This window comes from Marmota flaviventris, chromosome 18, assembly GCF_047511675.1.
Source record: "Marmota flaviventris isolate mMarFla1 chromosome 18, mMarFla1.hap1, whole genome shotgun sequence".
Classification (NCBI taxonomy): domain Eukaryota; kingdom Metazoa; phylum Chordata; class Mammalia; order Rodentia; family Sciuridae; genus Marmota; species Marmota flaviventris.
The window spans coordinates 17004432-17105671 of NC_092515.1; the positions used below are offsets into that span (position 1 = coordinate 17004432).

A 101240-nucleotide genomic window follows, 5' to 3' on the forward strand; every position below is an offset into this window, starting at 1 on the left:
ATGCCACAGCTGGGGATTAGAAGCTCATTTCACAGACTACTACTGCTCAAGATTTACAGACATCAGGAGCCTAGAGGGGAAGGGTCAGTGTATTAGTTAATGTAATGCCAGCTGCTATAACAAATAACCCCCTTGGATTTCCCTGACTTCATACAATATTTTATTTCTCATTCACAGGTGTCCTAGTTGGTTGGCAGCTGTCCTCCATCTGGTGATTCACATACCAGACTCATTAATCTTGAGACATCATTATTTCCTAAGGCTCAGAGTTATCGAGTTATCAGTTTCTACCTGGCGAAAGGGAGGAGACAGGATGGAGGTGGTTTTCCAACTTCTTAAAAGACTTGTCCAGTGCTTACTTTTGCAGCACATATACTAAAATTGGAATGACACAGAGAAGATTAGCATGGCCCTTGCACAAGGATAACATGCAAACTTATGAAGCGTTCCATATTAAAAAAAAAAAAGACTTGTCCAATAGTGACCTTCAGACATCCTTTATGTTCATATTTTATTAAAGAGAACTAGTCAAACAGTCATCCAGGATACAAAAGGGGCTAAGAATATATTCCCAGGTCAGGCAGTTCCCATCCAGCCACAAAGGGAGTATGGATTATTATGGCACCAGTATTAGCTACCAACACATCCAGAAACTTAGGAACAGGCAGCAGGAAGAAGCTATTGGGTTACCTTCCACCCACTACACCAAATTCTGCTCCAGGAAGAACTTCCCAATCTCCCCCTGACTACCACTCATCTACCATCCCCTGCTTTTTGAGTGAGTGAACACAAATTTGATTACTTTGAGGGCAAAGTGAACCTGGCTTAATCTGATAAGTCTAATGAGGTCAGTGTAGGATGATGATGAGTGACTAGTGCTCTTTTTGAGCCCTCTCTGTGTGTGAGTCTCATGCTGGGAACATGCCCATAAATCAGACACAGTCTTTGCTTTGAATTTGATTCTTCTCATAAGCAGCAAAGAGAACAGATAATTTCTGAACTTGTGTTTGTCACTGTGATATTCCATTAAGAACAAGGAGAGGGACAAGAACACTACCTGCTGGTGTTGATGGTGGTGGTTGTGGATTTCAGGAAAGGGATGGGGCAACTTGTCCAGTGCTCACTTTTGCAGCACATATACTAAAATTGGAATGACACAAAGAAGGAGGTCACCTGGACCAAAAGGGAATAGGCCTTTCTTGGCGAGAACAAAACCTGTGTGTGTCACTGTGCAAATCAGAAACCTAATGACTCCCAATCTGACACAAACCACTACTGATTCAAGAACTAATCAGAAATCTGATCCCTGTGAACAGAAAGCTGTGATGATTCATATGCTAATTATTAATCTGTTTTGATTGTAAACTTTGTCCCAGAGCAGGTCTAAATCATTAATTTGGGGCTGGGATTATGGCTCAGAGGTAGAGCGCTGGCCTAGCATGTGTGAGGCATCGGGTTTGATCCTCAGCACCACATAAAAATAAAGATATTGTGTCCACCTATAACTAAAAAAATAAATATTAAAAAATGTCATTAATTTGTGGAAGACTAGCATGGATAATCACCAACTCTAAGAAGTTCACACGATTAATAGCCATTTTCAGTGGATTCATATGCCAATTACAACCTCAAGATAACAGAATATGATATTCATATTAAAAAAGAACAGACGGAAGCTCAGATTGTCAGGGTTCAAATCCCGGCTCTGCCACTGAACCCTGACAACTCTGGCTGACATTCCCTTCTCTGGGCCTCCACTTCATTCCTGTAAAGAGGTTTGATAATAGCTCAAATGGCGGTTGAGAGGATTAAATAAGCTAATACATGTAAAACACTGGAAGCTGTACTTGGCACAGGAAAAGAGCTTACTCGTCAAGCACTTGCTGTAATAACCACAGTATGCAGCCAACAGTTACTGTCCTGATTTCATTTAATCCTCATAGCAGGCCCTCCTCCAGTTTCATGCTACCACCCTTTCCTGGCATAGGTCTGGGAGCCTCAGTCTCTGGAAAGAGATTCCCAAAGCGACATTCAGCGTTCGCAGCATCGTCCGGCTCCCTCTGCGCACGATTCCTAGACTCCTGGCCAACCGCTCAACGGCCACGTGAGGGCAGCAACACACCGCTCAGTCGCTACGCGCGCGGTGCATTGTGGGGTGCGTAGTCTAGCGGGCAGGTTAAGCGGTGGATACAGCCTGGGAGCGAACTTCACTTCCCAGAATGCCACGCGGCACCCTCTGCCTCACCTTGCTCTGGTCTGGAGGTGGAGGCCTCGCCCCACTAGTGCGGGCTTCCAGAGCGGCGCGGGGGTTTATGGGTTGTGGGGACAGGGCTCCACGCCCCGGGTGCTGCGCAGGCGCGGAAGGTCTGCGGGTCCCACGGGACATTAGGGGATAGATAGTAACGGAACGTGTGGTGTAGGGGCTGTGGCTGTCCATACTGCAGGCAGAGCTGTCAGGAGAGGCTGTGACGGCCCTTATTCCAGCAAAAGAGAGTTCAACACCCTCCACGACTGGCTATATCCCGGAGCTCGCTCAGCCTCTTTCTGGCTTCCCTGCATCCAAACCGTCCTGTCAGCTCTTGAGCATGTTGATGGCTCTTGATAGAAAAAAATTCCCCTTATTTTATTTTTCTTCACAGCCACCTCCTCCCGCCTTTAAAATTTATTGTGGTAATGTTCATCCTTACACAAAAATAGAGTTATATAACGATCCTCCAAGTACCCATCTCCCAGCTTCAATTATTGTCAACATATGGCCAATCTTGTTTTATTTATTCCACCTCCCCCTGAATTAGTTTAAAGCAAATCCCAGACATCCTATGATTTCATCCATAAATAGTATCTCTAAAATACCAGGTTCTTTAAAAACATAACTATAACATCTTTATCACACCTAAAAATTAAGACTAATTCTTTAATAGTATCTAACATCCAACCTGTCTCCAAAATTCCCTGATTGTCTTATAACTTTCTTTTAACTCTTTTTTTTTAAAGAAAACATTTTTAATTAATTAATTTATTTATTTATTATGTGGTGCTGAGGATTGAACCCAGTGCTTCACACATGCTAGGCAAGTGCTCTACCACTGAGCTACAACCCCAGCCCTTCTTTTAACTCTTGACTTGCTCAAATTAGAATCCAAACAAGGTCGACACATTGTATTTGCTGGGTACTTCTTTAACTTTTATTCTATAACTGTTCCCCCTCCTCATTCATCTTACAGTTGGCTTTGACTGGTTGCACCTTTTTGTGTCTGTTAATATGTTTTACTGTCCCCTGTTATGTCTTGCAAACTGGTAGATCTAGAGGCTGGGTCAGATTCAGGTTCAATTTTGGGGTAAGAATACTTCATGGATGATGTTGAATTCTTCCATCAGGAAGGACATAATGTCTGATTGTCTTTTTGTGTGATGTTAATATCTAGGGTTGGTTTTGAGTCTTGTCAGCCTGACCCATCTGTTGCAAAACCACAGCCAAACTTCAGGAAGGAAGTGTCTACATACTCTATCCTTCTCTCTCTGCTTCACAAAAATGAAACCTTTTATTGTGAAAGCTCATTCTTGTTGCTAAATTCAGAGGCAAGTTTCCATCCTCCACTTACTAGTTCTGCAACAATAGCTGACATTCCTGGCCTGCCCAGTGCTGTCCAATATGGTAGCCAGCAGCCACACAGATGGGTTTTGAAGACTTGACTAGTCCTGAAATGTGCTACAAGTATAAAACACAACTGAAATTTCAAAGGTTTAATACAAAATATAGAATGTAAAATGTCTTATCAATAATTTTGTAAAATATTGATAACATGTTGAAATGATAATATTTGGGATAAATTAATAAATATTAGTGATTTATTATTAATTAAATACAAGTATAATATATATTTTTTAATATTTATTTTTTGGTGTAGATGGACACAACACAGTGCCTTTATTTTTATGTAGTGCTGAGGAGCGAACCTGGGTCCCGCCCGTGCTAGGGGAGCGCTCTATCGCTGGGCCACAATCCCAGCCCCAAGTATAATATTTTATTAAAATTACTTTCACCTATTTCTTTTTGAATTTCTTTTGCACGGGGATAGGGATTGAACCCAGGACCTTGGGCATGCTAGACAAGCACTCTATCACTCAGACTTCTTTTGACTTTTTCAATGTAGTTACTAACAACCCCTCCAAACCATTCTTGTGTTAAAGCTCCTTCCTGGTTTCTGTGATGCAGTACCCTCCCAAACCCACCCATTTGTCACCAATTCATTGTGAACTGCTGATCCAAGCACCATTGGGTCCCACCTGGACCACTACACTAGCTTAGAACGTGGTTTCCTTGCCTCTAATCTTGTCTCCTATTGAGAGTCCTCACACCACAGCTAGAAAGATTGTTCAGAAACATAAATCAGATTCCCTCTGTGTAAAGACTTCCAATGGCTTCTTATTGTACTTAGAGTAAAATCCAAACTCCTCCTGAAGTCCCCCGGCCCTCCATCATGTGGCCACCGAAGCCTCCACATCCTCATATTATCCTGCAAGTTCCTTGTTGGTCCTTTCACCCTAACCATACCTTTTTTTTTTTTTTTTTTTTGCACCAGGAATTGAACCCAGAGGTGCTTTACCACATCCCCAGACCTTTTTATTTTTTATTTTTGTTTTCAGACAGGGTCTTGCTAAGTTGCTTAGGGCCTTGCTAAGTTGCTGAGACTGGCTTTGAACTTGAGATCCTCCTGCCTCAGCCTCCTGAGTGACTGGAATTACAGGTGTGCACCATCTTGCCCAGCCATCACGGTAATCTTCTCTCTGTTCCTCACACACTCCCAGTTCTTTTCTGCCTCAGAGGCTTTGTGACGGCCATTCTCTTTTCTGGGAACATTGTTCTCCCAGAACTTTGCAGGGATTTTGGGGTCTCAACTCACATGGCCCAATCTCAAAGCTGCCATTGTGCCACCAACTAAATCTTGACTCCTCTGCAAGTGTGTTGTTCACACATCACCTTTGATTCTCTGCATGGCAGATACCACATGCCCTTCTTCCTCTCCCTCTTCATTTGTTTGTCTCCCCCACTGTAATTCATGCATATAAGGGCAGGTACTTGTCTTACTCATCTCTGGTCTCCAACTCTCCCACGGGGTCTGGACTAGTAGATGCTCCATAAAGGTCTGCTCATTGACCCAGTGAGTGAACTAATTCCTCTGCTCCTCCTCAGTCTCTTTTGAGCCACTATCTACTTTGAAGTCAGAGGACCACTGAAATCCATAGTATTTGACTCTTGGTACATTTCCCACAATGATCCTCACTTCTGACTTTTGCCACACGGGGATATCTGACAATGGGTCTATCTTCCTACTTAGGCTCAGTGGGCTGGAGGCTCTAAACCTGGAGAAGATGCAGAACCACTCCCATATGAGAAGAGAGGGACATTAACACATGGAGGTGGTCATGCAGGGGATGGAGGAGCTGAGGGACCTCTAGGGGAAGGAGAGATCCCTGATACCACCCTTAATTCTTTTCTTTTTTCTTTTTTTGAGAAAAAGGAAAAAGAAGGTTTATTGCTTTGCTAGCAAAGGAGAAACCCAGGGGGCTCTGTTCCAAAGGCTGTGATTCTCCCCATCAGCAGGAACAGGGGACTTTAGAAGAGGTGATTCAAAGGCTACATGCCACAGTTCTCCGTGGGGTTGTAATTCACTCGTTAATTTGGGAGAGTCATTTCTGAGATCTTCTGTTACCATCCCCCAAAGTCTGGATGACTTCCTTCCTTCCTATGGGGGATGTGTACTTAAGGACAGATCAATCTGCCTAAGCTGGAGAAGAAAAGTAATCCTATTTCCCCTGAGATTACCACCCTTAATTCTTATAGGGGCTCTTTAGCTGGATCAAGGAAACAAATTTATACAGGGGCTGATGAATAAGACAAAAGTTTACAAATTTAGTTACATTCGCGTGTACCTGGAGATCTTCAAGACTGTGAAATCCACAGAAATCAACCCATGCAAGATACTCTTGTATTTTTTTAGACGAAGATCAATAAATCTTGAGAGCCGTGACAGGACAAGGGAGGGCAGCTAAAAGATGGGAAACTGTGCGATGCAAATATATGGGAAGAATTTAGTGGAGCCGGGTTTGCAGATCCCTAGTGCCTGGTTCTGAGCTGATAAAAGTCATCTTCAGCAAAGGAGGATTTATGTCATGCCTTTAGGCAGACACAGAAAGGATGGAAAGTCCCTCTGCTTTCTAACCTTCTTCAGCTCAACAATCCTTTGTATTTAAGGGAGAAATATGATGATTTTCTTTGGGCTAAATGGGAATCAGTGAAGCAAGAGGAAGTGAGTAATAGCAGCAAGTTGCTGTCACTGAAGGCTGGAGGGACCAAGAGAGGAGGTGGTATTACCAGAGGTCAGAGAGGAAATCGCCGAATAGAAGCTGGGGACCCAAGGAGATGGTCTGGCTGGTAGGAGCTGGAACTGTGGAGGAGGCACACAGCAGGGAGAAGGGGGGAGAGTGACCCAGCCCCTGGCTTCCACCCTTGTCCCCTCCTGGGCTTCCCAGTGGTTGAAGGTGAATCCAGATGAAGGGGAGGCTGAAACCTGCAGCCAGAGAAGCTGGCGGAAAGGGAAGGGTGGACACAGCCCAGAGCAGCAGTGAATGGGTTCCTCAGTGTGACAGGGATCCCACCACGTCTATTGTCCTGTACCAGGCCCTGATTTGGGTACCCTGTTTGGTCACTTGGGGTTGGGATTGAGTTTCAATGATCTATGGCTGCATAGTAACATCCCTGAATAAAGCAGTTTTAAAACAACCATTTTATTCTTCTTCCAATTTTACGGGTCAGGAATTCAGGAAGGTTTCAGCAGGCTGTCCTTACCCTGGTGTCCCTCTGGGGCTGCAGTCATTTGAAAGCTCAGCTGGGCTGATGTCCAAAGTGGCTCATTCACATGGCTGGCAATGTTGCTGACTGTCAGTCGAGAGCTCAGCTGGGCTGTTGACCAGAACAACCACACATGGCCACTCCAGCCCTGAGAGCCTGTATGGCAGCCGGCTTCTTCCAGAGGAACATCCCTTGGAGCCAGGAATTTAAAGCATGGCCCTTTCTGACACATCCTCAAAAGTCACAGAGCATCACTTCTGTTTCTGTCTGTTGATTGAAATAGTCACAAGCTCACCCAAGATGAGGCTACCTAAATCCCACCTCTACATACATTTCTTCTCTCTCAACTCCATTCTCTTTAGATGACCTTCTCTATTCTGGTGGCCTTGATGACCATCTACATGACTATAATTCTCCATCTATACCCGTTCCTGATGTATAGATTGATTGTAAACTGGACATTTCCCACATCCCCAAAGTTGCTTAGGAACCTCCATATTATGATATTCACACCTGGACTCATAATTCTGATACACAGATGCTGCTGGGATTCACTATCCCCCAAGATGAAAGCCACATTTATTTATGCACCTTTCAGTGGCTCCATTATCCCCCATTCCATGGGCCCTGCTTGGACACCAGCCTCATCTCCCCAACTTGAATTTCAGCAATTCACCCAGACTGAATCAGTGATTTCTCACTGATGAATCTTGACATGCTCTTCTGTTTGAATGAGTAAGTTCTATTCATTCTTAAAACTCAGTGGCCATGATTTGAATATTGTTTATCCCCTCCAAAACTCATATCAAAACTTGATGGCCGTTGTGGCCGTATTGGGAGGCAAGGTTGTTCTTTAAGAGGTGATAAGACAGTTAAGAGGCTGCACACTTGTAATCCCAGGGACTCAGGAGGCTGAGGCAGGAGGATCACAAGTTCAAAACCACCCTTAGCAACTTAGCGAGGTCCTAAGCAACTCAGTAAGATCCTGTCTCATAAATAAAAATATTAAAAAGGGCTAGGGATGTGGCTCAGTGGTTAAGTGCCCTGGGTTCAATTCTTAGTATACAAAAAGGAGGGGAAAAAAGGGACTGTTAAGAGAGATTAGTGACTTTCTCTATAAATGGGCCACAGAACAGGTCGTGAGTGCCTCTTGTGGTTTGCCTTTTGCACGTGTGCCCACTTGCCCTTCAGTTTTCCTGCAGTGGAGGCCCTCACCAGATACCAGCGTACAATCTAGGATTTCCCAGCCTTCAGAACCATGAGCCACAATAACTGATTTCCTTTAAAAGTTACCCAGTCTCAGGTATTCTATTGTAGCAATGGAAAACAGACTGGTGCTTTTGCTTTTGTGTACTCAGGAGCCCTAAGCTCCCTGCTGAGGAGACCACATGGAAAGGCCACCTAAAGTCCACATGGAGAGACCACTTGGAGAAGAACTGAGGAAGCTGAAAAGAGCAAGTATTGATGTCCCTAACATCTGACTCCAGCTTAGGTCTCCCATAGATATTTAAGGTGCTCTTCCTGACGCAACAGACATGGAAGAGAAGAAGTTCTCTTGGCTATTCTAGTTTTAGCCAACATCATGTGGAGCAGAGACAGGCCATTTTTATCCAAATCCTTGAAACACTGGACAGTGTTAACAACAACAACAACAATATGGGTGCTGTTTTAAGCCACTAGTTTGGGGGTATTTTGTTATGTGGCAATAGCTACCTGATACAGGGTGAGTGAACTGTTTCCTGCTTATTCATGGTCCTCACAGAGGAAGGAGAAGAACGTTGTTCCTAACATAAATAGGCTCCCTGCCCAGATTAGGGCTGATATATTATATTCATTCATTTATTCACTTACTCATTCATTCTTTTAAAAAATATTTTTAGTTGTTGATGGACCTTTATTTTATTCATTTATTTATATGCAGTGCTGAGAATCGAACCCAGTGCCTCACACATGCAAGGCAAGTGCTCTACCACTGAGCCACAACCCCAGCCCTTCATTCACTCTTTTACTGAATGTTTATTGACCAGGCACCAGATTCTAGGTTCTGCAGATACACTGGTAACAAGATAGTAAAATCAAGGAGGTCAGTCAGGCACAGCAGCACACATCTGTAGTCCCAGATGTTTGGGATGATGAGGCAGGAGGATCATTTGAGCCCAAGAGTTAGAGGGACAGCCTGGGCAACAGAGCAAGACCCCAGCTCAAAAAAAAAAAAAAAAAAAAGAGCTTGCATAATTTAAATCTGGCTTTAGTGTAAGAACAATCATCTTGGGTAATATAGCAGACCAAATGGAGAAAGCAAAAATGTATTATAGAACAGAAGCATAATATCATACAGTTGGATTTATATCTCAACCATTCGGGGGAAAAATACCAATTTGGAGCTTCATCTTACATGACAAAATGAAAATAAATTCCAGATGGACTAGAGTAAAATGTGGGAAGAATATTACACAATAAAATTCTTGAAGATGGAATAAATATTTAATAACCTCTGTGTATGGAAAGACTTTCTGTACTTTAAAGGAGAAGAACAAATCACTAAGGAAAAAAAAAATTGATGGGTTTGACTGTATTAAGAGTTGAACATTCCAAATATCCAAAAAGCATGATAAAAATTCAACTTAAATGAATAACAAAGAAAAATATATGCAACAAGGATGATAGAAAAATAGTTACTGTTCTAAATGTAATGAAGATATTAATGAATTAATGTGAAAGACCAATGAAATAGGTAATTCACAAAAGAAATGCAAATAACTACCCACAGATCAAAGCCAAGTTTATCTTAATTGGTATTTGAATGATTTGCTACTTGAAATATGGAGACACATCTCTTTCCCTGTCAATCGGCAAAGATGTTTGAATTGTGGTTCCCTGTAGCCCAGAAGAGCTCAGAGGGGCGAGAGACCCCATTCGCCCTGTTCAGAATGCAAATACCAACAACCTTTCTGGAGAAGGACTGGGCAATCCAAGTCCAAAGACGGAAAATGTGCACATCTGTTGATCTAACAATTATACTTTAGGAATTTAATATCTGGAAGTGATCCAGGTAGTGGGTAAAGATTTCAGAACAAGGATTCTGATGCCAGTTTTGAATAATAGCAAAATAAAGTGGGGTGGGAGGGGGACCAAAACAAACTGGTAGTAACCATGCATCTTGCCAACATTTGACAAAGATCCATGGGATATTAATAGGTACTCAAAGATAAAGGCACTCCTAGCTAAATGAAATATGGGGAATGATGGCGTTCATGAAGTTAAATGAGCTGTTTGTCACAGCAAAGTTCATTGACATGCTAGAGTCCATGGCAACCATACAAGAAGGAGCCTCCTAGGCTTTAATTTCTGAATTTATTTGTCAGAGCAACTGCATGAATTAGCTATGGATGGCAAGTGTCACTGCATCCCTTTTGTCTCATTTTTTCAGTCAAATCAGGTTTTAAACCTACCCTGATTCAGTGGGTGGTGTGTTAGCTACCAAACCAGCATTCAAAAACAATTAGAGGAGGAGAAATTTATTTTGTGCTCATGGTTTCACAGGTCTCGGTCCATGGTCAGCCAGCTGCCCTGCTCTAGGCCCAAGATGAGGCAGAACATCCTGGCAGAGACTAGCTGCTTAGCTCATTACCACTGGGAAGCAGAGCAAGAAAGGGGAAGGACCCTGGGGGAAGATGAACACTTCCGGGGCACACCCCCAGGGATCCACTTCCTCCAGCCCTGCCCACCTGCCTGGGGTTACCACCCAGTTAGCCCATTAAACTCCAATGGACTGCATGATTGCCAGGGAGGGTGGGAAATGCAGTCCAGCTATGTGCAAAGGGAAGGACTTTCATGAGCAATTAGCCAGCCTCTGCCACTCATTTTGCAATAGGCTACCCCTGAAAATAGAGGAGTTTTACTTTATATATTTGCTTTCTTGTTTATTGTCTGTCTCTTTCCACTAGGAAATGAGAGCAGTTTTGTTCACCACCACATCCCCATTGCCTCTTACTGGGCCTAGACATAGTAGACCATAAGTAAGTGTTGAATGAAGGAATGAATGAATTAAAAATATAAGTGACTTCATGGGCTGGGACAGTAGCTCAGTGGTAGAGCACTTGCCTAGCACTGTGTGGGTTCAATCCTCAATACCACATATGAATAATTAAAATAAAGGGATATGTCCATCCACAACTTAAAAAAAATATATCAATGACTTCAGAGATGGACAGCTACCATTCCTTCAAGGCTGGTATTCCTAAAGAAATTGAGAAACAAGAGAAGTTGCTGATTATAAATGAAGTGTTAGGAAGAGTAGGTAGGATGTGAAGCCAGCAACAGAACTCAATATAACAGTGGCTTAAAGAGAGTAGAAGTTTTGTTTCTCTCTCACCAGTACACTCTTTTCTGTGGTTTTGCTTTCTACAGTTTCAGTTTCAAAAAGATTAAATGGAAAATTCCAGAAATAAACAATACTTAAGTTGTAAATTGCTCAGCCTTCCAAGTAGCAAGATGAATCCCACACTGTACTACTTTGTCCTACCCAGGATGGGAATCATCCCTTTGCACAATGTATCCACCCTGTATACGCTACCTACCTATTAGATATTTAGTAGCCATTTCAGTTGTCTGATCAACTGGTGCTGTAGTACAATCATTGTGTTCAAATGACAGAGAGAGAGAGAGAGGGGAGAGATTTTCACATTTTTATTACAGTATATAGTTAAAATGGCTTTATTTTATTATTCATTGTTGTTAAACTCTTAGTGCCTAATTTTTAAATTAAACTTTATCATAGGTATATATGTATATATAGGGCCTAGTATTATCCTAGGTTTCAGGTGTTCACAGAGGTCTTGGAAGGTATCCCCCCTAGATAAGGGAAGACTACTGGAGACTACACATAAACAGTCCAGGCCTGGTATGGAGGCTTCATAGGGCCAGAAATGCAGGATGCTTCTACCTTTAGTTCATTTATAATCAGCAACTTCTCTTGTTACTAATTTTCTTTAGAAATATCAGCCTTGAAGAAATGGTAGCTGTCCAACTCTGAAGTCATTGATATATGTTTTTAAGTTGTGGATGGACATAATATCTTTCTTTTGTTTATTTCTTGCCCTCCTGGGAGAGTGCCCAGGCTTGTGTGGTTCAGGATGCTCTTGGTAACACCTGTCCCTATTCCACGCAGTGGGAAGAAGGGGAAAGGAAATAGACTCACTCCACAGTGAGTGAGTCTTTCCAAACACAGATGAGTTGAGAAATGAAATCAGCTTTAATTTATTCTTCCCTAAGGACTTTCAGGGGTTGTCTCTTTGGTTTTTTCCAGGGCAAAGAATCAATGTATAACAGGGAGGTCAGATCACAGGTGAGCAAAGGGAATATAGCTGTTCCTTCCAGGTTAATATGATTTGTGTACAAAAATGGGCAGGATACAAATTTGTATCTATGATATGGTTAGAATTTATAAAAAATATGCCCAGGAAAAGGAGAAGAAATAGAATTAAATATTAATAGACATTGTCTCTGCATGATAGGTAAATATTCTTTTTCTTTCTTGCTTGCTTTTTTTTTTCTTGCGGCACTAGGGATTGAACCCAGGGGTGCTTTACTACTGAGCTACATCGCTGGCCCTGTTTATTTTTTATTGAGACAGGGTCTCACTAAATTGCTAAGGTTGGCCTTGAACTTTCAGTCTTCCTGCCCCAGCCTCCCAAGTTAATGGGATTACAGGCATGCACCACCATGCCCAGCATAAATATAAAGATAAAATCATATTAATTTAAAATATCATTTGATGACTACAGATTCCTAAAGTTAATTAGTCAAAGGTATCAACCTTCTCTATTATAATCAGTGATTTTTGAGGGTCTTCCCTCCCTTGAGGTTATAAATGTATCCTTCTACATTACCTTTAAGAAATTTTTGGCTGGGCATAGTGGCACATGCCTGTAATCCCAGTGACTTGGGAGGCTGAGGCAGAAATATCGCAAGTTCAGCTTCAGCAACTTAGTGAGGCTCTGTCAAAAAATAAAAAATAAAAAGAATTGGAGATGTATCCCAGTGAGACCCTGAGTTCCATCTCTGGTACCAAAAATAAATAAATTAATTAAATAATAAAAAGAAAGAAAAGAGAAATTTTTGGTTTGCTTTTTACATCCTGGTCCATAATCTATCTAGACAGAGTGGATTTTTATGTTTGGAATGAAAGAGGAGTCTAATGTCATTTTTATCCATTTGGATGGCAAACTAGCTTAGCTTCTTTACTAAAAAGAGTGCCTTCCCCACAACTGAGTTTTGTAGTAAAATGTCTATTGCAAATCAGGTGGCCACATATGCATGAGAGTATTTCTTGATTCTGTTCTATTAAAATTCACCAATCACTGTGTTAATTCCTGTAGCTTTATAATAGGTCTTGGTTCCAAGTAGTGAGACCACCTGCCTTGTTTTTCCTTAAGAACATCTTTGTTAGACTTGACTCTTTGTATTTCTATATAAAATTTGGAATCCACATGAAAGTTACAAAGGAAAAAATGTTTTAACTTGGATTATAAATGAATTGAATAAATAAGTAAATTCAGAGGGAAACTGACATCTGATCCAGTAATTTGATATATAACACTATTTTTAGTTAGTATTTAAAAAAAAACTTTAGTAGTTGTAGATGGACAGCATGCCTTTATTTTACTTATTTATTTCTATGTGATGTTGAGGATTTAACCCAGTGCCTCACACATGCTAGACAAGTACTCTGCCTGTCTTTTATAGCTGGGTGTGTGGCTCATGCGTGTAATTCCAGAAATTTGGGAGGCTGGGCAGGAGGATTGCAAGTTTGAGGTCAGCCTCAGCAATTTAACAAGGCCCTAAGCAACTTAGTAAGATACTGTCTCAAAATGAAAAATTAAAAGGGCTGGGAATGTAGCTCAGTGGTAAAGCATCCTGGGTTAAATCTCCAGTTTAAAAAAAAAAAAAAAGTCTTTTGGGTCTTTTATAAGGTTTCTTTGTATAGAGCTTTCACCTAGTTTTATAAAACTTGCTACTAGGTACTTGTCCACTTGTAATAATACAAATGGTTATTTTTCTACTTTTGTTGGGTTTATAAAATTGATTTTCTATCAAGCAATCTAGTTAAAATCTGCCCTGAAGTCTAATAAATGATTCTATAGAGTCTTGTAAATTTTCTGTAACCACAATTGTATCACCTCTTAATAATGATGCTAATAACTTTTATTTTCCTGCTTTACTACCATATAATGTCTCCAAGACAAAATAAACAACTGGCATTTTTGTTGTACTCTGAAGGAAGGGAAGTTTTTGGTACTTAATTACTTTTGTAATTAGATGCTTTAATACTTAACCACAAATCATGCTGGCTATAAGTTTAGGTAATGTTATTCATCAAATTAAAAAATTTACTTCTAGTGGCTGGGGTTGCGGCTCAGTGGTAGAGTGTTCACCTAGCATTCATCAGGCACTGGGTTCAATCCTCAGCACCACATAAAAACAAAATAATGTGTCCACCTAAAAATAAATAAATATTTTTTAAAAAATTTACATCTATTCCTACTATGCTGAGAGTTTTAAACATGAATTGAGGTTAAATTTCATCCAGTATTTTTTTTTTTTTGTATCTGTCGAGGTACCCTATGATTTTCTCCCTAAACTCATAATATGCTGGTTTACATTAATATCTGGTTTTTGAATATTTAACCAATCTTGCATTCTTGCTGTAACTCTAATTTGATTATTATCTATTCAAATATTGCCTGTGCCCCACGCTTTTGGTACCACAATAAAATAAGCTAGAAACTTTCTGTATTTTATCTGGTATTTTTGTCCCTGCCCAATTCTTGATATTTTTTTTTTGACCTACTTTCTTTTTATTCAATTCTGTCTAATCTATGTTAAACGTTATCTCTTTTTTGTATCTCTGTTTGTATATAAAGTATGTTGACACCCAATTCAAGTCTTCATACATTACTTTGTATAATAATGTGCATCACATTATCTTTTGAGTTTTTAATTTTAGCAATTGTATTTTTCAGTTCTGTAATTGCTTTTTGTTTTGTATTCTGTTATGCAATTCTCTGTGTGTGTGTGGAAAGGTGAGGGTTGGGTCAAACCCAGAGCTCTATTGCTGAGCTTAGAACTCAGTCTTTCTCACCTTTTTTTTTGCGGGGCGGGGGTGGGGGTGGGCAGGGGGAGTACTGGGGATTGGACCAGAGGAGTTCTTCCACTGAACCACATCTTCAGCTCCCTTTCTTACTTTATTTTGAGATAGGATCTCCCTAAATTGCCGGGCCTGGCTCACAAATCTGAAAATCTTATCAGGGAACTATAAAAAGTGAAAGTGGAACTGGGCATGCTGGCACATGCTTTTAATGCCAGCTACTCAGGGGATGGAGGCAGGAGATTCACAAGTTTAAGGGCAGATTTGGAAACTTAGTGAGATCCTATCTCAAAGTAAAATAAATAAGTAAAAAGGGTTGGGGGGTGTTATTGAGGTCTTCTGGGTACAATCCCCAGTATCCCCAGAAAAAAAAATTTTTTTGATCTATGTTTTATTTACTTGAAAATCCATACAGCCATATTATAGTTTGTATCTGACAACTCTAGTATATAAGTGTGTGTGGATATGTTCTCGTATTTGTTGATTCTTCTGGTTCTCATTCTGATTTGTAGGAAGACTGTGAAGGACTAATACAATGGTATGTTACTCCAGAAGTGACTTTTTTTTTTTTTTTTTTGCTTCTATCAGTCACCTGGGAACACCATTAATCCAGGATAAGACCTGAGTTTATCTAACTCATTTAGGGGGTACAAAGGTAAGCAGTAAATTCACAGCGGGGCTCAGTGATTTCTGGTTCACTTTTACCTCGAGGGTGAAATATATATACCATATTTGTACCAGGGTACCAGGGATTGAACCCAGAGGCTCTTCATCACTGAGCTATTATTCACTCAGCTGCCATCTTGTTCCCTGCTGCTGGCAATGTCTAATTAATTAATAATAGCTATATCCCCAGTCCTTTTTATTTTGAGACAAGGTCTTGATAAATTGCTTAGAACCTCACTAAATTGCTGAGGCTGGCTTTGAACTTGAGAGTCCTCTTGCCTTGGCCTCCTGAGCCACCACGCCCAGTTGAGGGTGACATCTTTTCAGATGAAGAGCTGGTTTTTGGACTGTCCAGTCTGGGTAGGCCTGAGTCTTTACTGTTGTCCCACTTAGTCCCAAACTGTCATCTGGATTGAAAAATGCAGTCAGTAACGTGGGGGCATTTGAGTTTGGGCTTTTCTCTTGTTTTATTCTGAGTTTAGGACAGTGCTGTAATCACTTGCCCTATTCCTAGTGCTTCACACTTTCCAAAATTTTATCCCATTGTGTTTTCATCCTGCATTTTAAGTTGTGGTTTGTTGGATGGAAGGTGGTTTCTGGATATTTAGAGAATCATTACTAGTAGCAGAAGTCCAGTATGTTTTCCTCCCACAGAATTGGCTTTAGTTGCATGTTTTACCCTGTAAAAAATTCAAACAACAGCTGGGCATGATGGTGCCCGCCTGAAATTCCAGTGGCTCAGGAGGCTGAGATAGGAGGATTGCGAGTTCAAAGGCAGGCTCAGCAAAGGCCAGGCACTAAGCAACTCAGTGAGACCCTGTCTCTAAATTAAATACAAACTAGGGCTGGGGGGTGTGGCTCAGTGATTGAGTGCCCCTGAGTTCAATCCCCAGTACAATAAATAAATAAATAAATAAATAAATAAATAAATGTAAGACATCTACATCTCATCACCTAGAGATACCACTGTGGACCTTCTCTTGACTACACCTTCATATTTTTCTACACAGATTTACAGTTTAACATATGTAAATTTATGTAAATAGCATCCTGTCCAACAAAATGTCATTATATATTTCATTTATTTTCAACCCTGACTTTTAAATTTATTTTTTAATTTAAAAAAAAAATTTATTGTTTTTTCGGTGATACGGGACAGTAGAATCTATTTTGATATCCACCCTGTTTTGTTCTTCCCCATCTCCTACACAGGCCGCCAACATTACCAGCTGAGATGCATCCTAGCTTTCCCCATCATCAAACAAAGGTGTAAATATGCACACACATATTAATAAGGGATTCTTTCTGATTGCTGTTTGGAGTTGTACTCTATTCATTCCTCTATATTTTGCTTTTCTCAGTTAAAATTCCTTTCAATCAGTTTTCAGAGTTCCAATTTATTAGTGACAGCTTCATTTATGATATGAATGAACCACAGTTGAAGAACCCAATTAAGCATTATTGAATTATATTTTAAAAGCCTTCATTTTACAAATAAAGAAAAGCTAGCCATTGTGGTCTAAGTTCACTGCCAGTATCAGAGCCACCTTCTAGCCAAGAGAAGAGACAGAAAAGGAAGGCACAGTCTTCTTTTTTTTTTTTATTAGTTTATTTATTTATTTTAATCAGGTATGTATGACAGCAAAATGCATTCTGATTCATTGTGCACAATTTTTCATTTTCTAGTTGTACATGATGTAGCATCACACCATGACTTTAAGGACACAATCCAGAAGTTTTCTACATCATTTCTGTCACATTCCATTGACTAGAAGACAAAAAGATGCAGATGCTTGCCTCCAAAAGGGCTGAGAAACATCGTCTTAGCTAGGGGACTATACACCCAATCGCAAAATCTATTTCAATAGAAGGAGAGGAAAAAAATATTGTTGGACTGCTAGCTTTCTGTCTTGTACACCTTCTAGCAAGCCAGCATTTGCTAGCACTTTCCAATGAGTCAGGGCGGGAGAAGTCCCGCTGGTCTTTGATATTGCAACTGATAGGAAATAAAGGGATCACGACGCCTCTTTCCTAGTTTCTTTGGTGCTTATACTTTCCATTTCATCAAAACAAAACTTTAAATCTAGGTATAATTTATAAAGGAAAAGTCACCCTTGTAAATGTATAATTCTATGAGTTCTGAGAAATGTATGCCGCCATGTCACCAATATTACAATAAAAATATAGAATTCTAGTGGGATGCAGTGGTGCCCGCCTGCAATACCAGTGGCTCTAGAAGCTGAGGCAGGAGGATCCCGGGTTCAAAGCCAGTCTCAGCAAAAGCGAGGTGCTAAGCAACTCAGTGAGACCCTGTCTCTAAATAAAATACAAAATGGGGCTGGGGATGTGGCTCAGTGGTTGAGTGAAATGCAATTCCCAGTACCAAAAAAAAAAAAAAAAAAGTTGAATTCTAGCACCTTAAAAGTTCCTTCTTTTCCTTTGGTAATCAATTGTTTCTTCTACGCCTAGAGATACTCTGGCAACCGCTGATCTGATTTCTGTCCCTGTAGTGTTGGCTTTCTAGAATATCATGCAAAGGGGATCTTATAGTATGTGCCCTTTTGAATTGGGATTTTCACTTATCGTCGTGCTACGGATTGGTCTTGGTCATTGCGTGTATCAGTTCATTCCTTTTTGATTGCTGCTGTCAAGTATCAATAGCCCACTTTTTAAAATTGCTGAACAGTATTCTGTTGGGTGGATGTACCAGTCTCTTTAGTCATTCATCCACCGAAGAACATTTGGGTTGTTTCCAGTTTGAGGCAATTATGAATAAAGGCGCCATTCTCATATTGTTCTGTTTTTTTGTGTGAACTTGAGTTTTCACTTCTCTTGGGTAAATACCTTGGAAGGGGATTGTTGGGTCACATGGTAAATGCATATTTAACTTTATGAGGAACTGCCGGACTATTTTCCCAAGTGTCTAAGACGCATAACAAAGGTCTTAGCAGAAAATCCAGGGTGGTATTAGCAGAGAAACTGTGGGGTTTGTACTCCATGACAGCAAGATGTGTAGCTCAGGACTGATTCTCTGACCTTCCTAGAGATTCACCAGGCTCCCTGATGTCCTTGAACATATCCTCTTTTCTGCTTAAACTAGTTGAAGTGTCTTTTATTGCATGCAATTAAGCACGCTGATTGCATGTGAGTCAGATGTAAAGTCTGTCTTATTGGTCGGAGCCAAGAAACGAGCACATGCAGTTTCCACTTCCAAAGCGTAGAAACAGCAGGCTCTTTGAGAAGGAGGTAGAAATAGGGAGATATCAGGGGCATCAGTTGTCCTGAGGACCCAGTGTCTCTCCTTCCTTCTAGGAATGACACTTCTTTTGTCCTTGTGTGGATTGTCCCTGAACCAGATAGTGAAAAGAAGATTCATATGCAGGTCATTTACTCTGGAGGTACCAAGAAGATGTGTGAGGAGTAGGAAAGGGTCACAGGGAAGGGTGAATGAAGGGTGTGTTATCTACAGCGATTGGGGCTTAATCTTGCTGGGGATTTTTGGGAGCCAGTGCAGACTATGTGTCATAGAGTTGTCCCAACCAAGGGGTGAAGGAACTGGGGACATCTATCAAGCATCTCGCATCAGTTGCTAGTTAAGAGCTTCTTTCAGGAGCTTTAATTCTTTGGTCCTTCCAGTCTGCCCCGCTCTTGGGCAGGGTGGGTGCCAATGTCAGATAGTCACAGTCCAGACAGTTGGAAGCCCAGTGGTGTGCTTGGAAACAGTAAGTGTGGAGGGATGTGGGTGAGTACCAACAGCGTCTCTCTGAGACTACTGCTTCCTCCATCCATCTTGGTGTCCTTATGGATCATGTCATCTTATAGATTTTGATTCCCCAATGCCAGCCACAGATGATTAGTTTGGGGGGTCATCAGGTTATGAGCCAGTTATGACCTCTTAACTCAGCTAGTTCAAGCAGGGATAGCTTTGCCTGTATTAAAAAGTCTCTGAGGGGCTGGGGTGGTGGCTCAGTGGTAAAGCACTTGCCTAGAATGTGTGAGGCACTGGGTTCGATTCTCAGCACCACATATAAATAAATAATAGGTTCATTGACAACTAAAAAAATATTTTAAAAAATCTCCAAGATGGGGCTGGGGTTGTGGCTCAATGGCAGAGAGCTTGCCTGGCATGTGAGGGACCCTGGGTTCAATCCTTAGCACCACATAAAAATAAATAAACAAAATAAAGATATTGTTTCCACAATATCCACAATGTTTTTTGTATAACTAAAAAAAATTTTTTAAAATCTCCAAGATAACAATGCTGTTTCCAATGTCCATGGCTTTGTAACAGACCCCTCATTTCCTAAATGTACTGGCTTAAAACAAAGATTTATAATTTCCTATGATTCTGTGAATTGATTCTTCTCCATGTGGTATTGCCTGGGCCACTCACGTGGCTGCATTTGGCTGGTGTCTGGGATGGTGTGGAACATCCAAGATGATGCCTGTCACCTGTCTAGGGATTTGGTGCTGGCTGTTGGCTGGGGTTCTTTGATTCTCCTCTGTGAGGCCTCTCTTTCCACATAGTGTCTCCTCCTCTAGGGCCTCTTTGTGGGGCCTCACTCTCCAGGTAGACACTGGACTTCCTTACAGCATGGCAGCCAAGTTACAAAAGCATAAGCTGTTCTCACAGGCTTCATAAGGCCCAGCCTTAGGACTGGCAGAGCATCACTTCCACTGTGTTCTTGGCCAAAGCAAGTCACAAGGCCAGCTCAGATCCTGAGGGGAGGAAAAATAGATTGTCTACCTCCTGATGAGAAGGACAACATGTGCGTTTTGGGAGAGAGGGGTTCTTGGTGACCATCTTTGGAGACCACCTGCCACAAAAGGCTTAAACAAGGTAGAAGTTACTAGTCTAGGGTTGGTGTGGCCCCTCCAAGACGAAGGGCCTGCAGAACGTTTTGTCTTGTTTCTCTCTCATTCTATGGAGCTGCTCTCATCTGTTTGTTCCAAGAGGACCCCTCACATATTCAGATTTCTGCAAGTGGAAAAATCAAAGACGAGGAGTTAATGTACACCCTTTCACAAAGATATGACCTACAAATGACTTACCTCACTTCGCACACTGTCTGTCAACCAGAGTGAAACCATGAGATCACTCTAGATACAAATGAAGTTGGGAGATATAGCCTTGTCTAGTGGCCTAAGTCCTGATAAAAATTCCATGGCAGAAGAAGCAAGAGGATATTGGAGGAAAACTAGCATATTTTTTTTTATTTTCAATTTTTATTGTAGTAAAATACACATAACATATAATTTTCCATCTTAACCAATAAGCATTCATTATGGAGGTATTTAATGTATTTCCAGTATTATACAACATCACCACCAGCCATCTCCGTAATTCTTTTCATCTTCTTAAACTGAAACTCTATACCCATTGCTATGGTTTGAATATGTCCCCGAAGTTCATGCGTTGGAAATTGAATCCCTAATGCAAGAATATTGAGAGGTTCAACCTATAAGAGATGATTAGTGGCTAGGTGCGGTGGTGCACACCTGTAATCCCAGCAGCTCAGGAGGCTGAGGCAGGAGGTTTGGGGTTTCAAAGCGAAACTCAGCAATTTAACAAATCCCTAGGCAACTCAGTGAGACCCTGTCTCTAAAATAAATTATATTTAAAAAGAGGGGCGGGGATGTGGCTCAGTGGTAAAGCACCCTTGGGCTCAATCCCTGGTACAATAAATAAATGAAAAAACAAAACAAAATAAACAAAAATAGGAGAGAGGGAGAGAGAGAGAGAGAGAGAGAGAGAGAGAGAGAGAGAGAGAGAGAGAGAAAGGATTAATGGTTTATTGCAGTTCTCTCAGAAGTGAGTCTGTTATTACAACAACAGTTTTGTTATAAAAGTAAATTATGGGCTGGGGACATACATGGCTCAGTGGTAGAGCACTTTCCTGACATGCAGGAGGCCCTGGGTTCAATCCGTAGAACTACAAACAAAACAAAGTAAATTAGGTCCTCTCCTGCATGTTCTTTCTCTCTCAAATGTCATGCCCTTCTGTCTCCCGGCACGGGATAATGCACAAGAAGTCCTCCGCCTGATGCGGGACCCTTGAACTTGAACTCTCCAGCCTCCAGAACAGTAGAAAATAAATCTCTTTTCTTTATAAATTTCATCAGGTATTCTGTTATAGCGTCCCAAAGTGGACTAAGACACCTATTAAACACTGATTCCTCCAGGTGCAGTGGTGTGCACCTGTAATCCCATCTACACAGGAGGCTAAAACAGGAGGATCATAAATTTGAGGCCAGCTTGGGCAATTCAGTGAAATCTTGGCTAAAAAAAAAAAGAAAGAAAGAAAAGAAAAGGACAGGATCTGGGATGTAGCTCAGCTCAGTGGTCTGGGCTCAGTAATAGTGTCCCTGGGTTCCAACCCTAGTATTAAAAACTAAATAAATATGTACATTTATAAAAAAATAAATAAATAAAACCAAAACATGAATTTCTCATTCCTCCCTCCACTTTAGCCCTGACAACCAGCATCCCAATTTCTCAGACTCTGACCACTCTGAGCAGCACATATAAATGAAATCATACAGTATTTGGGACAGTAGCATTTTTATTTGTTAAGTGATAAAATCAAGAAGGTACCATGCATAGGTCTGGTACCTTAGACTCCTGCAGAGACAAGGAGCCGGGTTTAATTCAACCATCTATTGCTGTCATTTAGTTCCATAGCCAAAGATTGGGGTGTTGGGGGATACAACAGTGAATAGGACAAAAAGGTCCCTGTTCTCACGGAGTTTCCATTCTAGAAGAAATGGCAGATGGAAAAAAAAAAAAAGGAACTCATAAATCAGAGAATTAAGGGTTTGACAAATACCAGGGCGAAAATGAAACTGAGGGTGGTGGGGTGACTTTAGCAGTGGCGGTCAGGAGAGGCCTCTGTGAACCTGACATTTGAGCTGAGACCTGAGGATGCAAAGACTTTGGAAAAAGCATCGCAGGCAGGGTGTCAGTCCACTTTCTGCCGCCGTGGTGGGATACCACAGACTGGGGAATTTGTAAACAATAGAAGTTGATTTGGCTCTGGGTTCTGGAGGCTGGGAAGTCTGGCAGCTTGGCGCTGGCATCAGGAAAGAGCCTGCCTGCTGAGTCATAAAATGGCAGCAGGGCAGGCTATCACATGCCAGGCAGAGGAAATTGAAGGAATTTATCCTTTTTATGAGACACTTACTTCCTTGATGAAGCATCTATCCATTTAAGATCTCACCTCTTTTTTTGTTTTTGTTCGTGGTACTGGGAATGGAACCCAGGGGTGCTTTACCACTGAGCCACATCCCCAGTTCTTTTTATTATTATTATTATTTTATTTTGAGAAAAGGTCTCCCTAAGTTGCCCAAGCCCCTGCCCCTTAATGCTGTTCCAAAGGCAACATAAGTTTTAGAGGAGACACTCAACTCACAGAACAGCAGTGGCAGCAAGTACAAAGGCCCTGGGGTGAGAATGAACTTGACCTATTTGAGAAGCAGCCAGGAGGGCGGGGTAGTAAGTGAGTCAGGCAATAGTGTAGTCAGTGAGGGGAAGAGAGATAGGAGGGACAGGCAGGGGAGAAATACTGTAGACCTTACACACATTGATGTGTATATGGCTTTATTTCTCGTGGGTAAATAACTAGTGGTGGGTTTGCTGGAAGCTGGGTAGGTGAATACTACCAAAGCAGTTGCTCTAATCTCATGTTTCCACCAGCAGTGTATGAGATTTCCAATTGTTCCACGTCTCTGATGACACTTGAAAGGGTCAATCTCTTTAATTAGTCATTTCAGCGGGTGCATGGTGATGTCTCCTTGTGGTTTTCATTTATATTTCCCTAATGACTAATGATGCCACATACTTTTCTTCATGCTCAATAGTGGCCATATGTGTCTCTTCTTTGGTTAAGTGTTCAAAAAACCAAAGGGCCAATTTTTTTTTTTTTGGGGGGGGGAGTGGTACTGGGGATTGAACCCAGCATTGCTTTACCACTAGGCCATACCCTTAGCCCTTTTCATTTATTTTATTTTATTTATTTTGAGACAGGGTCTCACTAAGTTGCCCAGGCTGATCTTGCACTGCGATTCCAGGCATGTGCCACCATGCCCAGCTCTTAGGGCCATTTTTTAGAATTAGAATATTTGTCTGATTTTTATTTTTTGCAGTGCTGGGGATGGAACCCAGAGCCTAAGGTATGTTAGGTGGCTCTGTCCCGTTGAGCCACCACCTCAGGCCTATTGGTCTGATACTTCAAAAAGCTTCCTCTGGCTGTCGGGGAGGACAGCAGCAGCTTCCACAGAGGTCACTGCCTGATTTCCAGGAAAGCCGACTTTGGCCTTCGCCCACTCTTGGCCTGCTGCCAGGGCAGGTTGGGCCACTTTGCAGGTCTTGTGTGGAGACCTTCAGTCCAGCTTCCTCAGCCTGGCATCTTTGGAGGCAGAGGCCAGACAGTGGGGATACCGTCCATTTTATCTTCCTTCACCCAAAGGGGGAATCTTATCTGCCCATCAGGCCCAGAGACCAGCCTAGGACACTGCGTTCTGTGCTCTACTCCAGCACACCTGCATCCACTGCAAAAACATGGAGATATTTCCCTTCTTTCTGATAAAGATACTGTTAACTCATGTCTTATAAATGTCTGCATCAGGGGCTGGGATTGTGGCTCAGTGGTAGAGCGCTAGCTTAGCACGGGCAGGACTCAGGTTCGATCCTCAGCACCACATAAAAATAAAGGCATTGGGTTGTGTCCATCTACACTTAAAAAATAAATATTAAAAAAAAATGTCTGCATCACTCCAATCCCCTTGGGACCCCCTTGAACTTCACACTAAAAAGGGACTCCAGGACTTCAGCCCAGCCCACAGGCCACGTTTGTTCTGACTGGATGGTGCCTGGGTGTCCCGACCTGTCAGACTGGATGTCTTCTGGGGACAGCCCAGGCCTGGCTGGAGTTGGAGGGTGGGTCAGGAGGCTGATGCTGAAGGGCTGAGGGAGGATTTTTATCAAGCCCAGAACTCAATACGGGACGTACTAACACCAATATCAATAATGAGGATGGTAATTAACATTTCTTGAGCCCTTGCAGTTGTGCCAGATATTCTAAGAGATGTTACAAAACCCAAGCACCGCAGCAGGCTGCCTGCCCCACTTCCTGCTCCCACCCACAGCCAGAGGGAGCCTGGGAACACCTGTCAGGTGAGGGCCCTGGTTACCCTGCTGGCTCCCTTTGCTCCGTAGTCTGCTGTGTCTGGGGTGGGGAGGGAGGGCACAGGGTCTCTTCCTCCAGGCTTGCTCTAGACCTAATGGGAAGGTTCTGGGTTCTTTAGGGATCAGACTTGGCCAGACCTAGGGGCAGCTGTGAGCAGCCAGCATGGTGCCAGCCTTGCCCTGACCCTCCAGCAGCCCCCAACTCCCCAACCCTCCCCTCTTGGCACTCAGCATCTGCCTCATGACCAGCACCCAGCTTCCCCTTTTCTCTCCTGCACCCAGGCCTGGGAGTGCTGGGGTGTGACGTGAGGACGGGGGAGGGGGCTTCCTGCAGCTGGCTCACCCCCAGCACCCTGACCTCAGGTTCCTCCTTCTCCTGCCCCTGCCTCAGCTCCCACTGGGAGAGAGAAGTCCCTGACTCCTCCTGGGTACCCTCCCTCAGTCCCTGTTCCCAGCCACTTCCTCCTCCTGCAGGCAGCCCAGCCCTGCTCAGTGATCACCGCGTTGCCCTCCCCCATCTCACCTAAACCCAATCCTGTCTCTGTGGTGTGGTTTCTGTGACACTAATTCTTACTTTCTCTCTCTTCTTTGCCATCATTTTTTCCTTCTCCATCTTTCGTCTCTTTTTCTTTCCCCTAAGACTTAACATCACTGTCGTGCGTTCAGTTTTCACTTTTATTTACCGTGTGAACTTAGGCAAGCGTCTTTATCTCTCTGTAAAATGGGAATAAGAGCATCGACCTCAGAGGAAGTTTGTGGGGATTAAATGATTTAACACTTGGGACAGAGTACCATATGTCAGGGTGCCTAGATGCTGAGGCTCTCTATATTCTGTGCACATCACAAGAGTCTGATTACCAGGGCTGGGGAGGTAGCCCCGAGGTGGAGAGCCGCCTAGAATGCACAGGATCCTGGAATTGTCCCCAGTATATCCCCCTCCAAAGGGGTCTGATTATCAAATAATTATAGCTGACGGGTGCCAGACCCTGTTCTAAGAATGTTAATTCATTGAGTCCCCTACAACAACCCCACAATTAGGTACTGTTTTACTCCTAGTCTTACAAGTGAGGCCTAGAGGCTGATGATGCTCAAGGCTGCCTGGCCAGGAAGAGGCAGGACTGGCTTCACTTGTACTCAGGAGTGACCCTCCTGATACAAGGCTGCTGACCCCTGACTGGTGATGGGGGTCAAGAGCTGACACACGTACCCTTCGCCCTTCACGTCCAGCTGTTAGGTACTGCGTGCTGCGCAGGCCCTGGGCCTGATTCTTTCTGGTGCTATCTCTGTCTGTCCTTCCTCCTCCCCTATTGTCCCCTCCTCCCGCTGCACCACCCACCGCAGACTTCCTCCTTCACTTGGTTGGAAGCCACGCCGCATCCCACTGGCCCCTGGACTGTGGTGTCCGGCAGTGTCCAGGAGTCATGGGGGACCTGGATCCCTCGTGGTGGCTCCTGATCCTTCTCCTCCTGACTGTGGCTGGTGAGTTGGGGGCTTCTGCAGCTGTGTCCTGAGGCCCCGGGTTCAGCTAGCGGCAGGGCAGTGTGGTTCTGGTGAGAACCAGAGGGGAGGTTGGGTGGAAGCAGGTCCGCGTGGAGCCTCTGGGTCTCCAAATCTGAGCCCCCAAGATTGGGCTGGGGGGGGAGGGGATCATCTAAGGGTGTTGCAACAGGACAAGCGGGCAGAGAAGTCACATGGCATCTAAGCCTTGGCGCTAGTCCCCTCCCAGGTCCCACCAGATACTACTTTCTGCTTTTTCTGGCTTCTAAGGCCCACTACCAGCCATAACTCGGTGCCTCAGTTTACCTCTTTTTCCCTTCTCAGGTCTCAGTCCTGTCCAGGCCCAGAATGGTAGGCCTAGACCCTGCGGTCCCTCTCCCTCCCTCCCAAAGACCCTTCTCCAATCCATTCAAACTTCCCCCTGCTGACACCCACCCCCTAATTCCCAAAGCACATGGACCTCCCCTGACCCATGTGCCATATTCCCAGAATGCAACTGCTCCCCAGTGAGCCCCGGCGTGCTGGCGGGGATCGTGCTGGGGGACCTGGTGCTGACCCTGCTCATCGCCCTGGCCGTGTACTCACTAGGACGGCTTGTCCCTCGGGGACGAGGAACTGCAGCAGGTGAGTGGGGCTGGCAAGAGATGGTCTGGGACACTGTAAGGGTGAGACTGGTGGTGGGGTGTAAGCTCCCAGGTCACAAACATCCAAAGGGATGGAGGTAGAAGGACTGATTTTAAGACAGCAATATGGCTGGGTGTGGTGGTGCACACCTGTAAGCTCAGTGACTTGGGGGCTGAGGCAGGAGGATGGCAAATTCAAGGCCAGCCCAGGCCACTTAGGAAGACACTGTCTCAAAATAAAAAATAAAAAAGGGCTGGGGATGTAGTTTCATGGGAAAGCAACCCTGGATTTAATTCCCATTATCAAAAACAAAAGCAAACAAAAAATGGTCCCAGTTTACTATTCTGTCCATCTTTGCACCCTGTGTCACCCCTTTGTCCCTCTGCAGGGACCCAGAAACAGCACATCACTGAGATGGAGTCGCCTTATCAGGTAAGAAAACCAGATTCATTCCCACATCTTTCTCCTGCCCATTCCTGTGGGCATCTGGATTATGGACACCCCCATGTCCTCCTGAGGACCCTAATGCCCCTTTCCCAGGTGCTACCCCATACCTAGAAGGCAAATGGGACATCTGTCCAAAAGCACACTCGGTGATAAACTGCAACCTTAAGCTTAGCTTAAAATGTGTGGAGCAGAAATAAAGGGTGTCTTGCCTTTGTAAGATCAGAAACAAGCCTTATGAGGCCCCAAATTGTTCTGGAAAAAGCTTAGCCCTAGGAGAGGGCTGGAAGAAGCCCTCAGTAGGACAAAGAATGGAATTCAGCCCTAGTTTAGTGACTCAAAAGAGAGGAATCTTAGAATTTGAGGAATGAGAACCCTAAATTCTTTTGAGAAGTAATCAAAGCTAGAGACTCTTCAGAAAAATCCACACACAAAAATACAAAGTCATGCGTATAATACAGAGGCACTTCAAGTGATGTAGACAGAGGTATCTCTCTAGTTCTCCCTCTGCTAAGGCTCCTTCTTAATCCTTTAGGGGGGGTCATGAGATCCTGAGACCTCCCCGTCCTTAGAGAAATGCACACTAGAAACGGGTCTTTGGTATATGAGTTCAGGGATTCTACCTAAGGCCTGCCCCCTGGGACCACAGACACCTCTTATTTGTGAACCAATTCATTATCCGTAATCAGCTTTGCTGGCTTGCTTCACTTGTGGATTGAATGTTTCTTTGCAAAGTGTAAAAATCTCAAATTGGTTCTGTGAGGTCTTGAAAACTGAGAAAGCTTTCCTGTTATTGATAGCAGTGAAATTTTAGGCAAAGCGTTACCCTGGTCTATTTATTCCTTCAGTGGATTTGTTGAGCACCTACATATATAGCAGAATTTACATCCTAGCTGGGGAGACGGACTTGAAGCAAATGAACAAAATCATTTTGGAGAAGCACCATGAAGAAAATAGAGCAGGCTGTGTGATAATGAGTGGGGTTTGGGAGAAAGAAACTATAGATGGGGAAATTGAGAGCTGAGACTTGAAGAGGGAGAAAGAGACTGAAGGTCTACAGGACTGGTGTTCCAGGCAGAGGGCATCATAGCACATGCAAAGGCCTTGTGGCTGGCTGGGCATAATGGTGAGTCAAGGAAAGGTGAATGCTGAATTCAGGTGAATAAAATCCAGATCTCTTCCACCGCCATGTTTGAAGAAGTTGCGGGGGTGGTGGGGGGGCGGGGGACTTGAAGACCATTAGGAGAAGTCTGGATTTTGTTTGAAATTTATTTGGTGAACCCCTTCCACTAATGTCCTTCATTCCTTTTAGGAGCTCCAGGGTCAGAGGTCAGATGTCTACAGTGACCTCAACACACAGAGGCAGTATTACAAATGAGCCTAGTCAACAGCCCCATATTTGGATCCAGTCACCTCTGTTGCCCACCCAGCTCATCATTCCTACTCCTACTAGAAAACAATTCCACGGAGAGTCTTCCCGGGGATTTTAGACCTCTCCCCACTAACGTTCCCAAATAAACAATAGAGTGCAAAAATATTGTTGAGTTATGCCAGACTCTTGGGTTAAAGGATTGGGGATTTGCAGGGTCCTGAGAAGGGTCTTGAACACAGAAACAGCTAAGTGAGGGGAGTTTTGGGGAATCCTAAGGTTCTTTGGAGAAGAATCAAACCAGAGATATTTGAACCGCTTTATTCAATCCAAAAGGGTGGGGGTGTTGTACATGTTCCTGTGCCATCACACACGATTCAGGATGAGAGGGTCAGAAGTCAAAGGTTGAAGTTACAGGAGGTCAGCCTCTACCAGGCATGTTGATGTAGATTTTGTCATTTTCTGGGGGTGGGGGAGAGAAAGCATGAAGCCTGACCACCCACCACCCACCCCACATCTCCACCTTCCTGGGGACCCCCTGCCTTAGGGGTTTCCTCAGGGATTCCCCCAGACCCCTCCCCCAGGGTTTCCCCAGCACCTCCTCCAGGGCTTCCCCGGGGCCCCCCTCCTTGGGACCCCTCTCTAGGGAGGCCACCGCCCCTCCAAGCCCGGCCCTTACCATGGTTGAGCCTGCGACCTGGGCGTGGGCGGGCACACACCAACACCACCCCCACAATTATCAGTGACATGACAGCATCTGCAGCCACTAGGCTGGCCAGGAGATGCGGGGAGAGGGGCCCACATCCGGAACAGGAACCTGGAAGGTGGAGCCCAGACAAGAAAGTGGCTCAGGGGGGTCCTGGTTCCCTGGGGCTGTGCTTTGGCCACAAGAGGAGAAGAGGAAGTCCCCTGTGAGGGGCGTGGATCCCAGGTGGTGCATGGAGAAGGAAAGATGGAGATCCCTAGCAGCAGCAGTGTCCCAGGATTCCAGGGGGACTGTGCAGTGGGCACATAGGCCACAGACAAAGGGAGGCTGGGGTCCTCTTTTTCCCTGGGGCTCAGGGAGTGGTGGTGAAGGGGGCAGGATGGGACCTGGAGAGGGTTGCAGATCCCTCTCCAGAGGATGTGAGCTGGTGACGGCAGAGCCATGGAGGTGGGGCATTCTAGGACCCTCAGGCCAGGCTTTAGAGATGGAAGCAGTACCTGAAGTTCCAGGGTCAAAGGTAGGGCGCGATGGCTCACCTGTGGACATCTGGGCAGCAGCAGCTGTGGAAGGACAGGGGAGGTGGGTGAGGTGGCCCCAGAGCAGGGTTGAAGGGAAAATGATGTCCTGAGAAGGAACCTCCACTCTGGAGGGACAGAATGGGAAAGAGGGCCAAGTGGAGAGGGAAGCTCCCAGGGACACAGAGAGACAGAAAAGGGGAAGTAGAAGCAGTGACTACCGATGACAAGGGGAGGTTAACAGGCCGCCGGCCACTCCGGAGCTCCCCTCCTCCCTCCCTCCCTGCCAAGGCCCAGCCCTGATGCAGAATGATCTCCAAGAAGAGAAAGGGCGCAGGCAGAAGGGCCTGCCCTCACCACCCTGACTTCAGATGTCACCCTTCCCACAAGTCCTTTGCCTGCCACCACCCCCCATAGCCCCTGGCTTCACCTGGGAGCAAAAGTAGGAGCAGTATGTGGCCTGGAGGGGTCATGGTGGACTGGGGGCTGAAGGGATCTGGCCAAGGACTGTGGTCCAGAGAAGTCCTGAGGAACAGCGGGGGAGTAGAGAGGTAGCTATAGCGGATGTCACCCTGATGGTGGCAAGGCCACTTACTTCCTGTGTATGTGTGTGTATGTGTGTATGCGTGGGTGTCTCTATGACTCTTTGGGGAACAAATTGGGGGAGGGTCAGAGAGTCCAGGAAAGCTGCTATGATCATCTAGGGAGATTCTGGAAATATTTTAGAGGTACAGCCAACATTTGCTGGTGGAGTGGATGTAAGTGTGTAGGCAAGAGGGATCCAGGATGACCAAAGTTTCTGGCCATTGAAAAGATGGAGTGTGGATGGAGAGGGAAGTGGCAGAAGCTGGTTTGGGAGGCAAGTGCTGAGTTTCAGGCATACGGAGTTGGAAAATGTCTGACACAGCTCCCTGTGGAAATGTAGAATGCTCAAAGCTGCATTTATGAATTCAGGGGACAAGTCTGGTCTGGGGATGTCAGTTCAGGGGTTGATGGCCTAAAGTTGGTATTTAAAGCCACGAGGCTGGATGACATCACCAAAGAAGTGAGTACAGACAGATGATAACCCCACACAGGGGCCCCTTCCACACACACAGAGAGAATGGGAGAAGGGGACAAACCAGCCAGGGAAATGGGAGGAGGAGGAGCAAGAGACGGGGGAGACCCACGAGAGCGGAGTCTTGAAAGCAGAGGAGAAATTTGGTCACTGTTGTCAGTGTTGAGAATGGCCACCAAATGGGAAGTGAGAATCTCCTCCCTCTGGATTGACTTGAGGGCTGGGAATTCCTGCCTGTTTACTTCTCACTTGTACCACAGCACCCAGCAAGGCGCCTCCCCGGGACAACAAATTATTAAAATAATGAAAGAATAAATGAAACTAGACTTCGGAGGCCATGTGGGAAAGAGCGAGAGATTTGAGCCTTATCTTTCCTCCCTACAGACCAGGAAGTCCAATCCCCCGGCCCCTCTCCCCGCAGGACCCAGTAATACTACTCTGTCCACCCCGAGCCCAGAGCCCCAAAGTCAAGGTCTCTAGCAAGGTCTCTAGTCAAGGTCTCTAGCTGGAGGCTCTGGACCTCTCTAGATTCCTGATTCCCTTTGGACAGGCTCAGGAGTCTAGGTCCCCAGTGTCACCCTTCTCCTTGAGTTCGGTATCAGGCTCCTTCAGGCCAAAGACCTGACCCCCAACTCCCTTTTTCTGGGGAGACTTGGGACTCAGCCCCGCCCATTTAGAAACTAAGTTTGCTGGAGTGTGACGTGGGGACTCCCAGGGCTGAGGGCGGGGCCCTGCCCTGCACTGGGCGGTGCCAGAACCCTAATTTAAAAACTCGCGGGGACCCTATTCAAGATCGGGGACCCGACGGCGGCTCCGAGGGAAACAGCGAGGCTGGCGCAGCGCCGAGGCCGCGGCCCTGGGGGCCCACAATCCGCGCCACGGAATCCCCGAGGTACTAGATGGGGGGATGGTGAGGCACCTCGGCTCTTAAGAGAGTGACAGCCTGAGGTCTGGACTTTGGGGTCCTTGAGGGACAGAGCTGGAGCACCAAGATCTGGGCTCTGAGATGAGTACCCAGTGTTTGAGGGTAGTAGGGGGTCCGACCCCCCCGCTCGGGATGGAGGAGTGCCAGTATTCTGCACTCCTGGGTTTTGGGGGCGTTGGGGACTGGAGATCCAGAATCCTGGTTCTCGGCGGTACGAGAGCTGGGAGGCCAGACTACTATGTCCTGTGGAAGGAGAGGGATGGTGGCCTGGACTCCTTTCCCCAGAAGGACCGGCTGCAGGGAGCTCTTGGGGGCGTGGTTGTTTAAAATCTGCCGCTGATCTTAGTGGCGAAGGTCCGGCGCCTGGCGCAGGGTCCACGCTGGCAGCGACCCTGCCCCTCCTTGGGGTTTCCCAGAGCGCCACCGGCCCCGGTCCCCCAGCTGGGCAGGAATTCCCCGCGTGCGGGGATTCCAGGAGTGCCACGCTTGGCTGCGCGCCCCGCCTGCGAGCGGGACACCTGCGGCGCGGGGCTGGAGCGGAAGGCGGAGATGGAAGATTCCCTTGCGCGAGCGCCGTGACGTTAGCGCGCAGTGTCTGGGCGGTTTCCGAATCTGCTTCACGCCGGCTTAACCCTTCTGTCGCCGGAACCCAAGCTCGGCAGGTTGTGGTGAAAGGGCTGGTCTTCCCGGGTGACAGAAAGGAGGAGTCTGAAAACCTGGACTCCCCGGTCCTGGAGAGGAGGGGGCTGAGGGCTTGGACCCCCGCGTCCTGGAGAGTAGGACGCGGGACTCCCGGACTCCTGCGTTTGCGGGGTGGAACCTGGACTCCAGGTTCTGAAGAGGTGGAGCTGGCGGCTCTGAACCTCTGGATTCTGAGGAGCTGGGGGGGTGGGTCTACTGGCTCGTGATTCCTTGGGGGAGGGGACTTGGGGGCTCGGACGCTTGATTTCCCGGGGAACTGTAAAAGAACGTCAGCTTCATTGGGAACCCGGTTGTGCGTCTCTGGGGAATGGTGGCTGGCGACGTTTCCCCTACCCCAGGCCTCAGAACTGGAGATCTGGGGGTGGGATTTTTCACAGAAGTAGAGGGGTGCTCTCCCCCCTCCCCTTCCTCAGTTTCCACGACGCTGGTGGAAAGTTGGGTCAGCGGGAAAGTGCGGAGCAAAGAGAAGGAAACGGCGGAGGCGGGCACCGCACTTAAAATCTTCTATTGGCTTTGGAGTTCTCAGGCGGCATCTGTGTGCCAGTTTTTCCGCGCGCGGGAGGGCGAGATGGGCGCCCACATCCACTCCTCCCCCGCTCTGAGTGCATTTAGATGACTTAAGGACCCCTGATGACTTCCTTCTCTCCTCCCCAACCAGTGAGCCGAAATGAGCGCAGCCACTGCCCAACACAGACGGTGAAGAAACTCCTGGAAGAACAGAGGCGTCGCCAGCAGCAGCCTGACGCTGGTGCAGTACCGGTGAGGCCTGAGAAGCACTTTAAAAGACAGCTCTCGCTGGGCGTGGTGCCGGTCGCCTGTAATCAGCCACTCCGGAGGCTGAGGCAGGAGGACTAGCCTCAGCAAATTAGCGCGACCCTGTCTCAAAAATTAAAATAAATAAATAAATAAATAAAAAAGGGTTGGGAATGTAGCTCAGTGGTAAAGCGCCCTGGGTTAAATTCCTAGTACAATGAAAGAAACAAACGGGGGGGGGGGGGCAAATCTCAAGAGGCCATGTGCTTGTTGGGCCCTCAGAACTGATAAGAGTTATAGTTCTGACTCCGATGCCCTAGAGGTTGGAAACAAATGCCGAGAAATCTAGCAAATTAATTCTCCCTTGTTCCTTTTTGCTTATGTCTCTACAGATTCAGTTCTCCCCTCCCCTGACCCAGCCCCTGACCTCATCTGTGAATGAGGCCGAAGCTGGTAAGTCTGGAAACTCATCAGGTTCCCTGAGCTCCCAGCCCTAGCCTCCCTCAGGCCCTCAGACACCCCAACTCTTAGAATTTTAGGGAACAGAGGGTTCAGGTTCACATTTTTTCTGGGACTTACTAGAAATTTGATCTAGTTTCATTGGATCCCAGTCATCTATGCACTTGGGCCCCAGGCTTCCACCTTGTGAGGACCCCACAAGTCCAGGTTCCAGTTTGCCCCTGGGTGTTCCAGGATCCTAGGCCCCAGCCCCTTAATGTCCCAGAAATCCTTTGTTTGGGCACCTTGTGACTCAGGCTCCTCCTTCCCTGACTGTGACTCCCCCAAGCTCTGGTAACCAGGCCCCCACCTGCCCTCCTCTCACATACAGGCCATACTCACTTCCCAACAATCCAGGAGACTGTGGGTTCTGGAATTGGCACCCTGGCACCCCCGACAAGCTTTCCAGACTGGGACCCCAACACACATGCTGCCTATACAGACAGCCCCTGCTCTTACCCTGCTTCTGCTGCTGAAGGGTTCCTGAATCCTGAGTTCTACCAGCCCTCGGACTCAGGGCGATCGTGTGCATTTTCCCTAGGGATGGAGGTGAGATACAGAATGAGGAAGGATGCTGAAGGGCTTCTAAAACTTCCCAGTTGCCCTTGTGCAGTATTCTGAACTATGGAATGGGATTAAAATCCCATTCCCCAGACAGGCAAAACAGGCCCAAAGGTTCAAGGTCACTTGGCATAGACGGGGTTCCCAGCCCTAGCCACTTGACCAGAGGCTGTGTATATGTATGTGTGGTGGGCTGGGAAGGGGGAATTCTCAACTGACTGACTGTCCCTACCCCTTCAGGACCCCCTGGACACTCGGCTCTATGCAGAACCTTCCCTGTCACAGGCAGAATCCTGGAGAGTTTCTGGGCCCCCCTCAGTACCCCCACCATTGCTCCCATCCACTGGACCATCCTTGGAGACAGCCCGAGCTCATATGCTGGCTTTGGGGCCACAACAGCTGCTGGCCCAGGATGAGGAGGGAGACACGTGAGTATAAGGGAAATGGGGGTCATCTGCACACTCCTGAGTCAGCAGGGGGACTGTTCTCACTGCTTCCCCCTACCTGTCCGCAGGCTCCTGCACCTGTTTGCGGCATGGGGACTACGCTGGGCAGCGTATGCTGCAGCAGAGGTGCTCCAGATGTACGGACATCTGGACATCCGTGAACATAAGGGCAAGGTGAGGGCTAGAGGCCTGGATTTCTGGGTACAGGGGAGGAAAGAGCTGGGGGTTGGAATTCCCGGATCCTGGGTCTGAGGGTGGAGAGGGCTGGGAACCTGGATTCCTGGTTCTCAGAGGGGAGATTGCTCGGGGCCCAGACTGATTTTTCCCATGACCTGCAGACCCCTCTTTTGGTGGCTGCTGCCGCCAACCAGCCGCTGATTGTGGAGGATCTGTTGAACTTGGGAGCAGAGCCTAACGCCACGGATCATCAGGGACGTTCTGTCTTGCACGTGGCTGCTACCTACGGGCTCCCAGGAGTCCTTTCGGTATGGTTAGCTGGCAGGCAGGGGTCTGGGGTGGATTGGTTGCCCAGATCCTGATCCAGGGCTAAGAGGCCTGGGGAGACCCTTTGACAACATCTTTTTCCTCCTCCTAGGCTGTGTTTAAATCTGGTGTTCAGGTGGACCTGGAAGCCAGAGACTTCGAAGGTAAGCTGTGTGTGGGCAGGGCTGGCATGGCGGCGAGGCTGGGCAAGGTGGGTGCCCCAGCTGTAGGTCCCTTACTCTCTCCATTCTACAGGACTCACACCCCTCCACACAGCCATCCTGGCCCTCAATGTTGCTATGCGCCCACCCAGCCTCTGTCCTCGGACACTGAGTACCCAAGCCAGAGACAGGCTGAATTGTGTCCAGATGTTGCTGCACATGGGTGCAGATCATACCAGCCAGGTGAGCTAGGCTGTGGATGGCTGGCCCATAGGAGGGTGTGTGGGACAGGGTCACCTGGATGTCCAGGGACATTAAACAAAGCCTGAGTTTGCTACTCCCTAGCTGTGTGACCTTGAACATGTTACTTCTCTGTGCTCTAGTTGTCAACTTGGGGTACTGTCACGGATCTTAGCTTAGATTTATCCAGCACTTAATAGTGATCAAACACCAAATTTTATATATTAACTTATTGGATCCTCACAAGAACCTTGTAAGGCGCATGCTATTATTTCTTTCTCCGTTTTACTGACAAGGAAACTGAAGCACAGGGAGTCAGAAGTCTTAAAACTTGTGTGTCAGAGAGAGAATTAGAACCCAGGGAGTCTGACCCTAAAACCCAGCTCTAAATCATAATCACCTTTGCCATGAAGCTTCTTTGCAGGCTCGATGAGAGAATGAAATATCACTTAATTAAAAACAATTTTTGGCTGGAATTATGACTCAGTGGTATAGCACTTACCTAGCATGTGTGAGGCACTGGGTTCGATTCTCAGCACCACATATAAATAAACAAAATAAAGTCCATTGACAACTAAACAGATATTTAAAAAAATTTTTTTAATCAAGAATTTTAAACACAGATAAAGTGTAGGAATACTAGAATGAATTCCACATACCCAATATCAGTAATCAGCAACTCATGGCCAGTGCACCCCCATCCACTCTCCCACTTTCCTGTTTTTTTTTTTTTGACCGTGCTGGGGATAAAGCTCAGGGCCTTGCTCCTTCCCTAACATACCATTGAGCTACACCCCCAGTCTTTGTGTCTTTAAAAGTTGTCTCCCCCTTCCCGGTACCACTATTACACCTTAAAAGATTAGTGATCTCATAATCTCAAAAATCCTGGCTGTGTTCAAATTTCCTTTTGGCTCTAAAGTGACTTTTTTTGTTCATTAAAAGTAATTAGGGGACTGGGGATATAGCTCAGTTGGTAGAGTACTTGCCTCACATGCACAAGGCCCTGGGTTCAATCCCCAGCACCACACACACACACACACAAGAAAGTAATTAGTAACCACATATTACAATGATGTCTTTTTAAAGTTACTTTTATTTTAGAGCTCCTCCTTCCGTCTCTTTGTGTTCTCATCATAATTTGGTGAGCAAACTAGGTTGTTTTCCCTATACAAGCACTTAAAATTTTTGATGTTTGTTAAAAATGTACAGTAATTCCATAAAGGCAGGTAATGAAGTTTCTTTTTAGAAAATGTCTATTTTCCCCCAAAATACGGAGGGCATGGGCTGGGGTTGTGGCTCAGCAGTAGAGCACTCGCCTAGCACGTGCAAGGCCCTGGGTTCCATCCTCAGCACCACATAAAAATAAATTTTAAAAGTGAAGGTATTGTGTCCAACTACAACTAAAAAAATAAATATTAAAAAAATATGGAGAGAGCAACTTAACATTGCAGTAGATATAGGCTTAGTCCACTGATTAATGCCACCGACTCTTATCCTTGTAGATAGAATACAGTCATGTGGGATAGGGTGCACTTTAATGTGTTAGGCAGAATGCAGGACAGCCAGGTAGCTGAAGGCCAGAGTTCCTTTGAGAGATTGGAAAAGGAGCCTGTTTATCAACAACACTTAAACAGGAAAACAGTCATAAAAAAGGTACAGTTCTTGGGGCTGAAGTTGTGGCTCAGTGGTAGAGCGCTAGCCTAGCACGCAAGGCACTGGGTTCAATCCTCAGCACCACATAAAAATAAATTTTAAAAAAAGGTATTGTGTCCAACTACAACTAAAAAATATATATATATATATAAAAAAGGTACAGTTCTGTGCTGCACATGGTATGAATTGCTACCTGTCTCCCTTGGAGGTGGTGCTCTTATACAGCTACAACACATGTAGCTGTACACGGACACCCCTGGGTAGGGTCTGCAGGAACCCTGAGTTCCATGGGAGGAGGACTGGCCTTGACCTCTGCCATTGCCCCCCCACAGGAGATCAAGAGTAACAAGACAGTTCTGCACTTGGCCGTGCAGGCTGCCAATCCTACCCTGGTTCAGTTGCTGCTGGAGCTGCCCCGGGGAGACCTGCGGGCCTTTGTCAACATGAAGGTGGGGACCTAGGCTGGGATATGCAGGTTGTGGTAGAGAAGGGCAGTAGGGTAGAGGGTCCTGTGGGCTGTGGGCATGGAGGGGACAGAGGGTGGGAGGTGAGGGAGAATGCATAAGACAGACAGAAGGGGTGTGTGGCATGTGGCTGTGAATGGGGACGCATGAGATGCGGATATAGAAGAATAACAGGTGTGGTTTGGAGAACTCAGGCAGCTTAGCCTGCAGCCTTATCAACCCTACCCCTGCTCTTCAGGCCCACGGGAACACAGCCCTCCACATGGCAGCTGCCCTGCCCCCTGGGCCACCCCAAGAGGCTATTGTGCGGCACCTGTTGGCAGCCGGTGCAGACCCAACGCTGAGGAACCTGGAGAATGAGCAGCCTGTCCACCTGCTGCGACCAGGGCCGGGCCCTGAGAGGGTGAGTACTGCCCCTGACCACAGAGGGACCCCCTCCGCTGACCCAGTTTTGACTTTGGAGGGTGACTTCAAATCTCAGAAAATGACCTTCAACCCTTATCCAACCCCGACTTCAAAATGTGATCTTCAATGTCAGTACCTGGTCCTTTCTGTCCACATGAGACCTGGTTCTGATTTCTTATCCAACCCTGACCTCTCAACCCCAAATCTTGACCTAAATGTGCCGTTTGATCTCTCAGTGGATCCTTTGAACTCCTGTGCCTAACTCTGGGTCCTGACCTCAAATGTATTTCCAACTCTTGCTTTAACCCTTTGGTTCTGATTCAGTGCTGACCCGAAGGTCTTGAGACCCCAGGCCAGGGACACCCTTCCCTTCATCTCTGCTCTGCTAGGTTTCTGCTCTCTGGTCCCTCACTCGTGGGTGCCTGTGACTCCCCACTTTCCTCCCAGTCGCCCACACTTTTCACCTTGCCTTTTCTCATCTACAGCTCCGGCAATTGTTGAAGAGGAGCCGTGTGGCACCCCCAGGCTTGTCCTCTTAGGACTCAAACCCAGAACCTGGACTGATTTTCCAGTCCCCACCGTCCTGTGGGACAGCCAGCGTATGCTAATGTTGCAAATCCATGATAATGTATGTGGAATGTCCTGCCATTAGGGTCTTACATTAAAACCCCAAAATGGCTGCCGGGAGGGTGAACAGTCCCCAATATTTGGGGTGGTGTGATACCCCTTCCCTACCCTCAAGGAGCCACCTGGATGATTTCCATGAAATCGAGGCTTCTTGATTGTTTCTGTGAAACAACCTGGGCCCTCTGACCCTCTACCCACTAGGGTATTTCAGGATCCTCTCCCTTAACTCAGTCCTGCATGTCTAGAAACCCAGATGTAACCCTTTCATAGGACTTGGAGCATCTCAGCAGGGTTCCCTAACCTTCCCCAGAACCCACATCCCTCCAGTCCTAACCCCTGAGACATAAGAAGGACCCTGTGGGACTAGTGTCCCTGGGGTCTGTTGCTTTCAGATTCAGTATTCAGTGGAGTCCCTGCCCCAGATCTCAGCATCCCTGTGAATCCCTCTCCCCTAATATGAGCCTCCTTTAAGCTCCCTATTAAACTTTACTTAGAACATAACTGTTATCATCTCATTTCTGGGGGCATTGGTGCAGGGAGGTGGCTATCACCCCACTGAGGGGTCACATATGCATGCATGTGCTCAGCAGGGCATGTAATAGACACTGTGGGTGCCATCAACCTCGACCTACCCAACATTGTGCCCTGACAGCTGGATCCAGCACCTGTGGATTATTTCTCATGGTGGTAGAGGCTGGGAAGTCCAAGACCTATATGTCACAGGTGCAATTTCTAATGAAGGTGTTCTCTGGTTCTGCAGAGGACCATCTTCGTACTTCACGCATTTCCATACTTCTGGTGTGTCCACTGTGTAAGATGTTGGCAAATCATAAAATCCAGGGAGTTTATGCTACACATAGTGGTGCACATCTGTAATCCCAGCTATTTGGGAGGCTGAGGCAGGAGAACTACAAGTTTGAGACCAACCTGGGCAAGTTAGTGAAACCCTATCTCAAAATTTTAAAAGGGTGGTGGTGGTTAGGGATGTAGCTCAGTGGCAGGGCGCATTTGGGTCAATTCCCAATTTATCACATGTGCGCACATGCATGCACGAGTGCACACGCAAAGCCAAGGAGTTTATTCGAGCTTCAGGTATGGCTCAGTGGTAGCAGGCTTGCCTGTCATATGCAGGATGCTGGGTTTGGTATCAGCACCATAAACAAGAAAAGAATAAAAGAAAGGCCAGGGAGTTCATGCCTGCCTCTTGGGCAGCCCTCAGCCAGTGACTATTAGGAAATGGTACATACATGCTCCAGGTCCCTCGACGCCCTTGGGATAACTTTTATGTTCTACTCTGGTTCCCAGAGTCCCCCAACAGAATAAATGAAGCTCTAGTTTCCCAGAGTGGTTTGGGGGAACTCAAAAACTCCATTTCCCTTCTCTGTGTCTCTTCCTGCCTCCCCTAGCAAGTTTCTCCAACCCTTCCTCCTAAGCTTGACCTTAAGTGCTCGCCTGAGTCAGCTTCTGGGGGAACTCTCTGAGTTCCTCTGCCATTCCTGCTTCGTATACTCGCCCCACAACTTCAACTCTGGTTGTATTGTAGACGAATCACACCAAGAGCACCCATCTCAGAAAGCTCCTTGGCCCACCTGAGCCCCTTTGCTCGGAGTCTCTTTTGAACAACAAACCAAGTATATATTTGCATACCTCAGGAGTCTCCATCCCAATATTTAAAGCTTAAAATGTTTGCCTCTTAAATTGTTTATGATTCTGCAATCGAGCTGGGTTTAGCTAGTGGTTCTGTTCTGTAGCTTTGGTCACTCATGTGGCTGCAGTTAGTTGGACACTGCTGGACTGGATCCGAGACAACCTCACTCGTAGGTCTGGTATCTGGGCTAAGATTGCTGGAACTGCTGGGAGTGGACCAAGAATATCTCCACGTGGTCCAGGAGGGTAGGTGGATCCCTTCACATGGTAGATAAGGGCTCCAAAAGAGAGCAGGCCAAGGGCTGGGGTTGTGGCTCAGTGGTAGATCACTTGCCTTGCATGAGCAAGGCACTGGGTTCAATTCTCAGCACCACATAAAAAAACAAATGAATGCATTGTGTCCATCTACCACTAATTTTTTTAAAAAAAGAACATTCCAAAAGAGCATGCCCTTCTTGTATCATGCTCTCCTACATGCCATTGACCAATGTTAGTCATGTGGCCATGCCCAAAATCAGCATGCGGGGTTGGGGGCAGGAAAATTGGGAGACAGAGTTGGGAAAACTGGGAGACAGAGTTGTCAGGGACCATTGGTTTTAACTCTCCCAACAGCTTCTATATGCCAACCTGTGTCACTCTTGTATGTATCATTACAGTGGCAGCTGGCACCTGAAGAATTCATATGAATATGCTCTTATTTCATTGATTCTAAGAATAACTTAATTGGAATTCATCTTACAACCAATTGTGTGACATAGTTTAATTTGTACCCTTTTTCCTTTGTGATACATAAAAAAATGGGTTTTTTTTTGTGTGTGTGTGGGGTGTGTGTGTGTGTGTGTGTCTGGGGATTGGAACCAGGGCCTCATGCCCTCTACCATGAAACTATGTTCCCAGCCCAATGATGTTATTTCTCATCATTGATAGCATCTGAAATTTTGTTGACATATATTTATTCCAATTTGTATTATTATGGATGTTTATTCCAATTCATATTATTATGTTTGTGTGTCCCTCCCCCAAATCAATATGTTGAAATAACAAGCCCCAATGGGGGTGGAGCCATTGAGAGGTAATTAGGTCATGAGCATGGAACTCTCATGATGAGATTAATAGCAAGACACAGGGGAAAGCTTGCTTGCCCTCTTTCTGCTCTGTCCTATGAGGATATTGTAAGAAGATGGAGCCATCTGCAAACTGGGAAGCGTGTCCTCAGACATAAAATCTGCTGGTACCTTGAGCGTGGACTTTCCAGCCTCTAGAACCATGAGAAAGAAATGTTTCTTGTTTAAGCCACACAGTCTATAGTATTCTGTTATAGCAGAATAAGACATGTATCAACACACACACACACACACACTCACTCACACACCACTAACATGTTAGAATGTCCCTGAAAACATAATTTATATTAAAAGAAAAATTAATAAAATCATCTTCAGTGTGGCTTAGGGGCACAAAAGCATCAAATGAGCATTATAAAATCAATATGTTCATAAAAATAGCATTTTAAAATGAATTATTCTAAGCATCGCCACTAAAGTAGAAATTTGGTTAAGGAATCAGACACTGACCAGATTGGAGAGAGAATGGCCTTTTAGTCCTGGTCTCACCTGCTCGAAATTCCTTCCCTATTGTTAGCCTGTTGTTCACTCATGGTTGTGAAAACACAAAGGCAGCTTTCCCCCAAGCCTGTATTGTTGGTGATAGATTTCTGCTGAGCTCATCTGACTATAACTAAAGATATAACCACTGTTGGAATGATGATGCATCCTGAATTCTCTAACAAAGCTGTGGCGTTGTATCCAACTTGCGTTTTAAAAGCACCTTCCTCCTCACACCTACCAGGGGTGCATTTAATATACATGACCTGTATTTACAGGGATATATTATGAAGAACTCTGCTAGCTCATAGGCCCTTTGGGAGAGTTAGAAATAGGTGCTTCCTCCTTAAGCCATCTGTCTGAAAAAATTGTGCTTACATTAGAACATGGCACATTACCGCCATCTGCTGGGAAATTGTGGTAAAAGAGCAAATCTGCAATGTCTAAGGGTGAAGGAATAGTAGGCATGACTTGGAATTTTGCAGTGCACAATTTAAGCATTATATATGACAGTCTTGAATTATTAAATAGTATGTTAGCAAAGTGCTCTAGAGTATATGCACTGGACACAGGATGCCTATGTTGAATTCCCAGCCCTCATCCTTCCTAGATGATGGAGTCAAAAGGAAATTTGATCTCACTTCTCTCATCCTGCCTTTCCTAACCTATAGATGGAGATAAATTAGTTCCAGTTCTATGGAATGAAAATAATGATGAAGCGCGCCCATGCATGTAAAGTGTGTTGGTACTAGGATCAAACCCAGGGCATCACGCATGTTAGGCAACTGCTCTACCACTGGGTCCCCTCCATTGTGGTTTGTTTTAAAATTTATTTAACAAACACTTGCTAAGTGGCAGGAACAGTTTTAATATCTCCACAAATATTGACCCTTTTAATCATCATAATGACTGTCTTGGGAATACATCATCTGATGGGACCCTTGAGTATATTCATTCCAATAGGTGTTTGCAGACATCACATACACCCCACTGGGACACGAAACTGGAATTTCTACATTCCAGGGAATCTCCTTTTGACTCCCTAAGAAGCTATGAAGACTTGGGATTGGGAAGTGATTCCAGATTCCCAGTGCTCGCAGGTTGGGGCAGATGCTGTGTATGATTGTATGGGCAGGTAACTAGAAGGGTGGAGAAACTTGCGGGAACCCAGCAAATAGACACCTGGAAGTGGCAGCCAGTTCAGCACCACGGAAAGCTCCTGGGCAGGCGCAGAAAGCCTCACCGAAGTCTCTGGGCCCTGCCCCCCCCCCCCCCCCCCCCCCCGCCCGCCCGCCCTTTCCGCCGGCTCCGCCCAGATTTAAAGCTTTCTTACTTAGAGACCCAAAGGAGGCCTGGGCAGAGAGGGACACCGCGTCCAGCATATTTACACACTGAATCTTCCATAAAGACATAGGATGACTTGGTAGGGAAGAGGACTTTATTGGGATGTTAGTGGGAAAAACGTGGGCAGGTGAACTCTAGGGAACAATAGACGCTGAAACCAAAATGGTGGTGACCTTAAGGAGCAATAACTTACAAAATAAATTAAGTGAGGAGGTCCAAAGTGGGTTGGCAGCTGGGAATATCTGGGTATTTCTTAGGGATGGCACTGGAAAGGGGAAATAAGAGTGAACTTGTCAAGACCTCCCTCCCCCACCCTAGGCTGGGAATTGGGGTTCTGGGGCCCCAGGAAGAGGGGAGGTCTGGGCTCAGCTGAAGGCATCAAGGGGGTGGGTTCAGGGTCGTTCCTCCAGGAAGCGGTAGGTGGGGTTCTCATAACCATGTCGCTGCAGTTCACGAAGCTGCTGCTCCTCCAGGGTCAGCATGGGATCCACCTGCAACAGGGGCAGAGTAGGGCTCATGGAACTCAGAGACCTGGCCGCAGAGCTCATGGTCCATCCATGTCTGCACCAGGCCTTTGCGCCTCTCACCTCCACCACTCCGTGGCTGATGGCCCCATAGGGCTTCTTCTTGCGCAGGAGCAGCATGGAGAGGACGATGAGGGAGCCCCCACCGGCTCCCATGATCAGCAGACCCGACACAGCCTCACGAGACACTCCTGTCCCTGCTGGTGCCTGCAGGGAGAGAATAGAGGGCCAAAGACATCTTTGAGGCTTATCTAGGTCCTGTGGGGCTTTGGGAGCCACAGCTTAAACAGTGATCTCTGATCTTTTCCCCCTAAGCACTGAGAATATGCTTCCTCTTACCAGCTCATCTCTCTGGATCTCTGAGGAGTGGAAAGGAAATCCCCTTGGAACAGACGCATTCACCTGGGGAAGCAGGAGGTATCATGGATCCCAGCCTCTTCCTCCCCAGGAGCCCAAAAGGGGACTCCCCACGGCCTTCTTCTCTCCTAGGACCCCAAAGCCCATGGCTTCAGCCCTCTTTTCTCTTCTGGCCAAGGCATATAAACCCTCAGCACCTCCTCCCTCACGCCTAGGAGTCCAGGCTCCCTCTTGTGCTCCCTCAGGTGCCCATAGGTCTGTTTTACTTACCTTTGGCTCATATTGCTCCAAGGGGGTCATCTTCTCTTTTCCAGGTGATGCATTATCTTGTTCTGTGGACCCTACCCCCAAGTCCCATCTCATTCTTGAGGGTCCAGAGGGGTGCTGCCCCTGCCTGAGGAGGGGGTCATAAAGGGCACCAGACTCCACCCCAGGAGGTCTGAGGTTCCCAAGGTATGGACCTTTTCCATTCTGGGTTTAGGATTCAGTGGGATTTAGTGACTTGGACACTCACCTTTTGGAAGGGTCATGGGGGTGTCTGCTGGCAGCCAGTGGGGGGAAAGGCAGGGAAACAGTAAAGAGAGGAAGGTATCATCAAAGAAAGAGCAGGGAAACACCCTCCCAGGAACACAAAAAGGGGGACAGAGGACCCTGCAGAGGCCTCCACACCTTCAACATTCCTCCCCATCCTCTTTTACTCACTATGGTGACTCAGACACCCCCAGACTTTAGGGGAATAGAAATAAGGTTGGAGGCTTGTCCCCCAAAATCTTGAGTTATCAATATTTAGGTTCACTCACCATCCTTGGAATCTGGAGGCTGTGGCCCACCCTTGTCCTCACTGCTGCCCCCAAGTGCAGGGACTTCTAATTCATTGGGACCCAGGTGTTCTGAATGGAGAAGTTCCTCTGAAAAGAACATATGGAAAGGTGGATGGGTTGGTGAGCCCAGGGACTCCACAAAGAAAACTGGGTGTGTGAATAAAACCCTAAGAGTAGAGTTATTGGAAGATTATGCAGATAGCAGAGGCAGCCCAAGTGTGGGGTAGCAACAAGTGTATCCAGGATTCTGGGTGTTCTTAAATATCAGAAGGTTTAGGGTTAGGTATGGAGCATCCAGGAGAAAGTCACAATAGATTTGGAGGCTGTGCAAGGTCACACTTTCTGGTAGTGACCACTTTTTCATACTCTTATTTAGGCCCCTCCCCTTGAATCTGACTTGGTTTGTAACTCATTATAACCAATAGAATGTCTGTCCAAGCCTTAAGAAGATCTGGAGGGGTTGAGGATGTAACTCAGTGGTAGAGTGCTTGCCTAGCATGCACACAGACCTTGGTTTGATCCCCCATTACTGAAAAAAAAAAGGATCTGGCAACTTCTATTTTTCTGCTTTGGGGCGCCTGAGCCACCATGTAGGAAATCCAGCTATCCTCATGGAGGGACGATATGGAGAGAATCCACAGAGAAGAGAAGCCCTGAGCCTATTTGGAGAAGAGAGACCCATCTACCAGAGAGTGCCTGACCCAGTCAATCTGCTGGCTAAATACACAGCTGCACACTTGACTACTGGCAAGGTTACCAGACCAGCCAGCTGAACCCAGAACAAATGGCAGGATCATGAACAAAGAAAAATGGTCATTGATTTGAACCACTAAGTTCTGGGATGGTTTGTTATATAAGAACAGATAACTGAAATCAGGGAAGGCTGAGGGTTGAGGGTCAAAGTCTGCCCTGAGAGATCTGGAATGAGGGCCCGAGGTCATAGGTACTCACGGATCTGGGGGCGCAGCTCCTGAGCCAGGTGGGGATTCTGATCAAGCAATCCCAGGCTCTGATTCATCCTTTCCTCAATCACCTGAAGGTGGGTCTGCACCTGCAGAGAGTAGGTTGGAAGGATGAAATGGGCAATACAGCCTGGAAAAGAGGAAACCGAGGCTGCATGAAGGAGGAATTCAATAGGGTCCAAGGGAAAGTAGCCCATAATGATAGACAGCTACCCTGCAGGGAGTAAGGTCCAGGAATTGGGCCATAGGAGGGAAATTGAAGGAGAAGCAGGATACAAAGAGAAAGAAGAGATGTACACAGGACAGGAAGTGAGGGGCTTGGGAAAGGAAGTAAGGTACCAGAGAAAGAAGTGATTCCTAGGAAAATGTGGGCACAGGAGACAAGGTAAGCCAAGGTAGGTGGGGTGGGGTGGAAAATAGATCTGAGGAACAGAAAGTGGGGTTTTAGGGGATTCTAGAGACAGGAAGTGGGATTGGAGAGTCATATAGAAATGATGGCAGTTTAAGAGCAAGACATGGAGTTCAAGAGCACAGAACAGAGCATTTATGGACAGGAAGATAACCAAAAAGAAAGAATTAGAATCTGAGGGCACAGAACAGGGGTTCCAGGGAGCAAAAGTGGAGTTAGAGAAGAAGGAGGATTGATGGGCAGGAACAGGTTTCTAGGTACAGGAAGAGGATTCTAGGAAAGGAAGTAGAAATTCAAGAGCCAGGAGGTAAGAATCCAAGGGAGGAGAAGGGGCTCAGAGGCACAGTGCGTGTGTAGGGGCAGTGTTCCAGAGTCAGGAAGTAGGGATCCATGGGACAGGAAGTAGAATTGAGGGACTGGAATGGGTCCTGGGGCACAGAAGGAAGGCACTCTAAGGGGATCCACGGGACAGAAAGAGGGTTTGAGGGTCAAGAGAAGAGTCTGAGGGGCTGGGGTCTGAGGATGGCAAGGCATGTGGGGGCTGGAAGAACATGAGCACCTGGAAGCGCATCTGCTGGGCCTTCTCAGGGTCCACTGCAGCCACGTGCTGGTAGTGCCGCAGCGTGTGCCGCTGCTCCTTCTGCTCTGCTCGCAGGTAGCGCCGTAGGGCCAGAAGGACGCGCTCTGCCTGTGGGAGGGACAAAGGCTGCCCAGGCCTGCCCTAGTTCTCCTTACCTTCTGTTCTCTGTCCCCATGGCCCTGTACCTGAGGAGGATCCCCTTGCAGCGCGGCCAGGAAACCCTCCAGGGCAGCACGGCGCTGGTCATTGATGAGGGCAATGACTCGGGAGGCATGAGTCTCCACCAGACGCTGTCGCTCACTGGACACCTGCTCCTCCAGGGTCTGCAGAATGGACTGGAAGTGCTAGGGGTGGAGGTGGACAAGGGGTCAGGAGAGATAAAGAAGGATGAAAGGCAGGGATATTGGGGCAGGTAAGGTGGGGTTCAGTGCATCTCGGCCAAACTAGGGTAGGACTAGGTCAAAGGAGATTGACTGGAAGGAAGGGCTATGGGGATGGGTAGAGTAGGGGTAGCGCAAGGCTTACTGGAGTTAGTCTGAGGGTGTCGACTGGATGGGAATGAACTGGGAAAAGAACTGATGAATGTTAAGATGCAAGGGAACTTGTAGGGAGATTAGGGTCAAACTAAGACAGGCTGTGCCCCAATAAGGCTGATAGGAGTGGGACCAAGGGTTCAAATGGGAGCTAACTGGAACAGGGTTAAGGGAGGAAGGGCCAAGAGGTCAAAGGCCATGTTTACTGGAGAGGGACTGCATAAAAGTGACATCAGAGGGGCAGGACCAAAGTGAAGGGGTTGGGGGCGAACAGGGCCATGAATATTTCCAAGAAAAGGGCCCAGCTATGATAGCAGAAGGCTAGGGTTGGAAGAGGACTCCAGAGACGTCCTCAGAGGAAAGTCAAGGACACATAGGGCTAAACCTGGCCAATATGAGGAGGAGAGTAATGTGGTGTTAAAAGGAACAGGGCCAAATGTAGGGAAAAGGCCAAGGTAAGTAAGAAGGGGTTAAATGGATGGAGCAGAATATGGCCAGAGCCAGGCTAAGACCATGCACCCCTCATAGTGGACAGGCATGAGTGGGACTCACTGGAGATTGTCCTACCTCGTTCAGGGCCTGTCTATCAGCTTTAGGCAGGTTCTTGGACTGGTTGTCTGCCATGGCCCATTCACGCATCACCTGGAGAGGGAGGAGCTTCAGGATCCAGGAACCCACCCTGATTGACCTGGCTAGTCTCCCAGTCCCTCTTTAAGACTTTGGAAAGTCCAGATCCCTTAAGTCCCATTGATTCTTGGGTTCCCCAAAGGGAAGACCTAGAGGAAGTTGAAAGTGGAAGAATACCATGGACCAGAGTTTCCATGGAATTTGGTGGCATCTCAGTGGGATTCTGGGTGGGTCAGGGATCCCTGGTCATCTTACACAGTAGTGTTGAGGGCTCAGAATTGAAGGAGGCTGGGCATCCCTTAGATGTAGTGTCAATATCAGTGTTTCTAAGGAATCTCTTGGTATTTGTGGAAATCTGTGGGGGTGGTTGGTCCTGGGGTCCCCAGTATCATCACCTCATTAATCTGGCGCATTCTGCGCTCCTCCAGGTCCATCTTGGCCCTCAGGAATCCTTCATGCTCACTGATTTCCCCGGGCATGCCGAAGTAAACATCCACACCATCAGTGGGCCTTGGGGTGGGAGTGACTGCAAGATCAGGAATCAGGAGATCAGTCTGCAGCCCACCTCCAGGTCACCTTTCCTACCTGGAGAACTACATTTTCTAGAGATCCTTGTGTATCTGGTTTAGTCATAGCTGCTAGGAATTACATGGGAGATGAAATTCTAGTCTGGGCCTACTCTTGCAAAGTTCAGGAATCCTTTATACTTCTGAGCTTTCCCCCAAATGATACTTAGGACCTACCAAACGGCCCCTCCACTTCCAAGTACCCCAAAGCTCTTTGCATTGTTCACAGGCTAACCCTTCCACCTCTACTTAACCCAAAGCTACGTGTCTCTTCCATTCTTCCCAACTGGGCCTCTCCCCTTCAGGTCCTTCCCAAAGATGCTATTATACCAAGGCTCCCCAAATCACCCTTTCCTCTATGGTAGAGAGGACTGGTAGATTGCCTGACCTTTGCTGACCACTGCAGGGGTATGGGAACTCGGGAGCAGGACTCTTTCTTCTTCCTGTTCCTCTTCGGCTTGAGGGGGCTCCACAAAGTAATCATCTACTGGCTGTAGGAAGGATTCTTCCTCTTCATCCTCATTCCCCTCTGTTCTGCCCCGCAGGGGCCAGGACCGGGTAGAGGGGTCACTGAGAGAACAGAAGATTCAGGCAGTAAGATTCTGAGCCTAGGCTGCCATGTTTCCATCCCCTGCCTCAGAAATCTTGGGATGCGCATGGAGGGTTCCCTCCCACTCACCCAACTGCTGTCCCAGATGGGTCAGGGGTCACTGGAGGAGGGCAGCACACATACTCCACACCTCGGAATCGATCTGTACCACAGGGTAAAAGCATGCCCGAGCCATGAAGGATGAGGCCTTGGGAGCTGCAAGCCTGTAACAAGAGTGGGCCCAGATGCCAGGATTGTAGAGTAGGAGGGTGTAGAGGGGAGCTTTGAGAGCTGGTCTTGGGGGATGAGGAGGCTGGAAGCCTGGATTCCTGGCTCTAGAGAAAGGGATTGGGGGATAGAAGTCCTAGATCCCAGTGGGAAGAGGGAGCTATAGGCCTGGACTCCTGGGTTTGAGGGATGGGGAAGGGTGGGCCATGGTCCTGACCTCTTGTGCCTCCTGGTGCCTCCGGGTGGAACTCTCACACTGGTCCATGCGTTCCTGGTGTAAGAACCGACAACCTTCTGGCACCAGTAGAGCCTCACTCACAAACTCACCAGCTGAGGAAAGGGGGACACCAGACTAAGGCTCTCCTACAGCTACCAGCCTCATGCTCTGCAGAATCCAGATATTTTATCCTCCAGCTTCTCTGCCCCACTCTCAGTTCAGATGCCCAGCCCTCTAATGTGGGTCTGAGACAGGGGCTCAGAACCTCCTTTCTGGGAGACTCCCACCTCATTTCCCTTCTCCCAGCCTGTGACTCACGCAGGCAGCGGAAAGGCACAACCTGGTGGTGAGGGTGGGCACAATGGCCACCCCGGGCACCCTCGCACCAGCGCTCCATTGGGATAGCCTGTGCAGCCTGCTCCACACGTGCGATGTGCAGCTCCGGATACATCTGAGGGCACCAGGAAAGGGCAGTCAACCCACGGCCCCACCTTGCCAGCCGCCCATCTCCTTTTCAAGGGTCTAGTATTCATACGGACATTTCCTCCCCAGTCCCTGCTTCTCCATAGAAGCAGCCTTAGATGCCAAGTCCTTCCTGCCCATTGGTCAAATCCCCTAGTGCTCTCCCTTTAAAATCTGGCCATCTTTAGGTGCTCTTTTCCTGCCCAGTTTCTTTATGGAGATCCTTCCATCTAACCCATCAGCTTAACCTCTCTAAGTCCCTTACTCTGGTTACTCCTCCCCTCCCATCAGGTCCCTCTCTCAGTAGATCTTACAGGTTTTCTTTATATTCAGCCCTCCTTTTTATAACCACGCCTCCTAGCTATCTATTCTCCCATTGAGTTCCATCGTTCCTCCCCATCTTGCTGGTCCCTAGGTTTCTTTTACTTCTTTGCCACGCCCCTTCCTTGGCCTCTCCCACCTACAGCTGTACTCTTGACAAAATCCACCACGTATCTCTAAACTTTGCCTCTTCATTGGGTATCTTCCTTAGCTGGCATTCTTGCGTGGTTCTCAACTCTCCTTAGTTTCTCAAAACAGGTCTTACCCTAAGCTAGCCTTGCTTCTTCGTAGGGCACGCCCCCTAGCTTCCCTTCTTATTAAATCCCACAAGTCCTTGGATCCCGCCTTTTGCAAGTCGAGCTTCTTAGCCTGGACCTCGCCCCCTCTGGAACCGGCTTTCCCGCTGACCACGCCCCTCTCCTTGGTCCCGCCCACCTGTCTGCAGTACTCCAGCACGCGCTGCGGGTCCCGGAGACAGCGTCGTGAGCGCTGTGGGTCTGGCTCCCAGCGGCCGGTGCGCAGGTCCCGGTGAAGGGTTAGGCGCCCGCATAGTCCGGCCACTTGTGCTGATCCCGGAGCCTGGGAGTGGAGGTGGAGGAGACAGTGAGAGCCTCGGGGAAGCTGACATACGGGGTCTTTTGCTTCCTAAGACCCAGATATTCATATCCCCAGCACCAGCCCTCCCCCCAAGCACCGCACACCGGCCTCAGTGGAGGCACCGTTCCCTGGGAAACAGCTCCTGAAGGGCGGGAGTGCCCCAGCTCTACCCGTTGCTATGGCGACCCAGGTCCCCCGGGTTTCTCGCGGCCTTGTTGCTGCGGAGACAGGCTCCGCCCCCACCCCAGCGCGGCAGAGACGGAGTCGGAAAGGGTTAAACCTGAATCGTGGGGGAGGAGGCCAGAACCCAGGCGTTCTGGCCCCTCCTCCCTCCATCCCTAGTTCAGGCTCCTATTGCGGGGGTGCGAAGACTAAAAGGCCTGGCTTCTCAGCGGGCCTGGACACCAGGTCCTTGGGATTGGAGAGCTGCATTCTGTTTGGGGGGCGGGTAATGACTGGAGGCCTGGACTCCTGGCTCCTGCGAGCCTGTGGGCGCCCTCATGGGACCAGAGGATGCAAGGAGCCCGGATTCTTAGATTCAAGTGCCCTGCTGCCTGGTGGATCCTATGTTCAGGAGGCAAGGGGTTGGGGCCAAGTCGTCCAGGCTGAGAAGGTGTGGAGGAGTGGGCTGGACTTTTGGGTCCAGGGGCTCTGGAAAAGCCAGTTCCTATGCTGCGGGTGGGAGTGGGCTAGGACGTCAGATGATGGGGTAGCTGGGGCCTGGAATCCTGGGTTCATGAATACCTAGTGCTGTTAGGAGCTCCTGGGAGAGGGCTACCTGGCTGCAAAGACTGCGCTTTCTGCCCTGGACAGTCCGCATCGGAGTACCGAGGCCCGGTCCCACCCCTTCCCCCATCCCCCAGGACCCGGCCCGGCCTCACCTCGGCCGCGCCGGGGCTCCCACCGGCCAGGCTCCCGATGGCGAGCTGCGCGCGCAGGAGCAGCAGCGATAGTGGCAGCAACAGCGGCAGCGGCTGCGGGCCCCGGCGGCGGCCCAGACCGCAAGCGGCGGGGCTGGCCGGCCCCATGTCCCGGCCCTCGCGCCCTCACGTCCCCTGCACACCGCCCGGCCCGGCCCGGCCCCAGCGGTGACAGGAGCTCCCAGCTCCACCGCCGCCGCCTCCTCCTCCCGCTGCCCCCGGGCTGCGCCGGCGCCGCCAGCCCCGCCCCGCGCCGGCCCCGCCTTCCCAGCCAGGACAATAGCGTGGCAGCTCTGCGCAGAGTGGAGCGGCTCCGGAACCCCGAGTGGGAGCCAGCTCCAGGCCCCCGCCCCTTGAGATTCCAGGCGACCTACCCACTCCTGCAAAAACCCAGCCAGGAGTCTGGTTCATGGGCTGTGCGGTTTGGGATTTTGAGTCCTCCTTCAGGGCTGTCATGCACAGCCCTCTCCTTCACCAGATCCAGACACCCATAATCGGCTTTGTCCTCCGCCAGGGATGCCAGCATGGGGAACCCCCCTCCCAATAAATTCCTCTCTGGAGGTCACAAGAATTCAGTCTCCCAAATTTCCTCAATCAAGAACACAGCGATTGAGATCCATTCCCGTCCTTTCAGAGGAAGCCCCAGGCCCCTTTTCCCTCAGAAACAGAGGCAACCCCCCCCTACCCTTTCTTCCTCAGACCCAGAAGTTCAGTCTCCCTATCCTGCCTCTTAAGTCCCTGGTGTCAGGACCTTTAACTTCTAGCTCAAGAATCCATGAACCAAAGCTTCCAGGCCCTTTCTAAGGATGACCTAAGTCAGGCACCCATCAAAGATCCAGCATCTCAGGACAAAGGTCTGGCCCCCTATCCTCACTCTAAGGACCAAGGGATTTCCATTTTCCCATCCCTAGTCTTCTCCCCTTCAGTGCTCACTGCTTTGTCTCCACAATTGACAGCTTAGAATTCTATTTTCCCTGGCTAACTGGGGCAGCTGTGTCACAAGTGTGCATCAATATGGACTTTTATGTGTGTGTCCTGTGGTTACATGGGTATCTATGTTTCTGTTTGCAGCTCTGTGTGTGCATGTGTATATATATATTTGTGTAGTTGTATATTTAAAACATCTAGAGTGTTAAACAGGTAGCAAGGGACTGAGAGGTGGCTCAGAGTTTTGGCTCCTACAGTCACCTCACAGGCTAGGGTAGAGGAAGACCCTTAGAACACATTTGATAGACCTCTTCCTTGAAGAAGAAAAGTAATAATACCAGGAAAATCTTCCAGACATGCTTGCCTGTTTGGCTTTCTTTTTTTTTTTAATAAACATAAATATTCTTATCCCCAGAGTCTCCTTCATCCCCACAATGATAGTTCTCACCCTATCCCCACTGTTTGAGTTCAGCTCTTTCTGAGTCTTTAAGGAAGGTGGAAGGAATCAAGATGGCTGCACTTCTATTGGCTAAATAAAGTGCTTTCAGGGAAAGCCAGGACACAGTGAGAGTGTCTTTTTTCCCCCCTTGGTGGTGATACTGGGGATTGAACCCAGGAGCACTTTTCCATTTAGTTACATTAGCAGTCTTTTTTATTTTGACAAAGGGGCCTTGCTAAGCTTCAGAGGTGGTTGGAATTACAAGCATGTGCCACCATGCCTGGATTATGTCTTCCATCTTGATCTGCCCTATACTATCTTTCTTCTCAATGCAAGTCGTCATCTTGAAATATATTTCCTCAGTAACTAGAAATGACTTCCATTCCTGCCCCTAACTTTTATCACCCTCTGTCCTCAACCTCTGCAAAGGGTTGCATCTTGAATATCTTTGTGTGTGTATGTGTGTGTGTGTGTGTGTGTGTGTGTGTGTGTGTTACTGGGGATTGAACCCAGGGCCTCTTTCAGACTAGGCAAGTTCTCGACCACTGACCTACATTCCTAAACCCTTGAATACCTTTTACACCGCAGAATAGGTGGGCACAATGGCCATATTGCTTCCACTTGGGGCATTTGCTTTGGCTGAGTTCACTATGTATAAATGATCCTGATAATTGTAATGATCCTTCCCCCCACTTGATATTCAACTTTGGAGGAATAAGGCTGTCATCCTGTTCTGGTCCCTCAGAAATCTGAACAACCCATTATGGCAAGTTGAAAATCCCAGGACTCTTCAGTTGGAGATGTCACACATGAGTCTGGAGACGTGGGTGGCTTGGCATGGGGAAGGCAGCATACGGGAAGGGGGGAGTCCCGGACGCCAGCTCTGGGGGTCCAAAGGGTGTGGGTTTGATGTAGTTGGTGAAAGCTCGGGGATGAGGTGTGGTGAGATAACCTGCCCGGGCTCTGTACAGTCTGCAGGGGGGAACCATGTCCAGGTGTGGGTTGAAGTCATAGAAGGTAGGGGTCCCTGGAAGTCCAAGGGGGGAGGAGGGTGGCAGGAAGAGGCCTCCTCCTGGAGCTTCACCAAGGCTCAGGCTCACACTGACCCCTCGCACCTTGTAGTAACCGTTGGTTGGGTCCTGAGGGGACAAGTGGGACTTGGATTGGTAACACATATAAAAGTACAGGGAAGTGAGGATCAAGGATGGACAGACAGACTGAGATAGATTCCAGACCTACAGAGACGTGAAAAGACAGAAGCAGGAGCAGGAAAAGACCCAGAGACAGAGAGACAGACATAAAAACTGGCAGAGAGACAAAGCGAGACACAAAAATAGCCACAAAGACAAAGGGACAGGAGACCAGCAGAGAAAGATAGAGACAGGGACAAAAAAGAATGAGACAGAGACAGAGGAACAGGCCTACTGAGGGGAGGGTGGTGGTGCAGAGGAGGGGGCAGAGGGAAGGACAGCCATTCATTCATCTGCCTAATAGCCCCTGGGCTTTGATTTTATATCATGCCCTGGGCCACTCTGGAGACATGTCCAGAGGAGGCCTGGACCTGGTCTTCATGGAGATTTCAGGCCAAGAGGGAATGACAAACCCCCAGATAGAGCAGAGCCCAGAGAGGTCAGAGATGTGACTAGGAAAAGAACAGGCAGTGACTGGGGCTGACAGGGGACCCTTTGGCAAAGTGATCATGCTGTGACAGGAAAGCCCAGGACAAAGTGGTTATGGCTGTGATGGAAAAATTGCAGGCAGAATAACCAGGCTGTGATGAGAAAAGCATGAGCTTCCTAGAATAGGCAAAATCTGGGCTGAGACTGGAGGAATAAAGGAGGGAATTAGATGGATGTAGGAAGGTGGAGGGTTTCAGGCTAAGTGCAGAGGAAAACGATGGGGAGGGTGGGGACTGGGGCTGGAACCAACAGGGCTGTCCTGAGGTGGGATCCCAAAGGTGGGATAGGTTTGGGGAGATGCGAAGCTAGTATGGGACCTAGTGGGTGGAAGGGGCCTGGGAAGACCATGGATAACCAAGGAGAGACATCCAGAAGGCCTGAAACATGACTGTGATGGGGGAAAGGATGTCTGGTCAGGACTCAAGCTGGAGACTAAGGCTGGGGCAGATAAGTGGAATCAACAAATAGTGCAAATTAGAGCTGCACAAGTGATAGATCCCAGGTCTAGAGGAGACAGAATGAAAATGGAGGAGACAGAAGCAGGGAAAGAGTTATAGACACAGTGAAGAAGCCCCCCACCCCGCACCCTCCCGTTCCTCACCTTGGTGTCCAGCGCCCCTTCCTCATCCAGAACTAGGTCACTATGGTCTGTGTGCACAGTGGGGCCCTGGGGTATGGAAAATAGTGAGAGGGAGTGGTTAGAGGAGCCTCCTGACCCAATTCCAGATCCCAAAGACCTTCAGCCAGCCAGTGGAGGCCAGGCCACAGCGTCACTTGGGAACAGGAATCTGGACTCAGGACAAGAGGCCAGGGGATATATTGGGCCTAGGAAATGATACGGTCAGGGGCATATGTGGACTGCGGGTGCATTTGGGTCTAGGATCACTGTTAGGACTGGGGCAGTATTTTTTTTTTAAGAGAGAAGGGGGGGGGAGAATTTTTTTAATATTTATTTTTTAGTTTTCGGCAGACACAACATCCTTGTTTGTATGTGGTGCTGAGGATCGAACCCGGGCCGCACGCATGCCAGGCGAGCGCGCTACCGCTTGAGCCACATCTCCAGCCCCTGGGGCAGTATTTGAGTTTGTGGGTTGGACTAGGTTATTATTGGGGTCTGGAAGCACAGTCAGGTCTGGGACCCTTTCATCTTACCTGTACCTCACCGCTGCCTGTCTCCTCCTCTGGGCCCCTTGAACTGGAGCCATCACTGCTTCCTGGGATTCGCACCAAGTTCTTTTGCTTGGAGAAAGAGGCTGCAGCCCCAACAGTGGGAGGCTGAGGTGAGTGATGGGCAGAATCACAGTTTGTGGGGATCAATATGCCATAACAGAGTGGACTGGGGTAGATTGGGTGGGGAGTCTGGGAGCCCATAATAACCTTGTCTTGGAAGTGGGTGGTAACACTGAGGACAATGTGAAAAGCTGAGGAGAACCAAATTGTGCAGGGGTAAGTCCCAGGGCCAGCAGTCAGTGGGCAGGGAATGTGTGGGGCTGGGGGCTTGGGGACTGGAGACTGGATCAGGCACTCACCCTTGCTGTGGCGCCAGCAGCAGAGGGCCACCCCAGTAATGACAATAAGGATGGTTGTGGCTGTAGCAGCTACCCCAGCCACCAACTGCACAGTAGGCAGCAAGTCTGCAGGGAGGAGAAGGGGCATGCTGACAAAAGACTGAAGAACAACAGGGAAACTGGGGCTCAAGGCTCAGGCTTGAGATCTCTGGGTTCAAAAGTCCATCGAGTCTGGGAATATCCAAGGTGTTTTTTTTTGTTTGTTTGTTTTGTTTTTTGTTTTTTTTGGGTTTTTTTGGGCACTGGGGATTGAACCCAGGGGCACTTACCACTGAGCCACATCCCCAGCCATTTTTTTTTTTTTTTTTGCATTTTATTTAGAGACAGGGTCTTACTGAGTTGCTTAGGGTCTCACTAAGTTACTGAGGTTGGCTTTGAACTTGTGATCCTCCTGCCTCAGTCTCCCAAGCTGTTGGGATTACAGGGTGCACTTAGTTTTGGACTTATGAACTCATGAATCTGAGGTTTGAAAGGTCTCAGAGTGTGTGAGTTTAAACTCCTGGGCTTTAGAGAGTCAGAGTTTGAGGAATCTTTTATTTTACAATTTCCTACATTTGTGGGCTCCTTTTTTTGGAGTTCTTAAGTACAAGGAGTCTTTTGGTTTAGGTTCTGTACTTGAGGGAATTTATTGTTTGGGGGTCTTAGGATTCAAGGAACCCATAGTTTTGAGGTCCCCAATGTTTCGTGCTCTCTACACTTGGTGATCTTATTCTTTGGCGGCTCTACTCTGGGAATCCTGGCATTCCTGGGGATTGAAATCCCCAGATTTGGGGGTCTTTGAGCCAGTGTCTCACCTCTACGACCCAGGCGGATCCGGGTGCCTCCCTCACCCAGTCGGTTTCGGGCACTGCAGTTGAAGCCACTGCTGAAGTCGGACTCCTGGGTCCCGGAAATGTGCAGCACAGAGATCAAGCCTGGACCTTGTCCCCGGTAGCTCTCTGGGGCTGGGAAGGTCTCCACCAGGAACCTGCCTCTTGACCCTGCCTCTAAGAAGCCTTCATCCCAAGACCAAACCTGGGGACACAAAGTAATGAGAGAGATCACTGAAGAGACTGGGGACGGAGGGAAGAAGTGGGTGGGATGCTGGGAAAGTCAGAAAAAGTCACAGCAGCTTCAGGGGTGTGGCTGGGCAGGTCAAGGTAGGAGAACTCTTCCTTACCACAGCTTCTGGGGCTGGAGAGGAAAACACTAGACACTGGAGGCGAGCAGGGCCCCTGAGGAAGGCGGGTGCAGAGTGCAGGGCCATCACTACCGGGGGAGCTGGAATGCAGATTGTGGACCACTCAGGAGAGGTCTCGCCCTCCCCAGAGCCGATTCTGAATCAAGGAAGACCAGGCCTGAGCACTCCCAGCTAACCCCAACCAGGCAGTCCACGCCCCTCAACCTACTCTCAAAAGTTTCCCTTTCAACAGAATGGCCTGCAATCCCCACGCCCCCATCTACAAAACTTTCAAGGTCATGCCCACTCCCTTTAGACCTCACCCCCTTTGACCACTTCCTATCCCATGACCCTCCCGATCTCTAGAAAGTCCCTCTTGCTCACCATTCACGGTCAGCCTAGCCTCGGCTGTGCCGCCCCCCAGGCCCAACAGCCCCGGCTCAGCCCGGCACAGATAGTCGCCTGCATCCTCGGGTCCAACCGACTGAAGACGCAGCGTGGGCCCAGAGCTCAGCACCTGGGACAGTGAAAGGGCATCAGGGGTGGGACTTTGCGAGGAAGCCCGGCCCATGCCAACTACAGGCTCCCTATCGAACTTCACCTGCGCGTCCCCGCGGCGGGTCCAGGTTACCCGTGGGAGGGGGTTCCCGCGCCAGGCACAGCTGAAGGAGGCGTCCTCCCCCACGTCCACGGACATGGGTTCTGGCTTTGCCTTCAGAATCGGCCCAACTGGAGGAGGAAGAGAAGGGGGTCACATGGCTGGGGCAGGATAAGCCCCTGGTTTGGGATCAGCCTCTCGGAAACGCATATTCAAGGGCCTAAGTACACCCACAAATTGTCCACGTTTTACACGCCCCTGACCCGCCCCTGCCCCACTTTGGCACTAACCCAGCCCAATCCTGCCTATATGCTCTTTTTAGCCCCAGGCCTTCCCACCGCGCGCTACAGCCACTAGCCGCTTTGGCCACACCCACGGCCCCGCCCCTGCTCACACAGCACGTCCAGCGCGGTGCTGCGGTTGGCGCTACCCACGGCGTTGCTGACCTCGCAGGACACTGGCTCGGTCAGGAATGAGGCGTCGGCCACCACCTCCAACCTTGGTCCTCGGGCCCCAAGCACCGGAGAACCTCCCTTTGCCCACCTGCAGAGATGATGGTATTGTTAATGTCTCAGCCCTCCCCAAACGGTGCTCTGGCTGGAGAGAGGTAGTCTTCCTACTCACCTGTAGCCGGTGACAGGAGGTTGGGCTGTAGCCTGACACAGGAAAGTGACCTTCTCTCCCTCCTGCACAGTCTGTGGCTCAGCAGACAGAGTCACCACTGGGGGGTCTATAAGGATGGGACAATGGTCAGAGTGGGCAAAGACCTGGAACACCTTCATTGCTGACCTAGGTAGGAGTCCAGTCCCCAGACCCTCTAACCCACTAAGCTGAATCTGTACTTCCCTCCTTTCTTTGAGCCAGCAGTCTGGGCTTCCAGTTCCCAACTCTCCAATGAGCTGTTTTTCTGTCCTCTCCTGCTATATCAGATCCAGGAATCTAGGTCCCACCCCTCTTCCCCAGGGCCAACTGAACTCACACTGCAGGCTCAGTGTGATAGCTGTATCTCTCCCTGTAGGCAAGGCCTGGCTCCTGGCTCGGCAGACTAAGGTGGCTCCATCATCATGGCTGGAAGGGGTCAAGAATAAGGTGCTCTCCACTGACCCAGTGGTTCCTTCCTTCAGCAGGTTCTAGAGGTTATGGATAATAATAATGATTTCGTCTATCCCTTATATAAATGGTAGTACTTACTATGTGTCAGGCACACTCCTAGGCATTTACAGGTATTATTTTATTCAATCCTCATAATTATCCTATAAGGTACATACTATTAATCCCATTGTACAGATAAAGAAACTGATGGTCAGAGAGGTTAAATAACATACTCAATATCAATCAGTTAGCAAGTGACTGAGTCAGGATCTGAATCCAGGTGTTCTGGCCTTAGAGTTCTTATCTTGAATCACATTCCAAGGGTCCTAACCTTTGAATTCTTGCCCTCCCCTGCCCTGTACTCTGGGTGAATGATCAAAGTGGACCCTAAGTTTCACTGAATAGGCAAGGACCAGCAAAAGGATTTGGATCTGACCTGGTGGAAGGTGGTCCCCTCCAGCCGGACACCATCTCGAAACCATAGCAGCTCAGGGATGGGGCGGGCATCTCCATGGCTCTGACAGGTCAGATTTGCAGGAACTCCAACAACCAGAGACACAGAGGGGCCGCCCAGCACCTGGGGGGCTTCTGGGGGCACTGTATGGTAGATCTTAGATCAGAAGTGGATCCTGGGCCAAGAGACCCTCATCTTCTCAGCTCCAACCAACCACTTTCCTGGTCTTTCTGAATTCCAATACTCCTAGCTAGTACTGGCTGCAACCCTCGCCCCCAGCTCTTAAGGACAAGCGGGCTGGATCCTCACCCAGTACGTGTAGTTGGGCTGGTCGTGATCGAAGACCTGCTTGTGTAGCCTGACATTCATATGATGCTTCATCCTCTAGCTCCACTGGCCTAATGTGGAGGTCATGTTGGCCACTGGCTGCATTCCCAGATATCCAGTACCGAGACCACCCTGAAGTCAGGGAAAAGGCAGTCACACCATGGTTTGAGCTCTTGACCTCTGGTCTTCATCCCCAAACATACCACACCAAAAAATGGCCCACACATTCCATGGTTAGACACTTAAAAAGTATGCAGTAGACCCAGAGAAATAAACCCCATTCCCAATGCAGAGTCACTGAAATTGTGGGAGTGATAAAATCAGCAAGGAAAACAAGAAAATGATTGCTATAAACATAAGGTTAGAGTCTACTTCTGGGCTATGATAGTGGAAAGGAATAAGGGGCATTTGGGGGAGCTAGCAATGACCCAAGTTATTGATTACATGACTGTCTATAATTATTTGACAACTTGTCCATTTATGTTTACTGCACTTTTATAATATTTTACAGCAAAAATAAATAATCCCAAACTCTATGAGTCACCCCCAAAGAAGCATCTCAATAACCAGGACTCCCAGTGTTTACCTGATCCCATCAATTTCCCAAACTTGAAAACGTCATAATAGAAACTTCAGATACAGCCCAAGCCCAGTAGTCCCACTCTAGTGCTAGTGCTCCCTGAGTAGAGGACAGCCTCACCTGGCAGGTCCCTTTCTCCCCCTAGAGCCAGCCCATCCTTAGTCCACTGAACGAGACCCCTGTATGCGCCCAGAACACAGGGCAACCGGGCTTCCTCCCCCAGCAGCACCACCAGGTCCTCAGGCTGTTGCAGGAAATGGGGCGACCGGCCTAGGAGAATGGGGACAGCAGATCTGAGCTTAGCACATTAAAGAACTCCCTCACTCAGGACCCAGGGATCCAGTTCCCAACCTGCTCACTCTTCGCAGCTTCCAGAATTCTCCTCCCTCAGACCCAGGAGTCCCAGCCCCAAAGCCGTTGTCGGCAAAAATCCTCCCCATTTTCGTCCGCTCCCGTCTTGGGTACCTGCACGCCCTCTAAAGCAGAAGAGGAGGACGAGGAGGGCGGGGACCAGCATCCTGAGTGTGTGTCCCCCAAGGTCCACAAGACTTGCTGTTGCACTGGCTTCGCTCCAATTTCCTTAGTTGCGGATCTCTCCTCAGCCTGGAGGGGAACCCCCCTTGCACCCTACTCTTCGCCCCAGACTGGAGGTCCCCTGCTTCTGGCCTGAAGTCCTCCAACTTTGCTCATCCGCAGCCTCTGAAGCTCTGAAACGCCTGCGGGATCCGCGCGCTGGGTCTCTCGGAGACCCCAAGAGGGCCTGATCCCGCTGGCTCCGCCCCCGCCCGCCCCCTGGGAGAACCGCCCTCTTCCCATTGAGAAACTCCCGCGGTCTGGGCTCCGAGGAAACGGGCGCGGGGCGGGGGCGGGGGCAGCCTAATTGGGGTCTGGGAGCTGGAACACCTGGGTGCAAGAAGGGGGTCCTGCCTGGAGTGGACACCTGCGTCCTGCCGGCTTTGGGGAGAGTCCTGGGAGCGGGTGGTGAGGAGGAAGAGGAGCAGGAGCAGGAGGAGAAAAGGGAAAGAGTGGAAGAAACTTGCTCAGCCCGGGTCCTGCAGGGACTGTGATGAGTGGAAACCGAGCTATAAACGGGAGCCCCTGGGGCCTCGCCAGTTTCCGCGCCCTGGGGAGGCGGGGCCCAGGACTCTCGTGGGTCTTCGGGTCGCGGAGAGGGCACCCGGGTGCGGGAGGGTCAGCTGGGACCCCTAAGAAAGGGGCTTCGGCTCCCCACATCACACAACTCCTCAAAAATATCGCTCTGCTGCCTTGTTATTGCTGCAAACCGTAGCACACTCTAAAATCCAGGAGTCCAGGCCTCCAGTCTCTCCTTTCCCAAGACCCCGCAGTCCGCGCCCAGCCCCTCTCCCTATTCCGCGGGGGCCGGGCCCCTGGGCCTTGGTTGCCAGGCGACGGCTGGGAGGCGGCAGTGCCCGGGATGGGACAGGCGGGGAGGCTGGGAACTGCGCAGCTTGTACTGACGGCTCCATGAAGCCCAGCTGGGGCGTTCCCACGCTGCGCAGCTGGCCGAGCAGGTGGGAGGAACCCTGAGCTTATTGCGGGGGCTAGGGTCTGGAGAGGTGGGACCCCGGGTCTGACATCTGTGGACCTGTAGGGATTGAGGTCCACATTGAGATTCTCAGTTGCTCCTGGGCTCTTAGACTCCAGCCTCCCTAAATGGCAGGGGCTTGGATTTCCAGGACTGTAGGGACTGGTGGTCGAGATCTCTGATGACCTGAACTCCCGGTGCTTTGAGGCAAGCAGCATGGTGCAATTGGGTGATGATCAAATATCTGGTCTTAAGTCTTAGAATCAGTGGATTTAACCACAATCTCTCTCCCATCCCCATACGGACCCAGGAGGATTTGAAAAGCTACAGACAGAAACATCTGTCCGAAGTCCCGTGGGGGGAGGGAGGCGGTAGGATTGGAGACCTGAACTCCTGGGTCCTTGGAGAGAGGGGCTGGGAGCCTGAACTGCTGGGTCCAAGAGAGGAGGGTCCTGGGGGCCCAGACTCCTAATTCTGGGGGCATGAATTCCTGGCTTCATGGTTGTGGATCCAGGGCATGGATGTTGAATTAGGATAGGCTCAGATCTAGGACTCCTGAGTCTTGGGGAGGAAGTCAGGTGATGAGACTGTTTTTCCAGACACCTGACATCGCTTCCCCTTCCTGGCTCTCTGGGGTCATAGGCATGGAAAAATGGAGAGCCTGAGGTCCCTGGAGCATGCAGAGAAGGAAAACAGCCAAGGTGGAAGGTAGAAGATTTGTGCTAATTAAAGGTCCCAGCAACTGACAGCTCTACACCCTGACCTCCAGGGACACCATCTGGTGAGGGCCTCAGACAGACCCTCCCAGGTCTGCATCCAGCCCAATTCCCAGGAGGTGTGGGGGGCAGTTGGGAAAGGGAGTGTGGGAGGAGGGCAAGGAGTCAATAATGGAAAGCAGGGGAGAAAAACCACAGGGTGCATCAAGGGTGGAGCTGCCCCAGCTCAGGCCAGATGCCTTGCCTTGTTCCTGGAGGAGGATCAGATAGGGGGTCACAGGGAGGGGGAAGAAACATGAACCGTTGTAATTCCTGCAAGAGATAAGCAGACAGAAGGAGCTTATCCCATGCGAGTGTGTGTGTACACACTGGGGTGGGGAGGGCGGGCCAGTTAGCATATGGTTATAAAATTCAGGGATGTGAGAATCAGGACTCAGAGCTGGAGAAACTAATAAGAGAAAGAGGCACAGGCAGGAAGATTCACTGAGAACAAATATTTATTGAGTTCCTGAGGTATGAGAAACTGAATGTGAGGTAGGAGCAGCGAGAGCTGAGAACAGAGACAGAAAAAAAAAATTAAAAAAAAATAGACAGGCTTACAAAGACAGTGGAATAGTTAATAAAAGGTTGACTGAGATTTAACTATGAGAGAGAGAGAGAGAAAGAGAGAGACGTTTCAAAGAGATAAAGATAAATCATGATGGATAAAGAAAGGGACTAAGACACACATGGAAGGGAGGAAGAGATGGGGGAATGGTAGGAATGGAGACAGAAAGAAGTTCACGGCGTCTTTGCTAAAGGTCACCCACACTAAAGGCTGGCAGATTTGGACTCATCTTTTCCTTGCACTGTTCTGACTGCCCTGAACCCTGCACACTCACACAAAAGACACTCTGACCCAGTCACACACTCGGCACACACCTTCACAAATCACAATTCACTCTTGGCTTCCTTCCTCTCACACACATGCTCACACATACAGGCATGCTCTCACACCCTCATGCACACACAGGTAACTTCCCTCTCTCCTACACTCTCCCAGTTTCACATACACTTCTGTACACTCCCCAGCAGAGATCCCATATGCACTGAGGGGCTGATTGTCTACTCAGGAAAGGATGGGACTTGCCAAGGTCATGCTCTGGACAGGGAAGAGCTGGCCCAGCTCTCTACTCCCTAAGCTGAACTAGGAGATGACCCATGTCTGGTCTGCTCTCCCAGGCCCTTGGGGTTATGGGAGCTGGGGAGGCACCGAGGAATGTGCCTGGCATGTGCTGACAGGGGATTTCATGGTCCAGCTGGGCCAGGAGGAGCCTGCTGGGTGGAGGCTGGAGTCGGAGACTCAGGAGTGGCTTGGCTCTGCCACTGACTGCCTCTTTGCTCTCCTGGGCTGATGGGGCTCACTGGACTCTGAGCAGCAAGTCTTTTTTTTTTTTTTTTTTTGTGGGACTGTGAGTGGTGGAAGAGGGTGAAGGGGCAGGGGGTAGCAGGAGAGAAGAGAAACAGACTGTCAAGGAGATGGATGGACAGATGGATGGATAGATAGATAGATTGAGGTGGAAAGACAGGCCAAGGGTGGTGGTGGGGGGATTCAGAGAGTTGCTCAGAGAGAAAGAGCCTGAGACAGGGAGAGAAAGAGACAGAGACTCAGACAGAGAGACTGGGACAGAGGGAGAATGAGATGGAGATAAAGAGACACTCCCAGAGAGAGGAAAATGGAGAGAGTTGGAAAAAGAGACAAAAAGAGAACAAGAGACAAAGACACAGAGAGAGGGAGTCAGAGAAAGGTAGTGGCAGACATACGTGGCAGTCAATGGGCACTGTGGGAGCCATGGCCAGAGGAACTGGAATGGCCCTGAGGACACCCATCAGGGCTCCCTTGATGCTCATGGGGCTGCTGACCACAGGTGAGTGGGACACTGGCTCTGTACCCAGTGCCAAATGGCCTTCATTTCCCACCTTTTAGACAAACCTCTGCCCTTTCTTGCTGATCCTTTTGTGTCTCCAGGCCTGGCTCAGTTGCCAATCCCTGCCTCAGCCCCTCGTGGTTTCTGGGCCCTGTCTGAAAACCTGACGGCTGTGGAGGGGGCCACAGTTGAGCTGCGGTGCGGGGTCACTGCCCCTGGCAGTGTGGTACAATGGGCCAAGGATGGGCTACTCCTAGGCCCCCACCCTGGGATCCCGGGCTTCCCGAGGTACCGCCTCAAAGGAGATCCTGCTAGAGGTGAGAGATCAGAGCCTGAGACTCTGAGCCACCAGCAGAGGCTGTGGTCTTGACCCTGTGGGCCTCTTCTGCAGGTGAATTCCACCTGAACATTGAAGCATGTGACCTGAGCGATGACGCCGAGTATGAGTGCCAGGTCAGCCGCTCAGAGATGGGCCCCGAGCTCGTGTCTCCCAGAGTCATCCTCTCCATCCTGGGTATGGGTGAGAGACCCCCAGGACCCTCAAGTCTGGGCTTCTAGTCCTCTTTTCCTCTAGGATGTGGGAGCTGATGGTCCCAGATCCTCCTCCCCCAGATCCTGGGTACAGAACTCATTTCCGGAGCAAGGAGACTTGGCCCACATCCTCCTGTCCTTCTCAGTGGTGGAGGCTGATTCTACATCCTTTCTCATCAGTTCCCCCCAAGGTGCTTCAGCTGACCCCTGAGGCAGGGAGCACAGTCACCTGGGTAGCTGGGCAGGAGTATACGGTCAGCTGTGTGTCTGGGGATGCAAAGCCAGCACCTGATATCACCTTTCTCCAAAGTGAGTGTGGGTGAATTGGTGGGGACAGTGTGATGCCCCTAGAGTAGGGAGTCTGTGTGTTATGCCTTCCTGGGGGCCCAGAAAATATAACCGAGATAGGACCCTGGAGTAGGCAAGGGGAGAAGCTGAGGCTTCTTTCTTTTGAGAATGGGATGCACTGGGTGGGAGGGGACACCCGGGGAGGCATCCAGGAGACCACAGGAATGCTGGTCGGGGGCCTGGAAGAAGCCAAGGTTCAGGCAAGATGTGGGCAGGGAGGGTGGCACAGGAATGAAAAGCTGAGGTGATACCAACAGAAGGAAGAGGCCCAGGACCTGAGAACTCCAGTCATTTGGGAAAATTCCAGGGAACAGAAGTGAGGGAGTCCTAAGTCTTACAGGACAACAGGAATTTCCAGGGGACAAAGCTGGCACCTCAGGTTCTTTTCCTCCAGAACCAGGAGGAAGGGGGCATCATGACCACCCCAGAATCTACTGTGGGGAGTGCCCAGCACCCCCTGCAGCCCTCTTGTTGCCCCAAGGTGGACAAACAATATCTGATGTTTCTGCTAACGTGAACGAGGGGTCCCAGGAGAAACTCTTCATGACAGAGGCCACAGCCAGGTATGCCAGTTGGGGGTATCCTGTCTTCCTGTTTCCCCGTAAGAGCTCCATATCCCAGGTATTCAGGCTGGAAACTCAGGCTGGGTATGAACATCCGGGACTCAATTCTTTACTCAACACCCAAAACTTCTTCAAGGGAACCCCAGTTTCAGGATATTAAGTATAAACATTTGGAGCCAGTATGGCCCCCTGAAGCCCTAATTCTTATTGCTAAAGCCCAAAATCCTTCCCATGGGACTCCAGATCTTAGAGGAAATCAGTATGGAGACTTAGACTAGGTGTGGAGGCCTGGGACTCCCACTTCATCAATTTCAGAAGATGACTCTGACTCCAGAATTCCAACTTCCCATCCCAGGGTGACACCCCAGAGCTCGGATAATGGGCAGTTACTAGTCTGTGAGGCATCCAGCCCAGCTTTGGACACTCCCATCAAGGCTTCCATCACCATGAATGTTCTGTGTAAGTGGAGAACTGACTCAGTTGTGGGCCCGGAGGATGGGAGGCAGGATTGGGGGTCTTGGGGGATTGCAAGAATTATGGGAAATTCAGTCATGCCAAAGAGAAACGTGGGAATTCAGAGTCTGGCTATGGAGACTAGAAAGAATGAATGGACTCCCCAGGCCTACTGAGTGGCTATTGCTCCCCAGTCCCCCCAGGACCCCCTGTCATCCAGTGGCCAGGCCTGGAAGAAGGGCACGTGAGGGCAGGGCAGAGCCTGGAGCTGCCGTGCACGGCTCGAGGGGGAAATCCGCCAGCCACACTACAGTGGCTGAAGGTGAGGGCAAAGGCCAACATGGAAGGCTTGGGGGTGGCCAGATCCAGGAACGGGCTCTGAGCTGCTCTAGGTCTGACCCTATCTCCAGAATGGCCAGCCTGTGTCCACAGCGTGGGGCACAGAGCATGTTCAGGCAGTGGCCCGCAGTGTGCTGGTGATGACCGTGCAGCCAGAAGACCACGGAGCGAGGCTCAGCTGTGAAGCCTACAACAGCGTATCTACAGGGACCCAGGAACAAAGCATCACGCTACAGGTCACCTGTGAGTCCTGGTGCTAGCTGTCTGTCAGCCCGTGTCCCCACATCATGCTTATCCATTGCCATTTGGGTGCCATCTCCTTGTCTGTCTAGGCTGGTCTGTGAGGAACCCAGTTCAGTCCAGGGTCTTTCTCTGTCCATCTGTCCCGCAGTTCCCCCCAGTGCCATTACCATCCTGGGATCTGCGTCACAGACTGAGAACAAGAATGTGACACTGTGCTGCATCGCCAAGTCCAGTCGCCCTCGGGTCCTGCTGCAGTGGTGGCTGGGGGGGCGGCAGCTGCTTCCTACGGATGAAACAGTCATGGATGTGAGGAGGGGGCTGAGCCAGGCGGGGGGCTGAGGGCACAACTTCTGGAGTGAGGACAAGAAGGCTTGGAGGCCTTGGTCCTTGAGAATTGTGGCCTGGGGCCCCCTGAATCCTGCATCTGATGTGCCCCTGCTGGGGTCTGGGGTAGGCCCAGGCCTCTGGTACCATGGGTGGGGATGTTTTAGTCCCCAAGTCCCAAATCTCATTTTCTGCTAGGGCCTGCATGGTGGCCACATCTCCATGTCTAATCTGACGTTCCTGGTGCGGCGGGAAGACAATGGCCTGACCCTCACCTGCGAGGCCTTCAGTGAGGCCTTCACCAAGGAAACTTTCAAGAAGTCGCTCACCTTGAATGTGAAATGTGAGTCCTTATCCTGATCCAGGAATGCCACCAGGCCCCACAGATCCCACCCTGAGGCCCCAGCCCAGAGGCAAAGTCACCCTCCAGCCTCTCCCTACAGATCCTGCCCAGAAGCTGTGGATTGAGGGACCAGCACAGGGGAAGTATCTCAGGACTGGGACACGGGTGAGGCTGGTGTGTTTGGCCATTGGGGGCAACCCAGACCCCTCCCTCACCTGGTACAAGGTCAGTGCCCGCATGGGTTGTCGGGTGACCAGGAATTTGGGGAAGGATGAGGACGCTCCTCTCCTTCCAAGATCCTTTCCAAGATCTCCAAAGATCTTGGAAAAACCTTAATTTCTTGAAAAATACTGGAGATTCTGAATTTTGTTAGGGAATTGTAAGAGAAAAAAAATGTCATGAGAATTATATGGAATCTTAAGGAAAATTCTGGGAATTCTAGAAAAACAATTCCAGGATAAAAGAAGGAATTCTGAATCAAGATTGGGAATTCTAGAGATAAAGGCAATTAATTCCATTAAAGTTAAAAGAAATTCTGGTGAAAAGTTCAATTCAGGGAAAATGTCAAGAATTTTAGGGAAAAACCAGGAATTCAAAAAACAAAAACAAACAAAATGACAATGATATTTTGGGCAAAGGCTAGATATTTGGGGGAAAAGACTAGTGATTTCACAGAACATTGAAAATCCTTTAATATTAAATTGAATTCTTGAGATATATAGGTAAGAAAATAAAGTTCCATTAAAATTAAAGGAAATGGGATAGAATTCTGGGAAAATTCTAGCAAGTTAGGGAGCTACTGTAAATTCTGGAGAAAAGACTAGGAATTATAGGCTGGCAACAGGATTCCATTTTAATTGAATGGAATTCTGGGGAAATACCAAGAATTGGGGCAACACATAGGATTCTAGTGATCAGGATAATAAGGGAATATTGAGAAAAAAGATCAGAACTCTGCAGAAGTCACTGGAATTAAGCGAAAGGTCAAAAGGAGTGGGAATGTTAAGTAAAAGAACTGAGGATAGGAAAAAGGGAAGGAAGTTCTGCCAAAGATTTGGGAATTTCAAGGAAATTTCTGGTTCATAGTGTGGTTAATATTGAAGAAATGGAATTTGAGGAGTAGGGCAGAGGGTCCTGGGGGACTGGGAAGGTGGGGCGAGGCAGGAGGTGAGATCTCAGGGGGCTCAGGGAAAGAGGAAGAGACTCGGGGTTAGGGGTTCTGAATTCCTGGTCCACTTCTTACTCTAGCGGGATGCCAGTTGATGGGAATGCCTTTTCCTTATCACACAAAGGACTTGTCTGGTCTGGCAATGACCAATCCAATAGGGTCGTCTCAGGACTGGGTGGGGAAGGGCAGGGCTACCTGCGGTCCCCAGCCAGTCCCGGTCCTCAGAACTCCCGCGTCGTGACGGAGCAGCGGCTGCAGCAGGAGTCCCGGCGGGTGCACCTGGGAAGTACCGAGAAGTCTGGGAGCACCTTCTCCCGCGAACTGGTGCTGGTCGCAGGTCCGTCGGACAATCAGGCCAGGTTCTCGTGCAAGGCGGGCCAGCTTATGGTGTCCACGCAGCTGGTGGTGCAGTGTGAGGATGCCAAAGGACGGGACGGGTGGAGGGTTTGGCTGGCGCGGGGTACAGACTACACAGCCAGGCCGGGGTGTTTGGACTCCCAAACACCAAGTGGTGGGCGGGGCCGGGCTGGGGACTGCAGACTGGGCGGGGTCTGGGGGTCAAGATGCTGTGAAAATAGGCCAGGGGTCTCCTGACTCAGCCTCGCTCCTCTGACCCGCTAAGTTCCTCCGACTAATTTGACGATCCTGGCCAACGTGTCTGCGCTGCGCCCAGGGGACGCCTTAAACTTGACGTGTGTCAGCATTAGCAGCAACCCACCAGTCAACTTGTCCTGGGACAAGGAGGGGGAGAGGTGAGAGTGTGAGGCTCCGCCCCTCCAAGGTTCGGTTCACACCCAATCCGTTCTGGTCCCACCCGAGATTGTTGGGCCCTAGAGACTGTTGGAGCAATAGCCCTCCAATCTCTAGTTTTGGTCCCACCCTCGCACCAGCCCCGGATGACCCAACTGTCTGCGGTGTGCACAGGCTGGAAGACGTGGCCGCACCTCCCCAGAGCGCCCCGTTCAAAGGCTCTGCTGCGTCCAGGAGCGTTTTTCTTCAAGTGTCATCCCGCGACCACGGCCACCGTGTCACCTGCCGCGCCCACAGTGCGGAGCTCCGCGAAACCGTGAGCTCCTTCTACCGGCTCAATGTGCTGTGTACGTGGGTTGGTCTGTAACCCTTGATCCCCTCCTGACCCTAAACTACTCCAGTCTTCACCTTGACACTGTCCTTAGCCACTACTCCAATCCTGTTACTTTCCTACCTTTATCCTGATCCATGCCCCAACTCGTATTTGCCCCAACCCCTAACCCCTATCCTGACCCCTTTCTCCTTCCTTAAGCCTAACGTTGGTTCTATACTTTTCCTAAACTGAATTTTAAGTTCTATCCTGTTACCTCTCCCCAACCCTAGTCCTTCCTTACTCCGACTTTAACCCTTAGACCTGTGCCTGATCTCAATTCATTCCTGTCCCCGACTTTAACAACACTCTTGACTCCCTGCGGCTCTCCCTCTGAAGACCGTCCAGAGTTCCTGGGGGAGCAGGAGCTCGTGGTAACCGCGGTGGAGCAGGGCCAGGCACTGCTGCCTGTGTTGGTATCCGCTAACCCCGCTCCGGAGGCCTTCAACTGGACCTTCCGCGGCTATCGCCTCAGCCCAGGTGCGGGAAGGGGACACACAGCGGGGTGTGGGTTCCTGGTGATGGGAGGGTCTGCCACGCCCCTTACCCTGACTTTCCCCAGCTGGCGGTCCCCGGCACCGCATCCTGCCTGGTGGGGCTCTGCAGCTATGGAACGTGACACGTGCGGACGATGGCTTCTACCAGTTGCACTGCCAGAACTCAGAGGGCACCGCTGAAGCCCTAGTGCGGCTGGATGTGCATTGTGAGCCCCGCCCCGATCACTCCAGGAAATTAGGGTCTCTGGGAACCCTGCCTACCATTGGGGACTTTGGGACCCACTGTGGAGTCTCCTCATTGCAGAAGCTCTACCCACTTAGGGACAACCACCCATCCTAGAATCCTCCCATTCTGGAAGTCCTTTCACTTCTCTTGTGGAATCTGTGCCCACTAAAAAGACCCAGTGTGGAATCTCTACCCAGAGAGGCCGACCACCTAAAAGGGAGCTACTCCCTTCAGGGAGCCAAGCCCACTGTAAAGTCTCACTCTTCAAGTACATCACATAGATGGCAAACTCTCCACACACCTAGCTTTCCAGGTCACCTCTAAGACATGCCTCTTGTCTGGAGCACTCTCCCACCATGATCTATCTGGGCCCAAGTGCCTTTCCCAACCCCCTATCTCCCACCAGATGCTCCCACCATCCGTGCCCTCCAGGACCCTACCGAGGTGAATGTCGGGGGTTCTGTGGACATCGTCTGCACTGCTGATGCCAATCCCATCCTCCCAGAGATGTTTAACTGGGAGAGGCTGGTGAGGACCCAGCCTTCAGTGAATGGAGATGGGGCAGGGGGCTGTGCTTTCATAACTGTGAGATCCTCGGGAATGAAGTCCACATCCGTGTGATTGTATAACTAGAGATTCATCAGGGCATACTCCAAGAATGAGTAACTGTTAGTCAAACAGTAGAGGGATGGGTGGATGAGTGGATTTATAGTTAGGTGAGTGGGTTGGTGGATGGATAGATGGGTGGATGAATGAGTGGATGGGTGACTAGATGATGGAATGAGAGACATTAGTGGACAGATTAGTGTATATGGTAGATGGATGCATCATTAGTGGAAAGATGTATATGGAATGATGAATCGATGTATGGATTGACAGTGGAGAGATGAATAAATAGATAGCTGGATATATGGGTGAATGGTTGTATGTATTTATGAATGTGTGCACATATGAGTGAATAAATGTGCTTTAAAAAGCAGCAAGGATGGATAGATGGGTGCATAGGTAGAAGACAAATGTTGGTTTCATGAATGAGTGGGTAAGTAGATCCAAGTATAAGTGGATGAATGGGTGGCTAGATAGTTAAATGAATGGATGGATTGATGTGTGGGTGGAAGGATGCTTCCAGGCATGTGTAGTAAGATAAATGGGTGGGTGAGTGGTTGGTTGGATTGGTGCTTGAATGAATGGATTGAATAAATGTTTGGATGGATTGTAAGAGAAATTTTCATTCAATAGCTTTGTGGAGAGTAGTTGTGAGTGGGAGAATGACTTTACAGATGGGACACAGTTTGGGTGATGATGGATTTGGGGCTAAACTGGAGGACAACCCTCTGAGTCCTGGGTCCCCAGGGAGAAGAGGAAGAGGAGGACCATAGCCTAGATGACATGGAGAAGATATCAAAAGGATCCACAGGACGCCTTCGGATTCACCATGCCAAGCTGACGCAGGCTGGTGCTTACCAGTGCATTGTGGACAATGGAGTGGCACCTCCTGCCCGGGGGCTGGTCCGTCTTGTAGTCAGATGTGGGTAACATTAAACTCTTGACTTCAAAAGTCTGCCACTAAACTCACCGCACTTGTGTCCCTCCACGTACCTCATGTTGATCCCCCAACCCATCCTAGTTGCCCCCCAGGTGGAACATCCTACTCCCCTAACTAAAGTGGCTGCAGCTGGAGACAGCACCAGTTCTGCTACCCTCCACTGCCGTGCCCGAGGCGTCCCAAACATCATCTTCACTTGGTCCAAAAATGGGGTTCCTTTGGATCTCCAAGATCCCAGGTGAGCCAGGGATGCCAGGAAGTGGTCCAGCCCAAACTCTGGTCCCAGCCCCTGAATCCCTGCCTCGCTGTCTTTCCAGGTACACGGAGCACACCTATCACCAGGGTGGGGTCCACAGCAGTCTCCTGACCATTGCCAATGTGTCTGCAGCCCAGGATTACGCCCTCTTCACGTGCACAGCCACCAACCCCCTTGGCTCAGACCACACCAACATTCAACTCGTCAGCATTAGTATGATGGGAGGGGGCTGGGAGGGGTCAGGGGGATGCTTCTTGGGTCAACTCCCAAGTCCCTAGTTGGCAGTGTTGCTGACACCTGAAAGGTGTGTATGAGTGAGGATGGAGTCTCTGACCGCCCTGAATTTCCTAATGGGAGACTAGATCTTCAGGGAAACCCACAACAAAGACAAACAGATTAAAATGAGTTGGGAAGACTTATTGGGTCAAGTAACTGAAAAGAGGATTTTTCAGGAGTTGCTGGATCTGGGGCCAGCTCTTAGGTCTGCTTTTCTCTGTCTTGCCTTTAATTCTAAAGCTCCTCCTAGTGGGCTTTTAGAATTCCCAGAGGAAATAGAATTCTTTCTCCTCTGAACACTTATATGGAAAAACTAGAATGAAATATCATTGGCTCTGCTTGGATTCCAGCTCATCCCCAAATCAATCATCTGATGGAAGGGGCAACCCTCTAATTGGTCAGGCCTGGTCACATGTCCATCTTCCTAGGAGTGGAGTCACTTCCATCAGAAGAATGTGACCTGAGAATGTGAGAGGGTGGTTCTCCAAAGGGAAATTCAGGGTGTTGGAACTGTAAGCAATGAGAATGGATGTGAGGTTGGCATAAAAAACCCACTGAAAGGAACATGTATGTACATGTGTATGTATGTGTGTGTGTGTATATAACATATATGCATATGTGTATATATATATATATATATATATATATATATATATATATATATATATATTCATCTACTTGCTAAAATTTATTTGTAATCTCCAAAGCAATACTCATGGTACTTTGTGGTCACTCAAGGACATATACAGAGTGATGCAAAATTTGAGTCACCTGCTGTGCGTGTTCCTAGCTGAGACTGAACAAGATGACACTCCACATCTTGTTCCAGCTCTTATACTGTAAATAAGTGTGGTTTATTTAGTGTCACTTTAAAAAAACTTTTTGTGCTTTGGGTTGGTGATTTTGTCATTTAAAATGCCCGCCAAGCACAAAGCTGAAATGCTGTCCACTATTTCTAAGTGCAAGATGGCTGTGATAGAAAAAAATACTTGTGCTCTGGATAAGTTTGTTCGGGCTGGAGTGAGAGTGCTTTTGGCCACGTACTAGTGGTGAATCCCAGTACGTGTTGCATAAGGCACCTTTAACAGGAACACGCCTAAACAAGATCCTATATTCATTGGTTGATGAAAATGCTGTGACAAGAGGTTTGAAGAAAACTAACCCTGAGTTTCCTTTACAAGCAACAGTTTAGTATTTTCCAGCTTAGTGTTCACAGTGAACTTATTGAACGTAATGACCATGAATAATGAAATTAACTGTAATTTAGAATTATTATTAGGAAAAAACTGAAAGGAATCTTCTAGAATCCTTTTGTATCTTCTATTTTCCCCATCCTTCTTTCCAAAGGCCGTCCTGACCCCCCACTGGGATTCAAGGTCCTAAGCATGACCCCTCACTCAGTGGGGCTGGAGTGGAAGCCCGGCTTTGATGGGGGCTTGCCACAGAGGTTCCGTATCAGGTGGGTCCTTGTCAAGGCAAGTAAGGTGTGGCAGCCAGTGGGCTGGTCATTTTCCTGAACTTACTGGCCTCTCTGTCCTACAGGTATGAGGCCCTGGAGACTCCAGGATTTCTCTACATGGATGTCATACCACCCCAGGCCACCACCTTCACATTGACTGGACTGAAGCCTTCTACACGATATAGGGTCTGGCTGCTGGCCAGCAATGCCCTGGGGGACAGTGGCTTAGCTGAAAAGGGAGTACAACTCTCCATCACTACCCCAGGTGGGAAGGACAGTCTTGGGCAGGTTGGAAAGTTCCTCAGAGGACTTAGAGGGTGGTGTAGTGAAATGGATACTAGTGTTATTCCCCTTTTACAGAGAAGTTAAGCAAATCAACCAAGGTCACACAGTTAGGAAGAGGTGGAGATGAGACTGAAATCTCAGGCAGATGAGCTCCATAGATCTACCTGTACTATCTTGGTGTGATTACTGACAAGAGGAAATTAGAAAATAGTTTGAATTGAATAAAAATGAAAACAAAAAATTTGGGGGGCAGCTAAAGTAGTGCTAAGAGGAAATTGGATGGCATTAAAATTTTATATTAGTTTTTTTATTTTAAAAAAAGTCTTCAAATAGGCATTTTACATTTCCATCGTAAGAAACTTGAAAAAGAAGAGCAAACTAAACCCAAAGAAAATGGAAGGAAGTTAAGAGAAGAAATTAATGAATGAGAAAACAGAAAAAATAAAGGAAAAAAATCAATGAAACAGAAAGCTCATTCTTTGAAAAGATCGATGAAATGTGTAAAACTGGGACCTGGGCTGTGGCCTAGCATATGTGAGGCACTAGGTTCCATCCCAGGCATCACATAAAAATAAACAAATAAAATAAAGGTATTGTGTCCATCTACAGCTAAAAAAATTTTTTTAAAAAGAAATGTGTAAAACTGATCAAGACAAAAAAGAGAGAAGACATAACTTCCAAAAATATCAGGAAAGCCAGAAGAGACATTATTACTGACCCTACGGACACAGAAAAGATATGCAGGAATATTCTGAATAACCTTAGACCAACACATTCAGTGACTTTGATGAAAGGGACAAATTCCTTGAAAATGTCTAAGAAGTATCTTATGATTCTGACAGGCCCCGTGGTTAATCCCACAGGGTCTGGCTCAGAAAAACCTGGGTTCAAGCCCCCACCTCCCCTGCCACTTCCTAGTTTTGTGAACTTAGGCAGGTGCCTCAGTTTCTAAAAATAAGGTTTCACACCAGGTGTGGTAGCACACGCCTGTAATCCCAGCAGCTAGGAAAGCTGAGACAGGAGGATCTCGAGTTCAAAGCCAGCCTCAGCAACAGCAAGGCGCTAAGCAATTCAGTGAGACCTTGTCTAGAAATAAAATATGAAATAGGGCTCAGGATGTGGGTCCTGAGAGCCCAATATCTTTTTAGGGGGACAGGGAGGGTTAAGTCAGCAAATTGATAATTCAGGTTAAAGGACTTTGTACAACATAAAGCACTCATTTATCATTTATTATTATTATTATTGATATTCCTATTGTTATTAGTGTGTTGTCATTAGTATCAGAAATACTTGGCTATCTTTAGAATACCCCTAAGAAATCATGTTCCCATTCCAACGAGTTTCAAAGTGAGGTGAAAAGCTTAGTCAGAAACTGAGAAATACATAATCATCTCAAATTTTTGTTATTAATGCATAATCTCTATATTCACCCCCTACCCCAGGCCTGGACCAGCCTTCTGGAGAACCTGACCATGAGGAACCCACAGAGCAGCCTGCAGGCAAGTGCTCAATCCCCTGAATCCTGCCCCCTCCCCTGAGAATGGAACCTTTTGACCCCATCTCCTCTCCCTTGTGGTCACAACTGCTCTGTCCCTAAAGATTCCCACTTGCATCTGAAGCTCTTCCTGTACTGGAGTGATCGATTTTTTTTCTCTTCCTAATTTAGTTTAATTGTAAAAGAATTAGCTGATTTTGAGCTCTGTAAGGAGGTTGAGTCAGGTAGTTTTAGCTGCATATCAAACCACCACCCAAACATGGGCACTTATGGCAACATACGTCATTACCCATGACTCCTTGAGTCTGGGAAAGGGTTCTGATCTAGGCGGGTTTGAGTCATCTCTACAATCAGCTGGCAGCGGGACTGAGAATTGTCCATATAGGATGGCCTCCATGTTAGTCAGCTTTTTGTCACTGTAACAAAACGTCTGAGAAAAACAACTTCAAGGGGGAAAGATTAATTTTAGCTCAGTTTTCAGTCTGTGTTCAGCTGGCTCATTGCTTTGGACCCGAGGTGAGGCAGAACATCATGGTGGAAGGGTGTGTCAGAGCAAAGCTGCTCACCTCGTGGCAGCCAGGAAGCAAAGAGAGAAAGAGCCAGCTGTGGGAAGAGAGGAAAGAGCCAGGGACAAGACAGAGGCCCCAAGGATCCTCTTCCTTCAACTCGGCCCCATATCCTGCAGTTGCCGTCACCTCCCAATAGTCCAGTTAGCTAAGGATCCAACAGTGGATTAATCTATTGATTAGGTTAGAGCCCCCATGATTGGATCTCTTCCTCAAAGTGCCCCCCACATTGCTGCATTGGGGATGAAGCCTGCAGCACATGAGCCTTCGGGGACACTTCATATTCAAACCAAAGAGCATCCTTCTCTTCACATGTCTGGCAGTCATCTGGCTGTTGATTGGGACATTGGAAATAACTGGGTCACATGTCTCTCCCTGTCATATTCACAGGGAGGTGGTCCTAGGGGTCCCAAGAACAGAAAGAGAAGAAAAACTAATTTACTAGCATTTTTCAAGTTTCTGATTCTGTCACATTGTTTTGTCTCATTGGCTCCAGCACAGTTGGGTGGAAGGGGGATTATGCAACAGTGTAGAAACAGCTGGACATGGTGATACAGGCCTGTAATCCCAGGGGCTCGGGAGGAAGAGGCAGGAGGGTTCCAAGTTTGAGGCCAGCCTCAGAAATTTAGTGAGGCCCTAAATAACTTAGCAAGACCCCGCCCTAAAATAAAAAGGGCTAGGATGTGGCTCAGTGGTAGAGCATCCCTGAGGGTTCAATCCCCTAGGACCAAAAAAAAAAAAAAAAAAAAAAAGACAAAAACAGGGTGAGAGGCCCTCCCACCTTCCGCACTTCTAGCTTTCATTCTACTTCTTGGCTGTGTGTAGATGTGTCCTAACTGTTGTGCCAAAGAGCCACCATGAGTCAAATGCCAATCACTGTGGAAAGCGGAATGAGTGATCTTTTCCAGGGTGGGTCAGGTGATCCCCCTAGAGTCCTGTAGGAACCACACAGACTAGGAGCAGGGGACTGGCTCTTTTCCCAAGAGAAAACAAGTGTCCTTAGCAGTTGATGGCAAAATGGAGGGACTGAACCTTGTCTTCAGGGATATGGTAACCCACTATTGGCTGGGATGGCGGTTGGTGGAAATAAGTCATTGGTGATGAAATCTGTGGAGAAGAAAGGACATTGTGGATAGGCACTTGATTATTCCAAGGCTCAGAGTTGTGAATTTGCTTTGGCGATTCTGGAAATAGGTAGTGGTTCGTTTGTGTGACCAGAAGGTACAATTCCGGGGTCTATGGTTGGTGGGCAACACTAGAGCTGTGGAATAGGCTGGATTATAGAGAGGGCTCAGGCAGTGGCTGAACCTGCTGCTGACTTGACTTGAGGGAGGAGCCATCTGCCCTTAGATGGCAAGAAGAGGTGGAGACGGAGATTGTTGCTCATTCGCTTCCTTGACCTTGGGTAGGGAGGAGGGCTTTGCTTGATCAGGGGCGGCTTTCTCAGACAGCTCCATTGCACCCAGAGAAGATTGCTTGGGGCTCGCTGAGAGGACTCTCCACCCCTAGGACCCTCTGGGCTGCCCCTGCTACCCGTGTTGTTTGCTGTTGGGAGTCTTTTGCTGCTTTCCAATGCTTCCTGTGTGGCGGGGTTCCTCTGGCGACGGAGACTGAAACATCTTGCTGAGGGTGAGGAGAGGTCCTGCTCCTACCAGGACAGAGGCCCTAGGGGGACAGGAACCCTGGGGTTGCTGCATATTTGCAGTCTCCCCAGGACCAGGTGGGCTCACATGGCATCTCTGATTCCTTTCCCCCTATTTCTCTCAGGCATCTCAGAGAAGACAGAGGCAGGGTAAGTAGGGGCATTTTGCTGTAAAGAAGGCTCTGAGGAAGGCGGTTTGGGGGTGACAGTGGCAGAGGGTCAATCACCCAACTGCCGCCCATACCTCCATCTTGGAAGGTCGGAGGAGGAGAGAGTCAGGAATGAATATGAGGAGAGCCAGTGGACTGGGGACCGGGACACTCAAAGCTCCATGGTGAGTGGGGGTGGCTTGGACCGATCCAATGACAGGGTGACAAACTCTACTGTGAGCTTCAGGTTAATCATTTCCCTTTGTGTAACTGTGGAGTCAGAAAATGGAAAGGACTTTACCTGTTTTTTTTTTTTTTGTCTGTTTGTGTGTGTGTGTGTATGTGTGTGCCTGACAGGCTAGCACGTCAGAAGTAGAGCCATATTACCACTCCATGAAGGACTTCAGCCCTCGGCTGCCTCCCACACTGGAGGAGGGATCTTATCCCCAAGGTGAGTCAGGACCCCATCAGGACCGCCCCCATTCCAAGGTTCTCTGACATCTGGACTGGGTGCCCTGATGACTCTTCCTTCCACTCCAACTCTGGGTTTCACAGGTCTCAAAGATGAGGACATGGCCTTTCCCGGGCACCTGTATGATGAGGTGGAAAGAATGTATGCCCCATCTGGAGCCTGGGGACCCCTGTATGATGAAGTACATATGGTAAGGAGATTTGTGTCACACGCAGTTCAGGCTGGAAACCTGCCTCCTACTGCTTGTATCAGGGTAAATTAGCTGCTGTAACAAAGAGGCCTGGCCCTAATCCAGCGGCCTAAAGAAGACAATCTAGGATTGAAGATGTATCTCAGTGACAGAGCTCTTGCTTAGCATGGGTGAGGGCGTAAGTTCAATTCCCAGCACTGCAAAGAAAGCAGGAAGCAGTTTATTTCTTCTCACATGGCTGTCAGAGGTGAGCCCTACTGTAAATGTTTATTCAGAACCCAAGTCAGAACCCAAGTTCTTCCCATTGTGTTCCTCTGCCATCTCCTGGGACATCCATCATCCACGTCTATGTGGAAGGGCCAATTTCAGCTGGAGTGAAAGGAAACACCACCCTGCCTTATGGCCCAGGTCCAGAAATGGTAAACGTCATTTCTGCTCTCATTCCGCCAGGGAAAACAGGGTCCCATTGCTATGCTTCACTGCAAAGGAGGCTGTGAAATGTAGTCTACCTTGGTACCTACACTCCTCACTATAGTTCTGCTACTGTGGAAGAACTAAGGGAAGTTTTTCCTTGGGCACTTAGTAATCTCTACCACAATGGTTAAGCAACCAGAGAGAAAGAATTTTTGGGCTCATTTCGCTGAGGAGGGATAGAATTGTCTTCAGGACCAGACAGATCCAGGAGTTTCTCCCTAAAGATTTCGTAGAAAAGCCAGGTTTGTAAACAGTTAGATTAGGAATCTTCAAAGAAAGAGAATGCCTCTTTTCCAAAACTCCCAATGCCCAGTGATGGTATTGATCTAGCTTGGGTCATATCTTCATTGTTGAACCAACCAGGCAGGGGATGGACTGTACCAATTGGACAAGCCTGGATCCGTGTCCACCCATGGGATCAGGGAGTAGAGGCCAACTCAGTTCACCAGATTGAGGGTGGGAGAAGAGAGAGAACCAGAAAGGAAGTAAAGATGGTGCCTAGGTAGATGAAAACAGCAGGCACTATGACCATCCACCCACCCATTGCCCCAAAGTAAGGAAAGTGGGGCAGAAGGCTTGACTGTGTGTGGCCTTGGCTAATGCTCTGGCATTTCTGGGCCAAGGGAGCCCCTTTAACAACGTCCCACTTGGTGCACTATTTTCTCAGACTGTAGCTCTGTACCAACAAGGAAATGACGTAGAGCCCCATGGCGCTGTCCATGGTTCTGGACTGTCCGTGCCCGGAAGGCACAGATGAGGGAATCTGCAGACATTTTCTGTAGAGGGTCAGAGAGTAAATATTTTGGGCTTTGTGAGACATAGGATTCTTCAAAACTGCTCAGCTCTGCCACAGTGGGGTTAAAGCCACTCATACATAAAAGAATGGCTGTAGCTATGTTACAATAAAACTTTATTTTTGGACACTGAAATTTGAATTTCATGTCATCTTCATATGCCACAAATATTATTATTCCTTTGATCTTCCCAACAACAATTTATAAATATCAAGCCATTCTTGGCTCTCAGGCAATACAAAAACAGGTGGCAGGCTGTATTTGGCTCATGGGCCAATCTGCTCTAAAGTTTGCTAAACAACTATTTTCTCCCAGCTCTAGAACAGAGCACATCTCTGGCAAGGATAACCCTTCACTGTCTTTTTTTCTCTTTAATTTTGATGGGGGAAGTGTTTTGTAATGCACAGGGCTAACAGAATCATGACCCACATTCCAAAATTGGCATAGCCGATATCACGATCTTTTCAAAGGGTTTGTATTCCTGACATTTAAATTATTTTCCTGCCATGAAATCATGGTATATCTTGAACTTGTTTCAAAATAATCCAGTTGGGTGGAAGTAGAGGGTGAGAAGCAGAGATTTAGATAAATCAAGATGGACCAAGGGATGGTTCTGTGGAAGTTATGTGTTGGGTATGTCATGGTTCATGAGGAGGTTCACTATAATCACTCTTCTGTGTGTAGATTGGATCTTTTCCCTAATTAAGTAGGACTTTTTCCCCTGGGAAGGTGAATAGGGGTGTGTGTCCTCTATAGCTGTGATGATGACCCAAAAAGGATCTCTCCATGGTTCTAATTCTACTTTTTGCCTATTAGGACCCTTATGACCTCCGCTGGTATGAGGACAAGTATGAGAATCCAAGAGGAATCTATGACCAAGTGGCAGAAGACTTGGATGCTTTGAGATCTGATTCTCTACCCTTTGAGCTGAGGGGAGAGCTGGTGTGACAGCCTTCTCCGAGTTTTTTCAAGACAGAACACAGGGTGGGGGGATATGTGTAAGTGACAGAAGAAGGTTCAAGCTGGTGTCAAAACATAACCAAGGCTCCTTCTGGGCTTAGTTTTAGAAACTCAACTTCTCTCAAGGGGCAGAGTCATTCACGTGACACCTCAACAATGAATAACTATTCTAAGGGTCTTTATGCTTTTTGAAGTAAAAATTCAAAATTAGAAAAGACATATTAGCAACTCATTTTGGGGGTGGGGAGCTGGGATTGTAGCTCAATGGTAAGAGCGCTTGCCTAACATGCATGAGGCACTGGGTTCAATCCCAAGCACCACATACAAATAAATAAAATGAAGGTACAGCGTTCATCTACAACTAAAAAAAAAAAAAAAGAATATAAACCCTGCTATCTTTAAAAAGAAAGGAAAAAAACTCATTTCAGGGCTGAGGATGTAGCTCAGTGGGAGAATGCCCACCTATTATGTGTGAGGCCCTGGGTTTGAGTCCCAGCATCACCAAAAGCAACAACAACAAAAAACTCAGTTCATTTTGAGTTTGATTACATCTGAAATAGCTAATTATAAGTGGAGTTTATGAACCATGGTTATGTCCTGCCTGTACCTGGCTTATTGTTTTCCACGTATATAAAACATGATGCATAAACTGTAGCACCTGTGTAAGAATAGACTGTCAAAAGGGGGGAAGATGCAAAAGAATACATACCATGATTTCTTTTATAGGAAAAACTGATTTATTGTGCTATGGTTATATAAGAGAGTGCCTTGCTCTTTAGAAGTGTGTGTTCTTCTATATTTAGGGTAAAAGGGTATTGCAGCTTCCGTTTATTCTCAAACAGATGAGAAAAAAATATGCGTATTTACACAGAGATAAAAACAGATGAAACGTGGTAAAATGTTGACATTTGGGGAATCTGGGCAAAGTGTACGTTGGAATTCTTTGTTCTGTTCTTGGAACTTTTCCATAGGTCTGAAATCATGTCAAAATAAAAGTTAAAGTTAAAAAAAATTTGTTGTAAAGCTGCCTAACAATGACAGAGATGCAAAGAAAAGGATGTGAAGCTGCGTGTCACTTGGTTCTGCCCAGCTCTTTCAGTGGTGACGATGGCACACCAATACGAAGGTACTTAATACCACTGAACTGGGTATTTCTAAATGGTTAAGATGGTAAGTTTTCTATTATAGGTATTTTACCACAATAGAAATTGAAGAGAAATCCAACTAACAAAACACAAAAATGGGCTTTGCATGGACAAAGAATGCGTCCTGAACCATGAATAATGATTAATCCGTTCTGTGTTTCTGAAGGCTCAGAAGGAAAAAAGAAAAGCAAAACAAATATTAAGGCACAACCATGTGCTTGTGAGGGTGAAACTGCCAACCAAAAATGTTTTGACAGTATCTACAAAACCCAAACATATATATGCATATGCCACGACCCACTAGTTACACACCCAACGGAGATACTTCTATATGTGAACAGAGACACTAACTAGTAGGTTCAATGGCATCGGCAACTGGAAACAACCCAATTGTCCATTAAAGGAAAATGGAACTCAATTATATATTCATCCAACGGATTCTAGGCAATGAGGATGAATGAACTACTGATATATAGAACAACATGGGCGGATTTTACCAAGATAATAGGGAATCAAAGTCAGACCCAAAGAGAACATGCTGTATGATTTCCACTGCAAACAGGCAAAACTAATCTGTGACATTGAAAGTCAAGAGTAGATATCTTTGGTAAATAGTGACTCCTGTGCCAGGAGAGTTTCTGGGGTGGGGAGTAGTAGATAATGTTATTTATTGACCTGGGAGCTAGCTATAAGGGTGTGGTCGCTCTCTGAAAATTTATCATACTGAACACTTGTAATATAGCCATGCTTTTATATGTGTTATATTTTACTTAAAATTGTATATTATATCTCACAGTTGGGATTGTGATTTTCTAATATGGTTAATTAAAAAGGAACAATTGTCGCTCTGTATCATAGTTTCCTTTCAGAAAAGGTCAATATATTATGGTCGCAGTGGGCACCAGGCTTGGGAGGCTGAGGCAGAAAGATTGCAAGTTCAAAGCCAGACCCAGCAAAAACAAGGCACTAAACAACTTAGTGAAACCCTGTGTATAAATAAAACACACACATACAGACACAGACAGACAGACAGACACACACACACAAGAAAGGAAGAAAATCGGCTGGAGACGTGGCTCAGTGGTAGAGTGCCCTGAGTTCAATCCCCAGTACCCCCCACCACACACAGGCACACAAAGAGTCAATATATTTTAACCATACCCCAAATTTTCATGTTTGCATATATGTTATGTTAATAATGTAATTAATATTGTATTTACCTTTTCTTTTTACCAACACGAATGCCTGTAAGGACATTTTCAAGTTGTTCCGGACGCGAAAGCAATACCCAGTTTTCTGGGCCCTGACTTCTGAAAGTGGGTACCGCGCCCTATGATCAATGTAGCAACTACGAACGGGTGTGCGAATGCCAAACTCTCCCACTAGGGGGCGGCACTGCCCCGTTGAGAAGACGACTTGGCCAGCGATCGTGAATCAGCGCGTGCCCATGGGGTTCTGGTGTTCAAGGGCTAGAGGTCTGTGCTGGAGATCAACACTGGTCAGGGAGTGTCCCCTGCGTGTAAGTGGCCACTGAACCCCAATATTAAAGGATAAGTAGCGGTGCAGGCGTCGAGGCCGAGAGGACTCCAGGAGCACAGTGCAGGGAGGGATTTTCCTAAAATTGCTGAAAAATAAAGGGCAAGTCTGGAAGTGTAGGAATTGAGATTGATGAGATGAGCGAGGATCAATCACGTTATCTTAGGGAGTTTGTCCTTTATCTGAGGATGGAAGTCATGTTGCAATAATAATAACAGCATTTATTCCTATTTAGAATCTACTTGTATTTATTCCTGTTTAGAATCTACTTGTATTCATGTAAAACTCTCTAAGCCCCTTGTCCACCAAATGCTAAACATCTATATTTACATCATTCAACAAAAATTAAGTCCTGTGCTAAGTAATATGTATAAATAAATGACAAAGCTAAATGTAATTCCTACCCTCATGATGGCACAGCCCGGTGAGGAGGGAGAGATTAAGTAAGTGCTTACTCAAAGATGAACAAACGTGGGCTGTGGCTGTGGCTCAGAGGTAGAGTGCTCACCCAGCATGCGTGGGGCACTGGGTTCAATCCTCAGCATCACATAAAAATAAAATGAAGATATTGTTTCCACCTATAACTAGAAAATAAATATTTTTTTTTTTTTAAAAAAAGAAGAAGAACGGACATGGCAAGATCTGCAAGGTTGCTTTGGTATTAGAGTGTTCATGGTAGAACGTCCCATCATCTGAGAGGGACCACTGTGTAAGTCAGCGTTCTGTTGCTGTGACCAAAATACCTGACCAGGACAACTCAGAGGAGGAAGAGTTTATTTTGGCTCGTGATTTTAGAGGTTCGATCCATGGTGGGCCAACTCCATTGTTCTGAGTCCAAGAGGAAGCAGAATACCATGGCTGAAGGGTGGAAGATGGGGTGGAAGATGCACCTGCCCAGGGCATCCGCCAACCAGTGACCCAACTCCCCCTTGTACTACATGATGGCAAGGTATTTTCCCCAAAGGTCTTGGGAAGCTCTGCCCCTTGGTCTTGTCACTTGGAGGGCACTGGCCTCTCTTTTAACCTGTCTCTCTCTGCAGCCAGTCCACATTACTGGCATTTCCTAACTACTGGGGGTCCTGGGGTTCCCACTCCAGCTTTGGCTTCTCCTTTACAGCTTCATGCATCACCCTCTCAGCAAAAGCCGACAGACCCTGCTACCCCTTGCCTGGCTTCCCAGGCCTTCCTTTGAATCCTCAGTGAAAGCCTCCATGAGCCCCTCATTCCAGCCTCACATGGATGATGCCAAGGTCTGCTGCCAGCTCACACATACCTGAGCTCCACGGAATCATGGCTGCAGCAACCTCTGAGTGCTGATGTAGCTCAGCATGGTTAAAAAAAAAAACAAACTTCCTAGGCCCTGATGTATGAGCAGGCACCCCCATGATCTCCTTTCAAAAGAATTTTCTCTTCTGTATCCTGGAGCCTTTAGTAGATGTGCTCTTGCAAATTCCTGAGATGCCCCCAAGTCAACTTTCCTATTGTCCCTGTGAGAAATACTCAGCATCTCTTTAGGGACTCTAATCTCTTCAATAAGCACAACTTCCTTGGTCCCAGTTTTACAAGCATTTTTTTCTGGCCAATTTGCAAGTTTAAAAAATCCTTTAGCTCTGTTTTTTGCTCCTTATTCTCACAGTAATCCTGGCCTAAAGCTGCCAGCAACATCCCTGTCACTGACTAAATGCTGTCCTGCCTTGGAATTTCCTCTGCCAGATTAATTAGTCCATCACTTCTAAATGCAGCCTCACACACAGTCTCAGGACGTGGGCAAAAAGTAGCCAAGTCCTTTGCCAGAACATAGCGTGGGTGGCCTCTTGTCCAACTCCCAACAGAGTCCTCATTTCCCCCTGAGACCTCAGGAGCACAGTCCTCATTCCTGTCACCATTCTGGTCATTTGAGCCCCCCCAGAATCACCCATTAAGCTCCACTTGCAACATTCTAAAAGTTTTCCAGCTTGCATCTCCCAAGGTTTAAAAGTCCCACAGACTGGCTCCAAAAACTTCTGAACCACATGGTCAGAGGTTAGTGACAGCACCACCCCACTCCCCAGTGCCGATTTCTGTTTGAGTCAGCTTTGGGTCTCTGTGACCAAAAGACTGAGAAGAACAACTTAGAGGAGGAAAAGTTTATTTAGGGCTCTAAGTTTCTGAGGTTTCAGTCCATAGATGATGGACTCCATTGCTCTGGGCCCAAGGTGAGGCAGTGCATGATGGGAAAGGGCATGAGTGGCCTTTCCCAGCCACTCATGCCAGCTCCCAGTGGGGTCAGGAAACAGAGAGAGGGAGGAAGAGGCTGTAGGGAAATTGTACCCTTCCAGAGTAGCTTCTGGTGACCCGCCCCCTTCAGCCATGCCCCACCTGCCCCGAGGTACTGCCCAGTCTATTCAAACAAGGAGGGTCTGACTAGGTTCTGCTCTCAAAATGGAACCACCTCACCTCTGAACATTCCTGGACCAACAGGAACTTTAGGGGGACACCTCGCATCCACACCATAACACTACTTCATTTCTCAGCACTAATATGTGCTGCCCATAATTGGGGGCTGCAGCCTCTTAGGAACAAATAAGAATGACAGGGAGGGAGGGAGGGAGGGAGGGAAGGAAGGAAGGAAGGAAGGGAGGGAGGGAGGGAGGGAAGGTAGTTTAGAGATTGCAAGAGGAAATGGGGGGTCAGAAGCAGGAGTCCGATTCTCATATTTGGCCAGAGCCTCTGTGCTTGATTCCCTAGAACATGGGGCTCCCATGGGAATGTCTTCAGATGAGGGGACAGTGTCCCTTAGATGCCACACTAGACCAAAGTCTCCATCCCCGTTGCCTTGGGACTTGGGGTTCCCATGAGGAATTTTAGGTTACCTCCCACCCACGTTGCCTCCTGAGTACCCGCCCTCTCCTTCAGCACCTTCCTGGGCCAGCCCCACACTGGCCCATTCTGATCTGCTTCACCTTCCTCCTGTGCTGCCAGCCTCCATCTCGTCTGTCTCTCTCTGATCCACTCTATTCTTGGTAGCCAGGGGTAATCTTCCTAATGCCTAAATCCGAGACTTCCTGCCCAGAATCCTCCATGGCTCCCCGGCCTCATCAAGGTAAAGTCAGCACTTCATAATGAATCTTTAAGGTCCCCCACAATCCAGCGCAGGAGACTCTTTTGCTTCTGGCTTCTCTCCTCTCCCTGTGTCTCCCTAATCCCTTCCGAAGATGTCCAGCCCTCCAGTGAGAGTACGATGGGGGCTTTGAACCAGCGGTTCGCGCCGTCTCTTTCTCTCCTGTTGAGTTAGTGCCAGCAGAGGCCTTGGAAGGCTGGCCTGGAGGGCCATTTAATAACCTGGTCGTTAAGAGGTCTGGCACGAGGACCCTGGAGGCAACCTAGTGGTCACCAGTGAAAACCGGCTTAGCAAATTATGGCTGTAGACCAAAACTGGCTTACAGGCATTATAGAGGATGAGGGGACACATTACATGATGTCATAAGGACAGAATCAGGTAAATCCAATATGTGGGGCATTCTACAACTTGCATGGGAGCTTTTAAAAAGCAAATATTATTTTTTTAAATGTCAGGAAAACTGTACCCCACCCCAACCCCCCTGCAAAGATAAATTAAAGAAACATAATCAAATGCAAAACATGAACCTGAATTGACTAGTTAAAAAAAAAAAAAAGGATCACAAAGGCTGAGGGCATAGCTGAGTGGTAGGGCACCTGCCTGGCATGCTCAAAGCCCTGGGTTCAATCCCCAGCACAAAATAATAAATTATTTAATTTCTTCATTTATTTATATTTTGGTACCAGGGATTGAATCCAGGGCACTTTACTATCAAGGCACATTCCCAGCCCTTTTTAAAATATATTTTATTTTAGATACAGGGTCTTACTAAGTTGCTTAAGGTCTCACTAAGCGGCTGAGGCTGGCTTTGAACTTGTGATCCTCCTGCCTCAGCCTCCTGAGCAGCTGGGATTACAGACATGTACCACCACGCCTGGCTAATTAGTTAATTTTAAACAGCCATTTTAGAGGCAATTGGGGACATTTTTACCATGGGTAAGATATCAGGTGCTAAGGAATTATTGATATTTTCTTATATGTGAGACTCACATTGTGGGTACATAGGAGAACATACTCATTCTTTAGAAACGTATGTTGAGTATTCTGGCCTCTCTGAATTCTATGAGACCTTATAGAGAATCACTGAACCCGAGGTGGTCTTGGGGATCCCCAAACACAGAGGTGATTATGACACATGCCTCCTCAGAGAGACAGATGTCAATGAGATTGTGCATACACAGCCCTTTATGATTACAGCCAGCATTTACAGAACACGTTATGCACCATTAATTATGTATGTCCATTAACTGGATTCTCAAAACAACTCTGGGAGACTGATACTATGGCAAATTAATTTTTAATTTTAATTTTTTTAAAATTTTTGGTTGTAGATGGACACATTTATTTTATTTATTTTTACGTGGTGCTGAGGATTGAACCCAGTGCCTCACACATGCTATAGTACCAGCAGAGCCCACGCCAGCTCCTCTGTGCCCTTGAGTTGAAAGACTTTGCCATCGAAGTTCAGGGGCTGCCAGCCCCCAGAGGAGGGCCCAGCCTGCAAGTAGAGCACCCGACGGCAGAGCATCATGCCACTCCACACCAGGGAAAGGGGCTTTGATGGTGGCAGATGCACGCTGACTGCCCCTTGCCCAGCCAGGGGGCAGTGACTGATTAACTGGGCAAATCTTTAAGATTTGAAAGCAGGGAAAGTAAAACTATAATAATGTTTTAGAGGCACACACGGGTGGTCAGACAAAAGAGTAAGAAAAACAAGGAAATGATTAACACAAAAGTCAGAGAGATGGCTGACTTCTGTTACTTAACATCGTGTTTGTGAAATTTGACCATGTGGTTGTATATATCAGCAGCTTGTTCTTTTTATTTGCTATATAGTATTCCCTCGCATGACTAAGTTGCAATGTATTTATTTATTCTTCTTTGATAAAAACTCTGGGGCCATTATAAACATTTTTGTACATTTTTCCTGATGCCAATTTTCAAGTTCTGTAGGATATATACTTAGCATGGAACAGTTGGGTTATAGATTATGTGTATTTTAAATTTTATTCAATAACACTACACTGCTTCTCATTGAAATATGAAACAATAGAGCTTAGGTGACTTTCCCAAGATGGAAAAGCCAAACTGCCTTGAATCCAGAGTTCCTGCTCCCCAGACCGTGTGTCCACCCAACAGCCCCAGGCATGTGGTGCACATCTCGCAAGAGTGCACTGTGACACTGAAGGTGGCCGGGGGGCTGTAACTGGGGGTTTCCTTTCCTGTTACTGTTACTCCGAACTCTGTCCCCATTGGTTAATAATTAACTGCCCCCAAAGAGCTTTCGATCTTAAAGATTTTCCCAGTTAATCAGTCACTGCCCCCTGGCTGGGCAAGGGGCAGTCAGTGTATCTGCCACCATCAAAGCCCCTTTCCCTGGCGTGGAGTGGCAAGGGACTCAGGATGCTCCGGACCCATCGAGTGCTCTACTCGCAGGCTGGGCCCTCCTCTGGGGACTGGCAGCCCCTGAATTTCGATGGCGAGGCCTTCCACCTCAAGGGCACAGGGGAGCTGGCGCGGGCTCTGCTGGTGCTACGGCTGTGTGCCTGGCCCCCTTTGGTCACCCACGGGCTGGCGGTGAGCTGTGACCCTCAGCATGGGCCTGGAAGCTCCCAGGACTGGCTCTGAGCCCTTGTTCCCTGTCACCCAGCTCCAGGCCTGGTCTCAGCGACTCCTGGGCTCGCGGCTCTCGGGTGCCCTTCTCCGGGCATCTGTCTACGGGCAGTTTGTGGCTGGAGAGACCCAAGAGGAGGTGGAGGGCTGTGTCCGGCAGCTCCAGGCCCTGGGCCTCCGGCCCCTGCTGGCGGTGCCCACTGAGGAGGAGCCAGACTCGGCTGCTCAGACGGGGTGAGTAGGGGCCAGGGCCAGGGAGGCTGGGGCGACGGCAGGAGAAGGCTGACCGCCCGACCCTGTCCTCTGCTGGCCGGGCAGTGAGGCCTGGTATGAGGGCAACCTGGATGCCATGCTGCGGTGTGTGGACCTGTCACGAGGCCTCCCGGAGAGCCCCGACCTGGCTGGGAAGACCCTCATGCAGCTGAAGGTGACGGCGCTGGCCAGCACTCGGCTCTGTGTAAGGGACAAGTAAGATTATGGGGGTGGCGGAGGGGCTGCCCACCACGTCCCCTCACCCCCCACCTGCCACCCCATTTCAGAAGGACCTGACCTCATGGATCACAAAGCCAGGGGTCTCCTCAGAGCTGAGCCCGGAGAGGTTGGCAGAAGCCATGGACTCTGGACAGGTAAGGACTTCAGGGGGGCAGTGCCTGGGAGCAGAGTCCCCCGGTCTAGACATAGCAGGCTAGAGAGAAACGGCGAGTTTAGCTGCAGAATGATGCACAGGTGACTTGATCCCATAAGATTATAACGCGTCTGAATATTTTCTGTTATTGCCTAGTGAGATCATAGTTCTTGTGACGTCATATCACGATGCCATGACTTATGTATTGGTGGTAATGTTGGTGGAAACAAACCTACTGTGCTACCAGTCGGAGACAAGTATAGTACACCTGGGTGCAATGGCACACACCTGTGATCCCAGTGACTTAGGAGGCTGAAGCAAGAGGATCACAAGTTTGAGGCAAGCCTCAGCAACTTAGGGAGACCTGACTCAAAATAAAAAGGGCTGGGGGGAAAGCTGGTGCCCTTGCCTAGCATGTGTGAGATACTACATTAGATCCTCAGCACTGCATAAAATAAATAAATAAATAAAAGTATTGTATCTATCATATATATATTAAGGGCTGGGGATGTGGCTCAGTCTAGAGCACTTGTCTAACATGGTTGAAATCCTGGGTTCAATCCCCAATACCACAAAAAATAAATAAGTAAAAATAAAAGTACAGCACATGCAACCATATACAGTACCTATTTGATAATGATAACAATTATGTCACTGTTTTATGTATTCTCTCTATTATCCTTTCTACCATTGTTTTATTTTATTTGTTGTGGTACTAGGTGTTGAACCCAGGGTCATTCTACCAATTGAGCTACATCCCCAGACTTTTTATCTCTTTCCTTTTTAATTTTTTTTGAAGAGAGAGAGAGAGAATTTTTTAATATTTATTTTTTTTAGTTTTCGGTGGACACAACATCTTTATTTTTTATTTTTATGTGGTGCTGAGGATCGAACCCAGCACCTTGTGCATGCCAGGCGAGCGTGTTACCACTTGAGCCACGTCCCCAGCCCCTTTTAAAATTTTTTATTTTGATACAGAGTCTCTCTAAGTTACCAAGTTACCTCAAACTTGCGATCCTCCTGCCTCAGCTCCCCAAGTTGCTGAGATGACAGGCGTGAACCACGGCACCCGCTGTTATGATTGTTTTAAATGTTCTCCTAAAAACTGGTTGACAGTGCAGCAGTGCACTGTGTTATGCAGGCAGCAGCTTCATGGATCTCGTGTTTGCCAAATCTCTTGCATTGAGAGGCCACGGCTTGCTGTTGCACGTTTATAATCCCAGGAGGCTGAGGCAAGAGGATCGCGAGTTCAAAGCCAGCCTCAGCAAAAGCGAGGTGCTAAGCAACACAGTGAGACTGTCTCTAAATAAACATGCAAAATAGGGCTGGGGATGTGGTTCAGTGGTCGAGTGCCCCTGAGTTCAACCTATGGTGCCCCCCCAAAAAAAGAGGCCACAGCTGATGACTGAGCTCTAGGTGTGTGGAAGCACACTCCATGAGGTTCACACGGTGGCTCATTTATCAGAGTCGGTCCACATGTGTAAGTGGCAAAGGCTGCACCATATTTAACTGCCACTTCTTCCTAGGCTTAGAACGATCAGGATGAACGTGGCTGCAGCCCTGGCACCTGGTGAACATGGATGGCATATGAGTCCTCCAGGGTTCTCAGGGAGGAGCTCAGGGGCTGAGTGCTCCCAAAGGAGGGCTGGACAGCAGCTCTTTCTCCCCAGATGACAGTGTATCGATATTTTATCAGTCAACACAGCTGAACCAATGGGCGCTGGCTGTTCCTTATTCCTCTTTGTATCCATATCCTGTGTCTCCCCTCCTCACGGTGGCCAGCCACTCCATCTTGGGTAGCATGTATCTTTTTATTATGGTGATTTGTTTCCAGAAAGAGTATTTTGGGTGATACTTCCAATACACACACACACACACACACACACACACAGGATTAAACTCAGGGGCACTCAACCACTGAGCCGCATCCCTAGCCCTTTTTAATATTTTATTTAGAGACAGGTTCTCACTAAGTTGCTGAGGTTGGCTTTGAACTCATGATCCTCCTGCCTCAGCCTCCCAAGCCGCTGGGATTACATAGGCATGAGACACTGCGCCTGGCTTCCCCCAATATTTTATCATGAATATTTTCAAACATAGAACAGGAAAAATAATAAAAAATATAACAGCTGTTTATACCTACCACCTTTAACTGTATAGTCATCTCTTAGTACGTATGGAGGACAGGTTCCAAGACCAACTAGGGTGCCAAAATCCTAAGATGCTCAAGTCTCTACATAAAATGGCATAGTATTTGCATATAACCTATGCACATCCCCTGTACACATTGAATCATCTCTGGCTTACTTATAATACTTAATGCAAATGTAAATATACTATCTTGTCTAGGGAATCATGGCAGGAAAAAACTCTTACATGATCAGTACAGATGTAATTTTTCTCATTATTTTTACTTGCTATTGGTTGAATCCATGGAAACAGAACCCACCAATCTGAAGAGTCCACTATACTTCCTTTAATTCATATCTATCCCTCTATCCACCTTCAAGCCATCTTATTTTGTGATGTATCTTTCTTTTTTTCTTTTTTTGGTACCAGGGATTGAACCACTGAGCCACATCCCCAGCCCTACTTTGTATTTTACTTAGAGACAGGGTCTCACCGAGTTGCTTAGTGCCTCACTTTTGCTGATATTGGCCCTGAACTCACAATCCTCCTGCCTCAGCCTCCTGAGCTGCTGGGATCACAGGTGTGTGCCACCATGCCTGGCTCTGCCTGTTTCTTAAATATGAAGGTTCCCCAGGCTTAGGTTCTGGCCCCACCTCTCCCCCACCACAGCAGCCTCAGTTTCCCTACTCTGCACTAGTGATGCCCATCTTTCTGTCTCAGCCCCAGCCCTTCCCCCTAGCCTCATGGATTCCTCCCCTGGAACATGGATCTCACACTGGCCTCGGTGTCTCCCCAAACCTGTCCCTCCTTCCTGTTCCTCTCCTCCCCCATCTCGACTCCATTCCCCTGCCTAAGTCTCCATATCCACTGTCACTGCCATTTCCTCATCCCCTGGCACCTAGACAAGATATGATTAATACACATCAAACAAATGAATAGTGGAGAACTTATTTATCACTCACACTATGCCGCATACTGTCCGGCTTCACATACGTTCAAGTATATTTTCTGCCATGAGTTTAGACAATGATCTTAGGAACCCAGGCTTTGGAGGAGGCTGAGGTTCAGATCCCAAGTGTGCCCCAACTAGCTGTGTGACTTTGGACAAGTGACTTTGCCTCTCAGTGCCTCAGTTTATCCATCCACAAAATGGGGACGATGATAGTCCCTCCCTCAGAGGACTGCAAACGAGTTAAACACCTGGCCAGTGCCTGGAATGGCGGGCTGCATGGAGTCTGGCCCTGTGAGGAGGGGTGTTATGGAGAGGAAGCCCTGGAAGCTGCTAACTCTCCAAAACCCCTGAGACCAAGCTCCAGGCTGGGAGAGGGGCAGTTCTCTGATGCGGAAGAGGCGACTGGGCAGGTGCCCCCAGCTCTTCCTTCTTCCTGAAGAACCCTCTCTGCCAGGATGGGAAGATCGCAGTGTCTAGAACAACGTGTCCCCAGGTGAGGGTCGGTCAGCAGCCTCAGGCTATGTTGTCCCGGGGGACTCCGTGGATATAATAAGGGATTCAGTCCCACCTGGGCCTCATTCTTTACCTTCACAATTTCTTTGAACTCAGCTAGAGTCCCTTGACACCCCAACAGTTCCCATTTACCCTTTTGAGTCCCCATAAAAAGACTGTGAGTTTGGGACAATTATTGCTACCATGTTACAAATGCATTTGTTCCTAACACATTTAATCTGGGGTACGTGTGCCCTTGAGGGTTATACTGGGGCACCTGGACCCTCCTGTCTCTCTATTTGCTTTCTGGCTGCACGAGATGAGCGGTTTCCTCCTCTATGCAGTCCCCACCTTCATGTGCTGCCTTGCCACGGGCCCCTCGGGCCAAGTGGCCATGAACCAAAACCTCTGAAACTGTGAGCCAAAATAGACCTTGCCTCCTTTTAAGGTGTTTACCTCGGGTATTTTGTCACAGGGACGGAAACTGACTAACACAGTGACCAAGACAACTAAGTTCCTGCCCTGGTGTCACTTACTTGCTAGCCAGGGACAGGAGACCCTCAATCATTAAAACCCAAGTCAGAATGTGACAAGTATAAATGAGCATTGCGGGGAAAATGAGGCAGAGGAACAGGAAAGGCAGGTCCTGGAGAGAACAGCAAACTAACAAAGATGAGGGAGAGGGAGAGGAGGAAGCCAGGCAAGTGGACATCATCTGGGTAACAAGAACAAGGACCCTCAGGGGGGAAGGTAGCTGGCACATTCAAAGGGTGACCGGGAGGCCAGTGTAGAGGACAGAGCAAGGAGGAATGTGGGAGCAGAGAAATCACAAAGGACCAGACCAGGAGAAGCCTTTGAGGCTACAGTGGGGCCCTTGGCATTGGATGAGGAAATGAGGTCCCAAGAGACCACTGTGAGGTAGCATGGCAGTCTCTGTGAGCTGGCCGCTGGGCTCAGCACCTTCCATGTCATCCTGGGTCTCTGCACCTCTCCAAGCTTCAATCTCCTCACGGGAAATTGGAACTTGAATAACATTAATATCTGTCTGTTAGGATCATTGTGAAGATTAAGTCCGATCATATATAAAGTCTTCTACTCATTCCAGTAATGACAGTGTGTGCTTATTATGTGTGACACTGTCTTGTCCTGATGACATCCAGGAGCATTTCACAAATTGACCCATCTTCTGCACACAACAACCCCAGCAGGAAGGAACTATTATCATCTTCAGTTTTCAGAGGAAGGAATTGAGGCCCAGAGAGGTTATATGACTTGCTCAAGATCTCACAGTAGGGCTGGGGATATAGCTCAGTTGGTAGAGTGCTTGCCTCGCATGCACAAGGCCCTGGGTTCAATCCCCAGCACACCCCACACACACAAAATTACACACTAAGTGGTAGAGCCAGGATTCAAACCCAGAGTGTGATCTCCTAACCTTTGCATTACATCTATCCCAATAAATGGTGTCTATTGGATATGGTTATTTTTTTCTACTTCTTACAATTTCTAAATTTTTTCCCCTTCTTGATGATGGGGGAGAGGAGACACAGGCCCTGGAAGCATCCAGAATCCTGAGCCCCTCTCTGCTCCCCTGCTGCCCTCCCAGAACCTCCAGGTATCCTGCCTCAACACTGAGCAGAACCAGCATCTCCAGGCCTCCCTGAGCCGCTTGAACCGGGTGGCACAGGTAATGCCAGCTGCAGTCTTGCTCTGTGCCCCTGCGGGACATCCCTGGGATCCTCACCAGGGTCTCTGTTCCCCTCAGTATGCCCGGGACCAGCAGGTGAGGCTCCTGGTGGACGCGGAGTACACCTTCATCAACCCCGCGCTCTCTCTGCTGGTCGCTGCCCTGGCTGTGCGCTGGAACAGCCCTCGGGAAGGTGGGCCCTGGGTGTGGAACACGTACCAGGCCTATCTGAAGGTGGGTGATGCCTTCTGGAGGTCCGTGGGTGGGGGCCCAGCACCTGCCCCACCTCCACCCGCCATGTGCCCTGTAGGATACACATGAACGGCTGCGGCGTGATGCCGAGGCGGCACACAGGGCAGGCCTGGCCTTTGGAGTGAAGTTGGTCCGAGGTGCCTATCTGGAAAAGGAGAGAAAAGTGTCCCAGCTTCGGGGGACAGAAGACCCCACTCAGCCTGACTATGAGGCCACCAGTCGGAGGTAGGGCTGGGCCAGGCAGTCTTGGGAGCAATAATAATTCGTGACCTTGAATTCATCAGAGTTCACTGCCAGCCAGCATCCTGTATCTGCCTACGCGTGACTTACCCTCCCTGGTCCAGGGAGGATCCTGCTCACCTGAATGGTCACCTCCTCCTTGGGCTCTCTGCTCCTCCCTTTGTCCCCAACCATCACCCCATGCTCCTCAATGTGCCCTAGTTCATACAGCCAGTTCCCTGTGGGTTGTTGCCAATCATGTTCTGTGGACAGTGGTGCAGGGACCACCCTTAGGTGCTGGCATCCCATGCTGGCAGCGTTTCCCCTGGTTGTGAGTCTGCCATTGTGTCAGAGACTGTCACACATACCCTCACAGCAGCCCTGTCAGTGAACTCACATGGCCACAAAAGGAGGAAATGGCTCAGAGAAGGAATGTCCCTTGGAGCTGGGGCAGGTGGGATGAGGAGACTTATGGACTCCAGAGACCCTACCCCAGTCCTGGGGCCTGACCCTCGCCCACCAGGAGAACCGAATGGGGCATCTCCCTTCAGTTACAGCCGCTGTCTGGAGTTGATGCTGAGCCTCGTGTCCCACCATGGCCCCATGTGCCACCTCATGGTGGCTTCCCACAATGAAGAATCTGTTCGCCAGGCAACTAAGCGGTATGAGGTGGGGGAGTGGGAAACAGGTGCCCACAGGAGGGCCCCCTTCCTTCAGAGGGATGGGCAGAGGGCGATGGGGTTACAGTGCTTTAGAGAGGATATAAAAATATTTAAGCCCTGGATAGACAAGGAATTGTCCCTTATTTACTGGGGCGTGGGGAAGTCTGATAGTTCCAGGAAGTGACCAGGACTCATTGGGAGTTCTTTAGGAGACTCATATAGTTATTTATCATTGAGTTTGGAAGTACAATTATTCTTCATTATCCACAGATGATTGGTTTCAGGAACCACCCCCTCGGGCAAAATCCTTGGGACACTCAAGTCCCTTGTCTAAAATGGCATAGTATTTGCATGGACATCTTCTCATGTACTTTAAAAAAAAAATAGTTGTTAGTGGACACAATAACTTGATTGTATTTATTTGTATGTGGTGCTGAGGATCGTACCCAGTGCCTCACACATGCTGGGCAAATGCTCAACCACTGAGCTATAGCCCCAGCCCCTCATATACTTTAAATAATCTCTAGAGTACTTATAATATCTAATAGAACATAAATGCTATGTAAATAGTTGTTACACTGTACTGTTTAGTGAACAATTGCAAGGAAAATGTATGCGTTTGGTGCAGGCACAATTTTAAAATAACATTTTTCATCCTTGGTTGGTTGAATCTGAGGAATGCAGAATCCGTAGATATAGCAAGCCAACAGTACTTCAATATTGAATTACCAGAGCAACCTATGGATGTGCAGTGGCTGACTTGCTGCTCCAGATTCAGTCATTATCTTTCTTGATGGATGATGTGGTCTTTTCTGTAGCATGTGGGAGCTGGGCATTCCTCTGGATGGACCTGTCTGTTTTGGACAACTTCTGGGCATGTGTGACCACGTGTCCCTAGCACTGGGTATGTGAAGGGCCCATCTCCCATTCATACCTGGAGCTACCTGCTGCCTGCCTCATTTACTCCCAGCCAGATCCTTTCTGCTATTCCCAACCCATCCTGGCCGTGTTCCCATCCAGAGCCCACAGAGTTCCATCCTCCAGCTCCTTCCAGGTAGATGAGTTGTCCCAATATCTGTGGGCCTTGCAGGGCTGGGTCCCTGCTCTCTTCTGGTTCTTGATCATGGGGCCACAATTCCTGTCTGCTTTGTGATCTTGACTGTGCTTCTCCCCAGGACCTGAGGCCAGAAGATTTATGTTTCCTTCTGCTAGATGTTCAGGGATACAAAACCATTGTACCCTAAATCACAGCTTGAGGTTTCTTGAGCTATCCAGGGATGCAAATTTGGGCTGCAAATATGAGAGGGAACTAACCCATGGCTGTGACCTCTCAAGAGATGGATCTTTCTGTTTTCTTTCCTGTTCTACTTATGGCCATTTCATTTCTTGGGAGTGGGGGAAAGTGGAAGAATTTACTTCTCCTTGATTTTTGTTCTAAGGGTATAACTTTCTCTGTTTTGCAACTTAGCTTTGGAAAATTTTTCCTATAATTCTTCCTCTAGTGAGGCTCACAGCTCAACTGTACCCTGACATCAATGAAATCATCAAATAGGAGCTCTAGTTTGCATGCAAAGCATACGTAGCTTCCTGTACGTCCTTCTTTCTCAGATCTCATTTTCTTTTAATTCTGAATTAGTAAATTCCTTGCTGTCTTAGCAGAATTATTATTATTATTACTTGGTACTGGAGATTGAATCAAGGGGTTGCTGAGCCACATCCTAGCTATTTTTATTTATTTGTTTTTAAATTTCAAGTTGCTTAGGGCCTGGCTAAGTTGCTAAGGCTGGCTTTGAACTTTTGATCCACCTGTCTGATACTCCACTGGGGATTACAGGCGTAAGCCAAGGTGCCCAGCTCTTGGCAGCATTTTAATAATCTTAAGAAGATTCTTTGAAATGTTTACTCCAGAATCAAACTTTTTTCTCAGTGGGAAATTTTGTCCAACTCACTCAAGTCTGCCATGTTCTTAAAATGGAAATCTCTGTTGAAGATGGGGCCTGGGTGCCTCTCCCCAAGTCTGAGCCTGTCCCCTGCCAACACTCTCCCTCCAGGGCAGGCTGGATATATGGTGTATAAGTCCATCCCCTACGGCTGCCTGAAGGAGGTGATCCCCTACCTGATTCGGAGGGCCCAGGAGAACCGCAGTGTGCTGCAGGGTGCCCGCAGGGAGCAGGCATTGCTCAGCCGAGAACTGTGGCGGAGGCTGCTGGGGAGAAGCAGAAGGCTACCCCATTAGCACCCCCAAGGGTTGTGTGTTCAATAAAGATTCTGAGCGACTGCCCAGGCTGCTGTCCTGCACTGATGCTGCTTTTTTGTGGAAGGGTTCATCTCAATTTTAACCAACCCAGGCGAGGGAGATGTGGGGCTTAAGAGAGATTCTTTAAATGGCCCCAGCGCATACCAAGGACATTGTTCAAGCACTAATGAAACGTCCCCCTCAACTCTGAGATCTCCCATCTTGGGATAAACCTGGGCAGTGACTGAAATGGGAGCTTCGTTCATCTCAGTGAATGCCCAAAAGAGGAGCATGGAGGAAGAGTGCACGCTGAGGCACTGACGATGAAAGGTTGGGCCAAGGTCACATGGCCAGGGACGAACAAAGCACTTTCCCAGTTAATAAACACTGGGCTCTTTTTGAGCTAGGTTCTGAGGTGAGTAAGGCTGGTGGTGTAACAGTGACAAAGACAATCCTGGGCCCTGCATCACAGGGCCAGGAGGTATAGACAGACCCACTTCAGACAGTGATAACCCAGAGTGGTCAGGGCTATGTTGGGGTAGCATGGCGGCTGTGGGAAGCCAGAGGAGGCACCTGACCCAAGCTGAGGATGATCAAGAGACCATCCCCCCAAATTCATAAGAATCATCATGAAGATTAAGAGGAGCATTCAAAGCAAGGACATGTGCAAAAACACAAGTATGGCATGGATTGGGGGGTAGGGAGGCAAGCATAGAGGGGTGGGACAACACTGGCTCACAGGCCAGACTGTAGAGCTTGGCCTCAGTCCCAGGGGAACTGGGGAATCAGAAGGGGTTCAGATAGGAGAGAAACAGGGTCAGTTTGGGCTGTAGGAGACCCCCCTGGCAGCCATGTGGAGGGTGGACTAGAAAGTGATATCAGGCTGGGAGCCTGAGAGAGGCTGGAGCAGGGCAGGGAGGGGAGGAGGAGACAGGTCATGGGACACGAGGCTGAGGGCCAAATGGAAGGGAGATGGCCAGGGTGAAGTCCAGGGCTCTGACTTGGAAAAGGGGGACAGTGGGGCCAACCCTGAGATGGGAATACAGGAGAAAACAGTTTGGGGAGAATTCTGAGGCCACTGTGGGTCCTGGGGTGTGTGATGGTCCCAGCGGATGTCCAAGGGGAGATGCTCTATGTCTCCCTCAGAAATAGGGTGCAGGGAAAAGGCTAAAGAATCCACGGAGGTCTGTGAGGAGCACGGCAAGACAGCCAAGGAATCTACACAGGGTCAGGAAGGGCCTGCTGCCCCCCAAAAGTTCTGCAGTGTAGGCGAGAAGGGGGGAACATGCAGAGCTCAGAAGAAAGCCCTGAGGCAGACAAGGCTGTGAGGGCCCTTTTGCGGGGAGGGAAGCTTCTGCGCAGGAGTAACAGGAGCCGCTGGTGCACGTGCGCCTAGATTCCCAACCAGACAGCCATCTTGCGCTGCGGTCACGTGGTGGTCACGTGATGTCCACTATAGGGCCCAACGGTAGGTGCAAGCCACCTGGATTGGGGTCCAGGCCTAGAACTTTTTCAAGCTTCAGGTCCCTCAGTTCCCCCCAGCCCCTCCCCCAGGCCTCAGACCCCGCCCCAGGCTCCTCCCCCAGGCCT

The 101240-nt window shown here is 48.3% G+C and overlaps 7 protein-coding genes and 1 non-coding gene across 12 annotated transcripts; 5 read left to right on the forward strand and 3 right to left on the reverse strand.

Annotated features, from left to right (window-relative positions):
- The first annotated feature begins 351 nt into the window (after nt 1-351).
- On the forward strand, nt 352-458 carry LOC114097556 (U6 spliceosomal RNA). The gene has a single exon (XR_003583599.1). It is a non-coding gene; the product is annotated as a U6 spliceosomal RNA (small nuclear RNA).
- A 25726-nt stretch (nt 459-26184) lies between these two features.
- On the forward strand, nt 26185-28954 carry Tyrobp (transmembrane immune signaling adaptor TYROBP). Of its 2 annotated transcripts, XM_027941355.3 has the most exons (5): nt 26187-26331; nt 26674-26700; nt 26839-26973; nt 27362-27405; nt 28730-28954. In XM_027941355.3, the coding sequence occupies exons 1-5, from the start codon at nt 26274-26276 to the stop codon at nt 28793-28795; spliced, it is 330 nt and encodes a 109-aa protein (XP_027797156.2). In that variant the 5' UTR covers nt 26187-26273; the 3' UTR covers nt 28796-28954. The 2 variants fall into 2 exon arrangements, with proteins under 2 accessions (XP_027797157.2, XP_027797156.2); XM_027941356.3 differs by lacking the exon at nt 26674-26700 and having other exon boundaries at nt 26185-26331.
- A 139-nt stretch (nt 28955-29093) lies between these two features.
- On the reverse strand, nt 29094-30611 carry Hcst (hematopoietic cell signal transducer). 2 transcript variants are annotated; one of them, XM_027941359.3, is made up of 4 exons: nt 30438-30611; nt 29990-30052; nt 29466-29603; nt 29094-29248 (listed from the first exon to the last, which is right to left on the reverse strand). In XM_027941359.3, the coding sequence occupies exons 1-4, from the start codon at nt 30478-30480 to the stop codon at nt 29208-29210; spliced, it is 285 nt and encodes a 94-aa protein (XP_027797160.1). In that variant the 5' UTR covers nt 30481-30611; the 3' UTR covers nt 29094-29207. The 2 variants fall into 2 exon arrangements, with proteins under 2 accessions (XP_027797160.1, XP_027797161.1); XM_027941360.2 differs by having other exon boundaries at nt 30029-30052; nt 30438-30609.
- Nucleotides 30612-32924: 2313 nt separating this feature from the next.
- Nucleotides 32925-39483, forward strand: Nfkbid (NFKB inhibitor delta). The gene is made up of 11 exons (XM_027941302.1): nt 32925-33450; nt 33837-33897; nt 34274-34491; nt 34744-34931; nt 35018-35123; nt 35288-35434; nt 35545-35596; nt 35688-35836; nt 37819-37935; nt 38189-38353; nt 38841-39483. The coding sequence occupies exons 1-11, from the start codon at nt 33322-33324 to the stop codon at nt 38892-38894; spliced, it is 1386 nt and encodes a 461-aa protein (XP_027797103.1). The 5' UTR covers nt 32925-33321; the 3' UTR covers nt 38895-39483.
- A 4220-nt stretch (nt 39484-43703) lies between these two features.
- Aplp1 (amyloid beta precursor like protein 1) lies at nt 43704-52398 on the reverse strand. 2 transcript variants are annotated; one of them, XM_027941257.2, is made up of 17 exons: nt 52252-52398; nt 51209-51352; nt 50309-50441; nt 49991-50103; nt 49636-49769; nt 49345-49526; nt 48786-48916; nt 48331-48405; nt 47416-47574; nt 47210-47338; nt 46231-46330; nt 45259-45366; nt 44973-44996; nt 44729-44799; nt 44441-44503; nt 44165-44308; nt 43704-44068 (listed from the first exon to the last, which is right to left on the reverse strand). In XM_027941257.2, the coding sequence occupies exons 1-17, from the start codon at nt 52396-52398 to the stop codon at nt 43970-43972; spliced, it is 1956 nt and encodes a 651-aa protein (XP_027797058.2). In that variant the 3' UTR covers nt 43704-43969. The 2 variants fall into 2 exon arrangements, with proteins under 2 accessions (XP_027797058.2, XP_027797057.2); XM_027941256.3 differs by having other exon boundaries at nt 44973-44999.
- A 2061-nt stretch (nt 52399-54459) lies between these two features.
- On the reverse strand, nt 54460-61630 carry Kirrel2 (kirre like nephrin family adhesion molecule 2). Its single transcript, XM_027941266.2, has 15 exons — nt 61579-61630; nt 61234-61383; nt 60516-60665; nt 60189-60349; nt 59640-59790; nt 59285-59390; nt 59055-59203; nt 58664-58791; nt 58447-58579; nt 58063-58163; nt 57698-57917; nt 56871-56969; nt 56488-56588; nt 55937-56002; nt 54460-54795 (listed from the first exon to the last, which is right to left on the reverse strand). Exons 1-15 carry the CDS (start codon nt 61628-61630, stop codon nt 54460-54462), a joined length of 2103 nt encoding a protein of 700 aa, XP_027797067.2.
- A 3594-nt stretch (nt 61631-65224) lies between these two features.
- On the forward strand, nt 65225-81989 carry Nphs1 (NPHS1 adhesion molecule, nephrin). The gene is made up of 29 exons (XM_027941236.2): nt 65225-65282; nt 65384-65599; nt 65674-65796; nt 65994-66122; nt 66643-66724; nt 67080-67183; nt 67372-67499; nt 67588-67759; nt 67908-68065; nt 68282-68426; nt 68527-68651; nt 69820-70006; nt 70217-70346; nt 70519-70691; nt 71054-71194; nt 71277-71417; nt 71844-71965; nt 72791-72965; nt 73065-73221; nt 73301-73452; nt 74863-74974; nt 75058-75239; nt 76702-76758; nt 78830-78949; nt 79088-79112; nt 79221-79296; nt 79469-79562; nt 79667-79773; nt 81858-81989. Exons 1-29 carry the CDS (start codon nt 65225-65227, stop codon nt 81987-81989), a joined length of 3723 nt encoding a protein of 1240 aa, XP_027797037.2.
- Nucleotides 81990-89501: 7512 nt separating this feature from the next.
- On the forward strand, nt 89502-99650 carry Prodh2 (proline dehydrogenase 2). Of its 2 annotated transcripts, XM_027941330.2 has the most exons (11): nt 89502-89517; nt 90097-90359; nt 90433-90629; nt 90714-90852; nt 90935-91021; nt 96201-96281; nt 96360-96515; nt 96592-96758; nt 97304-97414; nt 98233-98318; nt 99466-99650. In XM_027941330.2, exons 2-11 carry the CDS (start codon nt 90186-90188, stop codon nt 99648-99650), a joined length of 1383 nt encoding a protein of 460 aa, XP_027797131.2. In that variant the 5' UTR covers nt 89502-89517; nt 90097-90185. The 2 variants fall into 2 exon arrangements, with proteins under 2 accessions (XP_027797131.2, XP_034492542.2); XM_034636651.2 differs by lacking the exons at nt 89502-89517; nt 96360-96515 and having other exon boundaries at nt 90186-90359.
- The last annotated feature ends 1590 nt before the right edge of the window (nt 99651-101240 follow it).

Bases quoted from the DNA above. Each gene is read 5' to 3' on its own strand.
- Aplp1 (XM_027941256.3), bottom strand. From the start codon at position 52,398: ATGGGGCCGGCCAGCCCCGCCGCTTGCGGTCTGGGCCGCCGCCGGGGC. The intron at 46,331-47,209 runs GTGCTCATGTTC...TACTCTCTGCAG, and splicing joins CCCAGCAGATGCGCTTCCAG to GTGCAGACCCACCTTCAGGT. The intron at 44,504-44,728 runs GTAAGTAAAACA...CTGCTTCCCCAG, and splicing joins TGGAGCAATATGAGCCAAAG to GTGAATGCGTCTGTTCCAAG.
- Nfkbid (XM_027941302.1), top strand. From the start codon at position 33,322: ATGACTTCCTTCTCTCCTCCCCAACCAGTGAGCCGAAATGAGCGCAGC. The intron at 33,898-34,273 runs GTAAGTCTGGAA...TCTCACATACAG, and splicing joins TGTGAATGAGGCCGAAGCTG to GCCATACTCACTTCCCAACA. The intron at 35,597-35,687 runs GTAAGCTGTGTG...TCCATTCTACAG, and splicing joins GGAAGCCAGAGACTTCGAAG to GACTCACACCCCTCCACACA.
- Hcst (XM_027941359.3), bottom strand. From the start codon at position 30,480: ATGACCCCTCCAGGCCACATACTGCTCCTACTTTTGCTCCCAG. The intron at 30,053-30,437 runs GTGAAGCCAGGG...GTCCTTCCACAG, and splicing joins GCTCCTACTTTTGCTCCCAG to CTGCTGCTGCCCAGATGTCC. The intron at 29,604-29,989 runs GTACTGCTTCCA...TCCACCTTCCAG, and splicing joins CTTTGACCCTGGAACTTCAG to GTTCCTGTTCCGGATGTGGG.
- Nphs1 (XM_027941236.2), top strand. From the start codon at position 65,225: ATGGCCCTGAGGACACCCATCAGGGCTCCCTTGATGCTCATGGGGCTG. The intron at 66,123-66,642 runs GTGAGTGTGGGT...TGTTGCCCCAAG, and splicing joins TGATATCACCTTTCTCCAAA to GTGGACAAACAATATCTGAT. The intron at 76,759-78,829 runs GCAAGTGCTCAA...CTCCACCCCTAG, and splicing joins ACCCACAGAGCAGCCTGCAG to GACCCTCTGGGCTGCCCCTG.
- Prodh2 (XM_027941330.2), top strand. From the start codon at position 90,186: ATGCTCCGGACCCATCGAGTGCTCTACTCGCAGGCTGGGCCCTCCTCT. The intron at 90,360-90,432 runs GTGAGCTGTGAC...CCTGTCACCCAG, and splicing joins TGGTCACCCACGGGCTGGCG to CTCCAGGCCTGGTCTCAGCG. The intron at 96,282-96,359 runs GTAATGCCAGCT...TGTTCCCCTCAG, and splicing joins GCTTGAACCGGGTGGCACAG to TATGCCCGGGACCAGCAGGT.
- Kirrel2 (XM_027941266.2), bottom strand. From the start codon at position 61,630: ATGCTGGTCCCCGCCCTCCTCGTCCTCCTCTTCTGCTTTAGAGGGCGT. The intron at 59,791-60,188 runs GTCAGATCCAAA...CATAACCTCTAG, and splicing joins AGGGGACCACCTTCCACCAG to AACCTGCTGAAGGAAGGAAC. The intron at 58,792-59,054 runs GTGAGCAGGGGC...TTCCTCCTCCAG, and splicing joins CACCGCGCTGGACGTGCTGT to TTGGGCCGATTCTGAAGGCA.
- Tyrobp (XM_027941355.3), top strand. From the start codon at position 26,274: ATGGGGGACCTGGATCCCTCGTGGTGGCTCCTGATCCTTCTCCTCCTG. The intron at 26,332-26,673 runs GTGAGTTGGGGG...TTCCCTTCTCAG, and splicing joins TCTCCTCCTGACTGTGGCTG to GTCTCAGTCCTGTCCAGGCC. The intron at 26,974-27,361 runs GTGAGTGGGGCT...GTCCCTCTGCAG, and splicing joins GGGACGAGGAACTGCAGCAG to GGACCCAGAAACAGCACATC.